General features: G+C 58.2%; 3 protein-coding genes, 1 long non-coding RNA gene and 1 pseudogene across 6 annotated transcripts; 2 read left to right on the forward strand and 3 right to left on the reverse strand.

Annotated features, from left to right (window-relative positions):
• Nucleotides 1-1,032: 1,032 nt before the first annotated feature.
• Nucleotides 1,033-35,180, reverse strand: STAT5B (signal transducer and activator of transcription 5B). The gene is given in 28 exon segments (XM_029074832.2): nucleotides 1,033-1,253; nucleotides 1,483-1,590; nucleotides 1,874-1,925; nucleotides 2,814-2,984; nucleotides 3,418-3,551; nucleotides 3,656-3,750; nucleotides 4,368-4,421; nucleotides 4,424-4,489; nucleotides 4,491-4,577; nucleotides 5,326-5,376; nucleotides 5,378-5,420; nucleotides 6,027-6,061; nucleotides 6,063-6,160; nucleotides 6,261-6,311; nucleotides 6,314-6,348; nucleotides 6,589-6,768; nucleotides 6,915-7,070; nucleotides 7,151-7,302; nucleotides 7,601-7,731; nucleotides 8,705-8,832; nucleotides 8,834-8,877; nucleotides 9,140-9,229; nucleotides 9,582-9,617; nucleotides 9,619-9,736; nucleotides 11,353-11,374; nucleotides 11,377-11,451; nucleotides 11,454-11,507; nucleotides 35,066-35,180. Coding segments are annotated over 27 exon segments (2,364 nt in total). The 5' UTR covers nucleotides 11,479-11,507; nucleotides 35,066-35,180; the 3' UTR covers nucleotides 1,033-1,126.
• A 17,928-nt stretch (nucleotides 35,181-53,108) lies between these two features.
• LOC114814954 lies at nucleotides 53,109-55,160 on the forward strand. 2 transcript variants are annotated; one of them, XR_003762746.2, is made up of 3 exons: nucleotides 53,109-53,288; nucleotides 54,259-54,386; nucleotides 55,121-55,160. It is a non-coding gene; the product is annotated as an uncharacterized LOC114814954 (long non-coding RNA). The 2 variants fall into 2 exon arrangements; XR_005660571.1 differs by lacking the exon at nucleotides 55,121-55,160 and adding an exon at nucleotides 54,713-54,901.
• Nucleotides 55,161-56,217: 1,057 nt separating this feature from the next.
• Nucleotides 56,218-61,680, forward strand: LOC100091104 (annotated as a pseudogene).
• Nucleotides 61,681-62,332: 652 nt separating this feature from the next.
• Nucleotides 62,333-86,351, reverse strand: STAT3 (signal transducer and activator of transcription 3). Of its 2 annotated transcripts, none has more exons than XM_029075340.1 (24): nucleotides 86,144-86,351; nucleotides 77,741-77,888; nucleotides 77,477-77,621; nucleotides 77,124-77,222; nucleotides 75,868-75,963; nucleotides 75,607-75,736; nucleotides 75,204-75,298; nucleotides 74,919-75,070; nucleotides 74,617-74,775; nucleotides 74,418-74,510; nucleotides 73,772-73,831; nucleotides 73,342-73,371; nucleotides 73,140-73,233; nucleotides 71,754-71,801; nucleotides 71,305-71,388; nucleotides 70,881-70,979; nucleotides 70,331-70,466; nucleotides 69,832-69,884; nucleotides 69,622-69,716; nucleotides 64,935-65,074; nucleotides 64,455-64,664; nucleotides 63,534-63,576; nucleotides 63,282-63,394; nucleotides 62,333-63,162 (listed from the first exon to the last, which is right to left on the reverse strand). In XM_029075340.1, the coding sequence occupies exons 2-24, from the start codon at nucleotides 77,866-77,868 to the stop codon at nucleotides 63,107-63,109; spliced, it is 2,358 nt and encodes a 785-aa protein (XP_028931173.1). In that variant the 5' UTR covers nucleotides 77,869-77,888; nucleotides 86,144-86,351; the 3' UTR covers nucleotides 62,333-63,106. The 2 variants fall into 2 exon arrangements, with proteins under 2 accessions (XP_028931173.1, XP_028931172.1); XM_029075339.2 differs by having other exon boundaries at nucleotides 75,655-75,736; nucleotides 86,144-86,349.
• A 5,385-nt stretch (nucleotides 86,352-91,736) lies between these two features.
• On the reverse strand, nucleotides 91,737-102,593 carry CAVIN1 (caveolae associated protein 1). The gene is made up of 2 exons (XM_007656054.3): nucleotides 102,056-102,593; nucleotides 91,737-92,489 (listed from the first exon to the last, which is right to left on the reverse strand). The coding sequence occupies exons 1-2, from the start codon at nucleotides 102,518-102,520 to the stop codon at nucleotides 91,779-91,781; spliced, it is 1,176 nt and encodes a 391-aa protein (XP_007654244.2). The 5' UTR covers nucleotides 102,521-102,593; the 3' UTR covers nucleotides 91,737-91,778.
• Between the last annotated feature and the right edge of the window lie 10,700 nt (nucleotides 102,594-113,293).

Genomic DNA, 113,293 nt, shown 5'->3' on the forward strand with positions numbered 1-113,293 from the left:
CCCTTTCAAGGGCCGGGTCACCGTCGGGCCCAAAACCGGCAGCCCCGAGCCGGGGGGAGAAACGACTTGGAGAAATTGCTGAGAATCAGAGTTGGGCCACAGAGGAATCTGGTAACCTTTTTTGGTTTTGGCAGTTCTCCGGCCCACGGCAGCAGTGCCCAGGCCCGCGTGGAGGGTCCCGAAGACCCTCGTCTCACACTCAAGCCCACCTCCAGATGATCTTCACGCCACCACGTTGTCAAGACAGGGGATGAACACCAGAGGGGAAGGCACAGCGGGGATGCCCGGCGGGGGGCGGGCGGCGTACACATTATAAAGAAGCAAAAGACACCCGAACTCCACAAGCCACGGACGGACGGACGGACGCCCGGAACGCAGTGCTCCCGCAGAGTACAGCCAAGGGACGGCAGAGGCGGTGGAGGGGAGGCCAGGATCCCCGCGCCCCAAACGCCGCCCTCCTGGCACCCTGAGGGGGAGTCAGTGGACTCAAGCCAGATGGCGGAGGGATCCTGGACCCGCCCAGGGGCTGCCCAGATGGCTGGAGTCGAGGGAAACGCTCCCCACAAGTATACACACACAGACACACAAGAACTGACAGCACATGGGAGAGGAAAGCAAGCCCGTGACTAACTGCTATTTGACACAACAGCTACTACACAACAACAGAAACCACGTCTTGCCCGCTGGGGGCCGGTGAAACCACAGCCGGGGTCCTCTCTGGCTAGCCCGTCCGGGCACCAAGGTGTTGGGGGGGGCGGGGTGCAGTCATACGACTGTTCCACTTTTCTCTAGGCTGAGTTCTGAGGAAAACTTGAACAACTTATTTGAGCAAAACCTGTCCCTTGACCCGGCTATCCCGCCCTCCCGCATCCCCGCCCCGCCCCGGAAAGACTGGCCCCCGTTACGGGGGCCCCCGCCCCAGCCCGGGGCCGACCGTGCAGCCCCCCCCCCAGCCAGGAAGGGAGGAAAAGATCCCGTCTGCGCCCACCAAACGCAGGCGGAACCAGCGACGCGACAGTCACGACTAGTATCAACACTTCACATCATCAACATTGTTTCCACAGAGCGGAGGCCGATGGCCGGAGGCAACTGGCGGGTGGGTGGGCGGGTGGGCGGCGAGGGTGGGTCAGGACTGGGCGTGAGGGATCCACTGACTGTCCATTGGCCGGCGTAAGAGCTCCTCCACGTGTCTCGCCACGTCCATCGTGTCATCCAGGTCAAAGTCGCCGTCGGGGTCCAGGACGGAATCAGGGCTGGAGGAGAGAGCACGGTGAAAGGAAGGGCAGACGGGGGCTGGGGGCTGCCGGGCCCAGCGCTGAGGTACAGGACACCCTCGTAGACTCGAGGCCGTCTCCTCCCTGGCCCCTACCCGTACGTCTCTCCATCCGTCCTCCCCGGGGAGGGTTCCAGCAGCCCGGTCAGGCCCGTGGTCACACCCTCCCCCTGCCTGTGGCAACTCCCAGGCCCCAGGGCAGCACCTACTTTGTGGGGTACATGTTGTAATGGGACTGGGAGCACACGTTGGGGGACTGGGCCTGGTCCATGTATGTGGCACCGCCCCCGGCCGAGTCCGAGGACGCGTTGGCAAACCTGGAACGGGGGACGGACAAGGTGACCCCTTGAGGCCCCTCTCCAGAGACCTCCCCCGGTGAGTCTACGACTTGTCAGATCTGCAGACCAAGATCTGCAGATCTCCCCCTCCTCGCTGTCCCCCACCCCGCCCTGTGATCCTCACCAGGCCCCCCATCCACCCCTTCCCCCTTGTTACTGGGTTGGCAGCCAAAGCCAGGCGGTTGGGCTCTTCTGGCCCCACACGGGCTCTGGGACTTGTTCCCTTGGGACTGAGGGTGGCACTGGTGGGGTGGGTACTTACTCTGGCACCACCTGCTTGATCTGTGGCTTCACGTACCCGTCGACGGTCTTGGCTGCAGGGGGGAGGAAGGGAGGAAAAGGGGGAGGTAGGGGAAGAGAGGGCTGCAGTCTTCCACTCTCGTGCAGCCAAGGGCCAGGGGCGGGGATGGGGGATGGCCCGAACTCCAAGCCTGGGACCTCGACTCCTGGCCACCCCAGCATTCTCCCAAAGTGCCACCGGCCTGACAGAGAAATTTGCTTCTTCCACTCCAGGCTGAATTCTGCTCCCGGGTTCCCCTCCCTCTGGGACCATATCTTCTCCCTCCGCCTTCTGCCCCAATGCCCACTGGTGACCCTGTCTCCTTCCTCCCTTCAGAGCTCTCGGGAAGAGGACAGGAGAAGGGGGGTGTCGAGCCCCTGTCTGCCATCCCTGACACCCAGAGAAGGGGGCCCGCAGGTGGCAGAGGAGGTCCTAAATGCGCGTACGGATTTCCCTCCTCCTCGAATAGGGGAGTGATGGGAGTGGGGAGGGAATATGCAGGGTGAAGGGGGCCTTGCTCATAATCACTACTAATAATAATACTTTGGGCATTTGTTAAGCGCTTACTATGTGCCAGGCACTGTACTAAGTGCTGGGGGAGATCAAAGCACATCAGCTTAGGCAGAGTCCCTGTCCCACATGGGGCTTCAGGTCTTAATAGTGGACAGACCCCTGTCCTGGGGCCTAATGGGGCACAGGACTGTACTGGACCTGGGGAACATATGCTGGGGATAGGAGACACAGTCCTGACCTTAAGAAGCTGACACCCCTTTCCCAGGATCTGGTGGGAACAGGAAGGCCGGATGCCCCCAATCCCTGGCACAACATTCTCCTGCCCTGGAGAAGTCACACCCACCTCTGCCCTTCAAACCGGAACTCCTCGCCTGCCAGCCCACCCCGGTCCACCCACCCAGAGGCTCACCAGCAGTGGACTCGCACAGCACAGGCGTGTAGTACTTGGAAAAGACCTCATCCTTGGGCCGGTCGGGGAAAACGTAGATCAGGTAGCTCAGGTCTCCCAGCCGGTCCGCCAACGAGCGGATGGAGAAGTCCCGTGTGGTGAAGGGCATCAGGTTCCAGAACATCCTCTCCTCTGGGATGGCAAGACGCAAAGCCGTCCTGGGCCCTGCTTGGGGGAGGGGGCTGAGCCCCTCGGACCCCAGACGGTTCCCAGGAACTACCGCAGCCTCTGTCAGGCTCCGGATCTTCTCCTGCCCCCGCCCCCACCCCTCAAAGACCCAGCCATCTCTACAGACCCACCCCAGAACCAGCCCCGGATGCTGCTTTGATGTTCCACGGCTGCCCCGGAGAGGATGCTCATCCAGGAGAGGCAAGTCTGGCCTGGGTCTCCCCCTGGGCTGGTGGGCCATGGCTCTCGGGCCTCTGAGTGGCTTTTAGAGGGCTGTGTGGACCAGGTTGGCTTGGGGACTCTGGAGGAGTCCCTGGGGCTGAGGTGGGAGGTCCTGGGGACCCAGGACGGCTGACGCTCCCGGTGAGCTCCCCACCCCAGTCTGCTTAGGCGGCACTCACGGAGTCGAACTTCCAGGCGATTGTGATGCCGCCGATCTCAGAGTCGCTAAAGCGCAGCAGAAAGGTGCCGTCAGGCTTGTTGATGAGCAGGTCGTGGGCCTGCTGCTTGTTCACGAAGCCCAGGATGGCGCTGGACGCAGGCGGGGGGGAGAGAGAACAGAGGGAGGTTGGCTGCCCAGGAGGGAAGCGAGTGTTGGCTGGACTCACGTGGAGGGCGGGGGGACCAGCTCTCACCCGTCGTTCCAGTGCGGCTTGAGGTGCTTCTTGAGCACGTCCATGACGCCGTCGAACCATTGCCAGAACGTGTAGTTCCGCCCTGGCAGATTCTCCTGGGGCACAGGCACATGAAGATTATGGTTACCCCGGGTATCACGTCTCGCCTGACCTGGGGTCTCCCGCCGCCCCGTGACCCCGTTCCCCGGCCCCGGGCCGGCCTTGTGCGAGACTGTGGGTGCACCACAGCTGTCCCAACTCCCTCTTAGTCTATCGACAGACCTCAGCCAACCCACAGTGGAGGCCAACTGGGGACCCTGCCTCCTCCAGGAAGATTCCCCCGGCCCCTGTGGCTCTCCCCGGACCTCTTCTTGTGCTTAATGGAGACCCACTTCCCGAGGTTATCACGACTCCGCAAGGGCCCGGGGATGGCTGAGCCCAGTGACTACTCTGCCTGCCCCAGGCTGCTTCATCCCCATGACCCCTGCCGACCGCTGAGGCTCAGACCACTTAGGCACTGCTGAGTCCATGGGAGTGGCGGGGCTTTTGACTGACGGCACCTCTGACTTCCCCTTGCTGGTTTGGAAATAGATAAGCAAGTGGCTAGACTGGGACGGCAAAGTCCGCCGGGGCCGGCACGGGGCTGAGCAGTGCCGGACAGGACCCCAAAGGCCAGCGGGAGGAAGTTCCGAGAGCCCCGCAGGCTGGGAGACCGGGCCAGGAGCACCCTCACCCGGTTGAACTGGGACCAGGAGACGGCCATGCCGCTGTAGTCCTCGATGTGGCCGCGCTGCTGCTGTTGAAGAGCTTCTGGGCCAGGAAGAGCAGGTTGTCCTTGGTCAGCCCCCGGCTGCTCCTGCACCTCGGCCTTGAACTTCATGTTCAGAGCCTCGCAGAGCTGCGGCCACAGCACTTTGTCCGGCACGGCGAACGGCACCCGGCCCTGGTGGCGGAAGGAGAGGCAAGGACAAGAGAAGGCGGGGATCAGAGCTCAGGAAAGGCAGTTGCTGCCACCTCAGGGATGATCTGCCTGTGGGCACAGCGTAGCCCTGATGGAGTGGGGGCAGGGCAGCCTAGGCCCCTCTGGTTGTCTGGAGAGAGGGAAGCCCACCCAACTACCCTGCCCAAAAAGCCACCTATCCCCAGGATCTCCCTCTCTTCCTCCCTCCAGCCTAGTCAGAGAAATGAGGTAACCATCTTCATTATAAAAAATGAACAAGCAAATCCAGGAGACAGTCAGGGACAGACCTGGGCATTTCTCTCTGAAACCTCCCCACCAGGGTGAGGTGGAGGAGGAGGTTCGTGCAGGTTGGTAAATGGGTGTAATGAAGGTGTTTGGACCTGGGGGGAAGGGTCCCAGTTTTGCCCTTGGCCTGCTCTGTGGCTTCGGGCCTGTCGCTTAATCTCTCTGGACCTCAATTTCCTCATCCGTAAACTGGAGATAAGAAGCCTCCTCTCCTTCATTGCCTCTTAGATGGTTAATCCTGTGTGGGAACAGGAACGGTGCCCAATCTGATTATCTTGCACCTGTCCCAGAATTTCACATGGGGCTGGGCTCAGAGTAAGCCCTGAAAGAATAACACCATTCTCTAAATCGGGGCCGTCGGAGAAGGCGGTAAGGTAGTGGGCCCCGGGTGCAAGGACCTCAGGGCTGACATGGGCAGGGGTGCGCAGGGGGCGGGGGCACTCACAGGCTCGGCGAAGGCGTTGTCCCAAAGGACGGTGGCCGTGGCGTTGTTGTCCCTGGCTGCCGTGGACGATCACAACCACCGGCAGGGAACAGGGTCTGGGGAGTGGGGAGTGGGGCGGTCAGTGGGCAGGGCCCCCCCAACTGTCCTTCCCTCACTCCCTCCTGTCGTCCACTCCTCCCCCGACTCAAAACCATCCTGCCCACCCGGCAACTCGCCAAGAGTAGAAGAACAACCTAACTGCCCTGGGAGAGAGAGGTCCTCCTGGCTGAACAGCTGGGCTGGGTACTGACCAGCCAGAAGGCCCAACGGCTGTGAATGAACATGCCGGCCTTCAGGGGCTACCTGAGATTGAGCCTCCAGCCCTCCAGCCCTAGAATCGCCACATGGGGCCTTAAGGTTTCGGCTCCTCCCTAGGTTCCAGCATTGGTCGGGGGGCTGTTGGTGCAGTGGTTTAATCGGGATCTTGGCCAACCCACATGTGCTGGGCCTAGCGGACCCGTTGAGCAGGAAGGCCTGCTCAACAGGGAGAGGCTCATGTCTCGCTTCACCCCTTGTGCCTCTTGTGGCCCACTGGGGTGGACGGGAGACTCAGATGTGGGGAAAATCAGCCATAAATGCGGCAAGAAGAAAGGGTCCAGGGGCACAGGATGGAAACAAGGAATGATGGTATGGGCCCGGGGGGGAAGGGTCCCAAGACTAGCCTCACCTTGACCTGGAACACGAGCTCGTTGCCCCCCTACACTGAACTGGGACTCGAACAGAATGGGTGACTTCTCCTCTGATCACGGGACGTCCGCCCCACGCCGGTCGGAACGCTTGATCCCTCTTTGAGCGACTGTGGGAGGAGGAGGAGACGCAGATGGCAGAGTGGTCCGGGAGGGCAGAGGGGGCGAGCACGCGGCCCGCCGGGGGGGTAGCCGGGGTCGGGCCCTCACCCATGTTCCGGAAGTGGGCACTGAGCGTGCCTGTGGCCTGGTGGTATTCATGACGCAGCAGTTGTTCAGGATCTCCCCGCTGTAGTCGCTGTCGCAGACACAGATCGGGGTAAGATGCCCACCGGAACCACCCCGGGGGACCCTGGTCTCTGACCCTTGGGGGACAGGTGCTCTCTCCCCTCCCTCCCGCAACGCAGCGGTGACCTGTCGGGGAAGAGGGTGGGATTGGGAAGGGCCGGATCCTGGAAGGAGAATTCGCCTCTCGGGCTTGGGCTGCAGCCCCCCGGAGAAACAGACGGTGGCAGGAAGGGCCAGGGGGAGGACTTACTTGCGCGTGCTCTCATTTTTGAGCAGAGCCTTGGCCTGCTGCTCGCTGATGATGGTGGCCTTGACCTGCGGAGGGTTCATGTGCACGTTCAGCTTCCCGCCCACCAGGAGCCGCACGGTGGCGGCAAACTTGGTCTGCGTCTTCAGGACCTGCGGGGGCTGCTTCTCGATGATGAAGGTGCTGCGGGGAAGAGCGGCAAGAACGGAGAGGCGTGGTGAGCCCCGAGGAGCCCATGGGGGCTGGCTGAGAAGCCCCCCTGCCCCCCATCTTGTGGTCGTCCCCGCTGGGCGGGGCAGGGCAACCAGAGGACCGGGCCAGGGGCCTACCTGGTGACCAGGGCAGAGATGACGTCGGTGATGGTGGCGTTTAGCTCGCCCAGCATCTCCTCCACGGGGCCCGGGATGGGCAGCTGCTGGCACAGGTGCTCCGCCCGCCGGATCTGCTGCCGGTTCTGCCAGATGATCTCCGCCAGCTTCTCACACCTGAGCCGGGGGGCCCATCGTCAGCCGGCTCTGCCTGGGCCACAGGCACCCCCCGGCCTCGGCCCCGCGACCCCCCATACCAGGACTGCAGCACGTCCAGGCCGCCCTCCGGCGGCCCCCCGTTGCCGGCCAGCTGCTGGCGCCGCTTCCACTGGATCAGCTCGTCGTCCAGAATGATGGTCTGCTGCTTGCGCAGCAACTGCAGAGTCTTCTGGTGTTTCTCTGCCAGCTCCTGCAGGGGTGGGGACGGCCAGACCTCGTCTGGGGGAGCCCTAGCCTCATGGCGGGGTGTTCCCGAGCTGGGGGCGAGGGAAGTGAGCGGGGATGGGCCAGCACTGGGGGGTCCCAGGCCCTGCCCCAACACCCGCGTGGCAGACTTCCCGGCCACCGGCCGGCATACCCTACGGGGCCCAGGTCGGGACGCACTCTCCCCCGGGCTGCCCCATAACCCCGCCACAGACCAGGGGATCGGGGGCCGAGAGGTTGTTGGGGGGACGGCCCGGGAGGAAAGACGGGGCCTCCGCCCTCACCACACGGTACTGCTGCAGGGTCTGCGCTTCCCGCTGCAGCCAGGCTTCCAGCGATGCCTGCTTCTGCTGCAGCGCCGTCTCCCGGCTCAGGCGTTCCTGTGGGTTCAGCTGCGACAACTGGGAAAACTGGGCTGGGGACAGGGGAGGGTTAGGAGAGGAGAGTAATCATGGTATTGCTAAGTGCTTACTATGGGTTCAAGCACTGTTCTAAGCGCCGGGGTAGATATGAATTAATCAGGTCGGGACAGTCCCTGTCCCACATAGGGCTCACAGTCCAAGCAGGAGTATGACCAGGTATGGCTCCCTCATTTTACAGCTGAGGGAAATGAGGCACAGAGAAGTGAAGTGACTTGCCCAGAGTCACCCAGCAGACGAGTGGGGAAGCTGGGATTAGGACCTAGATGTTCTGACTCCCAGGTCCATGCTTTCTCCAGTAGGCCACACTGCTTCTCTAAGAGATTTGCTCCACGACCACCGCAGGCCAACCCAGGCTGCCAGGCACCATCCAGAGTGGGCAGAGGGGCAGCAGAGTCACCCTTAGCAGGATATTGGTCCCCGGGCATGGCCTCACCACCTGGGATTCGGGCCTTTAGGTGCCCCGGGGTCTCCGTCCGGATCAGTGACCTGCTTGTCCTCCTGGACACCCATCCTCATGGTTCAGCTGGAGCATCCGATGGCCATGGTGACCTGGCACGTACCACCCAATGCCTCTAATCTTTCCTCTCCATCCCTGACTCTCCCCCCAGTGACCCAGCACAGACCAGCCAACATCCCTAACTCTCCCCTCTCTGTCCTAGATTCCCTAACAATGACCCACCAAAGATAGCTCGACACCCCTGCCTCTCCCCTCTAGGTTTTTGACTCTCCCCTAGTGACACAGCACATACCACTTAAGGCTCCAGTTCACCCTTCTCCATCCCTGCCTCTCTCTAGTGACCCAGCACAGGACATCCACCATCCCTGACTCTCAGTGACACAGTAAGCATCATCCAACATTCCTAATTCTCCCCTCTCTGTTCCTGACTCTCCCCCAGGGTCCCAGCAAACACCATATAATGTCCCATATAATGTGGAGACCCCCAACCTGCTGGCGGGCAGCCTCACCCTGAAGCCGCAGACTCTCTTGGTACTGGATGATGAAGTACTCCTGGGTTTGCTGCAACTTCTTCAGCTCGTTTTCCGTGTCCTGGCTGACCAGGCGCAGCTCCTCAAACGTCTGGTTGATCTGCAGTGCTTCTGGACATGGCGTCTGCCAGGCTCCCAGCTGGAGAGCTGCACTGGAGGGCAGAGGTGGATGAGAGGCATCAGGCCAGTGGGACCAGGTCGACCGGGCCCGGATTCCCCCAAGACCCTGTGAGCCTCCAAGTCCACGCGAGGGGAAGCCTGCCGAGCAGCCAGCCATCCTGGCGTATTATTCCTTCCCACCCGCTGGGCGGACACCCCCGGGGGATCCCATCCGCTTGGGCCTCGGGACCACGGGGCCCCGGGAGGACAATCCGCGAGACCCCGGGGCAGAGGGAGAGCCCCACCCCCACTCACGTTGGTGGCCTCGCGGACCAGCCTCTGCTCGTTGTACAGTATGTGGCGGATGCAGCGGACCAGCTCCATGGGGCAGCGGTCGTATGTGTTCTGCAAAGGTCAAATGCCGGGAGTGACCCAGTGGCACCTACTCCCGCTCCAGGTCGGTGAGCCCTGCAGACGGCGTGACTCGGCCATCGCCGCCCACCCCCATGGCCAGACCACCCCTCCCCACCACCTCCCTCCACCGATCCATCCAGTACGCCCGAGTCCCAGATGGGGGGTGAGACCCCAAACAGGGGGGCTGCCACCAATGTCACCTCTGGGATAGAGGCAGCACGGTCACGGGGGGGGTTTCGTGGACCCCCCCCAGGCTCTGGCCCAGACAGGGGCTGCTGGTCCCCGGAAAGCAGCCAGAGTAGGTCAGGTGATTCCCGGGTGGCGCCACCGGTCCCGCACCCACCTGGAGCTGGGTAGCATAGTGCCCTAGCTTGATCTTTCAGTAAAAACCCATCTTCCCCCACTTGGTGCTCAGCTTTTTCTGCAGCTCTGGATCAGACCCCCAGGAGCTGGCTGGCTTTAATGTTCTCCTGTGGATTATCAAGATCTATTGAGTCCCTGGAGGAAAAAAATTACACACATATGTGTATACACACATGCAAACAAGCACCTCACAGCACTGCTACTGTCCTGGGGAGAGTTCCTGGGGTCAGTTCCTCTGAAACTTAAGTGGACTGAATGTACTACATCTCTCGCCACATTTCCTGGGGCCACCGGGTCTGCCTGTCTACTTCTGATTCCCACATGGAGCCCCGCCTCTCACCCTCCCTAAAAGTTGCTGCACCGCGCTCTACCTGATCCCTGAAACGAGGAGCAGGGAAGGGAGCCCTTGGTGGGGAGTTGGGAGGCCGGCATCACCTACAGCCCAGACCCTCCCCAGAAGCCCAAAGGCCTGTGTCACATCTTTTGCATTTTGGTTCTCAGGGGGCCAGAAGGAAACTTCCTCGTATGCCCAGAATTCCTATGAGGGACCAGCACGATCTAGCCAGCGGGCTCGGGGACACCGGCCTTCTGGGCAGCAAGGAGTGGCTGCTGGGGCTGCCCCTCATTGGGCCAAGACAGGTGAATGTGAAGCTGTGGCCCACAGATGACCTACGAAGCCAGTCTCAAGGTGCCTTATAATCAACAGGACTGAAAGCTAGTCCCCCTCTGGGCTTCCCCGTGGGGACTAGATTTCAATCCTGTCGACTGTAAGCTCCTTGAGAGCAGGGATGGTGTCTGCCAGCTCTACCGTACTGTATTTTCCCAAGGCTGGATGCTGACGCAGAGGAGACCCGGGGGTTCCCTCCTACAACTAGTTCGTGGTTGGCCGGTCTTAAACCAGGGGATTCCCATGGATGCTGCTGGGGAGGGGAGTGACCCACCCATACGATCACTCCTATGGGTCACCTGAGATAGGAGCACCTGGCCATTTCTGTGCAGTGAAGGTGGAACGGGAAACTTCAACCCCCCCATCTCCTTTCGCCGAGCCATAGGCCGCAGGGCGGGCTGCGCGGAGAAAAAGAGGGCGCAGTGGCAGGTGTGCTGCCAGACCCAGCCCTTCCCTCTGCCGAGGGCCGGGTAGGGACATGTCCCTTGGCTCCTTTCCGTCAGTGCCACTCTCTGATACGCTTCACTTCCTGCAAGGCACTGTGTCTGCCCCGCTGGGGCTCTGGCTCTGCCCAGAAGGGGAGGGTGGGGACCCTCGCCCCCAATCTCCTCCAGGAGAATCTCTCGGGCCACTGATGCCCCCAGATGGAAAATGCCCCTGAGCTGTCGTGGCCCCCATGGGGCAAACCGAAAGCTTGTTTTGGGCTGGGGCGAAGGGAGTACAGGCCCTGAGCCTGCTGAAGGAAGCGGCGGAAGCGGGTTGAACCCCGTGGTCCCCGGCCCTGCCCCAGGTGGGCTCGGGAGACGCCAGGGCTAAGGACAGGGAGGCCGACGTACAAGGAACACGCCGAGAAGAACCTGCGCGAGGAGAAATTCGCCATTAGCCCATACACCTCAGGGCTGTTCTTGCCCCAGCCGGCCCCAGGAGAGAGAGGGCTTGCGCGTCTTCTCACACTCCGCAGCCCGGCCAGCCAGGCCCCCAAATCCCCCGATCCAAGGTGAACCCTGGACAACCGCCTCGAGTTGCAACAGAGACAGCTCCTGGGGCAGCTCATGCGCCCAGTGCAGCAGCCCGTGTTCATTACCAGGCCTGGCTCTCGATCCAGGCGCCAGTAGTGCCGCCACCTCGATGGGGAAGTGCTGGCCATAGAGAGCCTGCATCTGGTGGAGGGCGTCGCCCTGGACTGCTGCGCCTGGATCCACACCGCCATGGCTCCCAACCTGGGCACAGAGCGGGCGCCACTGCCCGGCAAGGGGAGGTCACACGGAGAGAAAACGGCCCAGGGGCCACCGCTCCCTTCCACCCGCTGTGTTCCTCCACTTGCTGAGCGTGAGGGATGTGAAGAGGGGCCCAAGATCACTGCCAAGCCCCCAACCTCGCCCCAGCCCAAGCACAGCCCGCGATAGAGGCCAGGCTGGGCACTGGGGAAGGAGCCCGAGGTCTCTCCGGATCGCCCCGGACACCCTCTGGCTGCAGATCGAGTGCCTGGAGGAGTCGGTGTCCCCAGGAGGCGAGCACTGGCTGCTGTGGAGCAAACTGGCGCAGTACCTTTCTCCTGGGACATTCCAGCATCATGGCCCGGGAGCACCCCACCCGCTTGCCAGCCCGCCCGCCCCAGCACACATGTGCACACGGTGTCCTGCCCAGGGCAGGTTGAGCTGCATTCTTTGATGTTCTCCTAACACGCTGCCCTCAGGGGACCAAAAGGTCAGGCCTCCTCCTTTGCTCCTGTGCCGGCCCCCCTCCCCTCACTGCCCCTTCGTTCTTATGACCTAGGCCTCGGGAAGGGAGCCCAGGACCAGGCTGCCCCCTGAGTTGCTCCTGGGACCCTCTTGGGGTTGACTGTCCAGTGACTTATTGAGACGTGACCATCCCCCCACCCTCCGCTCACTGGACTATTTCTGGGTGGACAGCTCCAAAGGCGCCAGGTCTATTTTAGGCCGGGCCCCTGGAGGACGCATTCTATTTGAGGCTGACCGGAGGGAGCTTGGCCTGGTCTGGAGGCCCCCCGGGATGGCGGCCGCCAGTGAGCTGAGCCAGTGAAAGTTTGGATCGGAGAGGAGGCCGGCGGGACGCTCGAGAACTCGGGCCTCGTGTCCTTTACAGCCGGGCCCAGTGGGCAGAAGGGTGCACCCCTGGGCCAGGAGTCCTCCCTGTGGAAGACCAGCTTTTGGGCTCTCCGCCTCAGCCCCTTCCCCGGCAGCTCCCAGGCCTCAGAGCCGTGGAACAGACCACTCATGGCTCATCACCCTCCAGGTCTGGCAGGTTGCTCGTGGCCTGGGAGACATAACTTCACCGGTGGCCTGGTGGCCCCGAGGGTCCCTTCGTGGTCCAAGATGGCAAACAGAGTAACAGGAGGGGGATGGATGAACGACCAGATCTCCTCCCCAACCCCGTGAGGAGAGGGAAGGTTGCCCCGATCCCCGCATCCCCTTCGCACATTCCCTTTGTCGCCGGAACCTACTCGAAGCCGTGATGACGTCAACCCCAGTTTCCTGACCCTGGGCCCGGCAGGTGGCCACGATGCCCCAGTGGAGGCCACAGACCTGTACTTCATCAGTCTCTGTCAAGGGGACCGATAAAGCCAACAGATTCCGTGCTGAGCCACACGTCATTGCACAATTGAAGACCGCTGGGCACGTGGTCTAGATATTGCCCATCTGGGAAACAGGTAGGTCTTATGCCAAGAAAGGCAGCTGGCACAACCATGTCCCGAGTGGGCCCCTCTCAACTCCCAAACACCCCCAGGAATGGAGGGCCTGATCCCAGAAGGAGCTCTGTGGCCTGTTCCCTCAGGGATAAATGTGTCTTGGTGGGGGAGGGAAGTAATGTGAGAACAGCGTGGCTCAGTGGAAAGAGCCTGGGCTTTGGAGTCAGAGGTCATGAGTTCAAATCCCGGCTCTGCCACTTGCCAGCTGTGTGACTGTGGGCAAGTCGCTTCACTTCTCTGTGCCTCAGTTACCTCATCTGTAAAATGGGGATGAAGTCTGTGAGCCCCACGTGGGACAACCTGATTCCCCTGTGTCTACCCCAGCACTTAGAACAGTGCTCTGCACATAGTAAGCGCTTAACAAATACCATCATTATTATTATTATTATTAATGTGTGTGTCCATCCTTCCCTTCTCTTTCCCTCTCCCCGTCCCCCGGCACCCTCCTATTCCCTAGCTCTCCTCTGCCACATCTCTCTGTACCCTCATACACCATCCCTGCTCCACCCCCACATCCCCCAAGACCATCCCTGAATGAAGTGCCAAGACACCCCGCCTGGTCATCCTGCTTGGGCAAACAGTGACTTTCCCTTTCCTAACTGGCTCCATCAGGCCCAGGGACTTTGGGGAGGGGCCACCCAGATGGCTCCTAGACTGGAGGTCGCCAGACCCATCCAGCCTAAGCTTGGTATGTCCATTTCCTCCTCCGATGAATCGAGTCTCTAAGTAGCCGGAAGGGGACCGCAAGAAAATCCCAGCACCAAGTAGGAGCCGGTCCAGGCGGCTCAGTCCCTCAGCCAGGGCCTCTCTGGTCCCTGAGGGAGGATGAGGGAGGACTGGCCACTGAGTCTTGGCTCCCCGAAGCACAGAGTGAGTGACCGCACCGAGTCGGGAGGAAGCCAAGGGACAAGGCCCCTGCTGGGGTGAATTACTCAATCAGTCAGTCCTCCACAAAAACAACGCTGCAGCTCGAGGCCCAGTCACGGGCCCAGACAGACTCCCGGACCGGCACCCCACGGCGGCCGGAAATGCGGGTCGCACCTGGGGAGCAGGTGAGGCCTTGGAGCGAAAGGCTCCCGGTCCAGCCTGGCCACAGGGTAGCACTCATCCTTTCAGCCTGGGCCCCCCATGGGCACACCCTGGGAGAGTGGCCCAAGCCAGCGGCAGAGATTCTCAGACCGCCAGGTGCCGCAGCTGGGCTCCCTCCGGCAGGGTCCGGGGCTCAACGATCACGGGATAGCTAAGCAAAGCGGCCTCGGGGGCAGGCAGACGGGCCTCCGTGGTGCCGAGATTCGATCGCGGACTGGGAGCGCGGTGGGGAGCGAGCCCCCCGGGTGAAGTCACTCGCCCACCCCGCAACCAGGGGCCACAAACACCTGCGTCTATTGGCCAGGAGAGGGCAGCGTTCATTCCTCCGTGGCTCCCCTCAATCTCTCCGGGAAACTGGCAGGGGCGTGAGGGGGTGGAAGGGGTGGCATCCGTTCCTCCTCTCAGAGGTTCAGGGACCAGGGGGCCTGTGGGTCTGCGTGGGTGGGCCATTAGCAGGGGCCTTGGTCCCGTGCTGAACGTAGCAAACTCAAAATTCTGCCCCGGCACAGCGTAGCCCCAGCTCGAGGGCCCGCGTTGGGCCGGGAAGCCGATGGAGCAGTGTCAGAGGGGCCGTCCACCCCATCCCTCAGGGCCACAAACCACCAACCCTCCCTGCCCACCCTTCCCTCTCCACAACCCCACCCCGCCCCCTTCCCAAACACCTACACATATCTACCGCTCTCCTTAGGCCTGAGCAGGAGAAAGCAGTTCATGCTCTCACTTCCTGAGGCGGCGACCTCCCAAGAGCTTCCAGGAGTTGCAGCCCTCGACTTCCCCAGGGGGGTAGGGCCAGCCAGAGTGCTGAGGGAACAGCAGGGGCAGGGAAGTGGACGGGAAGGCGGGGAGGGGCCGGGAAGTTCTGGCCCGTGGGGGAGCGGAGCCCTGACCTCGGGCTGGGGCCAGGAAGGTCTGGGGGACTGTCGACCCACTTGGTGTCACGGCAGGCTAGCGCCGATCCCCGCCGGCAACGCCAGACGCCGAGAGAGAGACGGGAGTTTTGGGGAGATGCCACCCAAAGAGCCCAGGCTTGCCCTGGGCCCCAACGGCCGGCCGCCCCCTGCCCTGGTTTTGCCGGCTGCCAGAGCGCAAGCCAGGGAAGATACCACTATGCCTTTGGGGCTCGGAGAGAGGCAGTGCCAGCTGCCCAAGGGCCTGCTCGGGAAAGGGCAGCCAGCCCTGAAGACGGAGGCGTTCAACTGCCCAGGCGCAAGGCCGGGTGACAAGACCGCAGGGACCCTTCTGGCTCTGGGGTCTGTGACTTCTGGAATCTGGCGGCTGCTGCTGCCCTGTCACCCCCTCCCCCAGGCCCCGGCAGTTCCTGTCCTCCAGTCTGTGCTGCTCTCCCTCCGGCCCGGCCTGAGGGCCAAGCCCTGCCAGCTCTGCACTTCTGGGAATCCTCTCGGTCTCCCCAATCCGAGCACTTCCTTTCTAGCCCGCCCACCAGCCAGCCAGCATCTCTGCCTCCCCTGGGACCCCCACCCCCCTCCGTGGCCCACTGTGTGGAACACTCCCAACACAAGGGGCCGGGGGGGCGAGGGTCTGAGCTGCCCTAGGCTTCGGCTGGCTCAGGGTCGATCCTGAGCTTCCAAACAATAAATCCTCCCAGGCTCTTTGGCTCCAACAAGGGCTGATGGCCCAGGACCAGCTGGACGGGGGGAGGGGGGACACCCCTCTCCTGAGGATGCGTGGTAAACCCAACCACTGGGCACTTCTGAGAACGTGCCCTCCTTCCCAGAGCCCGCGCTGCACATTGCGTGCTCAAGAGCTCATCCCTGCCCTACTCGAACCTTGTTTACATCTGATTTCCTCACCCTCGTCCTCCTCCTTCCCAATGGGAACCCTGGGAGTGAGCACAGGGGACTCATGGCCATTCACCGGCCTTGCTGTCCCGGACCAGACGTCCCCAGTGGACCCTTTCCCAAACGCGGACACGGTCCCGCGTCCTCCCTGGACTTGGAGAACGAGCTTCTCAAGGGCCTGCGTGTCAAGGCCCCCAGCTCCTGCCCCTGCTGGGTGAGGGAGGGAAGCCCCAGGGCTCTGAGCCTTGAGCCTGGACAGTCCCAGCTGGGGGTCTGCAGAGGGGTGGCCCAGGCTGGCTGGTGGGGAGCCAGGGGCTGGCTGGGCATAGGGGGAGGCTGAGAGGGGTCACGGTCTTCGTGTCCAGGTGGCAGCTCAGGTCCCCCGGCCACCCCACCCCAAGTTAGACCACTCCCATCGGCGTCTGGCTCCATCCCTCCCGGCCACCCCCCAACCCCGGGGGTCGTTGCACGGATGCGGCCACAGACTCCCATCTCTTGCCGCCGTGGTGATCCCTGCCCTGTCCCCCCAGGCCCGCTCCGGCCCTCAGCCCTACTCCAGGAAGCAGCCTAGAGCAGCGATTTCCTTCCCAGAGGTCAGCTGCCTCCGACAGACCAAACAGAGAACTCTTTGCTGTGCCAACTTCCCCTCCTGCATCGGCGGTGACGCTGCTGCCGCCGCGGCAAAACCTCCGTTTCCAGTAAAGCTCCAGAGAAAAACAAAGCCAGAAGGCGGCCCCGGGTCTGGGCCAAAAAGCGTCTGTCTCACCCAACCCAAAGGGGGCCACGAGCCGATTGGGCCGATGTTTACAGCCCAGCTGAGAGAGCAGGGGGTGGCAGGAGGGAGCAGGACCACCAGGGTCAGGAGGTGGAAGGAGAGGAAAAGGGCAGGTGAGACTCCCGGGCGCAGGAGGACGGCCACCCAGAAATGATATCGCTCCCCGTCCCCAAAGGTCCCCAGGAGTTCTGGCCAGGTTCGGTTCGAACGCCCAGACAAGCAGAGCCAGAGAATAAGAAGGGAGTGGGGTGAGACGCCCCCCTTCCCCCACCTCACCCTTCCCCCAGCCTCGGTCGGGCTGTGAGGAGCCACAAGAGGAAACAGAAACACATCCTTAAATGGGCTAGTGGGGCTGGCTGCAGGGGTGGACAATCAGGATGAGCCAGGGAAGAGGCACCTGGCAGGGAGAGGGCCATGGGACTGACCAGCCCAATGACTGTGCCAGCTGCCCCCCGAGGCGTCCTTGGTGATGCCCGTGCCGTGCCGGGGGCTGCCTCGCCGGGGCAGGTGTCGGCGAGAGTGTGGGCTGAACGGGGCGGGCTGGGTGGGGCAGCACGAGAGTCCAAGCGAGTTGCTCTGCACACAGTAAGCGCTCAATAAATACTATTCAAATAATGAATGAACCAACTTTCCAACGGCCTGGCCACGAAGGCCCACGGACACAGTCAGCTTTGTGCAGGAGGCAAGTCTCTGACCCTCCCCCACCCATAGGGCAGGGCGGCGGCGGTGGTGGTGGGCAGGACGGGGGACCGCCGCTCGCACGCAGGGAATGGAAAGCTGCAGAGAGGGAACCGCCGGACGATCGGTGAGCACAGAGACTCAGCCTGACGCCTTCTGGACCTGCCATCGACACGATGGGAGCACCCTCCGGGCCGCAAGGGGGTGATGCCGTGCCTTGAGGACAGGGTGCAGCAAGCCCGGGAGGGCCAATGGATGCCATCTGCCCCTCCAGGCCCTACCCGGGGCAGGAACTGGGGGTGGATGGGAGAACGAGTCAACACAGCTGGTTGCTGGCTGAGAAAACCGGATGCTCTTGTCCCGAGGCCCCCCGGCCTTCCTTCTGAAACTTGGGTCAGTGGCCAGGGGTGCCTGGGTCCCAGGTGTGCCGGCCATCCTGGAGGCAGGGTGGGGAGAAGGGCCAGCTCCCGCGGGCAGTGACCACTGGGAGGAGATTACACAATTCAGACCCTGGCCCCTAACCAGAGCCAGACCTACTCAAAGCAGACCTTGGCTAACGCCGGCTGGGTTAAAGTAGGCCCCCCGGGGGTGGGGGACGGGGCTGGGAGGCAGGGGACTGGGGCGGGTAGGCCAGCTTGCTACTCGAGGTGCTAGCTGGACTGTGAGGGGGAGTTGGGGGGGCACCCAGCTGCTTCCGCGCCCCCCTCAAGCCGTGTGGTTGTGCAACGTGCCGGGGAGAGTTTGGGGACAAGGATCGAGGGTCGAGGCCCCAGCCTTGTGAAAGGTCTCGGGCGGTGGGGGCCGGGGCCGACGGTGCCAGATGCCAGCCTTCGCTCACCCGTGGACTGCGGGGGTGGGGGGCCGGCTCTCTGGCTCCTCACACCCAAGCCCACATGATCCAAGTGCCCCCAAGGTCAGGTTTCCAGGGGAAGGGCCAACTGCTTTCTCCTGCCTTGACACCGCAGATGCCAGAACCTCAGCGACACCTGACCGATGCCCCCCTCCCCAGCCCACCCATCCACCGAGACGGTGAGTCAGCACGGGCCGGCCAGCACTGCCCCGACCCCAACCCACACGGTTCCCGCAGGCCTGCTCCCCAGCCACGGGGCCCTACACCCCCTAACCCCCTCCGGCACACACCCAGGGGCTTCGGGACACAGTCCCAAGGGGGGCATCTGGACCAGCCATGTTCAAGACTTGGAGAGAGCCCCACGCTCGGCTGGGCGTTGCTCCTGCGGACCGGCCGGGGGGCAGGGCGACTATTTCTGTCCCTGTGAGCACGGGGAGGCCGCTCAGTCCCTGCCTCCCCCGCCTCACCCCCAGGGGCTCTGAAGCAAACCCAGCAAATGGAAGCTTAGTGTTGGCATGCCCAGCTGTCTTCACCCTGGCCAAACTGACATGCTGCCACTAATCAGCAGCTGCTGAGGTGGGTGGGGAGGGAGCCAACATCCTCACTAGAGAGGGCAGCTTGGAAAGACCACCCCACTTGTGCTTAGTTAATTCCTTGGCGGGGGGAGGCTGGGGACCAACGAGCCGCCAGATGGAAAGACCCTCAGAGGCCCTCAGAGGGGAAGGCAGTCAGAGCCGGGGGGGGCGGGGAGGAGATGTGAATTCCCACCCAAGGGCCCAAGGGTGTGAGGGGGGAAGGGAGGGACTATGGCGTGCTCTGAATCCCTTTGGGTGACAACCTCCCTGGCCCTGTTCATTCAACAGCCCCGAGATTGACTGACATTACCAAGTGGGCACCCGGAAGGTGGGCCTGCTGGGGGATGGGCTCAGGCCCTGAGGGAACAGGCAGAAGCAGAGAGGTTCTCCTTGCCCTCCAGAGGTTTCCAGTCACCTGAACCCCTGCAGCAGCCCATCAGAGGCAGGGGCTGAGGGCCAGTATCTCCCTGGGTCGGGGGGGGGCTGCCTGGTCAGGGAGCTCTAGCCGGCCCCAAGCGGGGAGAGAAGCGAGACCAGATGGGCTTCTCACAGTGGCCGCAGGAAAGCCTGAGTCAGACAGGCACTGGGTTTTCAAAATAATAATAATAATTGTGGTACTTGTTAAGCGCTTACTATGTGACAAGCACTGTTGTAAGCGCCGGGGTAGATATATGTTAATCAGTTTGGACACATTCCCTTTCCCACATGGGGTTCACACCCTTAATCCCATTTTACAGATGAGGTAACTGAGGCCCAGAGAAGTTACGTGACTTGCCCAAGGTCACACAGCAGATAAGTGGCGGAGCTAGGATTAGAACACAGGTCCTTCTGACTCTAAGGCCCGTGCTCTATTCACTAGGCCACAACCCTTTCCCCCAGAGTCCAACCCCAACTCCAGCCTCAGATACCACCTGTGGCCATTTCCCAGGCTCCTCTCCACTTCAGCCTCAGTCAACTGTATTTACTGAGAGCTAACTGCATGCAGAGCACTGCACTAAGCACTGGGAAGAGTACAATATAACTATAAATAGACACATTCCACTTCTACAATGAGCTTACAATCTAGAGGCTAGAGTCTTACAGCTTCAGGCTCCTAGTGTCCCAGCACCAACCCTGACCCCGAGTCTTCAGAGAAGGATCGGCACCTCCCTGCCAACCTGACTAGACTCGGGCACCTAGCGCCATTCGGGCAGTCGGAGGGTGTTTGGTCTTGGCCCTGGAGGGGCTACCAGTCTAAAGGGGCCAAGGGATGGATCAAACAATCAACCAACCAATCAATCAATCGTATTTACTGAGTGTTTACTGTGAGCAGAGCACTCTACTGAGTGCTTGAGAGAGTACAATACAACAGACACATTCTCTGCCCACGATGAACTTACAGTCTAGAGGGGGAGACAGACATTAATATAAATAAATTCCAGATATTGTACATAAGTGCTGTGGGGTGGGTGTGAATAAAAGAAGCCAATCAGGGTGATGCAGAAGGGAGTGGGAAAAGAGGAAATGAGGGCTTAGTCAGGGAAGGCCTCTTGGAGGAGACGTGCCTTCAATAAGGCTTTGAAGGTGGAGTGAGTAACTATCTGTTGGATAGAAAGAGGGAGGATGACCCAGGCCAGAGGCAGGACGTGGGTGAGAAGGCGGCGGCGAGATAGAGGAGATCGAGGTACATTGAGTAGGTTGGCATTAGAGGAGCAAAGTGCGTGGGCTAGGTTGTAGTACGAAATCAGGGAGGTAAGGTTGGAGGGGGCAAGGTGATTGCTTTAAAGCCGATGGAAAGGAGTTTTTGTTTGATGCGGAGGTGGATGGGCAACCACCGGAGGGGTCTGGAGAAGTGGATAAACATGGACTGAACTTTTTTTTAGAAAAATGATCTGGGCGGCAGAGTGAAGAGAGACTTGAGTGAGGAGAGGCAGGAGGCAGGGAGGTCAGCAAGGAGGCCGATACAGTAATCAAGGCGGGGTAAGATAAAAGCTCGGATTAATGTTGTAGTAGCTTGGAGGGACAGACGTTGTCATTAAGGCTGAGAGGTGAGAGGTGACCGACAGATCTGAGTGGACAAAGGAATCAGTCACTCCAGACGGGAGTTCTGTGGTGCCTGGGCAGGGAGTGAATGGGATGGAAGAGGAGCTCACCAGGGAAGGCCTCCTGGAGGAGGTGGCTCTTTTTGGTATCCAACACATTTATTGAACACTTATTGCTTGTAGAGCACTTTACTAAGCACTTGGGAGAATGCTTGTTCAATGTAACAGAGGCATTGTTCTCCTTCCCAACCAAGTGATGCCCAACCCAGACCTTACATTATTCCCTCTTAGCTGGTTTAAACCTCTATAGAGAAACGGTATGGTCTAGTGGAAAGAGCTCGGACCTTGGTAATCAGAGGACCTTGGTTCTAATCCTGACTGCCATGTGTCTGCTGTGTGACCTTGGGTAAATCACTTCTCCGTGCCTCTTTTACCTCATCTGTAATATGGGGACTGTGAACCCCACGTGGGACAGACACTGTGTCTAACTTAACCTGTGTATACCCCAGCACTTAAAACAGTGTTTGGCACATAGTAAGCGATTACCAAGAATAATAATAAAAAGGGAATTAAATATTACTCCCTCATACTTAAAACTGTGAGCCCCATGTGAGACAGAAACTGTGCCCAACCTGATTAACTTGTATCTACCTTAGAGCCTAGTACAGTGTTCAGCACAGAGAAAGCACTTAATAAACACCGTCATTATTATGACAATGATGGTACTGGTTAAGCGCTTACCTTGTGCCAAGCACTATTAGCCTCTAAAGCCGAGGGGAGAGGGCATTCCAGATGAGAAAGGCCTGAGCTCCGGGATGGCAGCGTGTGAGCTAAGAGCGAAGGACACTTGGGTTTGCTTGGGAGGAGCAGGAGAAAAGCATGGGCAGGAAAATGGAGGAACAAGCTGGGGCCGGACTTGCCCTGGTCAGGAGAAGTTGTGGGGAGCCCTTCAGGGTATCTGAGGAGGGGAGGGGGCTCCACCATCCAACCCCAGCTGGATTCTCTACTCTTCATTCCTCCCACGTTGGCCTTCTAGCTGTACCTTCCACTTGACTCTCCTGCTGCTCCCCAACCCCGACCCGGGAACGTTTCCTGTTTCCTCCATCAGGCAGTCCCGCGATCTCCCCACATCCCAATCCCAGCGAGGCTTAGTGGCAAGTGCACAGGCTGGGGAATCAGAGGATGTGAATTCTAATCCCGGTTCTGCCACTTGTCTGCTGTGTGACCTTGGGCAAGCCACTTGACCTTTCTTGCCTAATTACCTCATCTGTAAAATGGGTATTAAGACTTTGAGCCCCACTTGGGACAACCTAATTACCTTGTATCTACCCCCAGCGCTTAGAGCAGTGCTTGGCACATAGTAAGCGCTTAACAAATTCCATTAAAAAAAATTCCCTCCTAAATCCCACTTCCTCACACCTATCGCCCAGGAGTTGGCTAACTTGGTCATTTCTGAACTAACATACCCGCTCCTGAGCACATCTTGATATATGGACTTGATTATTTCTTTGGACCACTCGAGTCGCAGATGGTTTTGTGTCTGCCTCCTGTTAGAGTGGAAACTCCTTGCAGCCAGGGACCTCTTGTCTTCGTTATTCTGTGCTTTCCAAGCGCCGCACCAAGTGGGTGCTCATCGACTCAATAAATGTTGGTGCTGTTGCTCCTATTACATTCATTGTGAGCAGGGAATCTGTCTACTAACTCTGTGGTATTGTACTCTCCCAAACGCTCAATACGGTGCTCTCCACAGAGTAAGCACTCAGTAAATACGACTGATTGACTGATTGATTCCTCCTCCTTCTCCAGTTGGCATCGGAGGAAGCTGACTTCTGCAACCTGAGGAGGGGAGAGGCTGAAGGCAGGAAGGAGACTGGCCCCAATACCGTTTTCGCCATTCCCTCCCTCGGCACCTCCCCACTCTGCTCCTTGCTGGCCTCTCATTCCACTTCCCCACTGTGTGAGCCGCTCCTTCTTCCCTTTCAGAATTCCTGCCCCTCTTCCTCCAGGTGAGACAGGCTTCTTCCTCACCCCGCTGCTGCCCCTCTTGCTGCCGATCCATTATGGCTCCAGTGGACTTGAAGGAGTCTCCCACCCCATCTAAGGATACTATTTCCAAAGACAGAGTGACGATGATGATGATATTATTACGGTATTTCTTAAGTGCTTACTATGTGCCAGGCACTGTACTAAGCGCTGGGGTGGATACAAGCAAACTGGGTTGGACACAGACCTTGTCCCACGTGGGGCTCACAGTCTCAAACCCCATTTTACAGAAGAGGTAACTGAGGTACAGAGAAGTGAAGTGACTTGCCCAAGATCACACAGCAGACAAGAGGCAGAAGCAGGATTAGAACCCAGGACCTCCTGATTCCCAGGCCCATGCTCTACCCACTAGAGCATGCTGCTTCTCTAATTATTATTATTACACAGTTAATATTATATTGTTATTAATAACATAATGATGGTATTGGTAACGCACTTACTATGTGTCAAGCACTGTTCTAAGCAGTGAGGGAGGGACAGGATAATCAGGTTCCGCATGGGGTTCACAATCTAAGTAGGAGGGAGAACAGGTTTTGAAACCCCCTTGTGCAGATGAGGGAACTGAGACACAGAGAAGTTTAAGTGACATGCCCAAGGTAATGCAGCAAGTATGTGGTGGAGCCAGGATGGACAAATCTAACTTCAGTACAGTGCTCTACAAACAGTAAGTGCTCAATAAATACGAGGAATGAATGACTGAATGAAATAATGAATTAATCCGAACCCAGGTGCCCTGACTCCCAGGCCTGAGCTCCACTAGGCCACGCTGCTCCAGAAGGGCTCGCAGGAGCCTAAAAGCAAACTGGGCATAGGTGAGGTGGGTAGTAGATTGCACAGGGGGAGGGGGCAGGGTCCCCCTGACAATTTATGTTTTAGATCATGGGCCCAGAGAGGCAACTACTCTCCCAGACCTCAAGATAGATATGGGAAGCGTGGAATTTTGGAATCCCAAGGCCTGACGGCGTGACAAAAACAATCCTCCCGACGCCCAGAATGACCGGAGCCTGATGCTCAGAGAATCCGGAGGACTCGGTAAACGACAACAACAATGTAGCAGTAATTTTCCAGCACATAATCAGGCTCAAAGGAAGAGAGCATGGGAAGAGCCTAATCTGGAATATTACTGTGGGAGCAGGCCTATCAGCACGACATGGCGGGGATAAACCTGCAGACATCCAGATTAGAAATCAGCTCTCCAGTCTTTAATCACCTCCCGGGGTCCTGGCGGCCAGCTGCCCAGTGAGCCTCACTGGAAGGCTCCCTCTGGCTCCCCATCACGGCGGGGGGCCCTGCTGCTTTCTTGAGGAGACCCCGAGTTCATCACCACTCCCCTCCCCCACAGCTCCCCGTCAATCGTTCGATCAATCGATCGCTGTGCCCCACCCCTTGCCAAGAGGACAAACTGTTAGCCAGACCCCCAATACCCAGGCCAGAGCTGCTCCTCCCCTGGGCCCAGCCTCGCTCCCGCACCTCCGCCGGTAGAGCAGCAGGTCAGGGAGAACCAAACCGGAGCCTTCTGCAGAGTCTCACCGTCCTGCTCCACAGCCACTTTCCAGGGCACAATCCTCCCACCCCCCCGAAACACCCACCAGACTGCCAGGAGGAAAGTCGCTGGGTCCCTGTCGGCCCCTGCCAGAGCCCGACCATCTTCGACGAGGCCCAGCGTGTGTCCGACAGGCCGACGAGGTTTAATCAACGGATCCCGGGATTAAGACCATTTTCGTGGAGCATTAGTGAGGATTTGGTGGGGGTACACAGTTTCATTATGAGGATTATCTTTTGTGCTCGTCACAATCAAACGGCGAAAGTTTTTATCTCTCCAACCTGATTTCCAGAAGCGGTGCCCCCGCTGGCAGGATGCCAGGACCCAGAGTCTGACCGACAGGCTGGCCCTCCCCCGGGGCGGGCTCACCTTTGGGGACCCTCTCCCAGCCAGCTCTGGAACAGCCTCCTCACAACCACCCCTGCAGCCTCCTGGCCCACCAAAAGAGCGGAAGGCAGGGATTCTCCCTCCTGCCTGCCGTCCCCCACGCCCACCCACACACTCTAGAAACAATTATAAAGGATTTCCCACCCCTTGGGGCCAAACTGAGCTTAGGAGATAAACCCCTCCCCCTTCCCTGCATTCCCAGTTGACCCAGAGTCCCCGGGAAGTAGTGCTATGGGTTCTCCTGAGTGGTTTCCGAGGAGATGTCTTCTCGCAGAAGAGGGGGATCCACCTCACCGAGACCCAGAGGGCAGACCCACTTCACTGGGACTGCTTATTGTTGTATTGAACTTTCCCAAGTGCTTAGTACAGTGCTCTACAGACCCAAAAAGCGCTTAATAAATACCACTGAATCAATGACCCATGAGGTGGACCCATCTCTCCGGTACCCAGGGGGAAGGCACACCTATACCGGGAGCCAGAGGGTGGGCACACCTAGGTCACTGTAGTCTGGGAATTAATCTGTTTATTGTTATATTGTACTCTGCCAAGTGCTTAGTACAGTGCTCTGCACACAGGAAGCACACAATACGACTGAATGAACGAGCCTAACCGGGACCCAGAGGGTGGGCACACCTCACCCGAATCCGGTGGGTGAGTCCACCAGAGGACGAGCATTCTCTGCCTGCAAACCAACAGGAGAGTGGATAGTGTGGTCCCTGCCCTGAGCTCAGGGGGTTGATGGGGGAGAACAACTCCAGGAGACCCAGCGCACAGAAGGAGAGCGCATGAGATGGTGTAGGGCGGCATGGCCATCTGATCCTGAGAACCCCAATTTTGGAAGCGGGGACTTGAGCGATGAGACCTGCAGCTGTCAGTCCAAGAGACACTGCGAGGGCCAGGGGGCATGCCACCATGGAAGGGGAGGCAGCGTGGGCTAGTCTGAAAGAACACAGGCTGTGGAGTCCGAGGACCTGGGTTCTAATCCTGCTCTGCCATTTGTCTGCTGCACGACCTTGGGCAGGTCGCTTAACTTCGGTTACCTCATCTGTAAAATGGGGAATTAATCCTCCACCCTCCCACTGAGACTTGTGAGCCCCACTTGGGACAAGGACTTTTATCAACCTGATTAGCTTCCCAGTGCTCAGTACAGTGCCTGGCTCATAGTAAGTGCTTAACAGGTCCTATCAAACAAGCACACAAAAGGGAGAGGTGGGAAGAAAGTCCCAGATCGGATGGACAGTCGGACAGCAGCCAGTCACTGCGCTTGGGTCTCACTTTTCACCGCGGAGCCTTGGGCCGCAGGGAACCCCGCACCCAGACAGGGAACAGCAGAGATCGTGGGCAACCCAAGGAAGGAGAATTCAGAGGAAAAGTGACTAAGAATCGCAGCGAGGCAGCTGAGCAAACTGAAGTGCCCTGCCCGGGGGGTTCCAAGTCCTCTGCTCTCAAAGGGGCTGGAGGGAGTCAGTCCTTCTCATCATGTTCACCCAACAAGGATGACAGCCCACCCCATGACCTGCAGCCCCAGGAACGGTAGTCCAGGGACCTGCAGCCTGGAACCACCTTCCAGAATCCCTTCAAGCTAGAGAAAGAGGCTCCTCTCCAGCTCAGGCTGCCATCGCCACCAACACACCGAGGGATCCGGGCAGCGCCAACAGGCAGACACAGCGGAGTCAGCTGGCGGGGACCGGAGCCCGGGATTCTAGCAGGGTGAATGGCAGGAAATTGGCGAGGAGAGAGTGTTGAGGTCGACAACAGGATCTTCGGTGAGGCTCAGAGGGAAAGGGTTCTGCCCACAGAGTGAGCCTGGAGAGTGCCAAGCTTGGGGGGTGTCCCCGGATCCCTCCCATCTACCTCTCCGACCCGTCCCGCCATCGAGGGGACTGCGGCCCCCGCACACAAAGATCTGTCCCGACTGCCCCGCTGAAGCCCCTCCTCGGCACCCCCTACTTCGACTTAGATCGTGAGCCCCAGGAAGGACAGGGACCGGGTCCGACCTGATCAACTCGCATCGGTCCAGGCGCTTAGCCCAATGCTTGGCACAGAGTAAGCGCTTAACAAATACCACAGCGATGATTGTTATAATCAGAATGATGTGAAATGACTTCTGGTCCTTCAATTCCGGTGAGGCAGAAACAGGCTCCTGGGAATCCCGCCTCAGGCGTGGAGGGGGTCCCAGCTAGGTGGGCGTCCTTGGAACTGGCGGTGACACACAGCCAGGAGAAAGGCGATCGCCCCGAAGGGGTCTACAGACAACCTTCCCAGATGGATGCCATTGTAAACGTTCGCAAGAGGCGCCGAGTGTGACTAATGCAATTATGACGGAGAGAGAGCCATACGCAGCCACGACTCCCACGGCCGCCCACACAGAGGGGAAAACGGCTAGGAGTCACAGAGATGGGGGTGGTGATGGGGTGGGGTGGGCGACAGGGGACACCTAAAGGGAGCATAGTTTGGGCTCTGCACAGGGAAAGGAGATGCAGGAACTTTTCTGCAAAAAGGACGCCAGCTTGGCTGGGCGGAGAGGTTCGGACAGTGCGTTTTGGGGGCTGTGGCAGCCGCGGGTAGGCCCGGAGCCACTCCCCTTCGACCCCCACGCCCACCATGGCTCTTTAAAGAACCATGTCACTCCCTCAGACACTGCCTGAAAAGAGCCACCAACTCCACAGATCCCCAGCAGGTGGGCGGGCAGTGGGGGGGAGGACGGGCGGGCAGGCGTGAGTCAACCTAAACATCCCAGACCCGCTCGGTCGGCCACGAGGATATCGCTCAAAGCCCCGGTTCTCCCGCTCCCTAGAAACGGGCCAATTCCCGGGCCCCGGCCTTGGCAGTCATCTCAGGCAAGCAGGCCCAGGAAGAAGAGGCCATGTGACTCTGGCCCCCGGCAGTACATGGGCTTTATCAGCAGGCCCCACCTTGGCTCCCCAACCAGCCCCCCTCATCCGCCTCATTTGTGCTGGCAAACAGGCCAGAAAAACGATGCAGATTGCAAAGAGTCGTTTTCACCCCTGTTCCCCAGGAAGACGTGCTGGGGCCCCACCAGAAGCCCACAATGGAGCCCGGCGAGAGCGTCTGAAGAAACGGGCCCAAAACAGGCCTGCCGGAGGCCCAATGGGAGGACTTGGGGGTGGGCCACCTGGCTCTGAAGCACGAGTTGCCTGCTGTCATTCATTCATTCAATCTTATTTATTGAGCGCTTACTGCCATTTTAGGCATGGCCAATGGAAAGGGCCCAGGCCTGGGAGTGCGGGCACTCCCAACTCCACCACTTACCTGCTGGGTAACCTAGGGAAAGTCATCTTCCTGCCCTGCGCCTGGGTTACTTCATTACCCGTTCTCCCTCCCACTTAGACTGTGAGCCCCTGTGTGGGTCCGACCTGATGACTTGATCTCTTCCCCCAGTGCTCAGTACAGTGCACAGCACATGGTAAGCCACAGTGTGGCCTAATTTATCATTATGATATTTGTTAAGCACTTACTGTGTGCCGAACACTGCTCTAAGTGCTGAGGTAGATGCAGGGTAAGCAGGTTGTCCCATGTGGGGCTCACAGTCTTAATCCCCATTTTACAGATGAGGAAAGTGAGGCACAGAGAAGTTAAATGACTTGCCCAAGGTCACGCTGCAGGCAAGTGGAGGAGCCGGAATTAGAACCCACGTCCTCTGACTCCCAAGCCCATGCTCTTGCCACGAGGCCATGCTGTATCTCCCCCACCACTTAGTACGGTGCCTGGCACTCAGTAAGTGCTTAAATATCATGAAAAAATATATACCTCAGCGATTATTAACAATGTTACACACAAGGGTGAGGGCACCAGAGGAAGGGAGTACATTGGCACTCTGACCCGACCCAGCTGGCTAGAAGACGTTGGCATCTCTGACAGCCTGGGGCCCAGTGTGAAGCCAAATGCGTGCCTGATCCCAGTCCTTCCCTACCACGGCGGAGGAATGGCGAGCGGCAGCTGGGCCGGAGCCGACCGGCCGGGACCACGATGGCCTCTCCTGCCCGGGAGTCGATGAGGCAGCCCCGGCAGGGCCGGAGATCACGGCGTGGCTTCCACAGCTCACAGAGACACCCCAGTCGCCGCCCGCCCGTGGGTCAATGCCACGACATGAAGTCCTCCAGCCAGGGACGCTGTCTTTGAGGCCCCGATTGGCCAGCCTATCCCTCAAGTTCCCTCCTGCACGTCTTGGCACCTTCGCGGAGCCCGCCAAGCGTCCTGCAGCCTATGAGATGAGATGGAAGCCCAGTGCCTAGGGGCGCTCAGTCCACAGTGGAGCAGCAATGTGAGGGACCACCTCTCGAGGCACAATCTGGTTCGAATGTGCAGTAGGATCACGGAGGCGTCGCTCTCCTGCGCATCCCGAAGGGGCGGGACGACCGTGACCCGGGCACCCTGCCCCAGTCCCACCAGGGAACTCCAGCCTGGCCAGAGGGGCCGGCGTGGCGGTCTGGGATGGAGTCAGCTCTGCCTGCTTCTAACAGTCCAATCTCCCCTGGCGTTTCTCTGGGACAGTCCTGAGCTCTGAATGTGTCCCAGGCCAGCCCTGACATCTAGCTGGTTCGCCCCTGGGAAGCGTGGCCAATCGGGGTGGGGACAAAAAGGGGAGCAGTGTAGGAGGGTGGAAATACGGGCTCCCAGTTCCAAGCTGGGGTCATAATGAAACCACACACACCCCCTCCCACCCACCACTACCTCCCTTCTATCTAGACTGTGAGCTCCACGTGGGACAGGGACTTTGACCGAACTGATTATCTTGTATCTACCCCAGTGCTCAGTACGGTGCTTGGCACGTAGTAAGCGCTTAACAAATACCACAGTTATTATCATCACACTCGCTCAACGACCTCAGCGCCCGTTCAAATGGACGGAGTTCCAGAACCCTCTCCCCACCACCTCACACGCGAGTCGTCCCGCTTCAGTGAAGCCGAAAAGGCCCCACGATCCCGCAGAGGGGGCAGGGAAATCATCCGGACCCGGCGTCCAGCTCCCGGGCGACAGGCCCTGGCACTGGGACGAGGGCCTGCAGGGATCCCAAGACAATGAGAGGGCCAGCGTGGTTAATTCCCCCCATTTCCCTCCCGGCCGATAGAGGAAGAACACGTTGACGGCCCTCGTGAGGGGGAGTCTTCAATGCGATGCCTGCCTCCCGGTAAAACACCGGGTTCGGGCGAGGCCCCAGAGGGGGAGCCCACTGGTGTGAGAAGCTGGGCTCCCCCCCGCCTCCTCGGCATTTCCACGGCCGAGTTGGGTTTTGGGGGGTGGCAGGGGGGACTGCACAATCCCCGAACTCCGGGTCCCAGGCTGCCGAACGTCCTAAGGCAGACCGACTGTCCTAAGGCAGATCGGTAGTCCGGGCCAGCAACAAGCGGGGCTTGAGGCTGGGGCAAATAGTTCATTTTCATGCAAATCACGAACACAACCGTCTGTGGTAAATGCGACTTGAATTCCCCCAGCCGGGCAGAGAAATCCCCCAGCCGCCGGCTCTCCTGGCCCACGGCTCTGGGGAGGCCGGGAGCCGGGGCCGCGTTCAGGCTCCCGCGCCCGGCCCACTGACCACTGAAAGCATTAGTCACTAAATTCATCCCGACAAGCGGCTCACGCATTGATTGGATCACTGACGAAATTTCCCCTGGTCTCCCCCAACCTTTCTCTGGCTAGGCAGAGAGGAAAGTGAACGCGTTTTCTGAGAATCTGACTTCTACCTTCAAGCTCGGTGGCTGTGGGGCCCGGCACCTTAGAAAGGCAACTGAAAGGATGAGTCAGCATGACAACCTCACGGCGCAATGGGCCAGGGCCAAACAGCCCCCAAAGACCCTCCACGTTGGGGGGAGGGAGGATGAGGGGAGCACTGGAGGGTGGGGGACCCACAGACCACACTCTGCCTGGTGTCTTCAGCTCGAGTCCCCAGAGGGGTGGAGAGAAAGAGGCAGTGGAAGGATGGGGCTCTGCAGGTTGCCGCTTGGAAGAATGACAAAACCACTTGGATAACAGTCCTCTTTTCCACGGTGATCAAAAAGGAACAAAGATTGTGGAAAAGCTGGGAAGTCCGGGCGCCCCTCCCCTAGCGGGAGCGGGTTCCTGGGGAGCCGTCGGGAAAAGCGTGCGGCAGAGAAGTCGAGACACACACCCCCCCGGGGTCCCGGACGCCCTCCTGATTCTGCCACTCCCCCCTGGCACGGCTCGGGACTCCGCTCGCTCTCCCAGCTACCTAAATGGGGGGGGGGGGGGTGCCAGGCGACAACCGATCCCGGAGGGCAGTCGGGCGGTTCGCTCCGACTCTGGGAGGCTACTGGGTGTCGGGAAGCTCTGGCGAACAGGAGCACGGCTGGCCGGTTCCCCATTCCAGGTCCACCGTCGCGTGAGCGAAGAGCAGGGCCCAAGGGGAAGCCCGACCTCAGGGGGAGTCTGGCTAGAAACACTGCGCTGCGTTTGGCCACCCCAGGCCCGGGGCGATCTGTGGGCTGGGGACTGGGAGTGTCCCTGGCCTCCCCAAGGTCTCTCCTGTGCTCGCAGCCCGAGGGCAAAGCCCACTGTACTGGGGAGAGGGGGAAATGGGGTACCTCACCACCAAACAAGGGCGGCTCCACCCACCCACTGAGGACAATAAGCAGCTCACCGAGTGTCCCAAGACCAAGGAGCACCTCGGCAAGTGGGCCCAGGGCCTCCGGCCTCCCTGTCGGGTACCAAGTCTCAGGTTCCGGAAGGCCCCAGGGCGGGATTCAGGAGCCCGGACCACTCAGTCCCTAAAGAGGGAAGGGACGGGTTCCTATCTGCAGCCTCCTCAGCTGGCCAGCCCATTTCCATGGAGCGAGTGGACTGGGTCATCGTCCTAGGGCCCAGGCAAACCCCGGGCCCCCAGAGCTGACCCGAGGACTCGAGGTGCAGCGGACCCCGTGGCAGGGCTAGTGCATACGTCCTCCTAGTGGTGAAAATGCAAACAGGAAGCCCCCCGCCCCAATATTACCATGAAGAAAAAAGGAAACCAAACCACAAAGACACCTTCCAAGGAAGTCGAGGGTGTGACCCAGACTGCCAAAGCAAGACAGCGTCATCAGAAACCACCAACAGCGAGGGGTCTTTCTTCGGCCTGACTGGCTCTGGACTCACCCGCTTCAGGCCCCTGACTCCCTGTCTGTGCCCCCACCCCCCATTCTCCCCCGCTCTGGAAACCCCACCTCCCAAACTCCAACAGACAACTACTCTCCCCACCATCCAAACCTCGGGAAATCTCACCCCTTCCACCAGGAGGCTTTCCCCAAATCCTTCCCAACCCACGCCCCCCGCCCCCCGAGTCAGGGTACCTCAACGGCCCGGCCACCGAGCGTGGATTTACACCCATTCTCGGCACTCGTGTCGACACACGTGTTTAATGGTGCAGTCGACCATTTGTTCCGATTCCACCGTTGGCACACAGTTCCACGTCTGTCTTCCCGGGCCGCAGGGTCGGCTGCTGGCGGGCAGGGGACGGGTCTGATTCCTCCGCCGTATTGTCCCCACTGCCCAGTAAGGCGCACTCCACCGAATGGGTGCTCAATCTATTAATTCCACGGGCAGCACCCGGCCGCCAGTGAGCTCCTTGCCCAGGCAGGGCCCTCCACCTTGCCGCCACAACTCCGAGAGCCCCGGGGGAACCGTGACCTGGCCCATTTCTGCCCCAGGCCGGGGGACAAGGCAGAGAGATAAAGAATTCTCTGTGCGTCAGCACACACGGAGGACTGAAGAGGCTAAACTTTTTCAAATCCAACCGCCTCTTCTCATTGTGCTTCTTGCTTTTTGGAAATAAAACTGCTCGATCGATGGAAACTAGATTGGTAACTCTGACTTTCTGGTTTCCAGAAACTAGCATAACACTTTTCGGTGTTTTCGACGCTGCAGGGGAAAAGTGCTTCTGATTTCTATTCAGAAAGAAATATCTGAGCCCGCACCGCCGCCCCCCCCCCCACCCCGCCCCACCACCACACACACACCACCACACACTCACAAACAAAAGCAGACAGGTTTCCCCTTAAACAAAACCCCAAACACTTTTCAACATTTCTTTCACTGACCTGCACCATCCAAACTCTTTTACTGTTTTTCGATTATGTAACGCCTTTCCTCCAAAAGACGGGGGACTGTGCAAATAAACCGTTAACCTTTAATAAGAATCACTTTCCGATGTTCAAAACAACTTCCTGAAAAAAGAAGTGACTCTGTATCTCTCCCTCCGGTGGGAGAGGAGAGCAAACCGAGCTCGCCCTTGGCGTCCCTTCCCTGGACTCGGTCTGGACTCCAGGGGTCCGGGGGAGGGGAGAGAGCATGGGGACAACAGAAACGGGGGGTCCGGCTCGCTCGGTCCCCTCGGCCTGGGGTGGGGGGCGCCCCTGGGGTCCCGGCTCCGAGGGAGCAGGCTGCCGCTCTCACTTTCAAAGGCAACGGTTACCCCACCCTCCCAAGGGCGTGTGTCCAGGCTGAAATCAGGCTGGCTGGGTTTCGCACCCCTGCACGGAGGGGAGGGGTGTGTGTGGATGTCTGTATGTGTGTGTGGGGGGGTCCCCCATCCACCCACCACAGACCCCATCGGCTGAGGGCGGGGCGAAAGCCATCACGTTGGGTCAGTCCACCCGGTCTGCCGGGGCCTTTTCCTGCAGGCCCCGGGCCCAGCGATGGGTGACCCCCCAGGCCCCTCACCAGAACGGGTCCAGGGTGAGGCTCTTCTCTCGGGCCGGAGCCGAGCCTCACAGCTGCCCACTCCGCTCGGCCGCCCGAGCTCTCCTCCCGACAGGGCACAAACGGGGGCAGGTTGGCCGGCCGGCCGGCCCAGGGCTCTGGGCTGCTTTGGCTGGTGGGGGGCAGAGGAGAGGAGGGGGGAAGGGGGATTCTTTGTGCACAGTTTAGCACCACGTTACGCAATCACCCCAGTACTGACAATGGAAAAAACTCTTATTTTGGTTTTTAAAAAGAGCCCTGCCCCTTCCCCAGCCGCCCCTCCCTCCCTCTGCCAACCTCCACCCCACCACACACACACACACACCCCCTTCCCTCTTCTTCCCTCCCCAGCTCTAATAATTAGGAACAGTTTCTAATGCCTTCTTGAAGAGGAGATTTCGTCAACCAAGGGAGTCGTCGGCCCAGCGGTTTGCTTTTGGCCACTGGAAAACACTATCTGCCCCTGAGCGAGAGGGTCCCTGGCCAGGCAGAAATGCCAGCTTCTTCCTAGTATTGCCTTAGGATCGACAGCCGTGGCTCGGCCTCCCCACGCCCCGATTTGCTGGGAGAATCCCAACGAGTGGAAACCTTTCTGGAACAGCGGCAGGTAGCAGCAGAAGCCAGTCCTTGGTCTTACTGAAACTCCGCTCCTACAACCTTCCCCCGCCCCGGTATCAAAAACAATCTGACAACAGCGAACACCCCCATCACCACCCCTCGGTTCCTCAATCAATATCAGACAGTGGGCACGAGCAAATCATAAGGGGGCCAACCGAGGAAATGACCAAACTGCCATGTCGACGGAATGGGAAAGCGACATTTCTCAGGGGGAATGGGGCGCGGGACCGTTCTCTCTTCTGCCGAGCGAAGCTGAGATGGGGCTCCCGGGTGAAAACCGTTAGGAGAGGGTAACCTCGGGGTCACGGGAAGGACTGGAAGGGGGGGGGGGGTCTCGCAAGAGACTCGGACAAGGCCGCGGAGGACACACTAGGGGTAGGGGGGGAACCTGGGCAGAGACCCATCCTGGACGGCCAATGGGGAATCTGTTGCCGAATCGTACACTCCACGCGCTTGGTCCAGTGCTCTGCACATAGTAAGCGCTCAGAAAATGAATGAATCCCGGGGAGACTGCATTTGGTGGGCGTTGGGAAATGCAACCTTGAGGGGTGCGGTGGGGGGGGGAGAGAGGGGGTCTGGGGAAAGGGCGTTGGGCTCCCTCTGTCCCAGCCCCCGCTGCCATGTTCCTGTACAGTAGGGCCTTGATGGTTTGGGGTTGTTTTGGTTTTTTCCCTCTGCATCTCCTCTCCCGTCACCGCTGGCTCTCAGGCGGGGTGGTGTGTGACCGTGTGCGTGCGGGGTGGGCCCGCGTCTGGATCTGTGCATGTGTCTACTGGCGTGGGCCTGCCCGGGGCCGAGCATGTGCGGGTCCGGCCTCCCCCCGGGACACGGGGTGTCTCTCCTCCGGCCCGCCCACGTCGAGCGGGTCTCGCCTCCGGCCGGACCAAGGGAGGGTGAAGAGGCCAGAGGTCCCGGCCCCCGCCGGGCCCCAGCGTGGGCGCGCTCCTCCCCGCCCCCCTCCCGCAGACCCCCACCTTCCCTTCCCCTCCCCTCCCCTCCCCCCGGGCCCGGGTCCTACCTCCCCCAGCCGGTCGGGCCGTGCGGGCTCCGGCGCGCAGAGGACCGACGGGCTCCCCGACCTGACGCCTCCGGCCCGGACTCTCCCGCCTCGGTCGCGGGGGCGCGCGGCGCGCTCCCGGCCTCCCCGCTCTGCGCACGCGCGCGCGCGCCCCCGACGCCCTGGCTCGGCCCCGCCCCTCCCCCGCCCGCGGGCCGCTTCCGGGTTCGGCCTCGCGCCCCGCTCGCCCCCGCTTGTTTGTGCAGAGCCCCGGCCCTCCCCCCGCCGCCGCCGCCCCTTGGCCCACCGACACCCCCTCCCACCCCCTGGGCCTCTTTCTGGAGGGTCACCCTTAGCATCCTCTCCCACTCCCTGGTCCTCTTATTGTGGGGTCACCCTTAGCCTGGACGCCCAACCCTCCCTCACCCCCTGGGCCTGCGCTCGTGAAGTCCCCCTTAGCCTAGAGACCCCGACCCTCTCCCACCTCCTGGGACCGTTATGATAGGGTGACCCTTAGCACTGAAGCTCCTGGGCCTGTGCACCTAGAGTCACCCTTAGCATTGTTGCCGACTTGTTCATTCCAAGCGCTTAGTACAGTGCTCTGCACATAGTAAGCGCTCAATAAATACTAACGAATGAATGAATGCATAGAGACCCCAACTCTTTCCCACCTCTTGGGACTGTTATTGTAGGGTGGCCCTTGGCATAGAAGCACCGACCCTCCTCCGCTCCCTGGTCCTGTTATTGTAGGGTCACCCTTAGCGCGGAGGCCAGGCCCTCCTTCACCCCCTGAGCCTGTGCTCCTAGGGTTGCCCTTAGCATAGAGACCCCAACCCTCTCCCACCTCCTGGGACTGTTATTATAGGGTGACCCTTAGAACTGAAGCCCCGATCCTCTCCCACTCCCCGGGCCTCTTATTGTAATAATAATAATGTTGGTATCTGTTAAGGGCTTACTCTGTGCCGAGCACTGACCTAAGCGCTGGGATAGATACAGGGTCATCGGGTTGTCCCACGTGAGACTCACAGTTAATCCCCATTTTACAGATGAGGCAACTGAGGCACAGAGAAGTTAAGTGACTTGCCCACAGTCATACAGCTGCCAAGTGGCAGAGCTGGGATTCAAACCCATGACCTCTGACTCTCAAGCCCGGGCTCTTTCCACTGAACCACGCTGCAGGGTCACCCTTAGCAGTGAAGCACTGACCCTCCTCCACTCCTGGTCCTGTTCTTGTAGGGTCACCCTTAGCATGGAGGCCCAACCCTCCCTCACCCCCTGGGCCTGTTATTGTAGGCTCACCCTTAGTATCCCTCCCTCACCCCCTGGTCCCGTTATTGTGGGGTCACCCTTAGCCTGGAGGTCCAACCCTCCCTCACCCCCTGGTCCTGTTATTGTAGGGTCACCCTTAGCATGGAGGCCCAACCCTCCTTCATCCCCTGGGCCTGTGCACCTAGAATCACCCTTAGCATAGAGACCCCAACTCTTTCCCACCTCTTGGGACTGTTATTGTAGGGTGGCCCTTGGCATAGAAGCACCGACCCTCCTCCACTCTCTGGTCCTGTTATTGTAGGGTCACCCTTAGCACGGAGGCCCAGCCCTTCAACACCCCCTGGACCTGTGCACCTAGAGTCACCCTTAGCATAGAGACCCCGACCCTCTCCCACCTCTTGGGACTGTTATTGTAGGGTTGCCTTTGGCATAGAAGCACCGACCCTCCTCCACTCCCTGGTCCTGTTATTGTAGGGTCACCCTTAGCATGGAGGCCAGGCCCTCCTTCACCCCCTGGGCCTGTGCTCCTAGGGTTGCCCTTAGCATAGAGACCCCAACCCTCTCCCACCTCCTGGGACTGTTATTGTAGGGTGACCCTTAGCATAAAGGCACCAACCCTTCCCCACTCCCTGATCCTGTTACTGTAGGGTCGCCCTTAGCATAGAGACCCCGACCCTCTCCCACCTTCTGGGACTGTTATTGAGCCCGTTATTGGTCAGGGATTGTCTCTATCTGTTGCCGAACTGTACATTCCAAGCACTTAGTACAGTGTTCTGCACATAGTAAGCGCTCAGTAAATACTACTGAATGAATGAATAGAAGCACCGACCCTCCCCCACTCCCTGGTCCTGCTATTTTAGGGTCATCCGTAGCATGGAGGCCCAGCCTCCCCCACTCCGGGGCCTTGTCTCCTAGGGTCGCCCTTAGCATAGAAGCCCAGTCCTCCCTCACCTCCTGGGCCTGTTATTCTACAGTCGCCCTTAACATAGTGGCCCGGCCCTCCCCCATTGCAGGTCACACAGCAGACAAGTGGTGGAGCCAGGATTAGTACCCAGGTCTTCTGACTTCCAGTCCTGGGCTCTTTCCACTAGACCACACTGCTTGGGTCTGGCCTCTCCCCATTGCTTTTTTCGGCACTGAGAAGGACCGCATTGAACCACCGCAACCCTACCCCACCCTCTCCCCAACTACAAGCTTTCTCCCAATTCACTAAAGGCATTTACTGAATGAAGGTTTACTATGTGAAAAGTACAGCTGAATAATAGACAGATCCCTGTCCTCAAGGAGCTTGCAATTTAAGGGGGAAGACAGTCACAAGTCATTCTCTAATTTAGGATCCTGTCCAGACTCCCTTCAGCGAGACTTGCCTGACCCTAGAGCCTGGAGAGAAAGAGAGAGGACGTCTTGCATATACAGCTCACGGTCTCATTCCTCTCAAGCTCACCTTGCCTTGTTCTCGCCTGCCCTGCCTCTGATCCCGGCTCATGCACTGCATCATGCTTGGAACTCCTTCCTTCCCTCTTCGAGCCCACCGATCGCAGCTGTCCCCGTTTTCAAAGTCCTCGGGGAAGCTTTCTCCAATTAATTTTCCCTCTTCCCAGGTTAATTTTCATCTCAGCACTTTTGTACCCTCAACCTCTCATCATACTTCTGTACATATCAATTTGCATGCTGTACTGTTTGAATACTTCTTCCTTCTATTTGTAAATAGAAATGTAATTTCTATTTATTTCTGCCAGCCCCTTTAGACTGTAAACTCCTTGTAGACCGTGATCATATCTTCTACCTTTATTTTATTCTCTCAGGTGCATAGCAGTTAGCACACAGTGGGCATTTAGTAAATACTAGTGATTGATTTGTCTGTCCCCCTAGGCTGTAGCAGACTCCCCACAGTGAGTTTCGGGGTTCCGGGGGTGGGGGGACTGAGCGTCTAGATGGGGACACCAAAACCCCCTAAATCTCTGTCTAGGCTGGGGGCAGGAAGATTGTCTCGGGGGGACTTACCCTTGACCGGGGACCCCTCCCCTTCTCCTCCCATCCCCACCGACCTTTCTTTCTGTCTCCCCTGTGTCAACCAGCCATGCCCCTTTGCACTTATATATTTCATTCCCATCCTCAGCATCTGTGTAATAATGACAATAATTTGTTAAGCCCTTACTATGGACCAAGCACTGTACTAGGCGCTGGGGTAGGTTCAAGATCATCACATCCCACTTGGGGCTCACAGTCTAAGTTGAAGAGAGAAGAGGTATTAAATTCCTATTTTGCAGATGAGGGAACTGAGGTACAGAGATGTTAAGTGACTCACCTAAGGTCACACAGGAGGTAAGTGGTGAAACTGGCATTAGAAACCGGGTCCTTTGACCCCCATGTCCATGTTTTTTCCACTAGGCCACACCGCTTCTCATATACATTTACCTATATATGTATATGAATGTTTATTAGTATATTCAATTAATCAATCAAGGGTATTTATCTGTTGTCCCTCCTACTTACACTACTTAGGTTCAACCCCTTGTGGGAAAAGGACTGTGTCTGATCTGATTAATTTGTATCTATCCAGTCCTTAGAATAGTACTCGACACAGAGTCAGTGCTTAACAAATGAATTATTATTATTACTAAGCACTTACTGTGCACAAAGCACTGTGCTAAAGTGTTTGGGAGAGTAGAATAGAGTTGGTAGAGGTGAACCCTGCTCTCAAGGAGCATACATTCAATGGAAGAGAGAGATATCGAAAGAAAATACCTGACATATTGTTCTCCCTCCTGTTCCAACCGCTTGTAAATCATTTACCTCCATCTATGTCCCTCATTACATTGCAAGCTCCTTGAGGGCAGGAAACATGTTTCTGGAGTCTGTTATACTAACCCAAGTGCTTAATTCAGTGACTCGTCCTTAATCGATGGTATTTACTGAGCACTTAGCGTGTACAGAGCACTGTACTAAGCGCTTGGGAGACTATAATACAACAGAGGTGGTCGACATGTTCCCTGCCCAGAAGTTTACGGTCTAGTAGTTCCCTCATCCATAAAATGGGGATTAAGAGTGTGAGCCCCATGTGGACGGGGACTGTGTCCAACCTGATTAGCTTGTACCTATCCCAGTGCTTAGAACAGTGCTTGGCACATAATAAGTGCATACAAGTGCCATTATTATTATAAAATATCTCTGCTCTCCCTCCCTCTTAGATCATGCTGGTAATGCCTCAGTAGGCATTCAGGACATGGGCAGGAAATGAGATTGTTTTATTGTTGTGCTGTACCCTCTCAAGTGCTTACTACAGTGCTCTGCACACAATAGGCACTCAATAAATACGATTGATTGGATCATTTGATTAACAGGGTATCGCCATAGCAACCTGCCCTGCAGAGGAAGGGACCGTTCCCACTTTCCTTGCTTTTCCTCTGGACCTGTTTATCACCCATGATCTCCTTCCCACTCTCCTCTCAGCCAGCCTCCTGACCCAAAGCAGGGTCAGGCCAAATCTAACTATGTTTTTTGATTCAGCACTTCACTATTTTTTTTAATGGTGCTCACTTTGTGCCAGACACTGCACTAAGCACTGGGGAAGGTAAAAGTTGATCAGGTAGATCGCAGCCCCCGTCCTACGGGGGGTTCACAGTCTTAATCCCCATTTTACAGATGAGGCGACTGAGACACAGAGAAGTGAAGTGACTTGCCTAAGGTCACAGCAGAGAAATGACAGAGCTGGGATTAAAACCCAGGTCCTTCTGACTCTCAAGCCTGTGCTCTATCCACTGGGCCACGGAGCTTCTCTATGTACTGTATGTCAAGTGATGTGTTAAATGCTGGGGTATTCATTCAATAGTATTTATTGAGAGCTTACTATGTGCAGAACACTGTACTAAGTGCTTGGAATGTACAATTCGGCAACAGATAGAGACAATCTCTGCCCAATGATGGGCTCACGGTGTAATCGGGGGAGACGGACAGTGTAGATCCGGGAGACGGACAGGGTAGATCCAAAACCATCAGATCGTCACAGGCTTTGTCTCACAGAGGCTCATGATCTGAGGGAGGGAGAGCAGAGACCGTTTATAACAATAATAATAATAATAATGGTACTTGTTAAGCACTTACTATGTGCCAAGCACTGTTCTAAGCGCTGGGGTAGATACAAGCTAATCAGGTTGGACATAGTCCCTGTCCCACTTGGGGCTCACACTCTTAATCCCCATTTTACAGATGAGGGAACTGAGGCCCAGAGAAGTGAAGTGACTTGCCAAAGGTCACACACCAGACATGTGGCAGAGCTGGGATTAGGACTCAGGTCCTTCAGACTCCCAGGCCCAGTGAGCCACGCTGCTTCTCTCCCCAAGAAGGCCCCAAGAAGTTGTTAGCCCCCAAGATTACCCCCTTAGACTGTGAGCCCATGTAAAGCAGGGACTTTGTCCTACCTAATTAATCTGAATCTAGCCAGTGCATAGCACAAAGCTTGGCACATACTAAGCCCTTAACAAATACCATTGTTACTCTCATTAATCAATCAAAGATATTTATTGAATGCTTATTGTGTGCAGAACTCTATACTGAGCTCTTGGGAGTGTACGACAGAGTTGGCAGTAGTCACGCTCCCTGGCCACAACAAGCTTACAGCCTGGGGGGGAGACAGACATTAATATAAATAAAGAAATAAATTTTGGAGATGTACATAAGTGCTATGGGTCTGAAAGTAGAGTGAATACCAAGTACTCAAAGGGTACCGCTCCAAGGGATGATCCATCTGAAGATGCAGAAGAGAGAGGGAGTTGGGGGAAAAAAGAGCTTAGTTGGGGAACGCCTCTTGGAGATGTGATTTTAATAAAGGTTTGAAGAGAGGAAGGGTGATGGTCTGTCAGACACAAAGCGGGAGGGAGTCCCAGGCCAGAGGGAGAACATGGATAAGGTGTCAGCGGCGACATAGGTGAGATCGAGGTACAGTGTGTAGGTTGGTGGTATTAGAGGAGTGACGCGTGCAGCCTGGGCTGTAATGGGAGATCAGGGAGGTGAGGTAGGAGGGGGGCCAGCTGGTTCGATCCTTTAAAGCCTATGGTAAGGAGTTTCTGTTTGCTGCGGAGATAGATGGGCAACCATAGGAGGTTCTTCAGGAGTGGGACGACATGGACTGAATGTTCTTTAGGAAAATGATCTGAGTGGCAGAGTGAAGTATGGACTGGAGTAGGGAGAGAAAGGAGGCAGGGTGGTCGGCAAGGAGACTGATGCAGTAGTAAAGGTGGGAATGTAAATTATTATTATCATTATTATTATTATATGGGTTGTCTATGAATACACAGTAGAATGGAGGCAGGGCTTGGACCAGAACCTAGCACTCTTGGGTAAATATTTTTATATTTGTCTTCCACATTAGAGTATAAGCTCATTATGGGCAGGGTATGTGTCTTCTGTTCTCAAGCTTCTAGTACAGTCCCCAGCCCCATATGGGCTCTCAAAAATACATCAATACTAGAGGCAGCATGTGGGCTAGGGGCCGGCAGGAAAATGGGCAAGATCAAGGCACGGTGAGAAGGTTAGCCCTGGAGGAGCAAAGTGTGTGGGCTGGGTTGTAGAAGGAAAGTAGTGAGGTGAGATGGGAGGGGCAAGATGGTGGAGTGCTTTAAAGCCAATTGTGAGGAGTTTTTGTTTGATGCGGAGGTGGGTGGGCAACCACGGGAGTTTTCTGAGGAGCGGGATGACATGTCCTGAACACTTCTTTAGAAAAATGATTTGAGCAGCAGAGTGACGTATGAACTAGAGTTGGGAGAGACAAGAGGCTGGGAGGTCAGTAAGGAGGCGGACGCAGTAATCCAGGCAAGATAGGATGAGTATTAACGTGGTAGCAGAAAGTAGAGGGAAGGGTGGATTTTAGCTCTGTTGTGAAGGAGGAACCAACAGGATTTAGTGATAGATTGAATATGTGGGTTGAATGACAGAGAGGAGTGAAGGATAATGCCAAGGTTATGGGCTTGTGAGACAGGAAGGATGGTGGTGCCATCTACAGTGATGGGAAAGTCATGGGGAGGACAGGGTTTGGATGGGAAGATAAGGAGTTCTGTTTTGGACATGTTAAATTTGAGGTGACGGGAGGACATCCAAGTAGAGATGCCTTGAAGGCAGGAGGAGTTGCGAGACTGGAGAGAGGGCAGAAGATCTGGACTGGAGATGTAGATTTTGGTATCATTCACATAGGTGAAGCCAGGGGAGTGAATGAGTTCTCCAAGGGAGTGGGTGTAGATGGAGAATAGAAGGGGACCCAGACTGAAACTTGAGGAACCCCCCACAGATAGGGGGTGGGAGGCAGAGGAGGAGCCCACAAAAAAGACTGAGAATGAGTGCCAGAGAGGTAGAAGAGAACCAAGAGAGGACAGTCAGTGAAGCCCAGTTTGGATAATGTTTCCAGGAGAAGGGGGTGATCCACAGTGATGAAGGCCATCTACAATGACTACTATTCAACTCCCAGTCATGTCCTCCTTCTTGTATTTATGCCTGTCTATTCCCTCTAGATTGTAAATTCGTTGCGGACAGGAAATGTTGAATTGTACTCTCCCAAGCGCTTAGAATAGTGCTCTACAGACTGAAAGTGTTTAATAAATACAAGTGAATGAATGAATTAATCATTCTTGCAACCCCATCTCCTCATAAGACCCCCAAGGCAGCCCCCGCCTTCCAATCTCTGAGTATAAGCCAGCCCAACTGCCCATTCCCTGTCACTGATCCCCCCCCACCAGGTCCTGGACCCTTCTACTCCCCCATCCCCTGCCTCCCCAGACCACATATCGTGTTCTCCTTGAAGATGGTTGCCCCACTCTGGCCTGTCCATCTTCCTGCCTGCCCCCTCCTTCTGTCCATCTCTACCGTTCAGAGCATCTCCCATTCTCCTCAGGTCCTCCCATGATGACCAGATGCCCTGCAACTTCCCCACGTAAATCATTAGCCACAGGAGGGGTGGAGAGCTGGGAGGAAGGGACAGAATGGGTCCAGTGGAGGATGACGGAGGTGCAGGTCCCCACGAGACAGACTGCATGGAGCAGGAGAGGAGGCCGCCAGACTGGGCTTAAGAAGGCAGGATGGCTGCAGGGACCTGCAGCTGCAGAGCAGGCTGCCTCTCCCACAGGACAGGGGTGGGAAGAAGGTGGGGTTCTGGAGCCGGTCCCTTTCCAGAGTGATCCTTGGAAGGTTCCCTACACCCGCTGAGCACAGGGTGAGGAGAAGCCAGATAGGACAGTGGTCCCCAGTTGGAGCTGTGTGTTGCCCCCAGGCTGGGGGCATGAGAGAAGAGGCCCAATTAAGCTCTGTTTGAAGTAGCTGGAGAAGCAGAAGAGGATTGGAAGGACTGGAATACTTTCCCTTCTAAACTACCATCTTCAACCACTCACTTTCCAATGACTTCTTCCTCACTGCCATCAAACAGGCCCACGTTTCCCAAATCCTAAAAAAATCCTCCCTTGACCCCACAGCCCCCTCCAGTTATCGCCCCATTTCCCTCCTACCCTTCCTTTCCAAACTCCTTGAGCGAGTTGTCTACACTCATTGCCTCGAATTCCTCTCCTCCAATCCTCTCCTGGACCCCCTCCAATCTGGCTTCCGCCCCCTTCACTCCATTGAAACCGCCCTCTGAAAGGTCACCGATCTTCTTCTTGCCAAATCTAATGGCTCCTACTCCATCCTAATCCTCCTCAATCTCTCAGCTGCCTTTGACACTGTGGATCATCCCACAGTGTCCACACGTTCTTCTCAACACGTTATCCAACCTTGGCTTCACTGACTCCGTCCTCTCCTAGTTCTCCTCTCATCTCTCTGACCGTTCATTCTCAGTCCCCTTCGCGGGCTTCTCCTCTCCCTCCCATCCCCTAACTGTAGGGGTTCCTCAAGGGTCAGTTCTTGGTCCCCTTCTATTCTCCATCTATATTCACTCCCTTGGAGAGAATTCATCTGCTCCCTCGGTTTCTATTATCATCTCTAAGCGGATGACACCCAAATCTCTTCCCCTGTTTTCTCTCCCTCCTTCCAGGCTCACATCTCCTCCTGCCCTCAGGACATCTCCACTTGGATGTCCTTACACCACCTAAAGCTCAACATGTCCAAGACAGAGCTCCTTATCTTCTCTCCCAAACCCTATCCCCCTCCTAACTTTCCCATCACTGTGGACAGCACAACTATCCTTCCCGTCTCACAAGCCCACAACCTTGGTGTCATCCTTGACTCCACTGTCTCATTCACTCCACACATCCAATCCATCACCAAATTCTGCCGGTCTCACCTTCAGAGCATCGCCAAGATCTGCCCTTTTCTCTCCATCCAAACCACTTCCATGTTAGTACAATCATCCTATCCCTACTGGATTACTGCATCAGACTACTTCCTGACCTCCCAACCTCCTGTCTCTCCCCACTTCAGTCCACACCTCACACTGCTGCCTGGATTATCTTTCTACAGAAAAGTTCAGGGCATGTCACCCCCTTCCTCAAAAATCTCCAGTGGTTGCCCATCGATCTCTGTATTAAATCGTATTTATTGAGTGCTTACTGAGTGCAGAGCATTGTACTAGGTGCTTGGGAGAGTAAAATATAACAATAAATAGAGACATTCCCTGCCCAGAACGAGCTTATTCATTCAGTCAGTCACATTTATTGAACCCTTACTGTGTGCAAAGCCCTTGGGAGAGAACAATATAACAACAAATAGACACATTCCTGCCCATAATGAGCTCACAATCTAGAGAAGCTTATCCACATGGGGCTGACAGTCTAAAGAGGAGGGAGGACAGGTATTGGATCCCCATTTCACAGATGAAGAAACAGAGACTAGTGAAGTACCTTGCCCAAGGTCACACAGCAGACAAGAGGCAGAACTAGGATCAGAACCCAGGTTCTCTGGCTCCCAGGCCCATGTTTTTTTGGCAAGGCCATGCTGCCAACTTAGCCTGGATGTGGTTGGAAAGAGGGAGTTACAGTCTGGGCTCCTTGGGTAGCTCCTGCCCTGTTTTCTCCAGATTCTAGGGACAAACTGGAGCATAAGCTCACTAATGGTGAAGAGGGACTCTCTGCGGAGTCCGAGACCAATATAGGGGAGAGCCGGGTCGGGGAGGGAGGGGGGCTACAGGGATGGGGCAGTCCTGGAACCCATACTGACTCGTCTAGCTGGCTGAGGCCAGGGTTGAGGTTACCTTACCCTTGCCCACCTGAGCCCCAGGCAGAGGAGGGCTCCTCACTGGTATGTCAGGTGGATGAGGGGCTGGGGCAGGGAGCAAAGGGACGGGATGACAGGGGTGGGGTGGGGAGGGGACAAGAGGAAAGAAGAGTAGAAGAGAGGGGAAAAGAATAGAGCCAAGGGCAGCAAAGAGCCGTAGTGGATAGAGCAAAGGCCTGGGAGTCAGAAGGGGTTCTAATCCCAGCTCCGCCACTTTTCATTCAATAGTATTTATTGAGCGCTTACTATGTGCAGATCACTGTACTAAACACTTGGAATGTACAAATTGGTAACAGATAGAGACAGTCCCTGCCCTCTGCTCTGTGACCTTGGGTAAATCACTTCACTTCTCTGTGCCTCAGTTACCTCATCTGTAAAATGGAGATTGAGACTGTGAGCCCCAAGTGGGACAGGGACTATGTCCAACCTAATTTTCTTGTAACCACCCCAGCATTTATTACAGTGGCTGGCACATAGTAAGCACTTAACAAATGCTGTCATTATTATTATTATTACAATCCCGTCCCCACCACTTGTCTGCGGTGTGACCTCGGGCAAGTCACTTCACTTCTCTGTGACTCAGTTACCTCATCCGTAAATAGGTGATTGAGACTGTGAGCCCGTCATGGGACAGTGACTGCGTCCAATTAGATCTGCTTGTGTCCACTCCAGCGCTTAGTACAGTGCCTGGCACATAGTAAGCACTTCACAAATACCATCATCATCATCATTCACTCCACACTCAAACTCACAGCACTTGAGCACATATCGTTATTTATTTATTTACATTACTGTCTGTCTCCTAGACTGCAAACTTGTGGGCGGAGAATGTGTCTACTAACTCTGTGGTATTGAACTCTTCCAAATGCTTAAATATGGTTAATTGATTGAGTGGAGGGGAACAGGAGTCAATGGCCTTCTCTGGCTGGATGGCGCAGTCAGACCCTAAATGGCCAACCTGCATGGGTACCGGGGGGCTCTGGTGCCCAAGAAAGAATGTGGAACCCCGTCTCCGCCCTCAGAGAATCCCCGGGGCTTGGGGAGTTGGGGAGGGCCCGGCCAGAAGAACGAGACAAGGGGAGACTGTGGGGCTGCCCTGCCCTGCCCCTGTCCTCGGGGAAGAGCCCGGCCCTCTGGACTGGGCTGGGCTTTGGAGGCAGGCTGGATGGGGCAGACAGCTACCTGGAAAGTGGGCGGGGGGGCCATCCCTCTCCAGTCATGGGAATGGCAGAACCACAGACCTTATGAGGGGTGGGGATGGGGGCAAAAAAATTAGATTCCCCCCATTTCGTATGGATCTGCCCGAGTTCTGGCCCTCACTGGACTCCTGAAAAATGAGTTCTTATTGGTGGGAAGGAGGCGAAGGGGCGGGTGCTGAGGAAGTCCCAGCCCCGCCAGCCCTGTTGTGCCACCCAGCCTGCCCCCCTGACATTTTCATCTCTCCCCTCGCCCCCCTACCCAGGACTGTCCTTCCCCTTGATGTATGTGGGGGTGGGATTGGGGGGGCAGGAGGCAGGGCAGGTCATGGAGTCCGGAACCCCCACACCTTGAGCGGTCATTCCCAGAAATGGTGGAACAATAAACAGGCCCCAGGCGGGGCCCGGTGAGCAGGCAGGCCCGATCACTCCATCCCAGCACTTTCCCGGGAACCCGGCTTCTCTGAATGGCCGATTCAAGGTCCCCCCCCACCACAACTCTCTGTTCCTTGGGGGTTCCCCTTGCGGGGCGAGGACTCTCCTCCTGCCACCCAACTCAGCCCTCGCCAGCACCCCAGCTCTCCCTTCCCCCCCATCTGGCTCCTGGCCTCAACGGCTGTCCCCTCCCCGGCAAAGAGGGGACAGGTCGGGGCTTCCCCTCGCCCCGGGGGCCGCACGGTCCCCCCTGCTGCCAGGAGCAGGATGTTTGGCTTTGGCTTCCAGGGCCCTGGGCCCATCCTGTCCTTCCCCCTGCTCCTGCGCCCGGAGCAGCTTCACAGAACAGCCTAGATTTCCCAAGAAGGCCCTACCCCCCCCCATCAATATTGGCTCCCTCTAGCACCCCCCCTCCCAACTAAGATCCCTCCCCAGGGAAGAGGAGACAAAGGCAGCTCTATGCTGCTGACGTCCCCCTCCCCCTCCCCCTACCCCGGGGGCCGGGCGGGCGGCTGGGGCACGGTGACCTCGGTTCCGCCCGCCTGCCCACAGCTCCAGATCGGGAGACGCTCCAGTTTCCCCAGGGAGTTCCCAGCCGGAGCTCGTGCTCCCAGAGCCTCCCCTCTTCCCCACCACGTTCCCTCAGGCTGTCCTGCCTTGCCCCACCCCCATGGCCCGGTGGAATGAATCCAACTAAGAAGGGGGTGGGGGGATAGGCCTTTCCTTGCCCTAGTCTGGCCCAAAGTGCTCGGCCTTGTCCCTGCCCTTGCCTCAGACCCTTAGCCCAGACTGGGGAGGGAGATAAGTCAGAGTAAAGGTAGAGTAAAGGTAAAGCGAAACAAGACAGGCAGACAGACAGAAAGACAGAGATGGACAGAGACACAGAGAGAGAGGGAGAGGTAGAGACAGGTTGATGGAGGATCAGGTTAAGAGGAGTGGGTGGAGGCAGAGAAGCGCCCGGAGAGATGGGGAATGGGCCAGGTTCCCGTTGCTGGGAGCTGTCGGGGTCTGGGCAGGCAGGGAGGCTTCCCCTCCTTCCTTCCCCACCTTGTTCCTTCCCTTCCGTGCGTGCCGGGGCCACCAGGCTAGTCATTGCCAGGCGGGCTAGGCACTGCTGCGTGGGACAGTCGCAGCGGGCAGCTGGTGGTCAGTGGGTCTGGATCAAGCAGTCCAGACGGATTTGGCCGGCTGGAGGGTGCGGCCTTTAGAGAGGAGGGGGCCGGGCCAGGCTAGTGGGTGAGCCCTGGGGTGAGCCCAGATCGACTCACCCGAGCACCCCGGGAACTCTCCAGGGACAACCCAGGGACCTGTGAGCTGGGGCCTCCCTTGAGGGGGAGTGTCAGGAAGTCGGACAGAATGGGGCATGAAGCCCACCCTGCCTACCCCCAGCCCTGCTGTGGGGCAGGGGAAACGTCTCCTCCCCCATCCAGCTGTGAGCTGTGATGAAGCCATCGTCCCCCTACAGCTCCAGGCTCACTCCCGCTAGACCCTCGTCTCCTACCAGCTTCAGAGTGGCTGAAAGGGCTGACAGGGTCTGAGAGGCTGGGAAGACCCCGACCGGGCTTCTGATCCCAGAGAAGCAGCGTGGCTCAGTGGAAAGAGCCCGGGCTTGGGAGTCAGAGGTCATGAGTTTGAATCCCGGCTCTGCCACTTGTCAGCTGTGCGACTTTGGGCAAGTCACTTAACTTCTCTGTGCCTCAGTTACCTCATCTATAAAATGGGGATTAACTGTGAGCCTCACGTGGGACAACCCGATTACCCCGTATCTAGCCCAGCGCTTAGAACAGTGCTCTGCACTTAGTAAGCGCTTAACAAATACCAACATTATTATTATTATTATCCCAGAGCTCTCTGCAGGTACCCCGCCGCGACTGTCCTCACCACCTCCGGTCCTAAACTAAGAGGGGGGGTTCTTGGCTAGGGCAGACAGTGCTAGGCCAGAGGAGAACTTTCCTTGGATCATAGAGGCACATTCCTCCCTCTATCCTTGCCAAAGCCAGTAGCCACAGCGTGTCTCAGAGGGGTTGGGCTGGCTGGGCCCTTGGCCAAGGGGACAAGGTCAGTCACAAGGGGCCCAGTCCCAGGGCACAGCCAGCCTCCTACGAGGGGATGGGACTTGGGAGCTGAGTAAGAGTTAGGGAGGGGGCAAGTTGGGAGATTTGGAGTCTATCATCCTCTAGACTGTAAGTTCGTTGTGGGCAGGAAATGTGTCTATTATGTTTTGTTGTATTCTCCCAATTGTTTAGTACAGTGCCCTGCACACAGTGTGCCCAATAAATAAGATTGATTGAATGACTGAGACCTTGTTGGAATAGTACAACTGTCCAGCGGGCAGCAACATCCTACCCCATTCTATATCCTAGCCTTGGGCCTGGCCCCCCCGGGGAGAAATGGCAGAAAGGGGGCACTTTCATATTCCATAGTCCACATTCATGCATATGTGTGTGCGTGCGTGCAGCTGGAAACATCAATTGGTCCAGGGAGCTTGGACAAATCCATGGATGAGCGATCTGCGCTGAGGCACTGGGGGAAAGTCGAGGATGGAGGGGGAGAGTAAGACAGCGCCTAATGGGCAGTGTATGTGTCAACTATCTCTGATGGACTGGACTCTCCCAAGCACTTGTGCTCTGCACACACTGCTCTGCAATCCACCCGCAATAATAATTACGGTATTTGTTAAGCACTTACTATGTGCCAGGTACTGTATTAAGTGCTGGGGCAGATACAAGCAAATAGGTTGGACACAGTCCCTTACCCCACATGAGGCTCACAGTCTCAATCCCCATTTTACAGATGAGGTAACTGAGGCACAGAGAAGTGAAGTGACTTGCCCAAGGTCACACCACAGACAAGCGGCAGAACCGGGATTAGAAACCATGACCATCTGACTCCCAGGTCCGTGCTCTAACCACGACGCCATGCTGCTTCTCAATTGATCAATTCTGCTTCTCAATCCATCAGTCAATCAATTATACTCAGTTCCTCTGAATGTCCTCGTGTTGCTGTCATGGACAGAGTCCTGGGCTGGAGGGACCGAGGAGCCAGCGGGGGGAAAAGTGCCGAATTGTAATAAATAGTTAATAATTATGGTATTTATTAAGCGCTTATAATGGGCCGAGCACTGTTCTAAGCACTGGGGTGGATACAAGGTGATCAGGTTGTCCCACTTGGGGCTCACAGTTTTAATCCCCATTTTACAGATGAGGTAACTGAAGCACAGACAAGTTAAGCGACTTGCCCAAGGTCACCCAGCAGACAAGGGGCAGAGCCGGGATTAGAACCCGTGTCTTCTGACTCCCAAGGCCGGGCTCTTTCCACTAAGCCACGCTGCTTCCCAATAAGTTCGATCGAATGAACGAATGAAAGAATGGGGGTGTCTTCTGAGGTGCTGGGGAGAGGTTTGTGCGTATCTATCTTTTTGTCTTCTCTCTCTAGCAGCTTCACGTATCCTGTGATGTCTCTGTAGCTGTGTACTGTCCGAATATCTTCGGCATCATCTCTGTGGGGTGCAAATCTGCCACATAGCATGTCGGGCCTATTTGGAGTTCAGTCTGTCTGTTGCGTGGGTGTCCCTGTAGTGCACTGCATGGACGTGCCTATTTTTCTGCGTGTTTGTATCTTTGTTGTGTCTCGGGTAGTTTGCGTTCGTATCTGTTGTGTAATGTGCCGGTGTCTATCGCATTCAATTCGGTCGCATTTATTCAGCACTTACTGAGAACAGAGCATGTGTGTGTGTCAGTTGTGCAGCGTAATAATAATGTTGGTATTTGGTAAGCGCTTACTATGTGCAGAGCACTGTTCTAAGCGCTGGGCTAGATACAGGGTCATCAGGTTGTCCCACGTGAGGCTCACAGTCTTCATCCCCATTTTCCAGATGAGGTAACTGAGGCCCAGAGAAGTGAAGTGACTTGCCCACAGTCACACAGCTGACAAGTGGCAGAGCCGGGATTCGAACCCATGGCCTCTGACTCCCAAGCCCGGGCTCTTTCCTCTGAGCCACGCTGCTTCTCAGCGTGTAGTGTGTCTCCTCAGTGTACTGCCCCCCCTGGCTCTCTCCTGTCCGATCCCGTGGGGTCGGGAGCCCCCCACCCTTGCCGCTCGGGTGCTGGGCGGGGGTGGGAGCGGAGTGGCTGGGCTGGAATGGGAAGGCAGGGAAGAGGCATGGCCTAGTGGATAGAGCCCCGATTTGGGAGTCAGAAGAAGTAGGGTTAATTAATTAATTAATTAATGTTGGTATTTATTAACCGCTTTCTCTGTGCCAAGCACTGTTCTAAGCGCCGGGGTACATGCAAGGTAATCAGGTCGTCCCACATAGGCCTTACAGTCTTCATCCCCATTTTCCAGATGAGGTAACCGAGGCCCAGAGAAGTGAAGTGACTTGCCCAAGGTCACACAGCTGACAAGCGGCGGAGTCGGGATTAGAACCTCTGACCCCCAAGCCCGGGCCCTTTCCACTGAGCCGCGCTGCTTCTAATCCTACCTCTGTCACTCGTCTGCTGTGTGACCTTGGACAAGTCACTTCACTTCTCTGGGCCTCAGTTCCCTCATCTGGAAAATGGGGTTTAAGACCGCGAACCCCATGTGGGACAAGGACTGTGTCCAACCCGATAGAGAGGCAGCGGGACTTAGTGGAAAGAGCGCGGGCTTGGGAGTCAGAGGTCGTGGGTTCTAATCCCGGCTCCGCCGCTTGTCAGCTGTGTGACTTTAGGCCAGGCACTTAACTGCTCTGGGCCTCAGTTCCCTCATCTGTCAAATGGGGATTAAGACGGTGAGCCCCACGTGGGACGACCTGATCACCTTGCATCTACCCCGAACAGTGCTTGGCACACAGTGAGCGCTTAACACATACCATCATCGTCGTTATTATTATCACCCTGTACTAGCCCCAGCGCTCAGAACGGTGCCTGGCACCATAGTAAGTGCTTAAAATGACCATAGAAAATAAGGAAGAAAAGTCAGGGCCTGGGAGCTGCCCGGGGCAGACGGACCACGAGCCGCCGACCGGGTCCGAGGTGGGAGCGGGAGCAGTGCGCCCCCCGACGGCCGGGGACGGAGTAGCGCCCGGAGGCTGCGGCGGAGGGCTGGGGGTGGGACGGGAGCCGTGCGCCCCCCGGCGGCCGGGGACGGAGAAGCGCCCGGAGACTGGAGCGGGGGGCGGGCCGGGGGTTGGGAGCCGCGCGCCCCCCGGCGGCCGGGGTCGGAGTAGCGCCCGGAGGCCGGGGCTGGGGGCGGGAGGGGGGGCCGGGCGCCCCCCGGCGGCCGGGGACGGAGACGCCGCGGCGGGGAGAGCGCCGCCCCCTCCCTGTCCGCCCCCCTTCCCGGCAGCTTCCCCCTCCCCCCTCGGAAAGCACGTGCGCGCCGGAACGGAGCCGAGGGGGGCGGGGGAAGCTCTCTGACCACCCCCCCTTCCTTGCTACCCCCGGGGGAGTGGGGGTGGGGGCCCTTCACCCGATTCGGCAGCCTGCTTTCCCTTTCTGTTCTTGAGCTGGCCGGCCCGTGGGGGTCCCGCTTAGTGGGAGGAAGGGAAGAAGGGAGCATCGCCCCCCGCCCCCGCCCCCCACACGCACATGTTGACGTGGGCCCGCGCCCGGCTGTGCGCCCCCTCCCCCGAAGGGTGCGACCCCCGCCTCCGGGCGTGGGGGAAGTGCGGAGCGTGGACCGCAACGTCGCCGGAAAGGCTGCGGGAGGAGGGAAGGAACTCAGCGGGGGTGGGGGGTGGAGAGGAGAGGGAGGGAGGGCCAAGACCCCTCCTCCTCCCTCTTTCCCACCCAGTCCCCCCCTCCCCTGCCACCTCATCGATCTCAGCGACCCCCTCCCCTTTACTCGGCTCCCAAAATATGAGAGGACCTTTTGGGGACGGGGGTCGGGGGTGCTGTTGGATTTAAGGACCCTGTGCCCGTCCCCAACTGACCTCACAGCCCGTTGCCAAGGAGCTGGGTTGTGACGGCACAAAGGTGGGGTCGGAACCGCGAGCATCCTGTGAGCCCCGGGGGTTAAATTGCCCCGGGTCCCGTCACTTGGGGCTTTGGCACTGTCCAGGCCCGGTACTCCTGGGGTTTGCCATTTGATTGAGGACAGCGAAAATCCAGTGTCAGAGCCTGACTCCTCTCCTCTCCAGGGCCTCCACCCATCCAGTTTTGGGGGGCGCTTTAATGGTATCTGTTCAGATGGGCACCGACACTGTGAGCCCCGCCCCTCGGCTAAGCCCCCTTTCCCTCCGCTCCTTCCCCTTTCCCTTCCCCTCCCCTCAGCACTGTGCTCATTTGTATGTATTTTTATTACCCTATTTATTTTGTTAATGAGGTGTACATCCCCTTGATTCTGTTTATCGGGATTATGTTGTCTTGTTCTTGTCCGCCCGTCTCCCCCGATTAGACTGTAAACCCGTCACTGGGCAGGGATTGTCTATCTGTTGCCGAATTGTACATTCCAAGCGCTTCGTACAGTGCTCTGCACATAGTAAGCGCTCAATAAATACTATTGAATGAATGAATGACTGTGTCCAACCCAATTTGCTTGTATCCACCCCAGTGCTTAATATAGTGCCTGGCACAAAATAAGCACTCACGAATACCATAATAATAATAATTATTATTAAGAGCTTACTATATGCCAGTCACTGTTTGAAGTTCTGGGGTAGATGGTGCAAGATAAGCAGGTTGGACAGAGTCTCCGTCCCACGTGGGGCTCACGGTCTTAAACCCCATTTTACAGATGAGGTAACTGAGACCCAGAGAAGTGAAGTGACTTGCCCAAGGTCACAGAGCAGACGAGTGGCGGAGCTGGGATCAGAACCCAGGCCCTTCTGCCTCCCAGCCGCGTGCTCTGTCCATTACGCCGCACTGCTTCTCACTTTTCCGGCCTACCACCCGGACTGTCCGGACTCAGTCCGAGCTCAGCCTGGGCCCTGTCGGGGCTGGGTCCGGGCCATTTTCTGACCCCCGTAGTTGTGGCTGGTGATTTCCGTGGGAGCCCGGCAGCTTCAAGCCTGTTGCTAATTTGACGTGGAAAATCCCAGAACCGTCTGAGTCCCGGGGCTCTCCAGGGCCAAAGAAAGCTTCCCCCGCCCCCACTTCACACCCCTGCTCAGCCTAGGCTGAGCCCTGGCTCCTCCCGCTCCCACAGGCCCCGGCCATGGCGGTGTGGATCCAGGCGCAGCAGCTCCAGGGCTACACCCTCCACCGGATGCAGGCTCTGTACTGCCAGCACTTCTCCCGGGCACTACCTGGCACCTGAAACGAGAGCCAGGCCTGGTGGGTGCCCTCTGCCAGCCCTGGGGAATGGCGGGGGGAGGGAGGGGTATGCCAGGGTCAGGCTCGGCCCAGTCGGGAGATCCAGGCTCGGGCTGGCTTTCCATTTTTCCGGGGGACTTCTCTATTCGTCTGCTTCCATCGGTCCTTGCACCCTGGGCTCAGTCCCCTCTGCTGTTCTGGTGTTGCTGCCAGGGCCTAATGCATTTTGGGGGAAGGAGGGGCTGTGCTATTGTCCACAATAATGAACTTGGACTTTAGGGTGGGCTGGATGGGGACCCGGGCCTCCTCAGGACCCCCCGCCTTCAGCCCCATCCTCTATCCTCCAGGGAGTAGGTAGATGTGGACAACAGACAGGAGCGGGGAAAAGCCAGCCAGCTCCTGGAGGGTTTGGTCCAGGAGCTGCAGAAGAAAGCTGAGCACCAAGTGGGCTCCACTCCACCTTGCCCACTGTCCCAGTTGACCCTGGGGTACCGACCGTCTCAAGGTCAAATGCTATCTCGTGACCTCCTGAGCCAGCAGGCGGAACTCGGAAGTGAGGGTGGGACGCCGCCCCCACAACCGAAACTGCCCGATTGACAGCCCGAGCTGGGAATACAGAAGGTGCCCCTCTTCCCCGTGCCAATCAAATTAGGATTGGAGGAGGGGGGAGGGCAGAGATTGGATAAACTGAGGCCGGAAGCTGGAATGGCCTAAGGGCACAGATAAATACCCGCCGTCTCTAACCTTCGGTGCAGAGGAATGGGACTTACAGCAGCCGGCTGCGGGTCGCCTCTGTCCAGAGCGTGAGAAGGCCGCCCTGCCTGCACCGAGTGAGGAGCCGTGGGATGGGTGAGTGTCCCGTCCCGCTGAGAGCTCGTGGGGTTGGAAGCCAGATGCTTCACCATGGGTATGTAACGTTAAAAATGGATTTGATGTCTAAGTGGGTGCCTCCCGAGTGGGACGTGAACAGGGTGGGAGCTAGCCGCCTCACCAAGTGCGAGCAACCATAAGTGGGTAATGCATAACTGGGTTTAACGCATAAGTGTATGTAACTCATATGTGTATGTAACTCATTAGTGTTTAACGCATAAGTGTATTTAAGGTAAAGGTGGATTCCTCCTGGGTGGGGCGAGCACATGGTGGGAGCCAGCCCCCTCACCACGTTGTGAGTAAATCATAAGTGGGCTCGGGTGTCCGCCCACACGTGAGTAACTTATCAGTGTATTCTTCCCGTTAGGGAAGCTCTAACACCGTATTCCTCCCAAAAGGGGAAGCTTTAACACCATATTTCCCCCCAAAGGGAAGGCCGATTGTCGCGTCTAAATAATTAATTCAATTCTCCCCGCGGAATGAATTCTATACAAAACTCAGGTTTTCCATCCTCGGCCTCTATCTCTCGCCGCGCCGATTCCGAAAGAACCTGTCCCCGGCGACGAGTGACACCCACTCACCAACTTGGTCAGTATTCTAAGAGAAGCAGTGTGACCTACTGGAGAAAGAGTGGGCCTGGGAGTCGGAGGACCCGGGTCCTAATTCCGGCTTCCCCGATTTGTCTGCTGAGCAAGTCACTTCACTTCTCTGAGCCTCGTTGACCTCAGCTGTAAAATGAGGGTGCCATACCTGTACATACTCCTACCTAGACTGTGAATCCCACAGTCGCTGGAAGTCTGGCTGCGGCGGGAAGCGCAGACCCTGTAGCAGTACCGTGTGTTGAGGGTGGGGTGCTCGTCCTCTTCCCCTCGCCGGGCCATCCCCCCGCCCCCAACCTCCCAGCCCACTGACCCCGCGGCCTGTGGCGGGGCTATGGGGCAGACCGGGGAAGAGCCCTTCCCGGCCTGGGCCCTCGTGGGGTATGCCGGCCGATAATCCGAAAAGTCTACCGTGCAGGCGAGAGGGCAGGGCCTGGGACCCCCAGTGTTGGCCCCACCCCCGCTGACCCCCACCCACAGTTCAGGAGACCCCCATCGTGTGGCCAGGGCTCCTGGAGATGAGATTCATTCATTCATTCAATAATATTTATTGAGCGCTTACTATGTGCAGAGCACTGTACTAAGCGCTTGGAATGTACAATTCGGCAACAGATAGAGACAATCCCTGCCCATTGATGGGCTTACAGTCTAATCGGGGGAGACACACAGACAAAAACAATAGCAATAAATAGAATCAAGGTGATGTACATCTCATTAACAAAATAAATAGGGCAATAGAAGTATGTACAAATGAGCGGACGAGCACGGTGCTGAAGGGAGAAGGGGAGGAGCAGAGGGAAAGAGCGGGAAAAGGGGCTTAGCTGAGGGAAGGTGAAGGGTGGGGGCAGAGAGGGAGCAGGGGAAAAGGGGAAGCTCAGTCTGGGAAGGCCTCTTGGAGGAGGTAAGCTCTCAGTAGGTTGACCCATGTCAACCCCACAAACCTCAATCCTGCCACAAGGAACAGGCTTTGATTATCTGTGGCCCCCAAAACTATCCTACTTGTTCATTGCTATATTGTACTTTCCCAAATGTGCAGTACAGTGCTCTGCACACAATAAGCTCTCAATAAATTTGACTGAATGAATGAATCCCAGCATGTACAGCGGGGAAAAGCCTTTCAATCTGGAGATCCAGCTGTCCCCACCCCTGCAGGAGCTGGCAAAGAAACACCCGAAGACTGCAGCTGCTGTGCAAGCGGCAGACCATCATTCTAGATGACGAGCTGATCCGGTGGAAGAATAGCCTGGACATGCTACAGTCTTGGTATGGGGGGTTGGGGGGCCGAGGCAGGGGGGTGCGCGCGGTCCCAGTCAGAGCCAGTTGGCGGGCCCCCCGCTCAGGTGTGAGAAGCTGGCAGAACCGGCAGCAGATCCGGCGAGCGGAGGACCTGTGCCAGCGGCTGCCCATTCCGGGCCTCGTGGAGACGATGGTGGGCGAGCAAAACGCCACCATCACCGACGTCATCTCCGCCCTGGTCACCAGGTGGGCTCCCTACTTGGCTGTCTGGTTGCCTGGCCCTGGGGGCGGCGGGGAAGGTGCTTCTTGGCCAGCCACCACAGGTTCCTCGGGGCTCGCCGCGCCCTGCCGCTCTCCCCTACCAACACCTTCATCATCGAGAAGCAGCCCCCGCAGGTCCTGAAAACACAGATCAAGTTTGCCACCACCATGTGGCTCTCGGTGAGCTGGAAGCTGAACGTGTCCTTGAACCCTCCACAGGTCAAGGCCACCATCATCAGCGAGCAGCAGGCCGGAGCTCTGCTCCAAAACGAGAGCACACGCAAGTAATTCTTCCCTCGGGTCCTCCCAACCTCCGTCTGTTTTTCTGACTGTCCAGTCCAGAGGGCTGAGAGTTGGGTTCTCCTTCCAGGGACTGGCTCACCCCCACCCCGCCCTCTCCCCCCAGGTCACCGCTGCCTCAGAGGGGACAGGGAGGGCACCTGTTCCCCAAGGGTCAGGGTCGCCCAGGGCAGTAGCATTGGCGTCCATCCCCGACTCTGCAGAGACTGCAGCAGGGAGATCCTGAATAAGGGCTGTGTCATGGAATGCCACCAGGCCATGGGCACCTTCATTCATTCAATCGTATTTACTAAGCGCTTACTATGTGCAGAGCACAGGACTAAGAGCTTGGAATGTACAATTCGGCAACGGATAGAGACAGTCCCTGCCCGGCGACGGGTTCACAGTCTAAAAGGGGGAGAGGACAGGTGAGAACGGGGCACAGTGAGGAGGTTAGCGGCACCAGAGGAGCAGAATGTGTGGGCTAGGCTGTAGAAGGAGAGAAGGGAGGTGAGGTAGGAGGGGCAAGGGGATGGAGAGCTTTGAAGTCAATAGTGAGGAGTTTTTGCTTCACGAAGCTCGATAGGCAACCACTGGAGATTTTTGAAGGGGGGTGACATGCCCACAGCGTTTCTGTAGAAAGATCATTCAGGCTGCAGAGTGAAGAATAGACTGAAGACAGAACATGGCAAGGGCTGACCCGGCTACCCCCAGGAGGGCCACCTGCTCTCCTCCCTGCCCTCCCGGGCCACTCTGCCATATACGTCTCTTCCACCTCCCACAGTGGCTCAAGAGGATCAAGCATTATGACCGGCACGGGGCCGAGTCCGTGACAGAGGAGAAGTTCACCATCCTGTTCTAGTCCCAGTTCAGCATCGGAGGCAACGAGCTCATGTTCCAGGTCAAAGTGAGGCCTGGGCATCCCGTCCTGGCTGATCCTCCTCTCCTCCTCCGTCCCCCCTCATCTTTGGGCCAGAATCGGGCCCAGGAAACCAGGAGTCCTGGCTCCTACATCGGACCTAGGTCGGACCTTTCTTCTCCCTCCCAGGCCTAGTAGGAGTGAGAAACCAGGCAGCTGGTCAGAAGAGCGCAGGCCCACTTGGCTCCTGGGTTCTGTTCCTCCTGCCCAGACTTTGCCCCTGCGCGTGGTGGTGATCGTCCACAGCAGCCAGGATCACAATGCCACGGCCACCGTCCTGTGGGACAACACCTTCGTCGAGCCCGTAAGCCCTCCCGACCCCCACCCTGGGTGCAGGTCTCAGCTGCCATCCCTTACTCCCCCTCCCAATTCCAGGTCTCCTCTCAGACCCTTCCAGTCTCTTGTCTAGCCCCCAGCTTCCACCTGGATTGGGATCATGTATCTCCCCTGATCCACCACCCCTTTCTCCCAGGTCAAACAGAAAGAGATGAACTGGGCTTCACCTATATTTCTGTGTCTGTCTCTGCCCTTGTCCTCCTCGCCGTCAGGGCCGGGTGCCACTCGCCGTGCCAGACAAAGTGCTCTGGCCACAGCTCTGTAAGGCTCTGAACATGTAGTTCAAGGCTGAGGTGCAGAGCAGCCAGGGACTGACCGATGACAACTTGCTTTTCCTGGCCTAGAATCTCTTCAACAGCAGCAGCAGCGGGCACATGGAGGACTACAGCGACATGACCATCTCCTGGTGCCAGTTCAGTTGAGTGAGGGGTGGTCCCTGCTTGGCCGTCCCCCGTTCTCAACCCCGATGCCTCACATTGCAGGCTGAGTTGGTTCCCAATCAAAGAGGGTTCTGAAAGGATAAGCCTCTTGCAGCCCCAGGTGCATTTGAACCTGCTCAGCCTCCCCACTCTGCCTGGATCCCGTGGTCTTCGGATGCTGGATCCTGAAGGCTGGGCTGGGGGCCGGGAAAGGGGCCTGGGCAGGGGGTACTTACCGGCCCTCTGGTATGGGAGAATCTCCCTGGCTGGAACTACACGTTCTGGTAGTGGTTCGACGGCATCATGGATGTGTTGAATAAGCCCCACAAACCCCACTGAAATGACAGGTGAGAGGGGGTGCTGCGCCTGGGGGTGGGACATTAATGAGCTTGGCCCTGGGGGAGGGTTGGGGTGGGGGAGACCCCTTTAAACACTGGAAATCTCATCTGCTGCTCCTGCGTGTCCCCCGTCTGCACCCAGCACCATCCTGGGCTTGGTGAACAAGCAGCAGGCCCACTACCTGCTCATCAACAAGCCAGATAACACCTTCCTGCTGCAGTTCAGCGATGCCGTGATCGGCGGCATCACCATCACCTGGAAGTTTGACTCCCGTGAGTTTCCTGTCCTGCCCATCCCTCCTTTCCTCCCTCTCTCCCCCAAACCAGTTAATCCCTCCATTTCCCACCTCCCAAAGCAGCCTTCTCAGTCCTAGCCTGGCCTTGCAGACAGCCCCGGGCCTGCCGGCCTCCTGAGTTGCGGTAGGCCAGAGCATGGGAATGTGGCCACTTACCCTATGGCCCAGGTGCTCAGGGATAGGGTGGGCCTGCCGGAAGCAGGTCCGGCCTTGCCCGCTCCTCTCTGCAAGGCTGCCTCAGGCCTCTGTGGGAGTGGTCCTGCTCCTGGGGGGATGGGGGGCTGTCTCCACAGCCTGTGGAACCGTTCACCACGCTGGACTTCTCCATCCGCTCATTGGCAGACCGGCTGGGAGACCTGAGCTACCTGATCTATACGTTCTCCACCGGCCCGAGGACGAGAGCTTCTCCAAGTACTACACGCCGGTGCTTGGTGAGAGCTGGAGGCCCGGCGGGGTCGGTCAGGTGAGGGGCAGGCTGGTAGGGATCCAACCCACACCGGTACCCATGGTGCTAAAGCTGCAGCCCCCTCCTCTTCCTCCTCCTCCTCCTCCTCCTTCCCTGCAGCCAAGACCATCGACGGGTATGTGAAGCCACAGATCAAGCAGCTGATGCCAGAATAAGTACCCAATCACCCAGTGCCAACCTCAGCCCCAGGGAACTCAGTCCTGGAGCCCACATGGGGGCAGGAGAGCCCAACCAACTGGCTCAGCCTCCATCCTCCAAACCCCAGGGCAGAGGGGAATGGGGAAGGGCCAGGGTTGGGGTTCCAGGGGGACAGCGAGGAAGAATACGGTTGGGGTTCTGGCTCGGCTTTACATCTGACTAGTCGTGGACCCACTGGGCAGAGATCTGTGGAGAGGGGCTGCAGGGCATCACCTTGTCCATCCCCCCCTCCCATCCCAGGTTTGCCAAAGCATCCTCAGACTTGACCGGTGTAGGGACTACGTACATGGACCAGGCTCATTAAAACAGCGTGTGCTCCCAGTCCCATTACAACATGTACCCCACAAAGTAAGTGCTGCCTCACACAACCCTCCCCCCCCGCCATAGGGCCCGGGAGCAGCAGCAGGTGGGGACGGGGAGGTGTGGCCATGGAGCCCCGCCAGGCTGACCGGGCTTCTGGGTGCTGTCCCCAGGAAGAATGGGTGGAGGGATGGGCAGGGGCCAGGGGAGGAGATGGCTTGGAGCCTGTGGCTGTGTCCGTCGTCCCTCAGGGCTGGGCCTGGCAGCCCTCCGCCCCCCCGAAGCCCTTCCCTTCACCATCCTCTCTCTCCTCTAGCCCCGAGTCCATCCTGGACCCCGACAGCGACTTCGACCTGGACGACACGACAATGGACGTGGTGAGACACGTGGAGGAGCTCTTATGTCGGCCAATGGACAGTCAATGGATCCCTGACTCCCGGTCCTGACCCGCCCTCGCCACCCTCCCGCCCACCCACCGGGGGCCCCCCCGCCATCGGCCTCCGCTCCCAGGAAACGATGATGTGAAGCACTGATGCTAGTCATGACTGTCGTGATGCTGGTTCCGTGCCGCGTGTGGATAGGTGCTGGGATTTAGGGGTCGGGGGAGAAGATCATCAGGCGGGGGGCATTTCCCTGGTCCGACTGCCGCCGCCCACCTTGCCCAGGCCCAGGGCTGTTCGTGTGGGTTCCCAGGTGTGGTGCAGGGGTTGTCAGTGGTGTGGGAGATCTGTACATAATGATTCAGTGTAGGAGAAAGATGTGGGTAGCCTTTTCAGTAAAATTAAGACTTTTCCTTAAGTAACCTGTTCTCTTCACAACCCCTTACCCGATTTCCATTACCGTGTCCATTTGGGGCACCCGGATGCTTTCATAAACTGTGTTGCTGGGCCTTCCTGGTCAGGGATGGATTTTGCAACACTCCTCCCTCTCTTCTTTCAATCCCTGACTCTCCCTCCAGTGTCAGCACAGACCATCTCTCCTCTCCATCCCTGACTCTCCCTCCAGTGATGCTGACTCTTGCCAAGCGAGCCAGCACAGTTCATGGTCCTGCTCACACCTCCTAGAACAGGTATTTGTGGTATTTTCTAAGCGCTTACTATGTTCCAGGCACTGTACTAAGCACTAGGGTAGATACATGCAAATCAGGTTGGACACGGTCCCTGTCCCATATGGGGCTCACAGTCTTAGTTTTACAGATGAAGTAAGTGAGGCACAGAGAATTTGAGTGATTTGCCCAAGGTCCCTGAGCAGAAAAGTGGCAGAGCTGAGATTTGAACCCAGGTCCTTCTGACTCCCAGGCCCGTGCTCTATCCACTGAGCCATATGGATTATGTATCTGCCGTAAGTCCCTGCTCCCAGGCCTCCCACCCCTCACCCATAAAGCCTCAGCAAGGCAAGGAGCTATCTTCCTTCCCTCTCCCCAAATAACTCCATCCCAGCACCTCACACAGTCAGCTTGAGAATGTTTATTCCAGTATGGGTAGGTACAGCAATAAAATATACAAAAAAAATATAATTTTTACAGTCTGAAGTATACAGGGGCAGGGGGCCAGGGGCAAGGGACCAATGCCCAGCCAGGATATCTGGGTACTTTCTGTTCCCCCAACTGGGCACAACCATGGCTGTACCCCATGCCGCCACTGCCCGTGGGCTTCAAATCCAAACAGAAAAGACCACCCCTGATGCTGAGCCCTGTCGAGCCCCCGACTCCGCCCTGGACCCCCAACCGCTCTACCCCCACGGAAGGGACGGGGGGCTGGGTCAGCACGGCCGGCCAGTCATCCCCGACGGCCCTCTTCGCTCCAACTTGCTATGAACGTCGGAGAGGAGATCGAGCGGTGGGGACGGGCCTGGGCGCTGCCAGCTGGACCCGCGCTCCCGCCCTCTGTCCCGCCCCGAGGGCTCCGTGGGAGACCGGCTCGGACCCTCGGCCCAGGAGGCCCGGGCTCGGAGGAGAGGAAGGGGCTTCGTAGGGAAGGCATCGCTCTCCACCCCGCGGACCCTGGGCCGGAGAGGTGTGGAAGGCGCTGGCCGAGAGGCACTTGTGTAGCGAAAGAAAATGAAGAAAAGGGGTGGGGGGAGGGGAGACCCGCAGCCCCCTGGTCTGAACTCAGAGGGAGCCGGTGGCTTCTGCTCCAGCCTTCCCCACCCCCGCCAGCTCCATCTGGGTGGGTGGGAGGGAGGGGAGGCAAGGGGGAGCAGGCGGAGCCAGGAACTGGGGGCTTCACATGGGGGACGCGGCGCACTCCGAAGTCAGGTCCATGTCAAAGGTCAGGCTCTCTGCAGGGGGCACAGACGGGAACCGCCGGCTCAGGCCCGAGCGCCGTCCAGTGCAGGGGATGAGGGTGGGGCGGTCTCAGTCCCGGCCCCCCCGGCCCTCCCTGGCCCCGCGCACTCACCAAACTGGCCGCCGGCGGGGGGCTCGACACTCTCACTGTTGTTCCCGAACTGCATCAGGGAGTCCAGCGTCCGGGGAGACATCGGCAGGTCAATGGTGTTGCTGCAGGTCGTCCTGGGGGAAATGGGGGCCGGGCCAGGCCGGGGAACCGTGAACAATGGGCCCTCCGTCCCTCACCCCACCCTGGGGCGCTGAACCCAGGCTCTCCAACGTGTGGAACCCCTCACCCACCCTGGTGCGGGGAGTCACTTACGGGGTCACACAGATGAACTTGGTCTTCAGGTAGGGGGCAGCACCTGCAGTGGAAATGGTCACCTTGGCTGGGGTGGTCCTGCCAAATAGCCCCGTCCCTCTCCCGGGGCCCCCTTCCCCTCTCCCCTCCTGAGGCACAGAATGGTTCCCCTGCCCGGTGTATGTATGTGGCTGTGGGGGGTGGGGAGGGGGCACGCAGGGTTTCTACAGTGTGGCTCAGGCTGCAACTGAAGACACTGTAGAGGGACATTACGGGAACTTCCTGACAGGCAGGAGGAGAAGGGGATGGAAAACCCATTCTGTATGGGACACCCTTTAGTGACTCCCCAAAATGGACACAGAGTGGCCGGCGGTAGGGGTCACCCCAAGTGCGAAGGGGAGGGCACCGAGCTCTACTGCCCCAAGACCCCAGCAGAGGCCTAAGAGCAGCCGATTTGCTGCCCTTTGCGAACACCTCCTGCCCCTTTGTGCACACCTCCTGCCCCTCTGTGCCATCAACCAGCTCTCTTCCCTGCTCCACCCCACCCCGTGGTTCTGCTGGGAGTCTTATACCTTATCCTCAGCCCTTGGAAATTTGGTTCGGGGCCATTCCAGGGGGAGATGGGAAAGGGCGAAGGTAGGAGCACTAGGGATTTCAGGGGAGAATGAAAGAGCTGGAATGTTCAGTGGGGGCAGTGGGCAAGGGAGACTATGAGGGAGGAGAAACCGTGCTGCTGAGAGGAGGGCAGGGCAGAGTCCCCGAGTCCACCGGAGGAGGAATCTGAGGTGGCCATCCCAGCCCCCCAACCCCTCTATCGGACCTTGATCTCTCCAGCCCCAGACCCCCACCTGTTGGCTCTGGCCCCTGCCACTGGCCCCAGTCTCCGCCCATTGGTCCCCGGGTTTCACCTTCCCCTGCTCGGCCCGGGAAACCAGCGCCTACCTGTGTCGGCCTCGGGGTGTTCCTGACTCTCGGGCCGGCAGTACTTGCCGAACGCCTCCTCTTTGGGGAGGTCGGGGTACAGGTAGACCAGCGGTGACACCAGGATGTTGGTGGCATCCATGATCTTGTAGCCCATGATGATCTCGGCAAAGGACATGTTGTTCAGCTGCTGCTTCGTGTACGGTTCCACCGACTGGATCTGTGTCTTCCCTGGGAGGGCAGAGGCCGGACGGACAGGTGGATGGGGCAGAAGGGGACCCGGACCCACGAGGGGCGTGGAGGCTGGCAGTCCACGACCCCGGCCCGCCTGTCTGAGGAGGCTGGGCAACCTACCCTGTCAAGCCCGGGCCACCAGGGGCAGCTGTGCCCATACCTTCTGCCGTTGGGAGGGGTCAGGGTGGGCAGGGCGATGGACGGGGATGGAGAAGGCCTGCGGTCCCACCCCCAGGCCCCGGCCCACCCCAAGTCCCCTACCCTTACCGCTGATGTCCTTCTCCACCCAGGTGAAGGTGACGCCCCCCTCCTTGCTGCTCTCGCTGAAGCGCAGGAGGAAGGTGCCGGGAGGTTTGGTGCTCAGGATGGCCCGTTCCCGCTCCTTGCTGATAAAGCCCAGGATGTACCTGATCAAAAGGAGGAAGAGGAAGAAGGTGGGGTTGGGAGCTCTCCTGGGCCACGAGAGAGCCTTCCCGGTCAGACCCCAGGGATGAGATTTGTCTCTATCTCTGTTACCTTTGTGGATCCCCAGTTTTGCCCCCACCTTGGGTCCCCAGGGATTTTCTCCCGGGCAGGGCCTGGGCTTTGAGTCCAGGGGCCAGGCTGACCTCAGCCACCTCAGATTCCTTCTCAGCTGCTAGACTCCTGCCCCACCCTCCACTCAGCAACAACGGCTTCTCCCTTATCCATGCCCACTGCCATGCCCACTTCCCCTACCCACCATCCCAACCCTTTCACTTCCACCTGAAACTCCTAATACCTCCTCCTTCATCCTTTCCCAACTATTTGTGGAGAAAAATTAGAACCATCGGGTTTTAAAAATCAATCGTATTTATTGACGGCTTACTGTGTAAATCTCTTCCTCACCTCCCCAGCTCTCTCCCACCCCACAAACAGCCTCTCAGTCCTCCTCACCGATTCTCAAGCACTCCCACCTAATTTCAAAATCTACCCCCTCTACCTGCGCCTCCGATCCCATCCCTTCTCACCTTCTAAAAACATTCAGGCCCATCCCTCTCCCTTCCTGCCTGCCATTTTCAACCATTCACTCACTCTCATGGCTCCTTCCCCTCAGCCTTCAAACATGCCCACATCTCTCCGCAGCCTCTAAAACCTTCTCTGGACCCCACTGCACTCTCCAGCTATCGCCCCACCTCCCTTCTCCCCTTCCTTTCCAAATTCCTCCAACAGGTTGTTTACAACCGCTGGCTCCACCTGTCCTCCAATTCTCTCCTCGACCCCTTTCAACCTGGCTTCCACACCCTTCATGCTGTGGAAACTGTTCTCTCCGAGATCATCAATGGCCTCCTCCTGGCCGAATCCAAGAGACGCTACTCCATCCTAATCCCTCTAGACCTCTCTGCTGCCTTTGACACTAATCCACCCCTTTTTCCTGAAAAAACTAACTACTCCTGGTTTCACCGAAAATGTCCTCTCCTGGACCTTTACTTACCTCCGTGGCTGAACCTTTTCAATCTCTTTTGCCGGCTCCCCCTCCGCCTCCCACTCCCTAACTGTGGGGAATCCCTCAAAATTCAGTTCTAGGTCCTCTTCTATTCTCTATCTACACCCCCTTCCTTTGGAGAACTCATTCGCTCCCACAGCTTCAACTACTATCTCTACGGGTGACTCCCAAATCTACCTCTCCAGTGGCGACCGCTCTCCCCCTCTGCCATCTCACATTTCCTTCTGACTCTGGACTATGTCAACCTGGATGTCCCACCAACACCTCAAACTAAATGTGTCCTAAACGGAACTCCTCATCATCCCATCTAAACTCTCTCCTCTCCTTTCCAACTTTCCCAGCACCGTTGTCAACACCACCACTGTCCCCGTCTCTCTACAACTCTGACGTTAACCTTGACTTCTCTCTCTCCTTCTCTCAACCCCCATATTCATTCACCCAATCCTGTTGGTTCTTTCTTTACAACAGCTTCGGAATCTGCCCTTTCCTCTTCACTCAAACTGCTACTCAGCCGATCCAAGCACCTGTCATATCCCAACTCAATTACTGCATCCTCCTCCTCGCTGGCCTCCCTGCCTCCGGTCTTTCTCCTCTCCAGTCTGTAGTTAGCTCAGTTGTCCAGATCATTTTACCAAGACATCATTTTACGCATGTCTCCCTGCTCCTCCAAAACCTGCAATGGCTGCCCCTGCCTTGCCGCATCAAGCAGAAACTCCTGATGATAGGCTTTAAGGCACTTGATCAGCTCTCTCCCCTCTACTCTTCCACTCTTCTTCACCTACTACAACTCAGCTTGCCAACCTGCTCACTGTGCCTTGTTCTCATCTCTCTCACCGATGAAGTCTAGCTCACGACCTTCCTCCTGCCTGGAACTCCCTGTCTTTCATATCTGGCAGACTCTCCTCTGCCCAGTCAATCATCGGCATTTACTGAGTGCTTATTTTGTGCAGAACACTGGGCTAAGTGTTTGGGAGCATACACTAGTTGGTAGGCACAATCCCTGCCCCCAAGGAGCTTATAGTCTAACAGATTCGGATGGGGAGGCCTGAACGCAAGAACAGACTTCAAATATTCTAGTATGAGTGACAAGTTAATTAGGATAATAGTCAAGGGATAGCCCATTATTAATAACTAATGAATTATGGAATTTATTAAGCATTTTGTATGTGCCAAGGCACCAGGATGGATGCAAATAATCAGACTGGGCAGAGTCCCTGACCTACGTGGAATTCACAGTGTAAGGAGTGGGGAGAGCCAGTATTAATCAGTCACATTTATTGAGCGTTTGCTATGTGCAGAGCACTGTACTAAGCACTTGGGAGAGGAGAACACAACAGAATGATCAGGATGGGGTATCTTATCCCCATTCTACAGATGAGGAAACGGAGGCCCAGAGAAGTTAATTGACTTGCCTGAGGTCACACAGCACGTCAGTGGCAGAAATGGGATTAAGTCCTTGGGTAATTGGTATATCAAACTTGCCTATCTATAGAAAGCAGAAGGGAGCCATTTAATAGGTATATCTGAGCTGAAGTGAAAGAGGATGACTGTTGCACTCTTCCAGTCCAAGAAAAGAAGGTGGGTGAGCTCTTTAGTCAAAAACTGGCTTTGGGTCAAGGCTGGGAACCTTAAACAGAAACGCTTTACCATCAGCTTTAAAGCACTCAATCATCTTGCCCCCACTACCTTATCTCAGAGAAGCAGCGTAGTTTAGTGGAAAGAGCCCGGGCTTGGGAGTCAGAGATTAGTAGATTCTTAATCCTGGCTCTGCCACTTGTCTGCTGTGTGACTTTGGGCAAGTCACTTAACTTCTCTGTGCCTGTTACCTCATCTGTAAAATGGGGATCAAGACTGTGAGCCCCACGTGGGACAACCTGATTATCTTGTATCAACCCCAGCGCTTAGAACAATGCTTTGCATATAGTAAGCGCTTAAATACCATAATTTATTTTTTAAATTTACATTGTACTCTCCCAAGGGCTTAGTACAGTAAGCACTCAAAACAACTGACTAAATTGATCTTTTCTGATAATAAGCACCGTGGTATTTGTTAAACACTTACGTGTCGACCATTCTACTAAGCTCTGGGGTAGATACGCAATAAGCAGGTCCCACATGGGGGTCACAGACTAAGTAGAGGGAGAACAGATATAATTGACTTCCCATTTTTGCCAACGAGGGAACTGAAGTACAGAGAGTGAAGTGACTGGTCCGAGGTCACAGAGCAGGTAATTGGTGGAGCCGGGATTAGACTCTCAAGCCCGTGTTCTTTTCCACCAGACCATACGGTAAAAGTAGTTCTACTGGCCACATATGACACATTTTGGGATTAAATTAGGAGCACTTTCTTACTCCAGATAAAAGTACAGGCAATGACTAGGGTAAATATACTTCTTGACTGAAGCTGCACTAATGTGGAAAATTAGTTGAAAGGCTAGAGACGGATCAATACCTTGATGGGAGGAATAACATCACTATCTTACTCGGGATCCTAAAATAGGGAGGAAACTTTACAAAAGCAGTAGGACGAGGCTGGGAGTCAGAGGACCTGGGTTCTAATTCCGACTCTGCCGCTTGCCTGCTGTGTGACCTTAGACAAGTCCCTTAACTCCTCTCTGCCTCAATTTCCTCATCAGTAAGATGGGGATTCAATACCTGTTCTCCCACCCACATAAAATGTGAGCCCCATTTGGGACAGGGACTGTGTCCAACTTGATTATCTTGTATCTACCCCAGTGCTTACTACAGGACTTGGCACATACTGAGCACTTAACAAATACCATCAAAAATACATCAAAACCTTTGGTTTAGTACAGGAAGGTAGTATAGCAGGGAAAAAAGGTAGAAGAAAAGTGTAAGAATTGAAAAAGTCCAAAAAAACTGGCTATATGTCCCAGTGACAGTTCCATCAGCTCAGATGCCAACTAACTGGGCAAAAGTAATACAAGTAACGGGTTGCTAAATTGACTAAGCCAAGAACTCGGGAGATTTGAAGGGTGAAGTGTGAAAGTTACAAGAAATGTAAAATTGGTTATATTAGTAAAAAGGATGAAGAAATACCGTGATTCTGCAGGGATGAGATTAGAAGAATATTAGAATGATTGAGATGAGGTAACCAAAAAAAGTTCATTACAATCAGGCAAATGAGGATACCCAGAGACTACTGATAAGTACATAAAGTCTGGTTTTGACCCCGCAGTGCACAGCTAGCTTTGTAGTTTCCCAACCCCTTGGTCCAGTGCTCTGCACACAGTAAGCACTCAATAAATACCATTGATTGCTAACTACAAACTTTGCTGTTCCCCCATCTGTTACTTTGTGACCTGACTTCCCCACTAGATTGTAAACTCCTTGAGGGGAAGGATCGTATCTACTTATTCTATTTTACTCTCCCAATCGCTTTGCACAGTGCTCTGCACACAGCAGGGGCTCAGTAAGAACGACTGATGGACGGACGGGCGGATTCATGGACTGATTGATTGGGCTCACCCCTCGTTCCACAGCGCCAGGATGTATTTCTTCACCAGGTCGATGATGTTGTCCAACCACACCCAGAAGGAGAACCCTTTCCCAGCCATGTTTTCCTGGCAAGATGCAGACGGGGCACAGGGCAACATGGGGCCACTCAGAGCCTCCCTCCGGCCGTGCCACCCCGCAGAGTGCCCCCGACCCTCCCTGCAGGGCGAGCCCCCAACTTACTTTGCAGAATTTGGCCCAAGTAATCTGGCAGCCAGAATAGTTGACTCCGGGCCCTAGGGATGGATTTGGGGGAGGGGGAAGGGGAGAAGGGCACAGTCAGTTCCCCCAGACAACCAGCCCATCCCGGACCCTGGAGGGGAGAGGGAGGAGCATAGAGGGGGGATAGGAAGGAGCAAAGTGGGAGCTAAGGAACAGCATGGGGGGGTGGATTTTGGGGGGCAGGGGAAGGGCACCATCAGTCTTCCCAGACAAGGAGCCCATCCCGTCACTAGAGGAGAGAGGGAGGAGCTTAGAGAGGGGTATGGAGAGGAGCTGAGGGGGAGTTGGGGAACAGCATGAGGTGGGAGAAGGAGCTGGGCTGTTTTCTCTGTTCTTTTGGTATTCGGACTCCCAGGCCAGTGGGACCCTGTCCGGGGGCGGATGATTCTAGGGCGGGGGCCGAGACCAGGGCAATGGAGCCAGAGGGAAGCCTGGTCCGGGCCCGGCCCGCCCATCTCACCCAGGAGCTTCTCAGCCAGTGTGGTCAGCTGCTCGATGCTCAGCCCGCGCTTGGTGGTGGACGAAAACTGCCAGCTCAGGACCTCGGCCACCTGATCCCACGTGCCGATGGGCGGCTTGGTGAAGAAGTTCACGTTCTGTTCGGGGAAGCCGCCGATAAGGGGCTCAGTGCCAAAGACCCCCACTGACTCTCCTCAGAGAGGCCCGTAGGGCTGTCGGGGAGCACACAGTACCACAGGCCAGAGACCTCTGCCTGCTCCGGCCTGTGAGAGTAACTGGTGGTGAGCGTGTTCTACCATAGGATGGAGGATTCTGCCCACTCTGGTCCCGAGACCCCCAGCCACCCCCTCCCAAGGGGGACCTTGAGCCTGTTGGTGAGCATATTTTACCACAGGACGGAGACCTCCTCCCACTCTGGCCTCCACAAGACCTTGGGGTGGACCTTGGGGCTCTTAGTGAGCATGTTGTACCACAGGACGGAGGCCTCTGCTCACCCAGCCCCTCAACCCTCCTCCCATTCCGGCTCCCCCGCCAGACCCCACAGGGCAGACCTTGGGGCTGTTGGTGAGCATGTTGTACCACAGGATGGAGGCCCAGGCATTGGGCATCTGGCAGATGTTGGAGATGACCACAACCGGCAGGGAGTGCGTCTGAGGATGGGGTGGAGATCATCTCAGTCCTGAGATCCCTCTCCCCGCTCTCACTCCCTTGAGCCCCCCGGGCATGGTCACTGGGCTCCTCCCGCCTCAGCGAGACACCAGTGGCCCACATCCGGCCTTCCGCATGCCAGCGCAGAGCCTCGGGGCCCCACAGATGGAAGAACTGCCCCACTGCCTCAGAGTTGTGCCCAGACCTGGCCTCCCGCCCCCCGACTAACCCTCCAGGAACTCCCTACCCCACCCCACCAGCCCCCCCAACCTATCCCTCCGTCCCACGCCCCCTCCACCTCCCCGCTCCCCGCCACTGGCAACAAACCTCCAGGTCGATCTTGAGGCCCTGGTGGTACACCTCCGTCTCAAAAGTGATGAGGTGGAGCTCTTCGGTTACGATCAGAGAGGCCTGGGGGGCCAGGGAATCACGCGGTCAGGAACAGAGAGACCCGGGCACGGAGAGCCAGAGACGCAGCGGCACACAGAGACCCAGGCATGGAGAGACAGAGACGCGGCAGCAGAGGCTGAGAGATGGAGGCAGAGCAGAGTCGGGGCAACAGCAGACAGACTATTTGGCCCAACCCAAGAGCACGGTGAGCGGGTCGGTTTGGGCCGGCAGGTAGGGGCTCTCCCAGAAGCCCAGGTGTTCCCTTAGCGGAGGTCAGAAGCACAGGACTTTTATTCCACTTTGACTCCCGGGGAGGTCAGGGACACCCCTGCCCCCGGGGAGCCCAGAGATCTGCCCCAGCCCCCTCCCCGGCAAGGCCCGCTTACATCGCAGTTGGCTCGTCCCCCGTTGCCGCACCTCTGCTCCCTCAGGGTCTGCGTGGAACAGGCGGAAGGAAGAGTCACCCGGACGGGTCACGGCCGGGGCCACCGGGACCCAGTGGTCCCCTGGTTTCAAAACCCCACCTCCCCTGGAAGCCTCCCCTGATTGCCCCTCCCTGGGAAGCAGAGTGGCCTAGTGGAAAGAGCCCAGGCCCGAGAGTCAGAGGACCTGGATTTAATCCTGCCCCTTTCCCCCAGTGTGAGCCGGGGCAAGTCACTTAACTTCCCTGGGCCTCAGTTTCCTCAACTGCTACTCAGTTTCCTCCTACTTAGAGTGGGAGCCCCATGTGGGACAGGGACTGTGTTGGCTCTAACTGCTATGTATATACCCCAGCACTAAGAGCAATATCGGACAAGTAGAAAGGGCTTATCGGACATCCTAAAAAAAAAAGTCTATCCCGTCCTGTGCAGGATGGCACATAACCCATCTCTGGGTGGGTGGAGCAGTACCATCCTCAAAGGCAGATTTATTCTCTGACTCATTCAACTCTCCCACCCTCCCTCACTTTCACCACCACCAGCTGTGCCCCTTTGTCATCTTCTGGGCACACAAGCTGGGCCCAGCTGACTTTCCCAATAGACTGGAAGCTTCTCCAGGGCAGGAAGTGGGTCTCTGCTCTCAAGAGCTTAGCACCATACTCCGCAAACACTGGGAGCTGAACGCATGGGTTCATTGCTGACCTAACTGGTTAATCAACCAATGGCATTTCTTGAGCACTTTCTGTATTCAGAGCACTGTACTAAGCGCTTGGGAAAGTCCAGTATAACAGAGAGGGTAGACATGATCCCTGCCCACAAGGAACTTAAAGTCTATAGGGGGAGATGGACATTAAAATAAATTTCAGAGAGGGGAAACTGTTGAGTATAAAGATAGGGATGTAAGTGCTGTGAGGCTGGGGTGAATAATAATAACAATAATAATTATAATTGTGGCATTTGCTAAGCGCTTACTACGTGCCAGGCACTGTACTAAGCGCTGAGGAGGATACAAGCAAATGGGGTTGGACACAGTCCCTGTTCCCTGTGGGGCTCACAGCCTCAATCCCTATTTTACAGAAGAGGTAACTGAGGCCCAGGGAAGTGAAGTGACTTGCCCAAGGTCACACAGCAAACAAGTGGCGGAGCCAACATTAGAACCCATGACCTTCTCATTTCCAGGCCCGTGCTCTATCCACTACAACACAGTGCTTCTCAAAGTATCAATGCCTTAGGAGTACACAGCCAACAAGAGGACAGGTGACACAGAGGGCAGGGTTGGGAGGGGAAATGAGGGTTCAGGGATTAGTGGGGTGGAAACACTAGGCTCGGGCGGGTGCAGGAGGTGACGCCTACCAAGTGCTTGAACTCGGCGGACAGGCTGCCGTTGTTGGATTCCTCCATGTTCATCACCTTCGTGTTGGTCCCCAGGATGTTAAACTTCCGGGATCTGTGGTCGGGGGTGGGAGCAGTGAACCCTCCAGGTGGGGCACGGGGGCAGGGAGGGGGCAGGGGGAGGAATGGACTGGAAGAGTGGGACAGGAATCGGTTGTCTTACCCTCGAAGAGCCGCCACGTCCCCGGAGTCTCTGTGGAACGGGAGAAAGCTGGACGTCACATCGGCCCCTGCCTCCCGACTCCCAACCCGGGGCCCCACTCGCAGGGCTAGCGGACAGCAAGCCAAAGGCTGGTCACCCAGCACCTTCGCTGCTGACCCACTCTCCCGCCAAGTCTGACTGTGCGACAGTGAAAGTGAAAGCACGGTGTGTGGGAGCACTGGTGTGGAGGCCTGGGAGTGCTGCCGTGGGTGCCTGGGAGCACAGGCACCGGGGGCATCGGTGAGGGCGCCTCCGGGAGCACCGGCATCACCACGACCGTGAGTGCAAGTGAACTGACTGAGGTGGGAGGGGGAAGCATAGATTTGGAGGGTAGAGGTCAAAGGCCACTTCAGCCATGCCTCACCGCACACTTGGGGCTGGGCAGACTCACTTGTCGATGCAAACTTTGATTTTCAGCTGGTAGTTGAGCTCCGGAAATTTGACCAATAACCTGTGTCCGGGAGAGAGCCAGGGAGGAAGGGGTTGGGAGGCTGGCAAGCCCAGGGAGGGGGAGGGGGAGGGGACAAGGACCATCCCACTACAGGGAGACAGAAAATCTCTCCCAACTGAACTGCCAGATGGCAGAGACAGTCCGGGTCGCCCCCCGGTTAATCCCCGCATGGCCCAGGGTCTCCCTCGCCGCCCCCAGCCCCATCCTCAGGGAGAGATTCAGCAATGTCCAACCCCACTCTCCGCCTAAGGTTCCCTTCGCCAATGCTGGACATGGAGGGCACGTCCAGGGGTGGGGGGAGGGCCGGAACCGAGGTCTTGGGGGACGAGGGACAAGAACTAGGCCGGGAGTTGGCAGGAGCCCAAGAGACGGGTCCGGAATGAGGCAGCTGGTCACCGAGGGTCCCGCTCTATGGCCCCGTGATCCCGAAGGACTGGTGGCTACCGTCAAACCTAATCCCTCGGGCACTCGGCTGATGGGAAACCAGTTGGGGTCAGTCCCGGGTTGGGGTGTGAGAGTACCGGCAGCTGAGCCCCTCCCCCCTCCCTCCTGTCCCCAAATGCACCTGACCCATCCGGCCACCTACCTGACTTTGGTGGTGAACTGGACTCCAGTTTTGATGACCAGGGGCCGGTCCGGGTGCATGGGCATGCACGGCTGCCGCTCGGCTACGAAGGCACTGGGGGAGGGGTGGAGAGGCGGTCGGACCGTTTAGGGCAGAGGTCGACCTCCTCCCCGCCCCAGCCAGCCCCCCAGGGCCGGGGCCTCCCCGACCCAGCACCCACCTCTTCATCAGGTTCCGGAAGAGCTCGACGATGCGCTCCTCCAGCATGGGGCGGTGCTGCACGATGGGGTCGCCCTTGTACGACACCTTCTGCTGCAACTCCTCCAGCTTCTTGATCTGCTGGCGCGTCTGCAGCTGCGACTCTGCCAGGGACGTGATCCTGCGGGCGGCACCGGGCCCGGGGCCCAGCGGGGCGGTGGGCGAGGGAGGCCGGGGCCCCGAAGCTCGGAAGATTGTCCTCGCTCCCTGTCCCTCAGAGGGCAGGAGGCCCGGGGGGCACGGGGAGGGCAGGGGACGGGGTACCAGTTCTCAAGACGATCCAGGCAGATGTTCGGGGGGCCGCCGATGCAGGCGATCTGCTGCCGCCGCTTCCAGTCAGCCAACTCCTCATCCGTGAGGGTCTTCTGCACGTACTCCATCGCCGACAGGAGCCCGGCCAGCTCACTCACGATGCCCTGAGATTGGAGGAGGGGGCACATACGTCACCCTCCCGGGCTCCAGCCGGCCTTCAGGGGATGGAGGAGGGAGAGGAGCCCAGCTGGTGCCCATCCCGGGGGCAAGGCCGGGGGTAGAGAGGAGGTACGGTACCCGGCGCATCTGGTCCAGGGCGGTGAGCATCTGCTCCAGCTGCTGCATCTTCTGCCGCGTCACCGACTGGCTGTTCCCATTCAGGTCCTGCATGTCTGTGGTGGTGATGGGACCTCACTGACCGACTGACCGGCCCTCACCCCAACCCAGCCCTGACCCCGACCCGTGACCCCCAAACTCCAGCCCCAACCCAATTCTGACTCCGACCTCAATCCCTGACCCCGACCTCCAACCCCCCAACCCGACCCCGGCCCCGGCCCTCGCCTTCTCCCCGCCCCGCCACGCTGGACGGGTGATGAAGGTGGGAATACCTGCACACGCAGGTACCCACACCGCACATGCACCCCCGCTCCCCTGCACCCGTGCACACGCCAGACACAGACACCCGGGCGGTCCCACGCACTGTCCCCGGCTGTCCCCTCGAGATGCGGATGAGGCGGGCCGCCCTGACCTCCTTGGCTCTTCAGGGTTTTGTAGTTAAAGTCAAAGTCGTCCTGGAGGTTCTCCACCACCTTCATCTTCTGCTCTAAGTCCTGTTCCGGGCACGGAGGAATGGAGGTGGGGGAAAGGCCCGTTTCGCTCTGAAATCTGGGGGGGGATCCTCCCTCCCTCCTCCCACCACCGAGCCCCAGACCCTCACCTCTCCCCCGTCCCCCTGCCCTACCTGCACTCTCTTGCGCACATCCTGCAGGTGCTGCTCTAACATCTGCTGCTTCTCTGTGACCACGGCCGCCGTGGGGTGATTTGCCTGCCCCCCTTGCTGTGGACGGGAAGGGACGAGGTGGGACGGGATGGGTGGTCAGAGCGTGTGCCCACGCTCGGAGCTCCCGTCCCCGGCCTCACGCCCCCTCTGCAGGCTCCTGCGGTGGGTGCCCCAGGGTGTCCCAGCCCCTCGGCCCAAGAGACACAGGGGCAACTGGACACGAGGAAAACAATCGAACACTGGTATTTAGTAAGCGCCTACTGTGTGCAGAGCACTATAGTGAGTGCTTGGGAGAGTACGACACACCAGAGTTGGTAAATACATTCCCTGGCCACAAGAAGCTTAAAGACTACGTAGCCGCTGCCCCAGCCTCGAACACTCCTTGCCTCCCACCCCGGTCGACCCCCGGTCGGTCCCTGGGGGTGGTCAGCTCCCGGAACACAGCACAGGATGCCCGAGGGGAGACCCGGCCCCTCGTCGCATCTCGAGTTGAAAGACTGGGAGGGGTCGGCATAACCTAGGTTACAGCATGGCCTAGTGGATAGAGCACAGGCCTGAGAGTCAGAAGGCCACAAGTTCTAATCCCGGCTCCGCCATCTGTCTGCAGTGTGACCTTGGACAAGTCACTTCATTTCTCGGTAACCCAGTTACTTCATCTGTAAAACGGGGATTGAGACTGTTAGCCCCACGTAGGGCAGGGACTGTGTCCCACCTGATGTGCTTATATCTACCGCAGCGCTTAGAACAATGCCTGACACATAATAAGTGCCATACTACTAATAATAGTATTAATTATTATCATCATCTCCAAGGAGCTGAATCTCCTGAGCCGGGGAGGGGTCTCCGAGGAAGTCGGGGAGGGACATACCTAAGCACTCACTTCCCAGACGGAGCACTCGGGTACTCACGGCCCCCACATCCGCCTTGCCCTAATTCTATTGTGCTTTCCCAAGCGCCAAGTCAGACAGTCAATTGCATTTATTGAGTGGTTACTGTGTGTACAGCACTGTACTAAGCACTTGGGAGAGGACAATTCAACAATATGACAGATACATTCCCTGCCCACAGTGAGCTTAAAGACTAGTATAGCGTTCTGCCCCCAGTAGGTGCTCGATGAACTCTATTGACAGATGGATGGGGGAGGGCCCAACGGGGGATGGGGAGGGTCCCCACCCCAGCGGTCAGGTCCCCCGCTCTCAGCAGAGGCTGAGGTTTACCTGGGCAGCGGCCGCCGCCGTCTGAAGCAGGCGCGACTCCTCCCACAGGCAGCGAGCCACGATCCGTGCTATCTCCATGGGCTTCTCCAGGTACCTGCTCTGAGGAGTCGACGAGGCAGGGGAAGGATGGTGGGGTGGTGCCGGGCCGGGGGAGGGAGTGGGGACGGGAGGGATGGGGCCGGGAGAGCCTTACCGCTTTGCCTGCCCCCTCGGCCCCAAGGGAGCAGCCCCTCGCCCCAGCTCTTGCCCTGGGCCCGCCCCCTCCGCCCCAGGCCCCGGTCCCTGCCCTCCACCGTGAGTCCGGCCCTTTGGCCCGGCCCTCGGCGCTGGCCCCTGCCCCACCCCGGGCTCACCTGCAGAAACTGCTTGATCCTGCGCAGGTTGTGCTGGTAGAGCACGTTGGACTCCTGCAGGAAGCGACTGTACTGCTGGTCGATCTCACCCAGGAGATTGTGGAACACCAGCGTGGCGTGGGACTCCTTGCTGGCAGCGTAAGCCCTGCAGGGACAGCGAGGAGGAGCCGGCAATGAGACCCAGCCCCGGGTCCCAGCTAACACCCACACTAGGCGCCCACCCCCGCCCTCCCACGGGCTGTCCTCCCCCCCACCCCGACCCACCAGTCCTGGCTCTCGATCCACGGGGCGAGAAACTGGCGCAGTTCCATGGGGAAGCTGTCGCTGTACAGCTGGTGCAATTGCTCCAGGTACCGGGTGTCCAGCTGCTGCAGCTGGTTCCACTGCGCCATCGCGGCTGGGTCTGGGGGGCCTATAATAATAATTATCATTAATAATAATACTACTAATAATAATTATGGTGTTGGTCAAGTGCTTACACTGGCGTAGATACACGATGATTGGGTTGGACACGACCTGTCCCACCTACGGCGCAGAGTCTTAATCTCCATTTTACAGATGAGGGAACTTAGGTACAGAGAAGTTTATTGACTTGCCCAAGCAGCAGACGTGGAGCCGGAATTGGAACCCATGACCGTCTGCCTCCCAAGCCTGTGCTCTTTCCACCGGGTCATGCCGCTTCTCACACGGACACACACATCCCCCATCAGGCTCACTCTGCAAGGAAGATCCCCATGGCTCCCGGACCCCCAGCCAAGGAGGCAGCTGCCCACCTCAACAGTCGGGCCCTGCCCTCAGCTGCCCGACGTCGCAGGTCGGGCGTCAGCTCCTCCTCGGCCTTCTAGCCACTAGGCCACACTTCTGCCCAGCTGGACCGAGGACGAGGAGCTTTCCGGGGGCTCGGGGAAGGGGCTAACCGGTCACCATGACCATCCTCCCGGCCCAGCCCGTCCATCCCCGGCCCGTCCATCCGTCCTGGGGCGGCAGCAGGGGGGCTCCCCACCCAGCCCGCACAGCCCATTTTCAAAGTGCCTTTCTGCAGCTGCCCGAGCGGCTCAGGTGACGTGTGTGAGTTTCGCATCCCTGCCCTTAGAGGAACCGACCGGGCCTGAGCCTGCTGGGAATCCAGGCAAACGGGGAAGGGAAACCGGACTCTCAGTGAAGGCTCGGGAGGCCTTCCCCGACCCCGACTGGGCGCCCCCGCACCCCGGGGTCCAGCACCCCCTCGCCCCCCGGGGAACACGGGTGCCAGTCGCCAGCCCACTCACCGAACGGCTCCTGACTAGAATAGTTTGTCCGCCAAGGTCGGCCTGTCTGCCCTCTCAGTCGTGAGCGGGCTGGAGCAGGGAACCGTGTCTTTTGCTCCCATGGGGCTCACCCGAGCACCTGGGCCGGTGTTCTGTCTGCAGCAGGTACCCGGCCCAGACCCCCTGGAGACCCAGAGCCCTGGGAATCCCTGCTGAGTGGGGTGGGAGTCCAGAGGGAGCCGTAACCAGGAAGTTCAGAATCAGGCAGTAATAGGAGTAGGGGTGCCCGCCCACACGCACGCACACGCAAACACACACACACAGAGCCCAGCTGGCATTGAGGCAGTTAAGAGGCGGGAGAGGGCCTTGGAAGTAAGGCCCGAGGCTCCAGGCAGAAATCTGCCCACTGTGGCCAGCCGCAGACCCGTGTCACCCGAGGACCTGGCCATACCCCAGCCACACCCAGTCGCCCTAGGGGGTCTCACAGCAAGGGCTGCTAGGGGGCCAGTCAGTCCTATTTATTGAGCGCTTACTGTGTAAAGAGCTACTTGGGAGTATAAATATAACAATATAACCGAGTTGGTAGACACATTCCCCGCCCACATCGAGCTTACGGTCTAGAGGGGGGGAAAGACGTTAGCATAAATAAATAAATTACATAAATCCCGTGCCCAGCCAGACCTTCTCCCATCCCCACCCTTAACCACGGCGTCGTCCCCTGAAGCCGGACGGAGCAGAGAGGCAGAGTGGAGCTGCCAGACAGCTGGGCCCTCCCCATGAGGAGGACGCTCCGGGAATTCCAGGCCTCGCCCTCTGCCTATCCAGGGCTGGGGACCGGTCTCTCCGGGAAAGGCAGGCAGGGCAAGAGAGGGCGTGACAGGGAATCCCAGACCTGGCAGGGCAGGGCACGGCAGCTCTGCCTTCGGAAGTCGGGTTCCCGTCAGCTAAGCGCCAGTTCCGGCCGAGCCTCCGTCAACAGCAAAGGCGACGGAAACCGGGCCCGGCTGGTCCCCTCCCTCCAGGTAGGTGAGTAGCCGACCCAGCAGGACTTCCTGGTCCTCATCCGTCCTCCCTCAGTGCCAGTGGGCGGGACGCTGCTAGAACCAACCCCCAGTGGGCACAGGACATTGGACCAGAGTCCCCACTGGACACAGGGCTCTGGACCAGGCACCTGGGAGCAAACCATTAAAGTGGAAGACCTAGGTTCCCTGCCTGTCGGTTGCTTCCACTGGGAGACACAGACAGACAGACAAAGATCGCAAATGTACGGAAGGAGGCAGGAAGGAAAACACGGTCACAGGAAAAGCAAATGATTGAATGCAAGAAGTTCACAAGTCCACATCCACCCGACGACGCATCTGACGGGCGGACCGCGCAGAAATAGCTTTGATCTCGAGGAGGGCCGTGACCTCGAGGGCTGAGGAGGAGCAGGGGATCATCAAAGCAGGGGAGACCTGGACGGGGGGGAGCAGTGTGAGTGAGCGGCGGAGGCGGGACAGTCAAGAGGGAGGTGCAGTTAGGCAGGGAGCTTGGGAGGAGAGAAGAGAGCGGATGTGTATGACTGAGGGAACGGGATGGGTTGCGGGGAGGAGAAGCCCGGAGGCCCAGGGGTCAGGGATTGGGGTCCGTGTGGCCCGGGAAGTTGAGCGGGTCTCAGCCCTCTGGGTGCTGGCAGGTGCCCAAGGCTCTGGGCCAAACTGAGCCGGCTGTCCTCCTCCCCCGGCCCCGCATTCGCGGTGGGCAGCCGAAGCACCAGACCCCAGAAGACCCCAGCGGGGGCTCCGCCAGCCTCCTCACGGCGGCGGGAAGAACCAGAGCCGGGGACCAGAGTGCTGGGTTTAGGGTTTCCAGTCCCTATACCCTGGGGGAAGGAAATGTGACCCTGAGCTTGTCTCTAGACCGTAAGCTTATTGTGGGCAAGTAATGTGTCTATTTATTGTTGTACGGTACTCTCCAAAGTGCCTAGTGCAATTACTATAATTACTATACAATTATACAATTACTATACAATACAATTACTATGCAATATGTATAGTAAGCGCTCAATATATATGATTGAATTGCTTAACTAATGGCTGTTAACCCTTCCCTCCCCAAAACGCGCTAGCATCCCCTCCTCCTTCAGGGAGCCCCGTTACCAACACCTGAAGTCGGGAGGAGACGGAACGGGTCCCGCCCCGGGGTCCCCCACCCAAGCGACTCCAACTACTACCATCCACCCTGGCGACGGGTCCAGCGGCAGGGTGCTGAACTGCCCAGTCATCCCCCGTCAACCTCCCCGCTCCCAGAACACAATGTCCCCCGACCACCTCCTCCAACACCTCCACCCCCACCATCGGTTCCCCATTCCCCCCACCATCTGCTTCCCTCTGAGTAGACCACTAACCCTTCCGCTTTTCCTAGCTGGGCCTCGCTCCCTTTTCCTGGCATGGAATCTGCTCTCCCCCATTCCAAGCCCTCTGACAACCCACCTCCTCCTCCAGGAGGCCTTGCCCGATTGCTGCCCGCCTCCTGGATCATGCCCCTCGATCTGGAATTCCCTTCTTCCTTTGCATCTCTTCTGAGTTCCCAGGTGGGCGGCTTCTGCCATCTTGTTGGTTCTCCCAATCTCCAGCTCCCCTCTCCCTGCCCTCCCATCCAGGCTTAGTCCCCCTCCCGACCCTACCCCCACCCAGACCCCATCCTTTGCGCTTGGAGTGCCCAGGCCCCCCAGCATCCCGCTACACCGCTCCCAAAGGCTGAAGCTCTCATCGATTCCTCAGCCCACGGGGAGGACAGTCTGGGTGGAGAGGAGGGCTGAGGGACAGTAGAAGGGTCCAGTACATTTCCTTGGCCTGTGCGAAAAGCCCTGTCCAGCAACCAGTAGTCTTTCCTAGCCAGTGGCCCTGGGGCCAAGGGGGAAGGATCCGGTTGGCTCTGGGGCCAGAGCCTGCGGTTTAGATCCTCAGGAAACCCTGGCTCTTGCCCACAGCAAATTTCAGAAACTGCCATGGCTTTAAAGTACCCGAAGATTTCTGAGGCGGAGGCCAGGCCCCACCTGCCGCCTGTGACGGGGGCCGAACGGTTACTTTCTGTTTCCAAAGGCCCATTTCCCTCCCCGACGCCAATTTCCAGCCACGGCGCAGGCCGGGCCAGCCACAGCCCGGCCCCCTCTCCCAGCCACAGCCCAGGCCGCGCTTGCTCCCTCTGCCAGTCACGGCTCAGGCCGGCCGGCCCTCCCTTGCCAACCACAGCCTGGCCCGGCTCCCCCTCGACCCCTCCCAACAGCCACGGCCCAAACCGGCCCCTTCACCCCTCATCAGCCATAGCCCCAGTCAGCCCTCTGCCAACCCCTGCTGGTCTCCCCACGACCACCCCGGCCACAGCCTGGACCAATCCACTCCTCCATCGGCCGGCCAGTCGCCCAGGACCTGCCAGGAGGGTAGGGGCGAGGAGGCTGGGCCAGTGAGTTCAGATGGACGTGGGGTCGGGGGGAGCGGCAGAGTTGGAGGTCTTAGGGATCCAGACAGGGAATGGGCACACCACACACACACGTCTCTCTCCCTCCCTCTTGGTTGCCCAGGAGAGTCAACCAGGGGCAGGACAGAGTGTGTTTGAAAAGATGCTGACACTTGCTTAAGACCTGGCACTACCCCACCATAGTAACTCCCAGCAAGGACTGTGCTCCCAGTGTTCCCAGCAAGGCACAGAGGAAGAGAAAGATGATGGCTCAGTGTCGGGATTTTGGGGAAACGTAGGCTCCGGGCTGCTTAGGGCTAGAAACAGCATGGGCTAGTGGAAACAGCATGGGCTTGGGAGTCAGAAGACTTGGGTTCTAATGCTAACTCGCCCAATTTCTTGCTCTATGATCTTGGGCGAGTCACTTAATTTCTTGGTGCCTCAACTGTAAAATGGGGTCTAAATACCTGTTCCCCCTCCTACTTAGACTGCGAGCCCCATATGAGTCAGGGACCTTCCCCAGCACTTAGAACAATGCTTGACACATAATAAGCACTTAACCGATGCCATAATAACAGTGATGATGATAATAATAATAAGCCCCTTATGGGAAGGCATCGTAAATACCAACTCTGTTACATGGTACTTTCCCAAGCATTCATTACAGTGTTCTGCAGGCAGTAAGAGCTTAGTAAATACCACTGTTTGATTGCCCTCTGGCTCGGGTAACTGAGGTAACAGGCCGAGGAGACCTGAGGCCCAAAGGGGGATCAGAATATCAGCCCTGGGTCTCCGGACTGACCTCCCCAACCTCCCGCCCCTCCCCAGATCATTCTTCGCTCTGCTGCCCAGAGCATTTTTCTCATACAACCCTCTCCCTACTCCTCCAAAACTTCTCCAATTGTTGTCCGGTCCTCCCTGCACAGGTAGAAACTCCTGCCTGTTGACTTGAAGGCCCTCCATCAGTTCTCTCGCTTTTATCTCTCCACTCTCTTCTCCCACTCCATCCCGGCTCGCACTCTCCGTTCCTCCCAAACTCACCTTCTCGCTTGGCTTCCTTCCCCCCTTTTCCATCTCTCATGTCCTTTCTCCTCCCTAGAACTTCCTCCCCCTTCTAATTAGCCAGACTATTGATCGCCCCATCCTCAGAGCCTTTCCAAAATCCCACCACCTCCAAGAAACTCTCTCAGATTAATTCTTCTCCTCCCCAGGTCCCACCCTCCCGCCTCTCATCTCCGCACCTTGGCACTGCCAAAGGTGGCACTTTTACATTCACAACCAACCTTCCTCTACACCGGTGGGCAGACTCACTGACATCCTCTTGCTCCTACCCATCATTATTTTTCATCTGTCTCCTTTGTCACATTGTCAGTTCCTTGCAGGCAGGGTCTTGTCTCCTAAAATGTTGGCAATCTCCCAGGTGTTTAGTTCTGCACAGAGTAGCTGCTCAATAAATACGATTGATTGACTGGCTGACCCCACAGCCCTGGAGAGGCCAGCCCAAGACTCTGTCTCTGACAAGGGCACCAGGACCCTTAGAGGAAATATACAGCAGACTGTTCTCCCGGGACCCTGACTCTCCCACGGTAACCCGGTACAGACCAATCAATACCTTTAACTCTCCCCTCTCCACCCCTGGCTCTCCCAAGTGAAGCAGCATGGACCACCCAACACCCCATCTCTCCCCTGTGCATTTCCGATTCTTCTCCAGTGACCAGCCCAGACCATCCAATTCCCATAACTCTCCCCTCTTCATCCCTGATTCTCCTCTGAAGACCCAGCGTTGACCATCCAACACCCCTAACGCCCCCTCCTTCCCTGACTCTTTCCCCCAGAGACCCAACATGGACCATCCAATACGCCTAACCCTCCCCTCTTCATCTCTGACGCCCCAGCCCCACATCACTTTTGTACCTGTCCAGCAGTAATTTATTTTAACGTCTGTCTCCCCTTCTGGTCTGCAACCTCCTTCTGGGAAGAGATCATCCTTGCGTATTTTGTATTGTACTTTCTCAAGTGCTCAGTACAGCGCTCTGCACCCAGTAAGTGCTCAACAGAGATTACTGATTGATCGAGCAACTCTCCATCCCCGATTCTCCCCAGAGACCCAGCACGGACCATCCGACAACTCTAAATGTGCTTTCTCCATCCTTCGACTCCCTTGGAAATTCCTTCCCCGGAGGCTCGGCAGACCCAGTGGAGAAGAAAGTGCTGGGCTGGGCCTCTGCCATCCGGGCAGCAGGGGCCCCGCTCTGGCTCCGGTGTGGGGAGAGGCTGACTGGCCTCTGGGGCGGATCCCAGGTGCGGGGTCCTTGCTGGAGTGGAAACCGCCCCAAAATAGCACCGTCTGCTTCCCCCAAATATGGTTTTAGGATGGACGCCACAATAGCCCCTAGACTGCTGCCTGGGGCAGAGGGGCACCACGCTGACCCTCACAGTCGAGGCAGCCACGGCACCACAACTGACCCCAACTCTACAGTTCCTTGTGGGTGGCACTGGCAGACGAGGAATCAGCCCAGACAGGCAGGAGCGCCCTGGCCAGGCCAGATCCGAGAGATGTCCTGTCTCCATTCGGTTTGGCCACATGCATACGTGACAAACAGTCTCTTGTTGGCCCTTAGTCCGGCTAGGGATAGTGTGGAGGGGACACGCGTGCCCCCGGGGCCCGCCCGCTTCCGATCACCAGGTCCACGGGGGCTACGACAGTGGGGCGGGGGTGGGGGCGGGGCTCTGTTTAACACACTCGGGCTCTTGCCGGCCAGGACCCCGGCCAGAGTAATCTCTCACCCCTTCTTTCCCTCCAGCTTCTAGTTCCGATTCCCACCGGGACTGAGGGCAGGATCCACGTCACTGCCTCCAGAGGTGTAGGGGGTGGCGGGGCCGAGATCAGGACCACGAGAGGGGGATCGGTCCGGCCCCGAGTTGGGATCCCAGGGACCAACCTGACGCGGTGTGTCCGTGGGCATGCCGAGAGATAGAGGAGCACTCCGGCCACCCACCTGGTCACTGGCCACTGGCCGCGACGCATTCCTGCGGCGCGTCCCGAGAGGGCACGCTCCACCTCGGGTGGATGCGCGGACACCGCTGATCGTCGCCCCAGACGGGCGTCGGGAGGAGCGTCCGGGGCCGATCCCACCAACCGCTGGGACCCGGGCCAACCTGGTCCCCCTGAGCTCCCCTCCACCAGACCCCAACGCCCAGCTCCGTGGCTGTTGCAGAGCCCAAGGAGGAAGGGAGCTGATTCTTTCGACGCCCTCGGCGGAGCGGACGGACGGCCCGACGGCCGGGCCGAGCGGCCCCTCCCGTCCCTCCCGGCCTTGCCCACCCGACGGGAACCCGAGCGGCCGCTCACCGCGGGGAGCCCCTCCGACGGGACGTGGCGGGGCGACTGGGGACCCCGGCCGGAGATGAAGACCACCTCGGGTCCCCACCGGCACCCAGGCCCCGCAGCCCCCGAGCCAGATGTCGGGCTTCTCCAGGCTCTGGCCGCCGGCCGACAGCAGGCCCGGGATCCGGGTAAACAAACTCCCACACTTCCAGCTCCGTTGAGCAATAGCGTAATCCGGGAATGGGCAATGACCGGACTGGGGAGGAGCGGGGCCTGCCCGACGAGGCACCGGGGGGAACGGGGCCACCGGGGTGGGGCAGGTCGGAGGGGCCCGGCCAGGGCCTCGCACGACGGACACCGGCTGGGCGGCGGTCGGGACCCCGGGGGCGTGGGAGCGGGGAGGGACGTGGAGGGGGCGGCGGGCAGCTGGAGGCTCGGCCCAGCCGGACACCGGGGGGGAAAGGAGGGAGCGGCTCCCCTCCGGGCTGCCGGCTCTGGGGGCCAGGCTGCCGGTCCCCTAAAGGCGACCCCTCCGGCCCTCCGGCCAGCTTCTCCTCCTCCTCCAGGCAGACCGCCCTGCATTGCACCGGCCCCGGGGCCGGTCCCCCCGACCCCGGCCTTTGGGCCTCCCGGGAGAGGCTGCCCGGGCCTTACCGGTTGCTGCGGCTGGAGCGGGGGCCGGCGGCGACGGCGGCTCTCCCCGGGGCTTGTCCCCGGCCTGCGGGCGCTGCAGGAGCGGAGCGGACCGGACCGGACCGGGCCGGGCCGGGCCGAACCGAACCGAACCGGGCTGGCGCTCCCTCCCGAGCGGCGACGGCCGAACCCCAGTCGGGCCAGGAAGCGGCTGAGTGACAGGCGCGCAGCCAATCCCCGCCCGCCCCGGCTCCGCCCGCTCCGTTACTCGGGAGGCGCCGCCAATCCGGGCGCCGCACTCCTTTATCCTCATCTAATATTCACGGAGGCCCCGCCCCGCGACCAATGGGGCGCGCAGGCTCGGCGGATTATGTAAATGAGCGACGGGGCGCCCCCGCGCGGGCTCTTCCTCGGCCGCGGCGCTCCTCCCGCCGCGGCGCAGAAGAGCCGAGGCCGCGGGGACGGAAGCCCCGGGGGGAGGAAGGGAAAGTGGTGGGAACGGCCTGCTAGAAACTCAGCTGAGTTCCTGGCAGCATATGACGTCAGGAAGACTTTAAATGCCCCTGACATGGCTCTCCCTCCCCCTCCCCCCATCCTTCCCCCGCCCCTCCGGGAGGTGCCACGTGGGCCGGAGCCGAGGCGACGGCTGATCCCTTCCCCTCCCCTCCCCTCCCCTCCCCTCCCTCCCCTCCCCTCCCCTCCCCTCCCCTCCCCTCCCCTCCCCTCCCCTCCCCTCCCCTCCCCTCCCCTCCCCTTCCAACCCATCCCCTCCTATCCCATCCCATCCCAACCTATCCCTTCCCATCCCCTCCTATTCCATCCCCTCCTATTCCATCCCCTCCTATCCCATCCCCCAATCCCATCCCATCCCCTCCTATCCCATCCCCTCCTATCCCTTCCCATCCCCTCCTATCCCATCCCATCCCCTCCTATCCCTTCCCATCCCCTCCTATCCCATCCTCTCCTATCCCATCCCCTCCTATCCCTTCCCATCCCCTCCTATCCCATCCCATCCCCTCCTATCCCTTCCCATCCCCTCCTATTCCATCCCCTCCTATTCCATCCCCTCCTATCCCATCCCCCAATCCCATCCCATCCCATCCCATCCCTTCCTATCCCATCCCATCCCATCCCCCATCCCATCCTATCCCCCCATCCCAGTCAGAGGTCACGGGCTCTAATCCCGGCTCTGCTGCTAGTCAGCTGTGTGACCTTGGGCAAGTCACTTAACTTCTCTGTGCCTCGGTTATCTCATCTGTCAAATGGGGATTAAAAAAAACTGTGAGCCCCACGTGGGTCAACCTAATCACCTTGTATCCCCCAGCGCTTAGAACAGTGTTTTGCACATAGTAAGCACTTAACAAATACCACAATTTATTTTATTTATATCCCTCCATCCCATCCCCTCCTATCCCATCCCCTCCTATCCCATCCCCTCCTATCCCTTCCCATCCCCTCCTATCCCATCCCATCCCATCCCATCCTATCCCTTCCCATCCCCTCCTATCCCATCCCCTCCTATCCCATCCCCTCCTATCCCTTCCCATCCCCTCCTATCCCTTCCCATCCCCTCCTATCCCATCCCATCCCATCCCATCCCATCCCATCCCATCCTATCCCTTCCCATCCCCTCCTATTCCATCCCCTCCTATTCCATCCCCTCCTATTCCATCCCCTCCTATCCCATCCCCCAATCCCATCCCATCCCATCCCATCCCCTCCTATCCCATCCCATCCCCTCCTATCCCATCCCATCCCCCATCCCATCCTATCCCCCCATCCCAGTCAGAGGTCACGGGCTCTAATCCCGGCTCCACTGCTAGTCAGCTGTGTGACCTTGGGCAAGTCACTTAACTTCTCTGTGCCTCGGTTATCTCATCTGTCAAATGGGGATTAAAAAAAACTGTGAGCCCCATGTGGGTCAACCTAATCACCTTGTATCCCCCAGCGCTAAGAACAGTGTTTTGCACATAGTAAACACTTAACAAATACCACAATTTATTTTATTTTTATCCCTCCATCCCATCCCCTCCTATCCCATCCCCTCCTATCCCATCCCCTCCTATCCCATCCCATCCCCCCATCCCATCCCCTCCTATCCCATTCCATCCCATCCCATCCCATCCCATCCCATCCCATCCCATCCCATCCCATCCCATCCCATCCCATCTGTTGGCCCTGAAGCCAGATCACCGGAGCAGGTCGCCGCTGTACTCCCCAGCCCCCGATTTGCAAATTCGTGAAGCCTTCCAAATTTTTATGTAATAATCCCAATAATTTTAATCGCGGTTATTTGCTAAACCCTTACTATGTGTCAGGCACTGTGCTAAGCGCCGGGGTGAATACGTTTAGACTGTGAGCCCGTTATTGGGCAGGGATTGTCTCTATCTGCTGCCGAATTGTACATTCCAAGCGCTTGGTACAGTGCTCTGCATATAGTAAGCGCTCAATAAATGCGATTGAATGAATACAAGAAAATCGGGGTGGACCCAATCCCCGTCCCAGGTGGGGGTCACAGCCTCAATCTCCATTTTGCAGATGAGGGAACGGAGGCACAGAGAGGTGAAGTGACTTGCCGAAGGCCACACGACAGACCAGTGGCGGAGGTGGGATTAGAACCCATGACCTTTGGACTTCCGAGCCCGTGCTCCATCCACTATGCCGTTCGTATCTGTACTGTATTTATTTGTACTGATGTCTGTCTCCCCTCCACCCCAGGCTGTAAACTTGTTGTGGGCAGGAAATGTGTCTGTTTATGCTTGTATTAGACTTTCCCAAGTGCTTAGTACAGTGCTCTGCGCACAGCAAGTGCTCAATAAATGTGATTGATTGATTGAATGAATGAATGAATGAATGAATGAATGAATGAATGGTTCCTTCCTGCCGGAACTATAAACTTGACTGGTCCCCAGACTCTTCCAATCTCCGGGCCAGGGCCTTGGTCCAGATGGGAAACCGATGCAAGGAACTCGCCACACCCTGCCGTCCCTGGCGGGGGTTACTCTAAGGAATATCGAGGCAGATTACAGGTTTTTTTGTTTTATTTATTTTTTTTATGGTGTTGGTTGAGCCTCTACTAAATGCCAGGCGTTGTTCAAGGCACTGGGGTAGATACAAGGTAATCAGGAGGGACACGGTTCATGTCCCACACGGGGCTCACAGTCTTAATCCCCATTTCACAGATGAGGTAACTGAGGCTCAGAGAAATTAGACGATGTGCCCAAGGTCACACAGCAGACAAGTGGCAGAGCTGGGATTAGAAGCCAGGGTAGAGTATGAGCCAGGGAGTCAGAATTATCCAGGCCCGTGCTCCATCCATAGGTCACGCCGCAACGCAGAAGGACCCAGGAGGACCTGGGTTCTAATGCTGGCTCTGTCCCTTGTCTGTTGTGTGATCTTGGGTGAGTCACTTACCTTCTCTGTGCCTCAGTTACCTCATCTGTAAAATGGGGGTTAAGAGTGTGAATCCCATGGGGGATAAAGACTCTGCCCAACCCGATCAACTTGTACCTACCCCGGTGTTTAGAACAGTGCTGAGTGCATAGTAAGCGCTAAACAAGTATTATAATTATTATTATTTTTATGAGGTCCTTCTGACTTCCAGGCCCGTGCTCTATCCGCTGGGCGACACTGCTCCTCCGGTGTAGACCCGGCTAAAACCTGCCCGGTGTGGGAGGGTTGGTGCGAGCTGGTTAAAATGGGGGGAGACCAGAGCTGAGAGAAGGGCTGGGACACGCTGCCGGACATAAGAGCGATGGGAGGAAGGAGTCCGGATGAGGCAGACGGGAGCAGCTTCGCTGGGCAGATATGGCTGGAGGGTCGAGGGGGACGTGGAATCCCCCATCCCCTTCCCCTCGGGTTTCCAAGTTTCCAGGCTGGGGGCGGGGGACGGGTGGGGGACCAGGGGAATAGACCCACCATTGAGCCCCTACCCCAACCGTAGGGGTTAGGTGGTCTGTCTACCCTCCTTGAGGTTGGGAGAGGCCTGTGAGAGTGAGGAGTTGGAAGCCCCTTAGGCCACGTAGGTGTCAGATCCCCGCTCCCCTCCCACACAAACCCAGTCCACACGGACTCTTTAGAAAAGCAGGTTTATTGGTCAGGCTGATCACCAGGATGCAGTCACGGGAGACGCCTCCCACCCCAGAGGCCCCCCCGCCCCTCCCCACCCCCAGCACCATGCCCCCGAGGCCACTCCACCGGAGGCCCCCCCCCCTCCCATTTCAAATCGGCGTGGGGGAGGGAGGGAAGGAAAAATAAGCAAAGCCTTGAACTGTATAAAAGAAGTGTGTGTCCCCAAGCCCCCCCCCGCCCCGCCCACCAGAAAAAAAAAAAACCCAGAATGTGGTTACAAAAGAAAGCAGGGAAGCAGCTGGGGGTAAGGACAGAGGGCAGCGTGGGTCAGCGCCAAGCTGGCTGGGCAGCGGGTCCCGGGGGGATAATGGGAGGAGGGGAATTTGGCCAAAGGGCACGGCCCCCTGCGCCCCCCACCGTGTCCACTGAAGGAAGGGGGCAGAATGCAGGGGGCGGCGGGAGTGAGAACGGCCCAAACCGCCGGGAAGGGGCAGAAACCACCTCGCTGTTAGTGAGTTAGTGCCCCCCCTTCACCTCCGCAGGGTTGGACAGAGGCAGGGACCCCCTGCCCGGCCAGCTCCGCGGGGCCCAGTCCTCCCTCTGACTCCGGGGGCAGTTTGGGGTCAGCGGCACCCTATCTCGCCACCCCCAACTCCGGTCCCGGCCCACCTCCAGCATCCCACCTCCGGTTTGGTTAACCCGGGTCCGGGAAGAGCCCAGAGGCAGAACGAGGCCGACCCAGTCGGGGAGAGGGGTGGCGGGAGGAGTAGATCACTGTGGGGAAACTGAGGCACTTGAGGAACCCGTCGGGGGCTGGACTCCTTCCTTCCCTCGATTCCGGCTCCCTGGGATCCCCTGAGGGTGAGGGAGGGTGGCTTTCGGGGGAGGCCTCTATCCACCCCACCCCCGCTCTCACCTTCCTGCCCCCCGGCTGTGCGTGCATGGGCGCGTGGGCGTGCACGTGTGTCTGAGAGTGCGAGCGTGTCCCCCTGCAGGTATACATGTTTGGTGCCTGTGTGTGTGTGTGTGTGTGTGTGTGTGTGTATCTGTGTGCAAACGTCCGTCCCCCCTCCCCCCGCCTCCGGTGCCCACCGCCCTGCCAGGCTGCCAGGCTGCCGGCGAGGGCAGCCCCGGAGGGCGGCCGGAGGGAGGGAGGAGGGCCTGGGAGGGCCGGGAATGGTTGCCGTCCGAGCCCGGGCCGGGGGGCCGCGGGAGGGACGGGAGGGCAGGGGGGCCTGGCTCCCGGAGAGATCATTCCTCTTCGGCCGGCCCCTCCCCCGGCCCGGAGATGCAGCCCCGGGGTCTCCGCCTGGAGCCGGGATTTAGGAGAGTAACAGCTGCCACTCCGGCTCGGGCGAGAGTCCGAACGGGGTGGGGTTGGTGGGGGTGGAGGGTGGCGGAGGGGGGGGAGAGAGAAGCTGCCCTGCCCCCCCTCCCCCAGCCCCTCACCCCTTCCCGGGGGTCGCTGGCTCTTCTTTCTCTGGCTGCTCGTCCTCCTCTTGCTTTCGCTCCATCCTCCATCCTCCTCCATCCTCCATCCTCCTCCATCCTCCTCCATCCTCCTCCATCGTCCCCCATCCTCCTCCTACTCGCTGTCGCTCTTGTCCACCAGGACGGCGTCCGACTCTTCGGTGATCTCCAGGAGAGCGGGCCCGTCGGGGCTCTCCCCGCGCAGGAGGTCGCCCCCGTCCTCGCCGCCCTCGTCGCCCCCGACCTCCACCATCTCGGTGGCCCGGACCACCTCCACCTCGCCCTCGCGGATCTTCTTGACGTGGAAGGTGAAGGGGGGCACCTTGTAGACGGCCGTCTTGGAGCGGGCGTAGACGACGTGGTCGGGGGTGAAGGACTTGCGCAGCTTCTCCCGCGACGTCTTCATCTTCTCCCGCCGCTCCGCGGGCACGATGCGGGTGCCCAGCCGCGTCATCCGCTTCTCCAGGCTGTGCCGCGTCTTCTCCAGGTTCTCCTTGGTCCTCAGCCGCGTCTTCTCCAGCCCCTCCCGGGTGCGCACCTTCGTCTTCTCCATCTTCTCCTTGGAGAAGGCCTTCTTGAAGTCGTCGACGCGCCGCAGCCCGCTCCGCTTGATGCGCTCGGCCCGCGACTCCTCGATGGTCTCCTCCACCTCCAGGGCCTCGTCGGAGGACAGCTCCAGCGCCCCGCCGTCCCCCTCTTCCTCGTCCTCCTCCTCCTCCTCCCCGCCTCGCCGCTCCCCGCCCTCCTCCGCCGCCTCCTTCTCCGCCAGCTCCGACTCCTTCAGGGACTTGGCGACGCTCAGCTTGGCGGGCACCTTCACCTCGTCCTGGAGAGGGCACAGAGCGGAGGGGGGCGGTCAGGGGGGGCCGAGGGGGAGGCCGGGGGAATAGTGGGGGAGGGTCCCTGGGGAGAGGGATCCCCGAAGGCCCAGGGATCCGTAGGAGGATCGGCGGGCCGGAGGGGGGCAACGGCAGAGAGAGGGGGGTAGCCGGGGGCATCAGGGGAGGGAGGGGCAGAGAGGGTCTGGGGTGAGGAGGAGGGGAAACCGCTGGGGGGGTGGGGGGGGGGGTCCTCTGACTCTGCCCCGCAAGCGGGGGGGAAGCTGCGAGGCTTAGGGGATAGAGTACGGGCCTGGGAGTCAGAAGGCCCTGGGTTCTACTCCACTTGTCTGCTGGGTGACCGTGGGCGAATCGCTTCTCCGTGCCTCAATCCCCTCATCTGTAAGACTGTGAGCCCCAGGTGGGGCAGGGACTGTGTCCAACCCGATTCCCTTGTGTCTCCCCCAGCGCTTAGAATAGTGCTGGGCACGTAGTGAGCGCTTAATAAGTACCATAATCATCATTATTATTATTAATAATGATTCCATCTGTGTTCCCAACCCTGCTCCAGTCTCCCCGCCCGGCCAAACGGGAGCGAGGGGCCTGGGGCCCGCTCCTGCTCGGCTTCAACTCTCATCTCCACGCAGATGACATCCAAATTTACATCTCCTCCCCTGTTCTCTCTCCCTCCCTCCAGGCTCGTATCTCCTCCTGCCTTCAGCACATCTCCACCTGGATGTCTACCTACCACCCAAAACTCAACTTGTCTAACACTGAGCTCCTTATCTTCCCTCCCAAACCCTATCCTCTCCCTGACTTTCCCGTCACTGTGCACGGCACTACCAACCCTCCCATCTCACAAGCCCAGAACCTTGGTGTCATCCTCGACTCCGCTCTCTCATTCACCCCACACATCCAGTCCGTCACCACAACCTGCCGATCTCACCTTCACAACATCGCCAAGATCCGCCCTTTCCTCTCTACCCAAACCGCTACCTTGCTGGTACGATCTCTCATCATATCCCGACTGGACTCCTGCATCAGCCTCCTTTCTGATCTCCCATCCTCCTGTCTCTCCCCACTCCAGTCTATACTTCACTCCTCTGCCCGGATTATCTTTCTGCAGAAACGCTCTGGGCATGTCACTCCCCTCCTCAAAAATCTCCAGTGGTTGCCCACCGACCTTCGCATGAAGCAAAAACTCCTCACTATTGGCTTCAGAGCTCTCCATCACCTTGCCCCCTCCTGCCTCACCTCCCTTCTCTCCTTCTACAGCCCACCCTGCACACTCCGCTCCTCTGCCGCTAACTGTACCTCCTTCTCGCCTGTCCCGCCGTCGACCCCTGGCCCACATCCTATCTCTGACCTGGAACGCCCTCCCACCTCACATCCACCAAACGAACTTTCTTCTCCTCTTCAAAGCCCTACTGAGAGCTCACCTCCTCCAGGACCGAGCCCTCCCTTTCCCTCTGCTCCTCCTCCCCTCCCCATCGCCCCTACTCCCTCCCTCTACTCCACCCCTTCCCCTCCCCACAGCACTTGGGTATATTTGTTCATATTTATTACTCTATTTTGTTAATGATGTGTATATATCTATGATTCTATTTATCTATGTTGTTGGTATTGATGCCTGTCTACTTGTTTTGTTGTCTGTCTCCCCCTTCTAGACTGTGAGCCCGTTGTCGGGCGGGTTTTGTCTCTGTTGCTTTCAAGCGTTTAGTACAGTGCTCTGCACACAGTAAGCGCTCAATAAATACGACTGAATGAATGAATGAAGCAGGATGGGGGCTGCACGGGGGATTCTCTTGGGGCTGGGGTCGGCTGGATTGTCTCCTTAACACCCCCGGCTCCAAGTCAATAGAAGTCTCAGGTTGCGGCGGGGAGGACTTTGTTGCCCCCCTATCCCAGGCTGGGGGCAGGGCGCCCCCTGGTGGCTACAGTCACCGTCCGGCCCTGGCGCTGAGGCAGCCAAGAAGGGAGCAGGGGAAGGGGTCGGACGGGGAGGGTCCTCCACGCTGTCCGCGGGTCAGGGAAGGACGGTGCGGGGGGAGATCAACTGCCAGGATGTCCCACTCTCGCCCCCCACCTCTGCCCCTCCTTCCCTCTTTCTCAGCTAGGATCAAGTGTTGGGTCCCTCCCAGCGGCTCCCTCCGCTCCTCCCCTCCCTAGAGCCGCTGGCCCAGAGGCCTTGAGCAGGGAAGGGCGGGGAGGGGGCCGCTCCAGGGCTGGAATGTTTTCCCAAGTCGCTCCAAAGGCCCTGAACCTTCCCACACATTCCAGGGCTTGGCTTGCCCCAACCTGGGGAGCTGGAGGAGAACTCCAGGGAGGACTGGGGTGTAACTGGCCCTGGGGTGGGGAGGGGAGTGGGAAGGGGAGAAGGCGATACCCTGAAAATACACAGGAGCCTGGGAGATCTTCGGCTCCTTCAGGCTGCCAGTGGGTCCACAGCAGGGGGTCTGAGGTTGGAGCTGGAAGGTGGCATGAGTGTGCAGGTGAGGGGAGGGGGGGTTCTTTTCTTCCTTAAGGCTGGTAGCCCTCTCAGAGGTCACTGGGTGGGTGAGGGGCAGTGACGCCCCTAGTTCTGCAGAACTAATCCAAGGAGGGAGCCAGAGGAGCAGGCAGGGCCTGGGGGTGGGCAGGATATCCCCCCTGTTCCTACAAGGACAGTCTAGAGTCTCCAGGCCACCTGCTACAGCGATTTGCCCTCCCCCATTTCCTGGTTTATACAGAAAGCCCAGAACAAATCCTCCCCTGACACATTTCCTTCCTTCCTGACAACAGCCGTGGACAAAGGGAACTCCCTGCCCAGCAGCCCCCCGCCCCCCTCAACTAACCGCAGGCCCCGGGCCTGCCCAAAGACACTCCAGCTTCCCCAGCCCTCAGGCACCAAACTACAACTCCCAGCAGGCCAAGTATTGGGGCCCAAGGGATGCTGGGACTTGTAGTCTCCATGGGTCACACCTGTACCTCCTTCCAGGGTGGCCAGCCTTGCCCCCACCGGCCCATTCAGTTGGGGGTCGCTCACCCCCCCCCGGAAGGATCTCCAGGGATGGGGTACCGCCTCCCCAGCCGCTTTTGCTCTGTCCAGTGCCCTCTCTTCAAAGGGCTCTCTGTGGGGCCCCAGAGACCCCCAAGGCTCAGGCTACAGTGTCCACCCCCCACGCTGAACCTGGGCCGCCGGACTGGAGGGCGGCCCAGAAGGGGAGAGGGATCTTCTGGGCCGGGCTGGCCCAGGTGACCCGGAGGGCGGAGTGGGGGCAGAGACAATGGGCCGCTGGCAGGGTAAGCCGACAGCTCGGGGGGGGTGGGCATCGGCGAAACAGATCAGCACTGTCCAGTGTCCCAACCAATCCCCTCCCCCTCCCCCTCTGGCTGCCCTACTGCACAGCTGAGCTGGCAGGTTTTCTGAGCCACAGTGCGGCGGGGGTTGGGGGGACCCGGACTGTGGGGCTGGCCTTCAGTGACCGCCCAGAGTGAAAAGTGGGCAAAGGGCTGCCGAGTGGCCTGCCGGGGATCCGGGCTGGGTCTGACTGTTAGCTCTGGAGGTCTGACTCAGGGGAGGGTGCTAGGGAAAGGGGGCAGTTTCCTCTCCCGCCTATGCTTGGACTCCACTCCACCCCCCAAAAGCAAGAGTGCTCAGGCTACCATTGAGTCACCACAGCTGACGCAGTGCAGCCCAAACACACGTACCTGCACCCCACCCCGATGTGCCTTGGGTGGGGCTGGGAGACGGAAAGAGGGGAGAACCGCGGGGTTTGGGGTGGGGGGCCCGGGAACGCTTCCAGACACCAGAGGCACAGCACAGAGGTGAAAGTTAGCACCTTTAATGTCCAGGGTCTGAGCATGCACACGAGGGCCCCAGCCAGGACCACGCCCCATTCCACTTCACGGCTGCAGCTCACCGAGGGCTAAGGATTCTCCCTGCTGCCGACCACAGTCCCCTTTCACGGGCCTCCTCACCCACCCCCGCCTCAAATCGCTCCACAGAAAACCTCCCTCCCTTGCTCCGCCCGCCCCCCCAAACCTTCCCCTGAGCTGAGCAGGGGACCTGGGGGCAAGTGTGGCCGGGGAGATGGGACTGGGGAAGGCAGGGGCCTGTTTGAGGGAAGCGGGGATGTAAACAAGTGTGCACAACACACAAGCGCATACACCCACCCACCCACACCCACACACGCACACACTCATGCAGTTTCCCTTCTCCGTCTCCAAGAGCAAATTTGGGAGGGCTTGGGGCTCAGACTATTCTGTAAACTGAAGGGGGGATGAACAGCCTAGTTCAGCTTGGCACACAGCTGGCACCCAATACAGAGCCTTACATGCAGTAGGAGCCAAATTCCCCTGAATATTTAGACCTGGAAGGTGGGGACAGGACCACTTCCCCCTGGAAAGTCTTTCCCCCGCCCCTGAAAGGGAAAAAGCAGAGGCTGACTCCTTGGGGCCACCCGTGCCTCTTGTGGTCTGATCCCCACCTCCTACCCCCACCCCCGACTCCCTCCCCGGCTCGCTCCCAGAGCAGGGCCTGGGAAACACAAGGAGTCTTTTGCAAAACATTTTCTAAAATAAAAGTGGAAAAAACAAGTAAGAACGTTTTTCCCAGCTGGAGGGGTGGGCAGGAAGGGATAGGGGAGGGGGAGGGCCCAGCTGCTGGGCTCCACGGGTGGAGCTCAGGCTCTGGCTGCTTGGAGCCGGAATCAGGCAGCCCGGCCTGGGAGGGGGATGGGGGCACCCGGCGGCCCAGCCAGACTTCCAGGGTCTAAAGGAGCCCATTGTGGACTCTGAGGGGCCCCCACCCAACTCCCATGTCCCGAATCCATTCCTGAGGCTGCTGGCCACCTGCCAGCTCAGGAGCCCCCCGGCTCCCAAATCCCGGTCCTGGCACATCCCAGGCCCCGGGGGACACTAGAAAGCTCCCTGGCCCACGCCCTCCTCGGCGGCCGGGGACCCGGGCAGCGGATAAAAGGGCACACTCCGGGGAGCAGGGTCAAAGGACAGGCTGGCAGGCTCGTTCTTGGGCAGCAGGTCAAAGGACACGGTCTCGGCTGTGGCCGGGTCAGAGGGCGCTCTTGGCATCTTCTCCGGCTAAGGTGAGGAAAAGGGGTTTCAATGAAGGGGTACGAGGAGGGGGTCCCGAGTGCCGGGCAGAGCCAGCAAGCTGGGGTGGGGCTGGGTGAGCGGAGGGTGCTCAAGGCAGAGGGGACGGAACCCGGGCAACCTCCGTTTGGGGAGGAGAGGGTGCAGGGAAGCGTACACTGAAGCTGCAGCACAGTTGGAGAAGGTGCCCAAGCTACTGAGGAAGCAGCATGGCCTAACGGAGAGAGCTTGGGCCTGGGAGTCGGAGGGCCTGGATTCTAATCCCGGCTCCACCACTTGTCTGCTATGTGATCCCGGGCAAGTCACTGTACTTCTCTGAGACAAAGGTTCCTCATCTGTAAAATGGGCATTCAAACCCCATTCTCCCTCTTAGTCTGTGAGCCCCATGTGGGCAGGGACAGTGCCTGACCTGATTATCTTGTATCTACCCCAGTACTTAATACAGTGGTTGGCACGTAGTAAAAGCTTAACAATCATTATTATTACTCACTTGCCAATAAAAATGCTCATTTGACAATCGTACATTTAATGTCAAAACACGGGGATACTCCTTGGGCCCAGGCACTTGGGACCCATTCTCTCCCCCATCTCCTCCCCTTCATTAGAGGGGGGAGCTGCTGGAAGCAGGACACTCTCCTCTAGTTTCTCCTCTTCCTGCCTTAACCCACCAGCTCCCAGCCTAGCCCCCAGACCGTTCCCCAGTCCAGTCCCAGTCCGGTCCAGTCCCAGATAACACCCTGGCCCAGGCTTGGCCTCAGTCCAGAAGCAGCCCCGTCCCTGACCGGTCCCAGCCCCGTCCCCATCCAGGCCCATCCCCAGTCCAGTCCCAGCTCCAGTCCCAGCCCTGCCCTAACCCCACCCCAGGCCCAACCCCCGCCAGGAGGACGACTGCAACGTGTTAGAGCCCATGTTGACAGTGACTCACAGAGCACAGATGTTCCTTACCCCTCCAGCCATGGAGGGAAGCCCTGGAGGTGGGTCTGGGGAGAATGAGACTGGGGTGAAGAGCCTATTTGCCCAAAAGCCAGTTGGCTTGGCAGTAACCCTGGCAGGGAAGCAGGCAGGCAAGATAGGGATGGGTGGCCAGGGGAGGCCCTGCAGGGGTGGGTAAACACCCACTCACTCTCAGTGTGGGCCACGGCTGGGCCCAGCTGCTCCTTCTGCACTCTTTTACGGAAAGGCCCTCTCTCCCTCTCCTTGGTCCCTTCCAGCCCAGCTCTAGGCCCCTTCTCTTTCCCTCTGGTCCCCTCTAGCTCAGTCCCCTCCTCCACCCTTTGGTGCCCTCCAACCCATCCCTCTTCCCCTCCCCCGTCCCAGGGCTCCCTTCCAACTCTGTTGAGAGACCCGGCATCCATAGCCCTTGGGAGTGGATGAACCAATCAGTTTCGGCAGAGCTACTGTGCAGGAGTCCCCGGATCCGCGGATTCTTGCCCCCTCCACCGCCCTCCAGGAGTTCAGCCCACTCCCAGATGTCCCCCCCCCCCCCCCCCCGGCTTCTCTGGGCATTAGTGGAGGCCTGGACACTTTCCCTCCAACTCGCCACCCTCCTCCTGGGCCGAAGAAGAGTCCCTGCAAGTCCAGAGAGACTCCTCAGATTCAGGCGGGGCGGCCGGGAGGGGCACGGGCGGGGTCTCATCCCATCCAGCGGGACCCGGGGCTAAAGAGACAAGCTCCGTCTCCTTCAATCCCCTCCACCCCGCCCCATCCACGGTCCCTAACTCTGCCCTCAGGCCCACCTGTCTGCCCTACCTGTCCACCCCACCTGTGCCCCCTACCCTCTCGGAGAGAGGGGGGTCCCCGGGCCCTGGGGCGGGGGAACGGAGACAGCTCCCACCCCCGATGTCAAGCATGATCCCTTATTTTATGACCTCCCAAGAGGCCTAGGTCCCAAACTGCATTTCGAAATTGACTCCACCATACCCCGAAACCCCCTCGCTCCCCCTCTCTAGAGTCTCTCCCAGCCTGGAGCCGCCCTTGCCCTAACCCACTCCCCGGTCTCTCCGTGACCCGGGACCCGGTCGGTCCGGCGGCCCCCGGGCCAGACAGCCCCCCACTGGGGGCTTTACCATAAAAGCTGCCCGCCCCACCGTCCCTATAAGGGCCGGACTGACTAGGGGCTATTTATATTCGCTCCGCTTCCCGCCCCCGCAGCCATCTGGAGGGATGGGAGGGACGGGCTTGGGGGCCTCTGGGTACCCCCCTGACCCCGCCCCAAGACTCTCCTCCCTCCCACAGATGCAGAGGGGCAGAGGGGGCCCGGAGGGGGAGGGACACTGATCCTGGGCCCAGCAAGGGGGAAGAGGTGCCAGGGCGGTGCCAGGAGCCTTCCACTGACTGGCCGCCTGATAAGGAGGCTGAGATCTGTAGAAGGGCTGGGGAGGATCGTGGAGGATGATCAGATCGTCAGGAGACCCCTTTAGAAGCACAGACGGATCGGCCTCCACCCCCATCCCGACCTCTATCCCCAGGGTGGCGCCGACACGGCCAGGCCCAGCCTCGGCCAGCAGGGCCAAAGACGCAGCCCGCTCCGACGAACCAGCTGCAGACCAGGGGGGTCGGGGAACCTTATTCGCCGGAATTTCAAACCCGGGGGCCGGAGGCCAACTGGTCCAGCCCCCTGCCACAGTCCCCTGTCACCCTTCTCAGCTTTGCCGGCTGGCCGGGCCTCTGGCTCGGGAGGGCACACTCCCTGGGTGACAAGACGCCCCCCGCCTAGGGTCTGGGACTTTTGGAGCGCGAAGTCAGGGTCGTCCTGGGGCCGGGGGTTGGCTGGGTAGGGCGGTCCCCTTTCTAGCTCCCCAAATGTTCTGCGCTTGGCAGGGCTTGGGACCCGCCCCGCTCATGCGCTCGGAACAGTGCTCCAGCGCTTAGAACCGAGCTTGGCACGTACTAAGCGCTTCATAAATACCATCATCATTATTATTTTTGAAGTGATGGTGGTCTTGCTCCTCTGGTTAGGAGAGGGTCCCCGGGGAAGAAGCAGGTGAGAGACTGGCCACCTCGGCCCACTCTTTTCCTCACAGCTCCGTTCCCCCGGCCTCGGGCATCCACTTCAGTGGCCCCGTACAGCAGAACTCCCACCCACGAGACCCGAGCGAGGCCTAGGGGACGCCCGGACTCACCTGGAAGAAGTGGAACGGGACTGGCCCTGCATTGCGGGAAGGGGGGTTGGACCAGGAACCTCGTCTGCCTTCGTGCTATTCAATCGGTGGTATGGATCGGGCGCTTACAGTGTGCAGAGCACTGTACTAAGCGCTTGGGAGAGTACAGCACGACAGGGTTGGTAGACACGATCCCTCCCTCGAGGAGCATCCTGTCAAGCGAGTCGGGTTCTTGGTCCCCTCGGTGGTCCTCTTGGTCCTCCTCCAGGAGGAGCGAGCCTTGAGAGAACGGCTAGACCTGGGCTAGACACTTGGCCTGGCTGACTAGTGCTGAATGCGACTACCTTCCTTGGGCGGGGGGAGAGAGGAGGGATCCGGGCACCTAAAATTTAGGAAGGAGCGTTGGGGAGGAGGTGGGGGACTCTCTGCGGGAGAGGGGCTCAGCCCACATCTAGATGCTGTCCTTTCCCCCTCCCCCACACCGTTGGGACTGGATGGGGTGCAGGGCGGGGTCCTCCCCCGGGGCCACGGAGGGGAGAGAAACATATCCCGCTCGTTGCCAAAAGCAAACAAAGTCCGGAAGGGGACAAGGTGGGCCAGGGAGCCCTCGGCCCCACGCCAGCTCGAGGGACAGGAAGTTTCCCGCCCCAACTGCCCAGCCCAGCCCAGGCCGCGGGTCGGGGGAGAGAACAGTGCCACGTCTGGGGTCCGGAGGTGGGATGGCGGGGGGAGAGAATGGGTCTGAGAGAGCCCAGAGACCCAGCTCTAAGCCCGAGCCCCCTGCCCTGGGTCCCGCAGGGAGACCCTTTCCTTTAGCGTCCCAGCCGAGCCCTCCTCAGCCCCTGTCCCGGTCCCACTCCCTCGGGCCTCGCCCTCCTCTCTGCCCAGGTGGTGAGCCCAGAAATAGACGTCAGGGGCTTGGCGGGCCCTTAACGAACGGATCCAAGCCCCAGGGCTCCGTTCGCCCAGAGTGGGGGGAAAACTGGGGTGAGCGCGGTGTAGTGAGAGACGGAGAGGAGGGGGTTCCAGCCGCCTCCTCCTCCTCCTCCTCCTCCTCCCGGGGCGGCTCTGCGAGCGGATGCCTGAGCCCTGAATCACCCTGCTAAATCGGTCCCGGCCCGCCCGACTCCGCCGGCCGCCAGAGTCCGCTTCCAGCGCGGGAACTCCGGCCGCCCAGGCCCGGGGCGGGAGGCGCTGACCCCACCGCTGCCCGGCCGAAGTCTCCGGAGCGTAGGGGACGGGGTCGGGGAGAGGGCGGTCCTGCGGGCCCGGGGGGGTGGGGGGGAGGGGGTCACCGGCTGCGGCCGCCCGCCGGGCATCGCCAAGCGCCGCGGCCCGGGGGTGGGGCCGGGGGCGGGACGGGGGGAAGCCGCTCCGTTCACCTGGTAGATCATGACTTTGAAGTTGCGGCGTCTCAGGAGCTCGGCCTCGTTGACTTCCAGCTTCTTGATCTGGCCGGCCTGGCGCTCCAGGCTGGTCCGCACGGTCTTCACGTTGACGCTGACCTTGCGGACCTTGTCGAGCAGTTTGCCGACCGTGCCGCTGGTGGTGGTCTGCGCCTTGCTCAGCTTGCTCAGCTCGCTCTGGATGCTCTGCACGGCGCCCTCCATCTCCGCCTGCCGCTCCTCCAGCTGCGCCTGGGTCAGCTGGATCTGGTCGACGGCGCCGATGATCTTGTCGAGCAGCGTGAGGACCAGCACGCCGTTCACCTGGTCGGGCCGGATCAGCTCCTCCGCCGCCCCCGACGCCTCGTCGGGCCCGGGCTGCGGGGACGGGGCGGGCGGGCCCCCGTCCTCCGACAGCCCGGGCAGCGGGGCCTCGATGATGTGCAGCGGGGTGTCCTCCATGGCCGCCGGCCGGGGCCGCGGGGCGCCGCCCGGTGCGGCGGGGTCGGGGGGCGACGAGGCGGAGCGGGACGCGAGGGCTGGAAACTCGAGCCGCGACTGCCGGGCGCGCCGGGCCGGGCCGGGTCGGGGGGTCGGGAGGCGGGGCCTCCCCGGCCCGGGCGGAGACCCATTGGCCGGACCCTCCGCGGGGGGGCGGGCCGGGGCCCGGCGGGCCCGGCGGCCGTTGGCCGGACCCCTCCCTCACACACGCTCGGGGGGCCGGAGGGGAGGCCGGGCGCCGCCCCCTCCGCCCGGGATGGTTGGCATAGTTGGAGGGGAGGGGGACCGGGGGCGGCCAGGAATGTGGGACCGGAGGCCGCTCAGTTTTTCCAACGGCCTTGCCCGCCCCCGGGGACGGTTTCGGGCTCCGAGAACGGCGTGTGGGAGCGTGAGTGTGTTCGGGGGGAGACGGGGAGAGCCCCCCACCCTGCAGACGGCGCCCCGAGGTACCCCCGCCCGACCGGCCCCGGCCCGCGGGGGCGTCTGCTGGGAAGGCCTCGAAGGACGGGCCGTGTCCAGCCGCCCCCCGCCCGCGTCCCCGACCCCCGGGAAATCCAGGCTGAAGGGGTTGCGGTCTCCAGCCCCGGGGATCGGCGATGGCGAGTCAGTCCAAGTCACGTTCCCCCAAACCCTCCGTTCGTCGTCGGGAGCCCCGAGAGGGCACGAGCGGGGCGGAAAAGGCCCAGGACCTTTGCCCTCTGGTCTGGGCGCACGCCATCCGCTTCAGGTCAGGACAGGCCCGAAGGGGAACGGAGCCAGGGATGGGAAAGGTGGAGGGGAGATGGTCCAGGGCCGTGGAAAATCTCACTTGTCTGCTATGTGATCTTAGTCAAGTCACTTCACATCTCTGGGTCTCACTTACTTCATCTCTAAAGTGGGGTCTGAGGCTGGGAGCCCCACATGGGACAGGGACCGAGTCCGACCTGATTTGCTCCCAGCATGAATACGGTGACTGGCACCCAGTAAGAGCTTAACAAATACCACAGTGATTATTACTACTTGCCCGTGGCCTGGTTTCTTGTTGTCCCGGATGAGCTGCCTCGTATGGCTACTTTAACTAAATGAAATCCCCTTCCCCTGTATGCAGTGAGGGAGGGGAACCCATTTCTCCGGTCTTTCCCCTCTCCTCAGAGGCCCAAATGTCCACCCGCTGCGGAGCCAAGCTATAGTCACGGCGGGGTCCTGCCCTGACCATCGCTCCACCCCCAGACACCAAGCTGCCGGCCCCTGTGAGCTGTTTGGGGGAAATCTTACACCCACGGCACGCCCCCACCACCCCAGGAAATCAGCCACTTCCCACCCCCCACCAGCACCCCGCCCACCCCGGTGGCCCCTAAACTCTCCTCTGAATTCGAGGCATCAGCAGGTCCTGGGCCTGGGGCCCAGCTGGGTTCCTTGTCTCAACAAGGCGGCTGGCTAAAAGAAGATGTTTCTTGAACCTCCCTCTTTCCCTCTCCCCCAGTTCGTTCGTTCTTTCCTTCTCTCTCTTTCTGTTCTTTCTTTCTTTCTTTCTTTCTCGCTGTTCTTTCTTTCTTTCCTTCCCTCTCCCCTCGCCTCCCCGATTCCCCGCGGTAGAGACAAATCCAGGGTTGCAGAGGGCAACGCCCAGTGGTAGCCCGGCGCCTACGGGCTCCCCCGATGGCCCCGGTTCTGCGGGAATGGGCCGAGCAGGGCGAGGGGGTCCCGGGCCCTTTCCCCCTCCAGCAAGCCCGGGAGAAAGTCAGCCGCTCCGGTCGGGGTCGGTGGGAACTGGGAAACGGGAGACGGAGACGGGGAATTGGAAAGCCGTGCCCCCTGTCAGGCTGCCATCGGGGCGGACCCGCCCCCCGGGGCTGGATCCGGGCCGTTCCCTCTCCGGAGGGCGTGGAAGTCCCCTCCATTCATTCATTCAATCGTATTAATCGCTTACTCTGTGCAGAGCACTGTACTAAGCGCTTGGGAAAGTACAATACAACAATAAACAGTGACAATCCCTGCCAACAACGAGCAGTCTCTGGGGGCGGGGACGGACCGACAGACATCAACACAAATAAATAAAGTACAGACATATATACGACTGAGCCCCCCTTTTCCTCTGCTCCTCCTCCTCTCCCCGTCGCCCCTACTCCCTCCCTCTGTTCTACCTCCTTCCTTGCCCCACAGCACTTGTGTGTATATGTACATATTTATTCTATTTATTTTATTAATGTGCATATATCTATAATTCGATTTATTTATTTCGATGCTGTCGATGCCTCTCTACTTTTTTTGTTTTGTTTTCTGTCTCCTCCCTTCTAGACTGTGAGCCTGTTGTTGGATAGAGATCGTCTCTGTTGCCGAATTATACTTTCCAAGCGTTTAGTACAGTGCTCTGCACACAGTAAGCGCTCAATAAATACGATTGAATATACATATGTGTATGTGTGTGTGTGTGTACTGTGGGGTTGGGAGGGAGATTAAAGGGATCAAGTCAGGGTGACACAGAAGGGAGGAGGTGATGAGGAAAGTGGGGCAGACTTCTTGGAGGAGATGTGCCTTCAATAAGGCTTTGAAGCGGGGTGGGGGAGAGTCCTTGTTTGTCGGATTTGAGGAGGGAGGGCGTTCCAGGCCGGAATCAGGACTTGGGGCAGGGGTCGGGGGCGAGACAGGCGAGATGGAGGCACAGTGAGAAGGTTAGCACCAGACCGAATGAAGTCTGTGGGCTGGGTTGTAGAAGGAGAGAAGAGAGATGAGGTAAGAGGGGACAAGGTGATGGAGAGCTTTAAAGCCAATGGTGAGGAGTTTTTGTTTGATAAGGAGGTGGATAGGCAACCACTGGAGATCTTTGAGGAGGAGGGTGACATGTCCTGAATGGTTCTGTAGAGAGATGATCTGGGCAATGGAGTCAAATATGGACTGGAGTGGGGAAAGACAGGAGATTGGGAAGTCAGCAAGGAGGCTGATGCAGCCATCTAGGCGGGTTAGGATGAGTGATTGTATTAACGTGGCGGCAGTTAGGATGGAGAGGACCTTCTCCCTGCGCCTCCATCTCATCTATCTCACCACCGACCCCTCGCCCCCGTCCTGCCTCCGGCCTGGACAGCCCTCCCTCCTCAAATCCGACAATTACTCTTCCCCCGCTTCAAAGCCTTAATGAAGGCGCGTCTCCTCCAAGAGACCTTCCCTAAGCCCCTCTTTCCTCTTTGCTCACACCCTGTGTGTCACCCTTACTTGCTCCGTTTGTTCGTCCCCCTCCCAGGTCCACAGCACTTATATATATGCCTGTCATTTATTGATTTATAGTAATGTCTCTCTTCCCCTCTCTAATAATAATTTTGGTATTTGTTAAGCGCTTACTATGTGACAAGCAGTGTTCTAAGCGCGGGGTAGATACAAGGTAATCATGTTGTCCCATGAGGGGCTCACAGTCTTCCTCCCCATTTTACAGATGAGGTAACTGAGGCACGGAGAAGTTAGGTGACTTTCATTCAGTCTTTCGATTTATTTACTGAGTGCTTACTGTGTGCAGAGCACTGTACTAAGCACTTGGGAGAGTACAGCACAACAATAAACAGACACATTCCCTGTCCACAATGAGCTTACAGTCTAGAGTGGAAAGTGAAAAGTGTTCAGTGGAAAGAGCACGGGCTTCGGAGTCAGAGGTCGTGGGTTCTAATCCCGGCTCTGCCGCTTGTCAGCTGTGTGACCGTGGGCAAGTCACTTAACTTCTCTGTGCCTCAGTTACCTCATCTGTAAAATGGGGATTAACTGTGAGCCTCACGTGGGACAACGTGATTACACTGTATCTCCCCCAGCGCTTAGAACAGTGCTCTTAAGTAAGTATAGTAAGCGCTTAACAAATACCAACTTTTTTTTTAGGAGGGGGCAAAGTGATTGAGTGCTTTAAAGCCAATGGTTAGGAGTTGGTGTGGAGGTGGATGGGCAACCACTGGAGGTTCTTGAAGAGTGGGGAAACAGGGTCTGAATGGTTTTTTAGAAAAATGACCCAAGCAGCCGAGTGGAGAGACAGAAGGCAGGAAGATCAGCAAGGAGGCTGATGCAATAATCAGGGCAGGATTAGATCGACACGGCAACAGTTTGGCAAGGAAAAGGATGATTTTAGCGATGTAGCGAAGGTTGAACCAACAGGATTTTGGAACAGATTGATTATGTGGGTTAAATGAGAGCGGCGAGTCAAGGCTAATGCCACAGTTACGGGTCTCCCTTCAGGCTCGCATCTCCTCCTGCCTCCAGGACGTCTCCACCTGGATGTCGGCCCGCCACCTAAAACTCAACATGAGCGAGACTGAGCTCCTCATCTTCCCTCCCAAACCCGGTCCTCTCCCAGACTTCTCTATCACCGTGCATGGCACGACCGTCCTTCCCGTCTCTCGGGCCCGCGATCTCGGTGTCATCCTTGACTCGTCTCTCTCGTTCACCCCACACATCCTATCCGTTACCGAGACCTGCCGGTTTCACCTCTACAATATCGCCAAGATCCGCCCTTTCCTCTCCACCCAGATGGCTACCTTACTGTTACGGGCTCTCGTTATATCCCGGCTAGACTACTGTGTCAGCCTTCTCTCTGACCTCCCTTCATCCTCTCTCGCCCTGCTCCGGTCTATTCTTCACTCCGCTGCCCGGCTCATCTTCCTGCAGAAACGATCTGGGCATGTCACTCCCCTTCTTAAACAACTCCAGTGGTTGCCTATCGACCTCCGCTCCAAACAAAAACTCCTCACTCTAGGCTTCGAGGCTCTACGTCACCTCGCCCCTTCCTACCTCTCCTCCCTTCTCTCTTTCTACCGCCCACCCCGCACGCTCTGCTCCTCCGCCGCCCACCTCCTCGCCATCCCTCGGTCTCGCCTATCCCGCCGTCGACCCCCGGGTCACGTCCTCCCGCGGTCCCGGAACGCCCTCCCTCCTCACCTCCGCCAAACTGATTCTCTTTCCCTCTTCAAAACCCTACTTAAAACTCACCTCCTCCGAGAGGCGTTCCCAGACTGAGCTCCTCTTCTCCCTCTACTCCCTCTGCCATCCCCCCTTTACCTCTCCGCAGCTAAACCCTCATTTTCCCCTTTTCCCTCTGCTCTTCCACCTCTCCCTTCCCATCCCCACAGCACTGTACTCGTCCGCTCGACTGTATATATTTTCGTTACCCTATTTATTTTGTTAATGAATTGTACATCGCCTCGATTCTATTTAGTCGCCATCGGTTTTTACGAGATGTTCTTCCCCTCGACTCTATTTATTGCCATTGTTCTCGTCTGTCCGTCTCCCCCGATTAGACTGTAAGCCCGTCAAACGGCAGGGACTGTCTCTATCTGTTGCCGACTTGTTCATCCCAAGCGCTTAGTACAGTGCTCTGCACATAGTAAGCGCTCAATAAATACTATTGAATGAATGAATGGGTCTGTGAGACAGGGAGGATGGTGGTGCTGTCTACGGTGGTGAGAATCTCAGGGGGAGGACAGGATTTGGGGGAGAAGATGAGGAGTTCTGTTTTGGACATTAGTCTGTTCTACCCACACTAGAGACCTTAACAAGATGACCACTACCCGTGTTCAGGGCCTCGCCATCACTCCTCCCTTTCCGTGTGTGGCAGCTGGCTTCAGTTTTCTCACAGGCACCACCACCACCACCAACGTAATAATATTCACTGAGTGCTTACTATGTGCCAAGTAGTATACTAAGTGCTAGGGTAGATACAAAATAAGCAGACCAGACACAGTGCCTGGCTCACAGTCTTAGGGGAAGGGAGAACAGGGACTTTATCTCCATTTTACAGATGAGGAGACTGAGGCACCGAAAAGTCACACAGCAGGCAAGTGGCAGAACTGGGATTATCACTCAAGTCTTCTGACTCCCAAACCAGGGCCCTTGCCACTAGGTCATGCTGCTTCTCCACTTCCCCACCCTCCCCCAAAGATTCCCCGTCTCACTGTCCACCAAAATAAAGGATTATTATGCAAAAGTTTCATGTTTTAGTTTTTCCTTTCTTCCTCTCCTCTCCTCCCCTCCTTCCCTCCCTTCCCTGGAGAGCTGCAGGATTGTTGTTTTCCTTATCTCCTTCCGCAGTCTCACTCCCGGCCCCACCCACAACCCACCTTCCTACTTCTCCAGGCCCTGTGGGTGAAGGGGAGCTACTGACTTCGGGAACGGGGAAGTGGCAAGAAGATGCTCACATTTTTGCCGGGTGGAAGGGGGAGCACTGAGCGTCGCTTTGGGTGGTGGAGAGGGTGGGTGCTGTTCTGTTGACAACCTCAGTGGGAGGGGTCCCCCAGCACAGTGCTGACGAAGGGGTCCCCTCCCACCGGAGTCAGGAAGAGCAAGGACCGACACTGAGACAACCGCCAACTCCAACAGCCTCCCGGGGCCCGGGGCCCAGAGCCCCCTTGACCCTTCCGGGAGGCCGACAGAAGGGTGAGGCTGCCCTCATGGCAGCGGGTGGAGTCCTTGTCCCAGACCACCTTGCCCCCCCAACCATGAGCCCCCAGCCTGATCTAAAGACGGCCCCAGGTGGACCAGCTCCTCCTTTGGGCTTCAGGTCCCAGGAAAGCCCAGGATCCAGGCTGTGCTCTCCGCACCCTGGAAGGAGGGTAGGAGGGAAGGACGTGGGTCCCTGGGGGGGAGAATAGGGCAAGGTCTCGGGGTCAGAGTGGCCCCAGCAGAGGCGGTGGAGAAGGTGGCTGGGGAGTTGGGCCACAGGTGAGCCGGTTGGTGGCTGGGGGGCGGGGAGACTGGGATCAAGGGGGCCGCATGGCTGTTCTGGTTCTCTGGGCCCGTCCAGCCCTCCACGCTCCCATCCCACCCGCTGCCACTGAGGCGGGGGTGGCACTGAGCCCAGTGCCGGAACCCAGGGCTGACGAAGCCTCGGGCCTGGGTTGGGTCTCAGCACCTTGTAGTGATTTGACCCCCATGGGGGCCTTAGCCCCTTTCCTAGGCAGGGAGAGAGTGGGCCTCCCACAGGACAGAGGGGACAGTGACTCTCCCCGCCCTTCAAAGCCTTATTGAAAGCAAAGCTCCTCCAAGAGGCCTTCCCCACCCCAAGCCCCATTTTTCCTCATCTCCCATTCCCTTCTGCGTCACCCTGACTTGCTCCCTTTGCTCTTCCCCCCTCCCAGCCCCACAGCACTTACATACACTTCATTTTTATTTATTTGTATTGATGTCGGCCTCCCCACTCTAGACTCTAAGCCCGCTGTGGGCAGGGAATGTGACTGTTTATTGCTATATTGTATTCTCCCAAGTGCTTAGTACAGTGCTCTGCACAAAGTAAGCACTCAATAAATACGATTGAATGAATGAATGAATGAATGAGCCCACCGGCCCTGGCTCTTGACGTTAGTGTTCCCAAGGCAGGAAGAGAGAGGAACTCAGCCTCAGTGTATGGTAGCAGAGGCCAGTGACTCCTGGACAAGATGACCGGGGTCTGCCGCTGCATCTCAGCTGAGAGGGGTGGGAAGGAAAGGGTTGAGGGGACAATGGGGCAGTGGGAACAGTGCACAGCAAGGAACAGGAACAATCTGCAGGCTGCAGCGGGAGCCGTCCAAGCAGGAGATGCCATGTGGGTGTGAGCAGGGGAGAGCGGCCAGGGAGGAGGGAAAAGGGCAGACAGGGAGTGACTGGGCCAGAGGTGCAGACTGGGGTTGGTCAATAATAATAATTGTGGTATTTGTTAAGCTCTTCTACGTGCCAGGCACCCTACTAAGTGCTGGGGCAGATACAGGGTAAATGGGTTGGACACAGACCCTGACCCACATTGGGATCACAGTCTTCATCCCCATTTTAGAGATGTGGTAACTGAGGTACAGAGAAGTGAAGTGACTTGTCCTAAATCACACAGTCAACAAGCGGTGGAGAGAGGACTACAACTCAGGACCTTCTGACTCCCAGACCCATGCTCTAACCATTAGACCACACTGGCTCCACATCCCTCTGGCTAGATTTCCCCCAGAAAGTTGGGCCTAGTGGCAAGGGGAACCCCACTCTATTACTACTATCAATCAATGGCATTTACTGAGCACTTACTCTGTGCAGAGCACTGTTTTAAGTGCTTGGAAGAGTACAAGAGAAGTAGCAGGCAGGTTCCCTAGTGTCTAGATGGGGAGATAAGACATTAATGTGATTAAATAAGTAATTTATAATAAATAACTTAAATATATATACGTAAGTGCTTTGGGGTACTACTAATAATAGTATTTGTTAAGCGCTATGTGCTAAACACTCCCAAGTCTAAAATAACCCAGTTGGACAGAGACCCTGCACACCGTTTATTGTTGTATCGTGCTTTCCCAAGCACTTAGTACAGTGCTCTGCACAAAGTAAGTGCTCGATAAATATGAATGAATGAATGAATATGAGGCTCTTAACCTCAGTAGGAGGGAGAACAGGTACCGAAGGCCTATTTAACTACGGAGGAAACTGAAGCCCAAAGAAGTTAACCCAATCAGTCAATCATAATTATTGATCGCTTACGGTGTGCAGAACATGTGCTAAGCACTTGGGAGAGTACAATATAACCATAAGCAGACACATTCCCTGACTACATTGAGTTTTCAGCCTAGGGGGGAGACAGACATTAATATAAATAAATAAATTTAAGTGACTTGCCCTTGGCCACAAAGCAGGCAAGTGATGGAGTGGGGATTAGAACCCAGGTCTCCTGAGTCTCAGTCCTGAACTCTTTCCACTAGGCTGAACTGCTTCTCCGTGTTGCAGTGTCTCTTTCTCCTCCCGCACCAGGCTGTCGCTGCCCCTCATCTTGGAGAGAGGCTTGGGGGTCTTGGCTCGGCTTGGCCCCTCGCGATTTGGCAGAAAAGGAAAGTGGCTGGGAGGAGGAGGGTAGATGCTCCGCACACAGTAAGCGCTGGATAAACACGACTGAATGAATGAATGAAAGTTGGGGACTGACTCTCGAAGGCTGTCGGTCACTCTTTGAACGCTCTACTGTAAACTCCTCGTGGGCGGAGGTCACGTCTACTTGCTCTATTGTATGATCTTAAGCCTTCAGTCCAGTGTCCTGGACAGTAAGTATTCAATAAATATGATTGTTTGATTGATTGACTGATTGAATGACTGCACCAGTTTCCCTCCACCAGAGTGGGAAGGGGCACCTGTGTTATCATACCCCAGGGGTCAGTGAGGGGGTGGGAGAGCGAAGCGAAGGCCTGGAGCAAAGTGGAAAAAGAACAAGAGTCTCTCGGGAGAAATGCTCTAGGTTTGGGGATTCGGGAAAGAGACCCCAAGAGGTCTTCTGGTCTATGCTCTGGACTCCAAATCCAATATTGATACTTCATATCAACGACAACGATGATGATGATATAGTCGACTACGGTAGAGTTTAAAAGGCTGTTTATATTAACATCTCTTCCCCTTCTAGACTGTAAGCTCATTGTGGGCAGGGAACATGCTACCAACTTTTTTATTGTACTCTCGCAAGTGCTTAGAACAGTTCAATAAATGCTATTGATTATTATTATTATTAATTATAATGATAATAATTGTGGTACTTAAGGGCTCACAATGAGCCAGGCATTAAACTAAGCACTGGGGTGGATACAAGCAAAGTGGGTTAGACACAGACCCTGTCCCACATGGGGCTCAGTCTCAATCCCCATTTTACAGATGAGGTAACTGAGGCCCAGAGAAGTGAAGTGACTTGCCCAAGGCCATACAGCAGACAAGTGGCAGAGCCGGGATTAGAACCCATGCCTTTCTGACTCCCAGGCCCGTGCTCTAGCCACTACTCCATGCTGCTTCCCATTGATCTGATCGATTGATTGATCTGATCGATTGATTGATCTGAAGGGAGATTCCACAGTTTGATTGATTCAAAAAATATGAGGATAAATACACCAATGAGAGGGCCCAGAACCCAGCCTGGGTGTCAGAGCAGGCAAAACCCAGGGCTCCAGGGTCCCCCCTCTGTACAGTTCACCCGGAAAAGTGTCTGCTTGTCCCTCCCTTTCAGATCTGGCCTTTTTTCTTCATTCCGAGGCAGCCAAATATCTGTAAATTCATTGATGATCCGTAAATATGAGGAAAAATTGCTTATGTGCTTCAAGCCCCTCAAAAGATTCAGATGTCAGAAGCAATTTGGCCTTGTGGAAAGAGCACGGGCCTGGGAGTCAGAGGACCTGAGATCTGCTGTCTATGTGCTGTGAGATCTTGAGCAAGTCACTTCACTTCTTTGGGCCTCAGTTACATCATCTGTAAAATGGGGATTCAGACTGTGAGCCACATATGGGACAGAGACTGTGTCCAATCTGATTAGGCTGTATCTGCCCCAGAGCTTACCTGGCACAGTATAAGCACTTAACAAATACTATTATTATTATCATTATTATTGTTATTATTTATTGTTTTCATTGAGGAGCTGGCTCCTGCAGTGACTGGGCCCCAGGGACTCCTCCTGCTGCTGCCCCAGGGCCCCCACATTTACAGTCATAATAATAATAATAATTGTGGTATAATAATAATAATAATGTTGGTATTTGTTAAGCGCTTACTATGTGCCGAGCACTGTTCTAAGCGCTGGGGTAGATACAGGGTAATCAGGTTGTCCCACATCAGGCTCACAGTTAATCCCCATTTTACAGATGGGTGAACTGAGGCACAGAGAAGTTAAGTGACTTGCCCACAGTCACACAGCTGACAAGTGGCAGAGCTGGGATTCAAACCCATGACCTCTGACTCTGAAACCCAGGCTGTTTCCACTGAGCCACGGGTATTTGTTAAGCGCTTAAATTATGGTATTTATTAAGTGTTTTCTAG

This window comes from Ornithorhynchus anatinus, chromosome 11 (genome assembly GCF_004115215.2).
Source record: "Ornithorhynchus anatinus isolate Pmale09 chromosome 11, mOrnAna1.pri.v4, whole genome shotgun sequence".
NCBI classification, from domain to species: Eukaryota; Metazoa; Chordata; class Mammalia; order Monotremata; family Ornithorhynchidae; genus Ornithorhynchus; species Ornithorhynchus anatinus.

Excerpts from the sequence above, each read along its gene's own strand:
- STAT3 (XM_029075340.1), bottom strand. The coding sequence starts at position 77,868 with ATGGCGCAGTGGAACCAGCTGCAGCAGCTGGACACCCGGTACCTGGAG. Across the intron at positions 77,622-77,740 it reads TGGATCGAGAGCCAGGACTG|GGCTTACGCTGCCAGCAAGG; the intron begins GTGGGTCGGGGT and ends CTGTCCCTGCAG. Across the intron at positions 69,885-70,330 it reads ACTGGCTGAGAAGCTCCTGG|GGCCCGGAGTCAACTATTCT; the intron begins GTGAGATGGGCG and ends ATCCATCCCTAG.
- CAVIN1 (XM_007656054.3), bottom strand. The coding sequence starts at position 102,520 with ATGGAGGACACCCCGCTGCACATCATCGAGGCCCCGCTGCCCGGGCTG. Across the intron at positions 92,490-102,055 it reads TCAAAGTCATGATCTACCAG|GACGAGGTGAAGGTGCCCGC; the intron begins GTGAACGGAGCG and ends TGCCCTCTCCAG.